General features: G+C 34.1%; 11 protein-coding genes, 3 long non-coding RNA genes and 3 pseudogenes across 14 annotated transcripts; 3 read left to right on the forward strand and 14 right to left on the reverse strand.

Annotated features, from left to right (window-relative positions):
- Positions 1 to 3,173: 3,173 nt before the first annotated feature.
- On the reverse strand, positions 3,174 to 3,926 carry LOC144545665 (BTB/POZ and MATH domain-containing protein 4-like). Its single transcript, XM_078294219.1, has one exon. It carries the CDS (start codon positions 3,924 to 3,926, stop codon positions 3,174 to 3,176), a length of 753 nt encoding a protein of 250 aa, XP_078150345.1.
- A 2,858-nt stretch (positions 3,927 to 6,784) lies between these two features.
- Positions 6,785 to 8,413, reverse strand: LOC144545666 (WAT1-related protein At4g30420-like). The gene is made up of 4 exons (XM_078294220.1): positions 8,407 to 8,413; positions 7,487 to 7,647; positions 7,242 to 7,393; positions 6,785 to 6,980 (listed from the first exon to the last, which is right to left on the reverse strand). The coding sequence occupies exons 1-4, from the start codon at positions 8,411 to 8,413 to the stop codon at positions 6,785 to 6,787; spliced, it is 516 nt and encodes a 171-aa protein (XP_078150346.1).
- A 5,967-nt stretch (positions 8,414 to 14,380) lies between these two features.
- Positions 14,381 to 15,364, reverse strand: LOC144545667 (BTB/POZ and MATH domain-containing protein 2-like). Its single transcript, XM_078294221.1, has one exon. The coding sequence runs from the start codon at positions 15,362 to 15,364 to the stop codon at positions 14,381 to 14,383; it is 984 nt and encodes a 327-aa protein (XP_078150347.1).
- Positions 15,365 to 16,204: 840 nt separating this feature from the next.
- LOC144545668 (WAT1-related protein At4g30420-like) lies at positions 16,205 to 17,336 on the reverse strand. Its single transcript, XM_078294223.1, has 4 exons — positions 17,241 to 17,336; positions 16,858 to 17,005; positions 16,610 to 16,751; positions 16,205 to 16,361 (listed from the first exon to the last, which is right to left on the reverse strand). Exons 1-4 carry the CDS (start codon positions 17,334 to 17,336, stop codon positions 16,205 to 16,207), a joined length of 543 nt encoding a protein of 180 aa, XP_078150349.1.
- A 1,553-nt stretch (positions 17,337 to 18,889) lies between these two features.
- LOC144545583 (uncharacterized) lies at positions 18,890 to 19,648 on the reverse strand. Its single transcript, XR_013508558.1, has 3 exons — positions 19,550 to 19,648; positions 19,239 to 19,465; positions 18,890 to 19,164 (listed from the first exon to the last, which is right to left on the reverse strand). It is a non-coding gene; the product is annotated as an uncharacterized LOC144545583 (long non-coding RNA).
- A 478-nt stretch (positions 19,649 to 20,126) lies between these two features.
- Positions 20,127 to 21,696, reverse strand: LOC144545584 (uncharacterized). The gene is made up of 3 exons (XR_013508559.1): positions 21,352 to 21,696; positions 20,340 to 20,478; positions 20,127 to 20,236 (listed from the first exon to the last, which is right to left on the reverse strand). It is a non-coding gene; the product is annotated as an uncharacterized LOC144545584 (long non-coding RNA).
- Positions 21,697 to 32,672: 10,976 nt separating this feature from the next.
- LOC144545669 (BTB/POZ and MATH domain-containing protein 1-like) lies at positions 32,673 to 33,485 on the reverse strand. Its single transcript, XM_078294224.1, has 2 exons — positions 33,142 to 33,485; positions 32,673 to 33,027 (listed from the first exon to the last, which is right to left on the reverse strand). Exons 1-2 carry the CDS (start codon positions 33,483 to 33,485, stop codon positions 32,673 to 32,675), a joined length of 699 nt encoding a protein of 232 aa, XP_078150350.1.
- Positions 33,486 to 39,563: 6,078 nt separating this feature from the next.
- Positions 39,564 to 40,325, reverse strand: LOC144545670 (secreted RxLR effector protein 161 pseudogene; annotated as a pseudogene).
- A 2,360-nt stretch (positions 40,326 to 42,685) lies between these two features.
- On the reverse strand, positions 42,686 to 63,633 carry LOC144545671 (WAT1-related protein At4g30420-like; annotated as a pseudogene).
- On the forward strand, positions 50,100 to 51,249 carry LOC144545448 (uncharacterized). Its single transcript, XM_078294027.1, has 5 exons — positions 50,100 to 50,126; positions 50,201 to 50,605; positions 50,714 to 50,962; positions 51,048 to 51,145; positions 51,231 to 51,249. The coding sequence occupies exons 1-5, from the start codon at positions 50,100 to 50,102 to the stop codon at positions 51,247 to 51,249; spliced, it is 798 nt and encodes a 265-aa protein (XP_078150153.1).
- On the forward strand, positions 51,839 to 52,295 carry LOC144545587 (uncharacterized). Its single transcript, XR_013508561.1, has 3 exons — positions 51,839 to 51,962; positions 52,043 to 52,124; positions 52,213 to 52,295. It is a non-coding gene; the product is annotated as an uncharacterized LOC144545587 (long non-coding RNA).
- Positions 63,634 to 67,596: 3,963 nt separating the features above from the next.
- Positions 67,597 to 68,580, reverse strand: LOC144545672 (BTB/POZ and MATH domain-containing protein 2-like). The gene has a single exon (XM_078294225.1). It carries the CDS (start codon positions 68,578 to 68,580, stop codon positions 67,597 to 67,599), a length of 984 nt encoding a protein of 327 aa, XP_078150351.1.
- A 1,184-nt stretch (positions 68,581 to 69,764) lies between these two features.
- Positions 69,765 to 75,912, reverse strand: LOC144545673 (WAT1-related protein At4g30420-like; annotated as a pseudogene).
- Positions 75,913 to 77,092: 1,180 nt separating this feature from the next.
- Positions 77,093 to 79,842, reverse strand: LOC144545581 (WAT1-related protein At4g30420-like). Its single transcript, XM_078294147.1, has 7 exons — positions 79,607 to 79,842; positions 78,793 to 78,861; positions 78,582 to 78,698; positions 78,256 to 78,484; positions 77,924 to 78,085; positions 77,680 to 77,831; positions 77,093 to 77,373 (listed from the first exon to the last, which is right to left on the reverse strand). The coding sequence occupies exons 1-7, from the start codon at positions 79,792 to 79,794 to the stop codon at positions 77,169 to 77,171; spliced, it is 1,122 nt and encodes a 373-aa protein (XP_078150273.1). The 5' UTR covers positions 79,795 to 79,842; the 3' UTR covers positions 77,093 to 77,168.
- Positions 79,843 to 102,722: 22,880 nt separating this feature from the next.
- On the forward strand, positions 102,723 to 103,435 carry LOC144545935 (inorganic phosphate transporter 1-2-like). Its single transcript, XM_078294487.1, has one exon. It carries the CDS (start codon positions 102,742 to 102,744, stop codon positions 103,318 to 103,320), a length of 579 nt encoding a protein of 192 aa, XP_078150613.1. The 5' UTR covers positions 102,723 to 102,741; the 3' UTR covers positions 103,321 to 103,435.
- Positions 103,436 to 132,894: 29,459 nt separating this feature from the next.
- Positions 132,895 to 133,887, reverse strand: LOC144545674 (uncharacterized). The gene has a single exon (XM_078294227.1). It carries the CDS (start codon positions 133,885 to 133,887, stop codon positions 132,895 to 132,897), a length of 993 nt encoding a protein of 330 aa, XP_078150353.1.
- A 3,600-nt stretch (positions 133,888 to 137,487) lies between these two features.
- LOC144545580 (WAT1-related protein At4g30420-like) lies at positions 137,488 to 139,880 on the reverse strand. Its single transcript, XM_078294146.1, has 7 exons — positions 139,466 to 139,880; positions 139,258 to 139,326; positions 139,039 to 139,155; positions 138,712 to 138,940; positions 138,315 to 138,476; positions 138,071 to 138,222; positions 137,488 to 137,765 (listed from the first exon to the last, which is right to left on the reverse strand). Exons 1-7 carry the CDS (start codon positions 139,735 to 139,737, stop codon positions 137,570 to 137,572), a joined length of 1,197 nt encoding a protein of 398 aa, XP_078150272.1. The 5' UTR covers positions 139,738 to 139,880; the 3' UTR covers positions 137,488 to 137,569.
- Between the last annotated feature and the right edge of the window lie 4,299 nt (positions 139,881 to 144,179).

The raw sequence follows: 144,179 nt of genomic DNA on the forward strand, positions 1-144,179 counted from the left end.
TCAGAAGAAGAAATTAACGCGAGAGTGGATCAAAGAGTGGAGGAGAGAGTAAGAGGAATAGAGGAGAGATTACGGCTAGAAATAAAGCAGCAAATGAAATCTGAACTTGCAATTTTAGTTCAGGAGACGATGGCCCAACAAGGAAAGACGTTTACCCCAACGGTCCTTCAAAGCAGTTGCCAGTCAGTCAAACCATATGCCGGTCTTTCCGGGTTTACTGAGGTAATGCAAATTTATATTTAAATCAGTTGGCCTATGCCTTAATTTCATATATATTCGGATTTTATTCGAGTAAATACATATACTTGTACAGGAGGCAGAACTCAGCTGCAAACTCCTGGCGAAAGTAGGTGAGAATACTGTTGTGGTGGCCATGGGGACAATTCATGTTCCAGTTGTACCCGGTGGAACAATTCACAACAGGCCGATGCCGCCTGACCATGCAAGAGTAACGGTGGATGGTGTTAGAGATGCGGACTTCCTAGAGCTCCCCTTACCTGTACCAAATGGTGAGCAGTTAACCCTTGGATCAGTCCTCGGCAGTTTCACTGCATGGCCGATGCCTATGATATTGACAGGCTCAGACGAGGTATATTATTGCTAAGTTCTTATACTTCTTAATTTGTATCTATATGACAGAGTCATGGTTCATTAAGGATTTTATTTCAATTTATTACGAAATTTTGCAGGTACCACACGAAGAGGTACATCTTCCTGTAGGTGGGAAAGCAACGAGTCACTGCAAGGCACTCGATGGTATCAACTTTGACAAGCTGGGACAAACATTCAAGAATCTGCGTGATCGATTTGCGGAGCTAGATGGCAGTCCATTCAAAATCGATCCGCCACTTGATCTTTTCTGTTCAGCAGACTCCATATACGTTTATGCAGATGATTATGCGGCCTTGGTTGCACCACGGGAGTGGCTCACTGGACCAATCATTCAGATGTGGATGCTGTGAGTTAATATTCGTAATAATTATAGAATTTAGTACATTCAATTCAAATAAAACAAATTTGAGAACACCTGTATGCCTTCTTTTTTTTAGGTATTGGCACAAATACATCAAGGAGGAATTTCCCGATGTGCATGTTGGTTTCATGGACCCCCAGCGGACGAATGCCAACATGCTGAGTGATGATCGAGGAGGTGTACTTCAATACATAGGGCAAGCACTCAACGAAAATCGGGACAAGAGATTGATATTTATACCTTATCACCACATGTTAGTGTTATATATATATTCTAATTTTATTATATTTATGTCAAAATATAAAAATTATATAATATGACATGCTACAAACCTAACATGCAGCAATCATTGGGTATTGACCGTGCTTATCCCAGGAGAGAGTGCATTGTACGTGTACGATTCTGATAAGAAAAGTAAAAAAATGCTAATGATCACTGCTGCGGTCGAGGAGTAAGTGCCATCCTAAATTTTATGTTTGTTTAGAATGCATTAGATTTTTTTATTATTTTCTCATTTATCATTTTAAATATCCCTCGTAAGTACTGATTGTTCAATGTGTGCATATTTCAACAGTGTTTTCGTCAGGGTAATGAAGACTTCTTTGACGATTCATAACGAATGCAAGGTACTAGTTTCTATTGAGTTATAATTGTAAGGACCTAGATGCAAAAAATTGTGAATATCTAGACATATAAGCCATTTGTATGCTCATTGACATACAATTCAATTTTTTCAAACTTATTATGTAGTGCCCACAACAACCAGCCGGCTGGGAATGTGCATATTATGTCATGTTGCTCATGCAAGACATAATAAACGAACACATATATACTTTTCCGAACTTAAAGGTATGCATTTATATATTTTCAAAAAGTAATTAACCATTGTTGCTTCAAATATAATAAAATACACAATTAATTGTGCATGCTCTTCTATCTTTTAAAAAATGCAGGACATTCCCGCTAAACATACTGTACAACGCTTGACCGACTTACGAAAAATGTGGGTTCAAATTTTCTTGAAAGAGGTACGGTAGACATGAAGTACAACAATTTAGGATGTGTATGTTTATGATTTTTAATTTCGGACTTTATTGTGATTTGTATGTGTAAACATAATTTAGGATATGTAGACTTAATTTGTAGGATGTGTTTGATATCTATTTGTGATTTGTATGCATATATATTTATCAATCTGTGATTTGTATCGGTAGCATATTAATTGGGCCAGCATATATATATAAATGGGAGCTGGCCAAATAATTAAAATTACATTTTTTTACATTCAACAAAAAATCTGGATCGGTTTTTATTCAAAAACTGATCTAGATATGAAATTTTTAATAAAAAAAAATATTCAAAAATATTATCAAGAACGGTTTTTATATTAAAACTGATCTTAATAGTTCCTATCTGGATCGGTTTTTATTTAAAAACTGATCTAGATATGAAATTTTTAATAAAAAAAAATATTCGAAAATATTATCAAGAACGGTTTTTATATAAAAACTGATCTTAATAGTTCCTATCTGGATCGGTTTTTATTCAAAAACTGATCTAGATATGAAATTTTTAATAAAAGAAAATATTCGAAAATATTATCAAGAACGGTTTTTATATTAAAACTGATCTTAATAGTTCCTTTCTGGATCGGTTTTTATTCAAAAACTGATATAGATATGAAATTTTTAATAAAAAAAAATATTCGAAAATATTATCAAGAACGGTTTTTATATAAAAACTGATCTTAATAGTTCCTATCTGGATCGGTTTTTATTCAAAAACTGATCTAGATATGAAATTTTTAATAAAAAAAAATATTCGAAAATATTATCAAGAACGGTTTTTATATAAAAACTGATCTTAATAGTTTCTATCTGGATCGGTTTTTATTCAAAAACTGATCTAGATATGAAATTTTTAATAAAAAAAAATATTCGAAAATATTATCAAGAACGGTTTTTATATTAAAACTGATCTTAATAATTCCAATCTGGAGCGGTTCGTATTCTAAAACGGATCTAGATAACTACTATTAAGATCGGTTTTATGAAAAAACCGATCCTATTAGTTTCTATTTGGAACGGTTCTTTAAAAAATATAAAACCGATCCTGATAGTATCAGTATCGCCTTCATCAGGATCGGTTGGATTCCGGTACTGATATGTGTATATAACCGATCCTGATTCCATATTTTCCACTAGTGATCAATGTGCCGTACGGATACACATAAACTATTCATGCTCATATTAATATCCTTTTCAAGGGCGAGAAGTTCTGATCGGAAAACAGATGAACGAGCCGCAAGCACACACCTATGCGCAGCAAATGTGTCTTTTTTCACAAGAAAAATAATATCTGCAAAATCACCAGTTACCAGGAGGGTTGATGAGGCTGTCGAAGGCACAGAAAGATTTGGTGATATGAACTCGGGTTGATGAGGCTGTCCAAGGCGCACAGCATTTGCCAGCACCTTCCTGGAATCATCAGCAATGTCGACCCATAATACGAATTTATTCAAGAAGCAATCATCTTTAGAATATTTCTCTTGATCTGATTTGCTAAAGTATGTTAACAGTACCATGGATTTGAGGCCCAATGCCTCGGCTACAAAGGGTTTTATTTCGAAACCCTTCTCTTCATGCAATTTTATCCCAGTGTGGATCTTCCAATCACCATTGCTACTGTGATCCTGCACCAAGGATATGTAGCCAAACTTCTTGACTGCCACTGCATCATCTAACAAACAGAGAAAATAACACAAATTTTCTTTGTACGGTACAAGGCGGATCTCCCATTTGATGTCGCCCAGGGTAAAGGGACCGTACTTTACAGTATACGTTCTTTCGTAGGATTTTATTTTTTCCAATTCTACATTTATTCGACCCTGGGATGCAAGCGTTGAAACCTCCTTTGTTTCGAAAGTATACACTCCTTCAGCAAATGAGCCCATCGATCGTTGCCTGAGGTGAAAAAAGCTTTTGAGGTATTGCACAAATCAAGAATTTGGATGATGATTATTGAGGAAGCCTTTGATAGGGAACATAAATGAAACAAGGCTTCAAAGTTGTGTTTAATTAACACGTAAAATATTAGTTCCTTGCATGCTCAGAAAGAGATGATTAGTGACAAATATATTTGTTCCTTTATACTTACTCTTTTGTGCTCATTCGTGCCTTGTTTAGCTCACCAAGTTCATATTCTGATTATAGTTACAAGTAAAGAAGTTCGATGAATTTAAAAAAAAAAAAATCCAAATCACACAACCTGAACAGATTTATCAAAGGTTAGTATTTTGGTCATATCTTTCTCAAACTGACTTGGATTTAGCTATACAAAAAAATTCTGGAAAATTGTAAAGGAATCGACAACATCTATATTTTGAGTATCTTTAAACATATCTTGGCCAAATAATTTGTTGATAGGTTGAAATTATATAGTAAAAAATATAAAATCATAAATTGATGATAGTGGGTCATGATTAGTAGGTCTTGATGATTTTCTTCCTAGCAAGTATACAATCATAGCTCTGTAGGCTGTAGTTTGGCACATAAATGCATGAGAATCATATTATTACAATGAAATCTTTTTTCCGTTCCGTTGGACGGCCAATTAGTGCAGTAGCCATTGCATCAACAATTCAGCCATTCAAAAATAAAACATTATTGATTTTCCTTTGAAATTCACTAATGTACACATCTCCACCAACTAATTATAATAAGATTCTGATTTTTTTTTTTTTTTTTTTTTATAAAAGGCTTAAGAGCCCGTTTCATTTAAGCATGAAAGCATCTTAACTTGCATGCTACCGTAATATCCAAACCAGATAGTAATCTTTTCCCAAAATCCCTACACTGCTTATCATCTTCGTTGAGGTGAAAAAAGTTTTTGAGGTATTGCACAAATTAAGAATTTGGATGATGATTGATTGGGAACAGAAATGAAAGAGGGCTTCAAAAGAGTGTGTAATTATGTGCTCAGCACGGAGCTGAGAGATGAGATTTTAGTGACAAAGTTATGAGAATATTCTTTCCAGATTATGTTTATTTATTACAACATGTTATATACTATTCAATAAAGTCAAAACATACAAATGTTTTTATAAATTTATATATATTTTATATTTTGTTTGCACATAATTTTTTTTATCTGTAGTTCCGTACTGATAAGATATGAGAATATTCCTTCCAGATTATGTTTATTTATTGCAACATATTATCTACTATTCAATAAAGTCAAAACATACATATGTTTTTATAAATTTATATACATTAAATATTTCGTTTGCACATCAAAAATCCGTAGTTCCGTACTAGTAAAAATCTAGCTGCTGTTAAATTTGGATTTGAGGCTTGTTTTTGGGCCTAAAATCTGTAACCCATCAATTGAAATTATTGGACCTGAAAGATTCGTATAATTTAAGTATTTGTATAATTTACTCATAACTTCCTTTTTTGTATTTTTTTTCCATTTCAATTTTCAGATACTTATTTTAATTTTATGTTTTCTTACAGAAAAAAATTCCCAGTGTGCCAGTGGTTATTTTGATGACAAGTCCAATAACTGAGGCCAGGTAAGTTGTGATGTGTAAAACTTTTAGGTGTGTAACAGGTGGTTATTTTGATGAAAACTTCAAAACAACGAACAAGGTGTGTAACAAAATTTTGTAAACAAACAACTGTGGCTCAAATCAGTTGAGCCTTATATTTAAAAAAAAAATGAATTAACAGAAATACTAGAATATATACTAAAGAGTAACTTGAAAGTAAGAATTTTAACAATGGGGCCCTCAATTGTAATGTCCTTATGCAAGTGCCGTTTTCTTATTATCGATAATTCACCATGGTCGTCTATTTGTGTCATTAATTGTTCCACGTCCCTCGATGTTTCTTTGAGGATGCATGGTGGCTCTTTCTTCCTTAGTGTATGTGTTTCCCTGCATCTTTTGTTGTATGATTCGTGATGAGCATCCTTGTTGTTGCTAAGGCGACAATGTGATTGTATGGAGCAAGTGTGAACCGGCATTGAAAAAACAGGTGGTAAGCCGACTCATTATGTGCTTTGTATAGTATGCATCCAATGGTGATATACCAGCCATTTTTTATCAGGTTTTCTTAAGTCTGAAGTCTTTTCTTTGCTAGCAGCCACCCATATTCTCGGTTCCTGATATGTTCTGGCCTATCAAAAATGGTTCTTTAATAACATCCAATCTTGATAGCTACTTTCAAGGTTGGTCTTTAAATTTGTCCGTTCCAGATATATATCAGTATCGCTTTTTTGCTATGCCCGACTGATGTGCCGATATTAAACGTACATTTTCCACTAGTACATAGGAGCCTTAAGCGATCAAATGGTCTCCATGTTGGTCGTTATTATTGGTCCTTGCTTCATAACCTTGTCTGAATAAAAATGCTAGACTGGTTTGAGCTGGTGTTTGAGCAGGTAGACAGGTCTTTTTAATTCATGCACGAATAAATTGTGCCAAGCAGACCTATTGTGCTGACTTGTCATTTCTGTATAATTTAGAACGATTATTTCAAGCTAGAGTATATAGTACAGAACATATTTATCTAGATTTGAATGATTTTGGTGTTTAATTTTGTATAGAGTCATATTAGAGATTAGTTACTTACTGTTTGGAGTCATATTAGAGATGTTAAACTTTGACTAAGTTTGTTAGTCTTAGTTTACTGTGAATTTCAAATGTTCCCAATTGAAAGATAAAATAGCAGAAATTAAATTTTGTTATTAAATGACATAGTCTTTGATAAAAAAGATCATATATAGCTAACAAAAAATTGTAACATTACTCTATTTTTCCAACTCTGACTTGTTTGTCAGAAGGGCTTGTTGGATATCAGTTTCACAATTTTGAGATTCAGTGTCTATTGAGATGGAAATATTTTTAAAACCTAAATTTCTCTGTTCTTCCATTCTCTTCAAATCCTCAGCTTTACCCCATAACACTACATACAATCCTCCAATTATAGCAGTAGCACCAACAAAGCTGTAGAACAAATTAGAAAAAATAATTTCTGTCAACTTTTAGAATAAAAAAGAAATAGAGTTATTAGAATCTACACTAGTAATAGTAAACCTTTTCCGTTCCAATTCATTTTTTTGTTCCTTTATTATTTATTAATTTTTCATTGATTTACTTATATTTATGGTTTTATTCAAGCTCCTCGATGAGGATTATAAGATGAGGATTTATAATGTTAAAACTATCCTGACTATGAATTTTGTGAATGATTTTGAACACAATTACCTTCCAATGTGGAGCTCTTCATGAAGAATAATAGAAGAAAGAGCTGTAGTAATTATAGTCGAGAGCGGGCTAAACATGGCAGAATACAAAGGCCCTCTAACCGATATGCACCACGATTGCAGATAGAAGGTCACAGCAGATCCAAAGAAACCCTGTAAATCATGGATTAATCAACGGTATCAATAAATGTTCCTCTTAAATAGCTAAGAGATCTTTAAAGAAGGCAAAGGAGTCAAGTTAGGTACTGCATATATGCAAGCAAAGAGGTCACTCGGAGAAGTGAAACACCAAATGCTCAAATCACCAAGATGCATGTAAAATGTTGCAGCGGCTGCTTGTAGGGCTGACATCAAGCATGTCCATGCCAAGAGTGATAACGGGTCAGAGTACAATTTGCAAATGGGACCTACAAAGAAATGGAAACACCAATATTGTCATATTTCATCAGAACTACTTTACGTACAACTAAGAAGTTATTTTCAACAATCAAGTATATATATACGAGGAGGAGGGATCCACTTACATTCTTTTTGGGTGACACCGGATTACACTCTACATTTTCAAAGTTCAAATCTTTCAACATGATAGATATATTTAAATGTGTTTGCAGATCACATTTTACATTTTTTTTTGAATTTTTTTTACTATTTATTAAAATGGGTACAAAAATTCAAAAGTCTGAAAACAATTTTGTCAAAATACTTAATAAATAATAAAAAAAATTCAAAAAAAATGTAAAATTTAATATGCAAGCGCATTTTAATATATCCACCATGTTGAATGGTTTGGATTGACTATAATTTGGACTATGAAAACATAACAAGATCTGACTAGTTTAAATAATATTTTAATCAAGATCTAGAAGTTAGTAACACAGAGTACACAAAACTCTCTTTTAATTTGTTCTTCTTATTCACAATTTGGTATTATTTTACCTTTAACTAAAGTTACCTGTATCTTAGCTTCATGGATACTTGACACGGGAGCAGAAAAGTGTATAAATTAAGCTTGGTGGACCAAGGCATGCATGCATGAGCCGATCTGTTACCGGTACACTTAATTAGGAGCCACATAATCAACAGCTAAAAAATCATGTCAAGAAATATTAATTTTTAAGTATTTATAATATTTTTCAATTACTGAAACCAAAAAAAAAATGTCTAACCTCGCATGTCAATATAATATAACTATTAGTATTTATTAATTATTTTAATTTTATTGATGTTTGAAATTGGTCTGGATCAGTTCGAAATTGGTCTGGCTCGATTCGAAATTGGTCTGAATCGTTCTAAAACCTCTAAATCTTCCGATTCTTCTATGATTCGTCTCAATTCGAATTATTAACAAACCAAATTGAACTAGTTCGAATCGTATACCGAATCAAACTCGAACTCTTCTGTTCGAAACCCTATCTCGAATCAAACCAGCTCGGTTCGAAATTGGTTCAAAAGAGACCCGTTAGTTGAGCTTAACATTGTTATGAAGACTGAAGATAATGATTCAGCTTAACATTATCTAAAGCACAAAAGAGGTCCGTTAGTTGAACAATGGGCTGATATCACTACTACAAAAATGGTCATTGTACACTGCACATTGTACACGAATTTGACAATTTTATATAAAAACCGTATAGAAATTGTAATTTTTTGGAAGCCCGAAATATCTGTGGGATCTCTATACGGATATTTATTAAAGAATCAGTGTAGAAAGCCATGAGAGATCTACACGGACGTTTATTAGGAAATATACACGGCTTATTGTTTAAATAACAGTGTAGAAAGCCTTGAGAGAGCTACACGGATATTTAATTAAAGAATCGTGCAGAAAGGTAAGAATTGTACACGGATATTTATTTAAATAACAGTGTAGAAAGCTTATAAGAGCTACACGGACGTTTAATAAAGAGCCGTGTATAAAGGTAGAAATTGTACACGGTTTTATTTGGTTTAAATAACAGTGTAGAAAGCCTTGAGAGAGCTACACGGACGTTTAATAAAGAGCCGTATAGAAAAGTTACTTTAGGGTTTTGGTTATATAAAAGACCTTCTCCTTTCAGCGCCGTTTTGCGCCGTTTTGATCAATTAATACTCTCTGTCTCTCTGTTGGTTTGATTTCTGCACACAAGGAGACTAGATCTGAGATCTTTAAAGTTAATTTGTACCTCTCCTCTCTCTCTCTATCTTGCTAAGGTTATCTCGGTAAGATTAGTCATGTATATATATACTTCTCTTTTTTTTGTGCCGAATTCTCATATTGGCACATAGTGTTTTTTAGTTAAAAATAAATATATAATTTGTAATAGTTCTTCAGTTTTTTTTGGCTTATTGCCGAACCAAAGTCAAAGTAGCTTCAACTTCATCTGCGGTGTGGATTTTCTTGCTTCGGAGAAAGAGATAGCGAAGTTGGTCTTGCCCGCTGGCTTTGAGTGTCCATACCTTCCCGTCGGTGATACTTTTGAATAGGAATAGCGAACAACTTCTAAGAGCGGCAGGAGTGGAATGACTATTTACTATAGCTACCTATAGAGTGAGGGTAAGAATTCAAAATAGTATTAGTCGGGAGAAGATGAGGACTTCGAGTTGCAAAGGAGAAGTCCAAATAGTTGAGTCAAAAGCGGATACTGAGAGATGCATCATTCCAACATGCTTTTGTGAGATAAAATGCAACAAGAGGAACGTTGAAACGGTCGATCTGTTAGTCAACAATTTGCTTGTCGTAGGAGAAAGAAATAAATATATTTGGTGCCGAATTCCTTGTGCCGAGATATATTTATTTTCTTGTGCCGAATTCCTTGTGCCGAGATATATTTATTTTTGGTTAGATATATATATCTTTTGGTGCCGAATTCTCATCTCGGCACAAACATTAAAAAAAAAAATTGATTTCCTTTGGGGCTGAATTCTCATCTCGGCACAAGATTTCTTTAAAAAAAAAATTGATTTTCTTGGTGCCGAATTCTCATCTCGGCACAAGAAAAAGAAAAAATTGGAAAAAAAATAATTCTACACATATATTTAACTAAAGTCCGTGTATGAAGTATGCGTAAAAAAATATTAATAAAAATTATAACAGAGCTAAACGGACATTTACTAAATATCCGTGTAAAAATGTTTTTAAACATTAAAAAAATTAATAAAAAAAAAAATAAGAGAGCTACACGGATATTTAGCTAAATATCTGTGTAGAAAGGTGTTTCAACATTAAAAAATATTAAAAAAAATAAGAGAGCTACACGGACATTTAGCTAAATAACCGTGTAGAAATCTAATTGTACACGACTTTTTATGTAATAATCCGTGAAGCTCGGTTATGGAGAGCGCCAATGTCAAGGATTTGTAAACGGTTGTTTATGTAATAATCCGTGTAGCTATCAGTAATTGTACATGGTAAATATCCGTGTGTATATATACAAGGATTTCTACACCGTGGCAGCCCACGTGGCAAGAAATCCGTATAGCTCGCTTGTTTATGTCCGTGTATAATCACTTATTCTGTAGTAGTGTATCAAGCAAAGATACTACCAGACCTTTTTACTTAAAAAGAGGACCATAACTTTTTTAAATTATTTTTCAATTTTGAACAAAACAATAATTTTTCTATATTTTTTGTAAAATCTATGAATTTATTTTTGGATAATTTTTAATTCTAAACTTCTTTAGAATTAATGTTGTAAACTGTTTATTAAAAGACACAAAGTTTAATTATGAGACGGTAAAATATACATATCACAACGAGCAACAGGTTGTTTGAGTCCATTTCATATTAAAAACCGTATAGGAATGTTTAAGCATATTTTCAGATGAGATTATGCGGGCTTCAGAACTTTTATGGGATTAATAACAAAAAGTTATTTAAAAATATCACAGGACACAAATTGTAGTTTCAATGCTTGATTTTGGTTTTGCATTTCAAATTTTCTCTCGAATGAGATGAGATGTCAATCCTCAGTAGATTCTTCTACATATATAAGGGGCCGTGCCGCCTTATGGGTTTCTCGAATTCATCTACAGTAAGTGTTTGAAAAACATATCTTTCTTAAATAGTTCATACGCCCTCCAAAACTGTCAGTGTTTAAAATATGTTTATTTTTTATTTTTTTTTGCACAGTTGATTTGATATGGCCCCTTCTCTCTACTTAAAGAATAACGGGCTTAACATATGGCCTGAATTTGGAAATCTGAAATTGCTTCATGTTTTAGATTTGAGTCATAATGGGTTAACAGGTCCACACCCGCTTCAATAAGCAAGCTTATGACTTATGAGAGGGAGGGAATAAATAGTGGCGAATGATGGTCAGTTTTTCAAATTTAAGTTATGAAGGAAACCCGGGTGGGTTTAAGTAAGTCACCTTCCAGTAACTGCAATTGCGATTCTTACTTGCAGCTGCAGAGCAGATCGAGAAGACAATAATATTTAATTTAATGGTCAAGTCAAGTGATTTAATTTGTAGCTATAACATACATAGTACGTTTGGCTTTGAATTTATGATTTAGTGAGGCTATATATATATGGTAATATTTGTATATGAATTGGGATTGCAGAAGTTAACCAGTTATGGAGTTGAATTGAGCTTGAGTGAAAGGTGAGAGTATAATTGAAGTTCATAAGCTATATATATATCGAATTCATCTTGAATATTCAATGTTATTAAACTTATCTAACCGGCTGTTCAAAAGTACATTATATATAAAGCATGTGTATATGAAGACAACCCGATTATTTATCTAAAGTCTAAAATAAATTGTATACAGTAAGTAATTGGATAAATATCTAGTAGACGGCCACTGGTAATTAAACCCAATTAGTTTAGTTTAGTACTCAATATTCAATCCTGGATTTTTTAATTATGTCACATAAATATTAATTAATTAATTGTTCAATACTGTACGTCCCTGATCAGATTGAAAGTAACCAACGCATGCAATGCAACAATTAATATACACAAGTTAATTATTTATAACAAATGTGAAGTAATAGTAATTTTTTTTATTGATCAAAAACATTAATCGTCAGATCAGTATGATTGTCAATTAATTGCACCAATATTTGCACTAATGGCCATGGTGTGGTGTTTCTTCTTTAATTAAAATATAAAACTAAATAAAGTAACTCAAAATTAAGTTCTGCGTTAATTTTGAAGAAAATTTTAGTCCCATTCTCTAAAGTAACACAAACTTTGAGTTCCAACCCTCATTCTCATCCAACGGCACAACTTCAAACTCAACATTTATCTTACCGGCCGGTACATAATTAATTAACTCTCAAAGAGCTCTAGCTATCACGTACATCACATGTTTTCCAACTGGACTGGGCCTCTTTTTCCATTCTCTCTCTCCCTAACAAAAGCAACGGGTCCATTAACCAGCTGTCTCATATCAACCCAACCCAATCCAATCCAGTGGCACCTAACAAAAGCAACGAGTCCATTAACCAGGATAAACCGATCACTTGTATTAATTACTTGAGTTCCACTCCGACAAACTCATCGGTGGAACAAGCATTTATTTCTTGATTCATGTTGTGATCATGTTGAACTACTTTGAACAGACCGCACTACTCCGACAAACTCACCATCGCTACTGTAATCCTGCACCAAGGACATATAGCCATATTTCTTGACTGCCACTGTATCATCTAACAAACAGAGATATATAATACCACACGAATTCTCCAACCGGGTATAGGCGGATCTCCCATTCGATATCGCCTATGGTAAAGGGACCATACTTGGTATTATACATTCTTTCAAAGGATTTTATTTTCAACAATTCTTCGTTTATTCGGCCCTGCGGTGCAAGCCGTGAAACCTCCTTTGTTTCAACTGTAAACACTCCCTCAGCAAATGAACCCATTGTTGGATGAGGTGAAAAAAAAAAATCTTTTGAGGTATTGCACAAATTAAGAATTTGGAGGATGATTGATAGGGAACAGAAATGAAAGAGGGCTTCAATTTAAGGGGTAATTAACAGGGAAAAGAATATTTCTCTGTGTTCTCGGCACGCAGCTAAGACATGAGATACAGTGACAATGATTTGAGAATATTCCTTCCAGATTATGTTTATTTATTGCAACATGTTATCTACTATTCAATAAAGTCAAAACATGCATACAGATGTTTGAATAAATTTATATATATTTTCTTTTCTTTTGCACATCAATTCCGTACGGACCGTACTATTGAAAATCTAGTTGCTGCCAAATTTGGATTTGAGGCCTTGGGCCTGCTTGTATTTGGGCCGAGATCTGTAACACATAAATCGAAAATAGTTGGGCCTGAACGATTCCTAATTTTATATTTGTAAATTTGGAGCGACAATATATAAACCCCTTTGATTTTTCAAACTCCCCTGTGTGTGTTCAAGCTTTGATTCATATCTGCTATAGCAGGGTTCAAATTGAATTATTGATAAATACTAAAATACACCATTAGTTAGTTTCAATTCTTTTCTGGTTCATTTAAGTTCCGGTCCTGTATGGAAGTTGTAAGGTATAGAAAATTCTCCACGAACAGCGTATATTAATGGTAGTGGGTCATGAATATATATAGTAGATTTTGGTAATTTTCTTCCAAGCAAGAATACAATTATAGCTCTGTACTTTGGCACATAAATGCATGAGAATTATATAATTATAATGGAATCTTTTCTCCGTTCTGTTACACAACCAATTAGTGCATGAAAAATTCAAGCAATTAAAAAAAAAAATCATAATTAATGTTCCTTTCAAATTGACCAATGTACACAGCTCCACCAACTAATAGGATTCTGAATTGAACTTGCAAGATCACCACCTCCATTCCTTTCTTTGAGAAGAAATAAAGATCATATTAGATTTCCAAAGAGATATATATATAATTAAAATGAGAAAAAAGGAAAATGCCAATATGATACAAGCAATTAAACAACATGAACAACTTAACAAAAACACAGATCACAACAAAACCTATGGAAAACAAAAAAAAAAACCATAATATAGTCTGTAAATGAACTTCATTGTAATTGTAATTGATACACAGGATTAATACAATATTCATTCTCTTTTTCTTAAATCCTTTAATCCCTTTTATTATTTGCAACTACTGCTAACATAGACATAGGTGGTCGACTTCTTTTGTACCCAGAACAGTTGAAGCAATTATTTCAATCATGCTGAACAATTTCGAGCAGACCGAACTCATGATACTCCGAAAGATCTATTGCGGTTATCATGGCGTCGGCAACCACCTTGGTAAGCTTTTTCTCGCATATTAACTTGAGCCCTTCAATTTTAAAACGAAGCGCTGCGACAAACATGCGGTGGTATCTCTCTGGTGGGGTAACCTCCTCGAAGTCAGGCGGCAAGGTATCAGTATAAATGAAATGGAGCAAGTGTTTAAATGTGAGTCGATCAATGTTCCGTACAGATACACATAAACTATTCATGCTCATATTAATATCCTTTTCTAGGGTGAGAAGTTCTGCTCGGAAAACAGATGAACGAGCCGCAAGCACACACCTATGGGCAGCAAATGTGTCTTCTTTCACAAGAAAAATAATATCTGCAAAATCACCAGTTACCAGGAGGGTTGATGAAGCTGTCGAAGGCACTGAAAGATTTGGTGATATGAACTCGGGCTGATGAGGCTGTCGAAGGTGCACAGCATTTGCTGGCGCCTTCCTGGAATCATCAGCAATGACCCATATTACGAATTTATTCAAGAAGCAATCATCTTTAGAATATTTCTCTTGTTCTGATTTGCTAAAGTATGTTAACCATACCATGGGGAGGCCCAATCCCTCAGCTAAGGGGGTTACTTCGAAACCCACCTCTTTGTTCAAATTTATCCAATCGACGATCTTCCAATCACCATTGGTACTGTGATCCTGCACCAAGGATATGTAGCCAAACTTCTTGACTACCACTGCATCATCTAACAAACAGAGATAATAGTGCAAATTTTCTCCTCTGGGTATTAGGCGGATCTCCCATTTGATGTTGCCCAGGGTAAAGGGACCATACCTGATAGTATACAGTCTTTCGTAGGATTTTATTTTGAACAATTCTTCATTTATTCGACCCTGGGGTGCAAGCGTTGAAACCTCCTTTGTTTCGAAAGTATACAATCCTTCAGCAAATGAGCCCATCGATCGCTGCCTGAGGTGAAAAAACTTTTGAGGTATTGAACAAATCAAGAATTTGGATGATGATTATTGAGGAAGTCTTTAATAGGGACATAAATGAAAGAAGGCTTCAAAGTAGTGTGTAATTAACACGTAAAATATTAGTTCCTTGCATGCTCAGCAAGAGATGATTAGTGACAAAGATATTTGTTCCTTTATACTTACTCTTTTGTGCTCATTCGTGACTTGTTTAGCTCCCTAAGTTCATATTCTGATTATAGTTGCAAGTAAAGATGTTTGATGAATTAAAAAAAAAAAGAAAACAAATCACACAACCTGATCGGATTTAGCTAAACAAAAAACTTCTGGAAAATTGTAAAGGAATCTACAACATGTATATTTTGAGTATCTTTAAACATATCTTGGCCAAATAATTTGTTGATAGGTTGAAATTATATAGTAAAAAATGTCTAGGGTTTTGATAGGAATTCGACCTAAAAATCTTGTTTAGCTTAGGGATTTCAACGATAATAATGTTACTGTCAAACTTAGGACGATAATATCAAGCCAGAGTCATATTTGAATTATTTTTTGCGTTTAATTTGCTTAGACAGTGTTAATGTAGTCATATTTGATTAATTACTTAAGTTTGGTGGTCAAACTGGAAATATGTAGATCCATGAACTAAACAATGGAACTTTTAGTTTACTGTGCATATCAGATCTTCCCAATTAAAAAGTAAAATGGCCAAAATTAATTTTTTCATTGAATGACATGATCTTGACAAAAAAAATCATAAATATTAGCAAAAACTTGACACATTAATCTTCATTCCAACTCTGACTTGTTTGCCAGGAGGGATTGCTAGATATCAGTTTCACAATTTTGAGATTCAGTGTCTATTGAGATGGAAATCTTTCGAAAATTTAAATTTCTCTGTTCTTCCATTCTCTTCAAATCCTCAGCTTTACCCCATAACACAACATACAGCCCCCCTATAATGGCAGTAGCACCAACAAAGCTGTAGAAGTAATTAGCAAAACTAATTTGTGTCAACTTTTAGAATAAAAAAGAAATAGAGTTATTAGAATCTACACTACTAATTACAGTAAACCTTTTCCGTTCCAATTCTTATTTCTTCCTTTATTATTTATTAATATGTTATTGATTTACTTATATTTATGGTTTTATTTAAGTTCCTCGATGAGCATTTATAATGGTAAAACTATCCTGACTATGAATTTTGTGAATGATTTTGAACACAATTACCTTCCAATGTGGAACTCTTCATGAAGTATAATAGAAGAAAGAATTGTAGTAATTATAGTCGAGAGCGGGCTGAACATAGCAGAATACAAAGGCCCTCTAACGAATATGCACCATGAGAAGGTCACAGCAGATCCAAAGAAACCTTGCGAAACCATAAAATTAATCAACTGTATCAATATTTGTTCCTCTTAAATAGCTAATATATCTTAAAAGAGGCAAAGCAGTCAAGTTAGGTACTGCATATATGCAAGCAAAGAGGTCACTCAAAGAAGTGAAGCACCAAATTCTCAAATCAGGATGAACATAAAATGTTGCGGCGGCTGCTTGTAGGGCTAACATCAAGCACGTCCATGCTGAGAGTGATAGCAGGTCAGAGTACGATTTGCAAATGGGGACCTACAAAGAAATGGAAAGACTAAAATTATCATATTTCATCGGAACAACGCTTACAGTAAAAAAATTATTTGCAACAATATGTAGTATATATGCATGTGAAATATAACAAGATCTGGCTAATTTAAATAATCTTTTAAACAAGATCTGGAATTTAGTAACATGAGTACACAAAACTCTTTTAATTTATTCTTTTTATTCACAATTTAATATTGTTGTAAATTTTAATTAAAGTTACCTGTAATATAAGCCATAAAGACCAGAAACTGCTTGCTCCCATGAGATAGAGGCCACCAATAACCCATTTGTCGATATTCGTGTGAAGATCCACCATTAAATTTTGGAAATACAAAATAATTGTTCACTTTATATCCTTCACAATATTTTTGATCAAGTCACATATAAGCTAAGATTAGAAGTTTAAATGAGTATAATGCATACCCAATAGAAGCAGCCATTACAAAAGTGATTGCTGGAATTAGGTTGGCTATAGCTGCAGCCATTGATGGAGACCCCATATGTACCCCTTGGTAATACAATGTCTGATTCATGGTGACACTGTTGAGTATTTATATAAGACATTGGAAAAATAAAAAAATTAATATAAATCAATATAGAAAATTTCCAGCTTAACATTAAAAAAAAAATCCAGCTTAGTTGAATTTCAAGTAATTTCATACATACCCAGTTAAAGATGCAAGGAAAACCAATCCAAAGCCTTTAAAATTGAGAGACATGTCAGAAACCCTGCCCCTGTAACACAAGATAATTGATTATGACTATGTTTATATATATAGCTACTAAATTTTGGAAATATCTAGCAATCTATCCTCTATGACTCTTTTTCTAACTTTGGAAATAGCAACATGATCAATCCATCAATATGGACTCTACTATATATGCTCTATTACTCTCTGTATTTAAATTGACTCTGGTTTTCAATGATGGTGTTACATATGTCACCCAGACATTGGTTATACATGTTTTGAGGCCAGAAAAAAAAAAAATAAATAAAGAAACATAAGTGAAAAAAAAAATGTTCTCCATTGTTGTGGCTTGGTTATACATGTTTCAGCATGTTCTACTATTTTTCTGCTGGTATAAATGAAGTAAACCAACTTTTCTCCATTGCAGGAACTATAGTTTAATGAAGATGAAAAACTAATGATTAATGAAAGGCACCAGAAAATCAGCATGTGGGCCCTTCTGGTACTATACAATTACTTTATTAGTTGAATTGGTCCAATATATAAAAACCTGGATAGATTTATCAGGTCATTATATAGATTGAATAAAGGGCATATTTGGTATTTTGATATTACCCACACAACAGCAGAAATACCCTTCTGCGACCGGCCAAATGGGTCGCATATGGGTGAAGCGCCTGTCGCAGAAGGTCTGAATCGGTCCCAGATGGCTGAAATGGGTCGCAGATGACTCGGTCGCAGTTGCTCCGTCACTGATGACTGCCCTGCTGACGTCATCGATCTCTGAAGGGTATGGTGCCGGTCGCAGATGACCCCTTCAGCGACCAACTAGATCCGTTCCTGGTGTGACATGCTGACGTGGCTAAGAACTTATCAGAGACCGACTGAGCGGTCACAGAAGGTTCCCATATGGGTCGCAGAAGCGTATTATTTGTTTTTTTTGTTATTTTTTGTTTTTTGTTTTTTGTTTTTTTTTTTATTTTCAATTGGTAAGAACTGTAACAAACAAATATAATATTAAACTCATTCTATTCATATATTTTTCTCTCACCTTAATTGGTACGAAACGTGATCTAGTGACGAAAACTCATATTTTTTGTTTTAATTGGTACGTACCAAGAATTTAACATCAAATATCAACTAATTCACAAACAATTCACAAAACAACATAAACATGAAATATCTAAAGTATTACATAACATCAAATATGAAATATCTGAAGTATGACATAAAACATCTAAAATACTACATAAACATCAAATATGTAACATCTCAAGTACGACATAAAACATCTAAAGTACTACATAAACATCAAATATGAAATATCTCAAGTACGACATAAAAACAAAATATCTAAAGTACGACATAATATCCTAAAACATCAAATATCTACTAGTCATCTCCGAGATCATCCCTGCTGTCATCATGAGTATCGGGGTGCAAGGTAGAACCTCCCTGTGAGAATATAACTAAAATTTTTATGGATGACCTTATTGGATTCAAACATACCCAAAAATTGGATTCCGTACCTGATGAGATGAAGAACCCGCCATGGTACGCCTCATCTCTTCCATGAGTTCCATGAATTGGTTGAGCTATGGTTGAATAATGCCTAACACCTGACCTGAAATCGCATTTATGTCTTCTTGCCTGAGAGGAGGCGGCCCCGAAGTATACGAGTGCGATTGCGATTCGGCTCGCGATTGTGAAGAAGACACCCGAGACCCCCCTGGATGATACATCGATCTCGTCTTGCCTAAAACATTACAAAAAAAAAAAAATTAGTGTTACATTACAATTTTAAATACAAATTTATAAAATTTAAGTATGTGTATTTTACCTAGAGCACCGAGATCGTAGTTGTCGCCGTGAGCATTATTGTCTGTGTTGGCATACCAGATGTCTTCGTCAAAAGAGGGCCAAAGAGCTTCATCAGGCCAAAAATTCTACTTGCAGACTTGAATTGGTCTTGTTAAAAGAAAGAAACATGCAGTATAACAATTTTCATGGAGTGCTTTTCAGGGTTTCAGTACAAAGGACAAATATAACAATTCCAAGTACATACCTATAGAACACATTTTTACTAAACCAAGCTTGAATTTGCCAAAATTAAAAAAAAAATCCAGTAACTATGTGTTTTAATCATATATCAAGATGCAAGGAATTAATAAACTCCTTAATATTTGCTTAATTAGTACATATTTGCTAATGCAGGCATAGAAACAAATAAGAAAAACCATATAGTCTCCAACAAAACATATGCCAATACCACTGGAAAGCTAATGAAAGTAAACAAAAAACAAAATAAAGTAGATTGTTTGAAATTAGTAAATATGTATTCAATGATACATATAATCTGACAAAAAACACAACAGAACCAAGTAATGCAAAGGAACCAGCAGTAGTGTTTACATACAATCTGACAAAAAACACAACAGAACCAAGTAATGCAAAGGAACCAGCAGTAGTGTTAAGCTTGTCAGAAGTGCCAATGTTATCGTTTAACAAAACTGGTATACCATGCAATCTACTCACAAAAAATATAATTATTTTTGAAGTATATATTAAAGTAGCACAATTAAAGCACCACAATTTTTTTTGAAGCGTTAAGCTGTACCAGACTAGATTACCTGTTTTGGTTAGAAGAATTGTTTTCCCGGTCCAGATCGGCACATGCAGCTTGAGTCAACACGTCTGGATTGACTTCAATGACTGCATGAAGAGAAGCGGGTTGAGGCTTTCGAGTTTCGATCAATGACTTCAAACAATCTACTTTATTTTTAAATATGTATTCAATGAAAGTAATCATAGTGATGCAAATAAAACGTTTTTTTAAGGTGTTTTCGAACTTAACAGTGAATCTCTTTACCTTCTTCAATAGAGGGAGGTCGATGATTCCTTTTTTATATTATAATAATAAGGATTCTTATAATTTCCAGCCTGAAGTTACTTTCCTTTTATATTCTAATAATAAGGATTCTTATTACTTTTCAAGTTAACTTAGATATCAACTCTACAACTTCCCAATGAATTTAAACCCCAAATAACCTCAAAAAAAGATAAACCAGATACATGCATTACCAGTACTGGAACCAATACCAGAATACAGAAAACTTTAGTCACCAATTTCAGCTAATAAACACAATAATGACAATAGCAAGAAAATGGACTAAATGATTCCCACCTAAACTAATTATGATAGGCACTGACAATTCCCTTCTTTCCAAAAATTTAATCTCAATTGAATGGGACCAAAATAATTTTTGCCAGTTTCCAGTAAAATTCAAATTTCAACCTGAACAGAGCTAATTCAAAAAGGAATTCACATTCTTAGTATATATCCATTTCAACCCGAAAACCCGTATCACCCGATCCAACACATTAAGCAATTGAGATAATAACAGTAGAAAGAGCAGTTCACACCTCTCCTAATGATTGGTTAGCTATCTATTTTCATCAGCTAAAGAATTGAGCACATGCACATAGATCAGTGGTTACTGGAAAATTACAGTCCCCTCAGTACTAAGAAACAGTAGATTACCAGATTAATGCCGTACCAGTACTCAATCATATGAGAAGGGACAAACAAGAAGAAATCACAGTCCCCTCAGTACTAAGAAAAAAAAGAGAAAAAAATAATACCTTTGGAAGATCGGTGGAGAACGGAGAGAACGGAGAGGAGGTCGGTGGTCGAACAGAGAGAACGGAGAGGAGATCGGCGGAGAGGTGGTCGGTGGTGCGTCGATTTTGCGGGACAGGAGATGATCGGTGCGCCGGTTTTTGCCCTTTTTTCCTTTTTTTTTCGCAGGAGGCCAGAGAGACCTAACGCAGGACAAGAGAACCAGCGCATATATCAGGAGACTTTCTGGGACCGGGCCAAATGGGTTCCAGAAGGGTGTGGGCGCCGGTCCCAGAAGGCTTTGGGACAAATCCGTCCCGGTGCTTTTTTTATTTTTTATTTTTTTATTTTTCAGGGATCTTCTGCGTCCCTGGTCCCAAAACTCGGTCTCAGACGAGTCATTTTGCTGTAGTGCCATGGTGTACTGTACTTGTAGGAATTGTCTTCCTTTTGATAATTTGCCCCTGATAAAACTTCTTTAACCATGTGAAATCAAATAAATCAGTTTACTGTAGTTCATTGTAACTCTTTTAGGAATAATATTTTTTGCGCAGCATAATTTTATCACTTCACTGCTTTATATCGCTACCAAGTAGTTGAATTTTTTAATTTAAATTAGGCCTAATTAGGCCAAATTGAAATCTGAGGCGGGTTCTCTTGTGTGTAGCATCTAAATTTGAAAATAAATTTGACCAATATATACACACACCTTCTTTACCGAGTACTGATCTACTGCCTGTACCACCTGAATGGTACCAGGACTTGTCCGTACCATCCTGCTTTACTGATTTTTTATTGTTGTAGTTTCAATGCTTGATTTTGGTTTTGCATTTCAAATTCTCTCTCGAATGAGATGAGATGTCAATCCTCAGTTGATTTTTCTACATAAATAAGGGGCCACGCCGCCTTATGGGTTGCTCGAATTCATCTACAGTAAGTGTTTGAATTGTCTTATCTTTGTTAAATAGTTCATACTCCCTCCAAAACTGTCAGTGTTTAAAGTATGTTTATTTTTTTTATTTTTTTTGCACAGTTGATTTGATATGGCCCCTTCTCTCTACTTAAACAATAACAGGCTTAACATAAGGCCTGAATTTGGAAATCTGAAATTGCTTCATGTTTTAGATTTGAGTCATAATGGGTTAACGGGTCCACACCCGCTTCAATAAGCAAGCTTATGACTTATGAGAGGGAGGGAATAAATAGTGGCGACTGATGGTCAGTTTTTCAAATTCAAGTTATGAAGGAAAACCGGGTAGGTTTATGTAAGTCAACTTCCAGTAACTGCAATGGTGATTCTTACTTACAGCTGCAGAGCAGATCGAGAAGACATAATAATTAATATGTAATTGTCAAGTGATTTAATTTGTAGCTATAACATAGTACGTTTGGCTGTGAATTTATGAGTTAGTGAGGCTATATGTGGTAATATTTGTATATGAATTGGGATTGAAGTTGGTTAAGGAGTTGAATTGAGCTTGAGTGAAAGGTGACAAATATATGGAATTCATCTTGAATATTCAATGTTATTAAACTTATCTAGCCGGCTGTTCAAAAGTACATTATATATAATGCATGTGAATATGAACCCAACCCGTTTATTTATCTAAAGTCTAAAATAATTTGGATAAAGTAAGTAATTGGATAAATATATAGTAGACGGCCACTGGTAATTAAACCCAATTAGTTTAGTACTCAATGTTCAATCCGGGTTTTTAATTTAATTATGTCACATAATTAAATATTAATTAATTGTTCAATACTGTACGTCCCTGATCAGATTGAAAGTAACCAACGCATGCAACAATTAATATACACAAGTTAATTATAACAAATATGAAGTAATAGTAATTTTTTTATTGATTAAAAACATTAATCGTCAGATTAGTATGATTGTCAATTAATTGCACCAATATTTCATTAATTTATTAATGTTGTGTGTTTCTTCTTTGAACAATTATATTACTCCCCCCATTCCATCCCCCCACCATCCCCCCACTCTATCTCTCTCCAAATTAGTTTGATCTCATTTCGATCTCGTTCGTATTTCTCACGATTTATGAAAAATTTTGCGAATCTAAAACCACGAACGTTTTCTACGTAATTTTCTCTTTCAAATGAGATCCATGATGACATATTTTCGGACAACTCGTTACAGAAGTATTTATCCCTCATCATGCAAGTATTTATATCTATACAGACATATGAAAATATTACTATCAATTATTATAAGTATTTATACTGACATATGAAAGTATTAATATTATGTATTATAAGTATTTATACTGACATATGAAAGTATTAATATCATGTATTATAAGTATTTATACTGACATATGAAAGTATTACTATCAATTATTATAAGTATTTATACTGAAATATGAAAGTATTAATATCATGTATTATAAGTTTTTATACTGATATATGAAAGTATTAATATCATGTATTATAAGTATTATATGCAAAAAAATACTTTCAAGTATAGATATAAATACTTACACGATGAGGGATAAATACTTCTGTAACGACTTGCTCGAAAGTATGTCATCATGGATCTCATTTGAAAGAGAAAATTACGTAGAAAACGTTCGTGGTTTTAGATTCGCAAAATTTTTCATAGATTGTGAGAAATGTGGACGAGATTAAAATGAGATAAAAAAACCCACCTCTAAAAACGTGCATGGTCCCCCCATGTGATTTGAGATTCCCCCCACCCTCCATGAAAAAAATGTGCGTGGTCCCTTAAATACTTTCGTACTTAGAGATAAATACTTTTGTTCTTAGAGATAAATACTTCTGTACGTAAGTATTAATACCTTATGAAAAAAAAAATGACAGCTGGAGTTTTTTGGCATTTTGTGCGGGGTTAATTGCGGGGTTAATTATCAGTCTCCTTCTTCTTTAATTAAAATATAAAACTAAATAAAGTAACTCAAAATTAAGTTCCGCGTGAATTTTGAAGAAAATTTTAGTCCCATGCTCTAAAGTAACTCAAACTTTGAGTTGTGATCGGGTCCGTTCGTTAGCTTTCTATTACCGGTAGATAATTAATTAACTCACAAAGAACTCTAGCTATCACGTACGTCGCATGTTTTCTAACTGGGCTGGGCCTCTTTTTTCCATTCTCTCTCTCTCCCTAATAAAAGCAACGGGTCCATTAACCAGCTGTCTCATATCAACCCAACCCAATCCAATCCATATAAATGAAATGGAGCAAGTGCTTAAATGTGAGTCCATCCATATGCTGTATGGATACACATAAATTCTTCATGCTCGTATCGATATTGTCTTGTAGAGCGAGAAGTTCTGATCGGAACACAGGAATGAGCTGCAAGCACGCACCTATGGGCAGCGAATGTGTGTTTTTTTACAACAAAAATAATATCTGCAAAATCCCCGGTTTCTAGGAGTGTACTAATTATGTCTACAGGAGGTGATATTACCATTTCTTCTTCATCTGGCTGATCAAGTGCCGAAGGTTCAGAAGGGTTTGTTGATATTACCTGGGGTTGTTGTGGCCATCGCAGGCGCATAGATTTTGCCCATGCTTTCTTGGAACCATCAAAATTGACCCATAAAAAGAATTTATGCACAAAGTAATCATCATTAGAATACTTCTCTTGATCTTCTTTGGTGAAGTACGTTAACGGCACCATGGGGAGGCCCAAACCCTCGCCAAGTGGGGTTGCTTTGAAATCCATCTCTTCATTTATTTTTATAAAAGTGTCGATCTTCCATTCGCCATCGCTACTGTAATCCTGCACCAAGGACATGTAGCCATATTTCTTGACTGCCACTGTATCATCTAACAAACAGAGATAATATACCACACGAATTCTCCAACTGGGTATAGGCGGATCTCCCATTTGATATCGCCTATGGTAAAGGGACCATATTTGGTATTATACATTCTTTCAAAGGATTTTATTTTCAACAATTCTTCGTTTATTCGGCCCTGCGGTGCAAGCCGTGAAACCTCCTTTGTTTCAACTGTAAACACTCCTTCAGCAAATGAACCCATTGTTGGCTGTGGTGAAAAAAAAAGCTTTTGAGGTATTGCACAAATTAAGAATTTGGAGGATGATTGATAGGGAACAGAAATGAAAGGGGGCTTCAATTTAGGGGGTAATTAACAGGGAAAAGACTATTTCTCTGTGTGCTCAGCACGCGGCTAAGACATGAGGTATAGTGACAATGATTTGAGAATATTCCTTCCAGATTATGTTTATTAATTGCAACATGTTATCTACTTATCAATAAAGTCAAAACATACAGTTGTTTAAAAATCTTGTATATTTTAATTTCCTTTCCACATCAATTCCGTACAGACCGTACCAGTGAAAAATCTAGTCCTGATAAATTTGGGTTGGAGGCCTTAGGCCTGCTTACATTTTGGGCCTAGAATCCGTAACACATAAATTACAAATAGTTGGGCCTGAACGATTCCTAATTTTATATTTGTAAATTTGGAGCCACAATAAACCCCTTTAATCGATTTTTCAAGCTCCCCTATGTGTGCTCAAGCTTTGATTCATATCTGCTATAGCAGAGTTCAAATTGAATTGTTGATAAATACTTAAATACACCATTAGTTTCAATTCTTTTCTGGTTCATTTAAGTTCGACTCCTGTATGGAAGTTGCAAGGTATAGAAAATTCTATACGAAGCGGGTCATGAATATATATAGTATATTTTGGTGATTTTCTTCCAAGCAAGAATACAATTATAGCTCTGTACTTTGGCACATAATAAATGCATGAGAATTATATAATTCTAATGGAATCCTTTCTCCGTTCTGTTACACAACCAATTAGCTCATGAAAAAGCAATTTAAAAAAAAAATCATAATTGATGTTCCTTTCAAATTGACCAATGTACACAGCTCCACCAACTAATAGGATTCTGAATTGAACTTGCAAGATCACCACCTCCATTCCTTTTTTCTCATTTTAATTATATATATATAATGAAAATGAGAAAAAAAGGAAAATGCCAATATGATACAAGCAATTAAACAACATGAACAACTTAACAAAAACACAGATTACAACAAAACCTTTGAAAAACAAAAAAAATGGATAAACTCCGATCCCTATTAGAGATATAAGTGGGTATATAATGTGGGAAATAATTCGCAATACTAGAGTTGTAGGTAGGAGATGATTAATTGGAGATGTTTAGAAATAAACTATAATATAGTCTGTAAATGAACTTCATTATAATTGTAATTGATACACAAGATTAATACAATATTTATTCTCTATTTCTTAAATCTTTCAATCCCTTTTATTACTTGGACTCCTCTCCGACATACTTGTCGGTGGTACAACTACTGCTAACATACAGATAGGTGGTCGACTTCTTTTGTATCCAGAACAATTGAGGCAATTATTTCAATCATGCTGAACAATTTTGAGCTGACCGTTCTCATGATACTCCAAGAGATCTATTGCGGTTATCATGGCGTCGGCAACCACCTTGGTAAGCTTCTTCTCACATATTAACTTGAGCCCTTCAATTTTAAAACGATGCGCTGCGACAAACATGCGGTGGTATCTCTCTGGTGGGGTAACCTCCTCGAAGTCAGGCGTCAAGGTATCGGTATAAATGAAATGGAGCAAATGTTTAAACGTGAGTCCATCAATGTGCCGTACAGATACACATAAACTATTCATGCTTATATTAATATCCTTTTGTAGGGCGAGAAGTTCTGATCGGAAAACAGATGAACGAGCTGCAAGCACACACCTATGGGAAGCAAATGTGTCTTTTCTCACAAGAAAAATAATATCTGCAAAATCACCAGTTACCAGGAGGGTTGATGAGGCTGTCGAAGGCACAGAAAGATTTGGTGATATGAACTCGGGTTGATGAGGCTGTCCAAGGCGCACAGCATTTGCCGGCATCTTCCTGGAATCATCAGCAATGACCCATAATACGAATTTATTCAAGAAGCAATCATCTTTACAATATTTCTCTTGATCTGATTTGCTAAAGCCTGTTAACCATACCATGGGGAGGCCCCATTCCTCTCCTAAGGGGTGTGCTTTGAAATCCTTCTCTTCGTTCAATTTTATACAAGTGTGAATCTTCCAATCACCATTGCTCCTGTGATCCTGTACCAAGGATATGTAGCCAAACTTCTTGACCACCACTGCATCATCTAACAAACAGAGATAATAGTACAAATATTCTCCAAATGGTAATAGGCGGATCTCCCATTTGATGTCGCCCAGGGTAAAGGGACCGTACTTGATAGTATACATTCTTTCGTAGGATTTTATTTTGAGCAATTCTTCATTTATTCGACCCTGGGGTGCAAGCGTTGAAACCTCCTTTGTTTGGAAAGTATACAGTCCTTCAACAAATGAGCCCATCGCTGCCTGAGGTGAAAAAAGCTTTTGAGGTATTGCACAAATCAAGAATTTGGATGATGATTATTGAGGAAGTCTTTGATAGGGAACATAAATGAAAGAAGGCTTCAAAGTAGCGTGTAATTAACACGTAAAATATTAGTTTCTTGCATGCTCAGCAAGAGATGATTAGTGACAAAGATATGAGAATATTTATTCTATATTTGTTCCTTTATACTTACTCTTTTGTGCTCATTCGTGCCTTGTTTAGCTCCCTAAGTTCATATTCTGATTATACTTGCAAGTAAAGAAGTTTGATGAATTAAAAAAAAAAAAACAAATCACACAACTTGAACAGATTTATCAAAGCTTTGGTCCTTTGAAGAAAGCCATTGTCATTGCTCCTCCTACACAAATCTTGGTGCCAAGTATCTTAGCCCAGCTTCTTAAGCTCCTTAATTTCACTGTCTCTAATCTGTAAATTGTAAAATGATGGATTTAAATAATTGTTCGCTTTATATCCTTCACAATATTTATGATCATGTCACATATAAGCTAAGATTAAAAGTTTAAAAGAGTATATATATAATACATACCCAATAGAAGCAGCCATTACAAAAGTAATTGCTGGAATTAGGTTGGCCATAGCTGCAGCCATTGATGGAGAGCCCAAATGTACCCCTTGATAATACAATGACTGATTCATGGTGACACTGTTGAGTATTTATATAAGACATTGGTAAAATAAAAAAATTAATATAGATCAATATAACAAATTTCCAGCTTAATTGAATTTCAAGTAATTTCATACATACCCAGTTAAAGATGCAAGGAAAACCAATCCAAAGCCTTTAAAATTGAGGGACATGTCAGAAACCCGGCCCCTGTAAATATGAAAGGTTTCAAGTTAACCGAGATGCTTAAACATTTAAAATTAATTCAAATCAACACATGATAATTGTTAATGACTATGCTTATATCTATGCTCTCTGTATTTAAATTGATTCTGGTTTTCAATGATGGTGTTACATATGTCACCCAAACATTGGTTATACATGTTTGGAGGCCAGAAAAAAAAGAAAAAGAAATAAAGAAACATAAATGAAAAAAAAAATGTTCTCCATTGTTCTGCCTTGATCAAGTAATAAATTCAAATTCAAACTATGACTAGTAAGAAATTAACTAGGAATAGTACCAAGTGACAGACGATTTGTTTCATGCTATAGTTTCAGATCAATTCGATTTCCATGGATGCTGCGGATTAAAACCAACGCTACTATCGAACTGATATACGACAGGAGTGTATATCATGACACGACATGTCATTTTAAGTTCAAATTTTATAAAGACATGAGTATCGATGTCGTGTCAAACACAGACGTATGCAGTACAATTTTACAAGTGTTGATGTAACATAGGTCTAAGGCAATTCCAATTTAGGTTGGTTTGAATAATGTCTGATCTGTTCATACTTTATAGTATGAATTGAAAATTAGGAATTCAAAGTTAAAAATGGTGATTGGAGATCTCCTAATTTTATGTAAGTTCTTCCTCTTTGTATGAAATTGTTGTGTCAGTGCTATCTAAAAGGTGGTTAAAGAGAATTTATATAGTATATACAGTACGTACCGCTTTGCAAGGAGTGTGAAAGGGAATAGAAAAAGAGTAGCAATGCTTTGTCTGTACACCACAAAAACCATCGTGCTGAAACCATGGTTGAATGCCGCTTTCGACACCAGATTCATTACTGCATATATGCACTGTGTTGCCACCATGGCCATCAATGGTTTCTGTTCCTCTAAGCTAAACCCACCCATTGTTGTGTTTACACTTAGCATGGAGAGAAGCTTGAGAGAGAGAGAGAGAGAGAGAGAGAACGTTACAACAAGGGTTTAAGGTGAGAGAGAGAGAGAGTACGTTACAACAAGGGTTTAAGGTGTACATTGTACATTTTTTATAGAGGCCCTATTACAGTGTGCATGCAAAGAATTTTTTTTTAAAAAACCATAAGTAAAAAACAATATTTTATCAAACCAACTTGATTGCTTTGACTTTTACAAAAATCATAAGAACTGAAATGCTATTTCAGTCTTTTTTTTCTTTTTTTTTGAGACCAAACCATTTTCACATATGTCAATAAAAAAATGATGGTAAAATTTGTGAAAGCATCTTGGATCGATCGAAATGGTATTTCAGTCCCAAAAAAAAAAAATTTGGACCGAAATGTCATTTCAGTTGTTATGGTTTCTGATAAAAAACCGAAGAAATCAAGTTAGTTTGATAAAATATTATTTTTTATTTATAGTTTTTAAAATAAAATTCTGCAATTAATGTACTGATCAAATGATTATCATATCATGGAACCCACAATAGACTGTCATTCGCTGTATCTATATATGTTGCTAAATTTGGATTGTTGGACTTGGGCCTGCTAATATTTGGGGCCTGGAATCTGTAACCCATCAATTGAAATAATTGGGCCTGAACAATTTCATCTTGGTTCAAATTAGCAAATACATTATTGTCACGACCCCGCCGCATCCATCCTTCATCCCATCAATCTACGTTGCAAACAAAAACAGATAGAAAACAATACAAAGTCAGCTACAAAGCTCAGTAACCAGTTATTTAACGATGCACTTCTCTATAATTGGCTTAATTAAACAACCATTCAAACATACTTGATTAATTCACATAAATTCACATCAAATTATGAATACATATTTAACCGGTAATAACACATGAGTCTGAATTATCAATAAAACAAGTCACACAATATCTATATCATTTCCTTTCACACAATTATTTCATTTCTCAAATTCTCAGAAGACACTATCATATAATTTCACAAATCAAAATTCGAACGACAGATCCGCTATCCCGTTAAATATGCATCACAATCCTATAACCAATTCAATCATCCAATTCAAAATTCAATTCAACCAAACAAAACGAAAACACAGATTATAGAGAAGTCCCGGTTACCTGATAACGATCAATTCAAAAATCCAATCGAGTTGCAACAACCATTCAGAATCAACGCGACGTAGTCAGAATTCCAATCAAACAAAACAATCAAATCTTAATCAATATAAATTTTTTTTTTTTACTTTCTCCTAATTTCCTTCACATTTCCTCTTTCTCTCTGTTTTTTTTTTCTCTCCAATTTTATTTGGTTCTGATTTTCTTTTAACTCTAATCCGAAAGAAAATAACCCTCTTTATAGAGGTTTTAACGGTGCTCAAAGGGATGAGGTTTATGCATGGGAGACACGTGGAAGAATGCCACGTAGGATCATATTTTTTTTTAAAGTTCAAATTTTTATACAAGTAACCTTCTAATCTAAAAATTGCAAATAAGTCCATAGTAATTTCAAAAATAATATAAATATTTACCGGGTGTTACAATTGCGCAATTAATTGTCAGTACCACAAATCAAAATCTATCTCAGATATTAAGTATCATTTTAATTAATATTAGCATCAACATTTCTGTCATTGTTAATTAATTGAAAATTCATACTTACATCTTTATATTGGACATTATCATGACCTAGATTCAAAAATTGATTTTTTTCATCTAATTTTTCAATTGTGTTAGCAGTAGAATTGATTTTGTACCAAATACAAAACAAGATATACTGTAACAAATATTTGTATAATTTACTCAATATATTATTTTTTATTTTTTCAAATATAATTCACAGATACTAATTTTAATTTTTTAAACCAAAAAAATTCCCAGTTTATCAATAGGCTGTTTGATGGAAAGCCCAATTGGGCCAAGCAGTCTAATTGGGCTGACATTTTATTTTTGTTTAATTTATAACGATTATTTTTAAACCAGAGTATAGATTACAGAAATTTTTTATACAAATATGAATGATTTCTGTGTTCAATTTTGTTTAGAGATTAATTACTTAATTTTGGTAGTCATATTGTAGTTATGTATATCCATGGAGCTATTAATGAAAATCTAGTAGCTGCCAAATTTGGATTTGAAGCCTTAGGCTTGCTTGTATTTGGGCCTAGATCCGTAACACATAAATAAAAAAATAGTTGGGCCAGAACGATTGGAGCCACAATAAACACCTTTGATTTTTCAAGCTCCCCTATGTGTACTCAAGCTTTGATTCATATCTGCTATAGCGGAGTTCAAATTGAATTATTGATAAATACTAAATACACCATTAGTTTAAATTCTTTTCTGGCTCATTTAAGTTCCAGTCCTGTATGGAAGTTGCAAGGTATAGAAAATTCTCTACGTAGCGGGTCATGAATATATATAGTAGATTTTGGTGATTTTTTTCCAAGCAAGAATACAATTATAGCTCTGTACTTTGGCACATAAATGCATGAGAATTATATAATTATAATGGAATCCTTAATTTCTCTGTTCTGTTACACAACCAATCAGCGCTTGAAAAATTTAAGCAATTAAAAAAAAATCAGAATTGATGTTCCTTTCAAATTGACCAATGTACACAGCTCCACCAACTAATAGGATTCTGAATTGAACTTGCAAGATCACCACCTCCATTCCTTTCTTTGAGAAGAAATAAATATCATATTAGATTTCCAAAGGAAAATGCCAATATGATACAAGCAATTAAACAACATGAACAACTTAACAAAAACACAGATCACAACAAAACCCTTGAAAAACAAAAAAACTGGACAAACTCCGATCTCTGTTAGAGATACAAGTGGGTATAAAATGTGGGAAATAATTAGGAATACATGAGTGGTAGGTAGGAAATGATTAATTGGAGATGTTTACAAAAAAACTATAATATAATCTGTAAATGAACTTCATTATAATTGTAATTGATACACAAGATTAATACAATATTTATTCTCTATTTCTTAAATCTTTCAATCCCTTTTATTACTTGGACTCCTCTCTGACATACTTGTCGCTGGTACAACTACTGCTAACATAGACATAGGTGGTCGACTTCTTTTGTATCCAGAACAGTTGAGGCAATTATTTCAATCATGCTGAACAATTTTGAGCTGACCACTCTCATGATACTCCGAGAGATCTATTGCGGTTATCATGGCATCGGCAACCACCTTGGTAAGCTTCTTCTCACATATTAACTTGAGCCCTTCAATTTTAAAACGATGCGCTGCAACAAACATGCGGTGGTATCTCTCTGTTGGGGTAACCTCCTCGAAGTCAGGCGGCAAGGTATCGGTATAAATGAAATGGAGCAAGTGTTTAAATGTGAGTCCATCAATGTGCTGTACGGATACACATAAACTATTCATGCTCATATTAATATCCTTTTGTAGGGCGAGAAGTTCTGATCGGAAAACAGATGAACGAGCCGCAAGCACACACCTATGGGCAGCAAATGTGTCTTTTTTCACAAGAAAAATAATATCTGCAAAATCACCAGATACCAGGAGGGTTGATGGGGCTGTCGATGGCACAGAAAGGTTTGGTCATATGAACTCGGGTTGTTGAGGCTGTTGAAGGGACACAGCATTTGCCAGCGCCTTCCTGGAATCATCAGCAATGACCCATAATACGAATTTATTCAAGAAGCAATCATCTTTAGAAAATTTCTCTTGTTCTGATTTGCTGAAGTATGTTAACCGTACCATGGGGCAGCCCATTTCCTCGGCCCACCAGGGTACATTGAAACCCTTCTCTTCATTCAATTTTATCCCAGTGTGGATCTTCCAATCACCATTGCTACTGTGATCCTGCACCAAGGATATGTAGCCAAACTTCTTGACTACCACTGCATCATCTAACAAACAGAGATAATAGGACAAAAATTCTCCGTACGGCATTAGGCGGATCTCCCATTTGATGTCACCCAGGATAAAGGGACCGTACTTGATAATATAAAGTCTTTCGTAGTATTTTATTTTCCACAATTCTTTATTTATTCGACCCTGGGGTGCAAGCGTTGAAACCTCCTTTGTTTCGAAAATATACAATCCTTCATAAAATGAGCCCATCGATCGCCGCCTGAGGTGAAAAAAGTTTTTGAGGTATTGCACAAATCAAGAATTTAGATGATGATTATTGAGGAAGTCTTTGATAGGGAACATAAATGCAAGAAGGCTTAAAAGTAGTGTGTAATTAACACGGAAAATATTAGTTCCTTAATTGCATGCTCAGCAAGAGATGATTAGTGACAAAGATATTTGTTCCTTTATACTTACTCTTTTGTGCTCATTCGTGCCTTGTTTAGCTCACTAAGTTCATATTCTGTTTATATATAGTTACATTACAAGTAAAGAAGTTTGATGAATTAAATAAAAAAAAAAAAAAACAAATCACACAACCTGAACAGATTTATCAAAGGTTAGAATTTTGGTCATATCTTTATCAAACTGACTCGGAATTAGCTGAACAAAAAATTTGTGGAAAATTGTAAAGGAATCTATCTACAACATCTATATTTTGAGTATCTTTAAACATATCTTTGCCGAATAACTTGTTGATAGGTTGAAATTATATAGAAAAATGTCTAGGGTTTTGGTTGGAATTCGACCTAAAAATCTTGTTTAGCTTAGGGATTTCAACGATAAAAATGTTACTGTCAAACTTAGGATGATAATATCAAGCCAGAGTCATATTTGAATTATTTCTGCGTTTAATTTGCTTAGACAGTGTTAATGTAGTCAAGATGTTGAGCAAGAGATTAATTACTTAATTTTGGTACTGGAAATATGTAGATCCATGAACTAAACAATGGAACTTTTGGTTTATTGTGCATATCAGATCTTCCCAATTAAAAAGTAAAATGGCCCAAATTAATTATTTTTTATTGAATGACATGGTCTTGACAAAAAAGATCATAAATACTAGCAAAAAATTGACACATTAATCTTCTATTTCAACTCTAAATTGTTTGTGAGGAGGGGTTGCTGGATATCAGTTTCACAATTTTGAGATACATTGTCTATTGAGATGGAAATCTTTTTAAAATCTAAATTTCTCTGTTCTTCCATTCTCTTCAAATCCTCAGCTTTACCCCATAACACAACATACAGCCCCCCTATAATGGCAGTAGCACCAACAAAGCTGTAGAAGAAATTAGCAAAAATAATTTGTGTCAACTTTTAGAATAAAAAAGAAATTGAGTTATTAGAATCTACACTACTAATAGTAATTAAACCTTTGCCGTTCCAATTCCTTCTTTTCTTTTCCTTTATTATTTATTAATATGTCATTGATTTACTTATATTTATGGTTTTATTCAATTACTGAAACCAAAAAAAAAAATTTCTAACCCCGCATGTCAATATAATATAACTATTAGTATTTATTAATTATTTAATTTTATTGATGTTTGAAGTTGTTCTGGATCGGTTCAAAATTGGTCTCGCTCAATTCAAAATTGGTCTGAATCATTCTAAAACCTCTAACTCTTCTGATTCTTCTCCGATTCGTCTCAATTCGAATTATTAACGAACCAAATTGAACTAGTTCGAATCGTACCAAATCAAACTCGAACTCTTCTGTTCGAAACCTTACTTCCAATCAAACCAGCTCGGTTCGAAATTGGCTCAAAAGAGGCCCGTTAGTTGAGCTTAACATTGTTATGAAGACTGAAGATAATGATTGAGCTTAACATTATCTAAAGCACAAAAGAGTTGAACAATGGGCTGATATCAAGCAAAGATACTACCTGTTCCCTTGTACTTAGAAAGAGGACAGTAACTTTTTAAATTATTTTTCAATTTCGAACAAAACAATAATTTTTCTATATTTTTTTGTAAAATCTATGAATTTATTTTTGGATAATTTTTAATTCTAAACTTCTTTAGAATTAATGTTGTAAACTGTTTATTAAAAGACACAAAGTTTAATTTTGAGACGGTAAAATATATATATCACAACGAGCAACAGATTGTTTGAGTCCATATCATATTAAAAACCGTATATGAATATTGAAGCATATTTTCAGATGAGATTATTCGGGCTTCAGAACTTTTATGGGATTAATGTAACAAAAAGTTATTTAAAAATATCACAAGACACAAAAACTTAATATTAGTGAATCACAAGTGAAATTAATGCACAATATTTAAGTTATTAGGCTAACTTAGAAATATGACATATGACATATATTTATTAAAAAGTGTGAACTATGGTCACCTGTTAATGTCTCTGATTCAGTGACTAACTGATAATTGCATGCAATAATTCGTAATATTAATTGTTGTAATCAATATTTTCTACATAGAAATATATCAAATAATTTGATATAGCAACATTTGATCTGACACTAACTCTATTAGTAGGATACTTATCATAGCTTCTTTTTAATGAGGATCCATGGCATATTTTTAAACCACTACAAAGATATTTATCCATAGCACAGATTGACCCGTGCTCTGCATAGTACCATATTGGTATGTACTCCTTATTTTTTACCTTTTGTACAATCACTTTCTTTAACAAAGAAAGAGAAAGAGATACTGACATGGGAGAGGTGGTTGATTGAAACCAAAGGAAATGTTCAGCATATAATTGGTCTGTACTCCTTAATTTGGTGCTTATGTGAAATAATGAGGTACATGCTTGACATTTCACATGGGGTCCGTTTGCATTAAAAATATAGATAAATAGGTTGATTTACTAGGTTTCAGTTTTGCCTAGTAGAGCATTGTAACTGATCAATCCTCATGAAATTGAATCCAATTAAATTCCCCTAAATTTTCCAAGCAAGCTCCAAATGACCTAATTTTTCTTATTTTATTTGTTTTCTTTGTAAGTTCTTCAAATTATACCAAACTAGTATAGGGAAATTGAGTCACAACTTACCCTAGTTTGGCTTCTGTGAAAGCTTGGCTCTTCAAATTGAGTTTGAACTAGGTATTTAAGCATAATTTTAATCTAATAGTTTGTATATAATCCTCATTAATTGTTGACTGGATTAATTTATTTAGGTCATTTTCGGACAAGAAACTGGTAAATCATCTACAAAAGGAAGTTGCTAGATTGGAAACTGTGTTATGGACTCCTGAGGCTAACAACTCTGATGTAATTGTGATAGAGAAGGACTAGAGGATTAAACAGGTATATACCCCAATTTTTTTATTTGAGTTCATATTTAGTTGAACACTAAAATAATAATCCTTATAATAATTAGATATATGATTTATTTAAATTGGCAGATGAAAGAAGAGATGGAAGAGTTAAAGAAAGAAATAGACAATGCAAAATTTCAGTTGAATGAGCTACGCAAGAAAATAGGTTGTGAAAATCAGCAGGTAATTACCATATTATATTTCTTTTTAGTAATTATTATTCAGTTCGATCCCCATTAATATTAAAATTGACCCAATTAAGCATTTATGAGTTGTATAACCTTGTTCTGCTTCCCATTAATATAGTATCCATCAGGGACCTGCTTGCTTCGATGCACTCAGCGCCAAGCTGATTGAACGGGCTGGGTTCGGTTTTTGTTTTACCAGGGGTAAGTGTTTGTTCTCTTGTCTTGTTCAGTTATTTGATACTGTTACATTCTGTAAAACAAATCAGAATTGCATATTAATATATTATAATATATGGACCAAAACACTGGTTTATTTCACACCTAGTAGGTGTTTGTTGAATTGACTGACTGAAGTGGTCTGATTCATGCAAGGTTTCTGTGATGGTACTTGCAGTAGTCCCTTATAAAAACAGTTATTGTTTGACTATGGTCAAATCAGATTTGTTGAGAGGGCTTGAATCGGGATGCTGGTCTGGGTGACACTGATGTGTCTAACATTCTGGTATGATATATTATAATGTACGGACTAAAACCATGGTTTATTTCATACCTAGTAGGTGTTTGTTGAATTGACTGAGTGAAGAATTTTGTATGTCGGCCTGATTTCATGCAAGGTTTCTCGATCTTTGCTGCACATTTGGGGTTGCCAGATGTCGGTCTCATATCATATATATGGAGACATGGAAAGAAATGGGACCCCCTCGTCAAAGGAACAATCATCACCAAATTACGGGCTACTTAGGAGAGAGATATAGGTGAAACAGGAAAGTAATGATCTGGCCTCACTCTAAGAGATTGTACCGACTGTTGAAGATGAAGGGTGTTGATCTCCTCTCCTCTCGGTAAGTAGCAAACAAAATATTGTTATGTTATTTCTTTTTAATATATATTTGAGTGAGGCTATGGTATATGCATAGCGCATTTTGGCCCGTACTATGGATCAATAGTTCTATTTTCAAAGTCCAAGAAGTTGATCGTAAGCATGATCTCTATATAAAAATGTACTTGTAGATCAAATTTTATATTTTTTAGAATTTTATTTTTATGTTTTCAGATAGTTAGAAAGTAGTGATTTTCAGATAATTAAATGTACTTGTAGATCTAAATATGCTACATCATTAAACAGCAGTGATTATCTGCCTATCTAAAATAATAGTAGAAACATTCTAAAAAATGTAAAAAGTTAGTTTTCAACTACATTTTCATATACAGATCATATTATACGGTTTAGATCAATCATGTGGACTTTGAAATAGCAGATATTGATCCATAGTACAGAATAATCTGTGCTATGCATAGTGCCATCCATAGCCTCACTCTATATATATTATGTTTGAAATTACTTCCAAATGATGCAATACTGAAATGAAAGATTGGGGGTCATGTGTGCAGTTGCTTGACAGTGCATCTGCAAGGAAGAAATCTAACGAGTGGGACAGTGCTCAGATGCTCCCATGCACCTTGTTGACCTGGCAGGAAGCGAGAGGGTAAACAAGTCAGAGGCCAAGGGAGAGTGCTTGAAGGAGGCAACACACATCAAGAAATCTCTCTCACGTGCCTTACCGCAACAGCAAGCTCGCTCAACTCTTGCAAGACTCTCTCGGTAAGATTTCTTCAGACCTATTTTTTTGGTCATTTAATGCTGATATTGAGTTCGGTTGAGGATAGTTGAGCTTAGGTTTCAGTTTGTTTGTTCAAATGAGAGAAACTATATGTGCTGTTCTGGTTACTTTCATGGCTAGTTGCTAGATATAAATGGTGAACTTGTTAAAATGGAAGTTGAGTTATAAATTCACCATGTTTTTCTTATCACTTCTCTTATCACTTTTCTAAAATAAATTCACCATGTTTTTCAATCATTTATGTTTGAAACAATCAAATCAAATCAAATTGCAATAGTAAAGAGAGAGAGAGAAATCATGGTTCTATGGGTATAATATATTATCATGTATGGACCAAAACACTGGTGTTTGTTGAAATGACTGAGTGAAGGACTTTGTATGTTGGCCTGATTCATTCAAGGCTTCGGTAATGGTGCCTGCAGTAGTTTCTTATACAGAATCGATAACAGAAACAGTCACTCTTTGACTTTGGTCAAATCAGATTAGTTGAGTGGCTTGAATCGGGATGCTTTTGTGGGTGATACTGTGATGTGTCTAACATTATGGAATGATATAATATAATATATTGACAAATTTAATGAAATAAAACTAAAGAACACAGCGTTCCCATGAACTCCCTTCCCTCCCAATTTTATTTATTATCAAATTTTTTGTATTACAGAATTGATTGATTAAGAGTTGTATATGCTCCTTATATCATAAAGCAATACAGCTATTACATCTCCAAGTAAGAAAATAATCTTTCTTAATAATGGAAACAATCTAACAATCTAACATGGATTTACTACTCTCTAGTACTAGGCCGAAATATACATGAAATTTATTTCCTTATTAGCAAGATCTAATTTGACGATTCCTTCATGAGTCATGATCTAATACTTCATGGGTCATGAGCAATATAATCTGAGGAGTCCTTCATGAGTCATGATCTAATCCTTCATGGGTCATGAGCAAATCCTTCATGAGTTATGACACTTTCTTTCTTTGACACGGTGCTTCTTTTACACTCCCCCTCACCGTGGTAAGAAGATATCGACCATCCCAATTCGACTAACGGCTTGCTGAAACTCCTTGCCACCTACTGCCTTTGTTAGAATGTCAGCAGCTTGCTCGCTCGATTTTACAAATGGCAATGTGATCACCTTAGAATCCAGTTTCTCCTTGAGAAAATGTCGATCAATCTCGATATGCTTGGTACGATCGTGTTGTACTGGATTATGAGAAATCTGAATGGCAGCTTTATTGTCACAGAATAGTCTCATTTCTTTTGTGTTTTCGAGTCCAAGTTCTGTTAAGACCCTTTTTATCCATACCAATTCACAGACTCCCTTGACCATTCCTCGGAACTCTGCTTCTGCACTTGACAAAGCAACTACATTTTGCTTTTTACTCCTCCAAGTCACTAAATTACCTCCAACGAAGGTAAAGTATCCCATAGTTGACCTCCGGTCCAAGACATTACCAGCCCAGTCTGCATCAGTGAAGCCATCAACATCTAGGTGCCCATGTTTCAAGAAAGTTATTCCCTTGCCTGGAGTTCCCTTGAGGTATCTCAGTATTCTTAAGACCGCATCCATATGCTCATCACTTGGCGCATGCATAAATTGGCTCACCACTCCTACCGCATACGCTATATCAAGACGAGTATGAGATAAATATATAAGCTTCCCAACTAGTCTCTGATATCTCTCCTTGTCTACTGGATTTTGGTCAGATTTTATTTCCAACTTCAAGTTTTGCACCATTGGAGTCTCGGCAGGTTTACACTCTAGCATCCCTACAATTACACTCTATCAACCCTCCAATTACATAATCTGTCTTCTTTTTATTCTATACATCTATTTTATGTGTAGAAGTTTAAATTTAGTTAAAAACATGCTCGACACACAGACTACTGCATGGTTTATCACATTAAAATTGAATAAATCCTTAGCAATTCGTTTCCTTATTTTTCCTTACTAGCTATCTTCTATTCTTTCAATTAAATTATTTCCTTGTTTCTCCATTTCCTCCATTTCATTTCCCTGCCATCTATAAAAACTAATTAATCTGCGTATGCCACATTTTGTTAACTCTCAATGAAGGTTTTTACAATAATCAATTGTCATTAATATGTGTAGACTAACTTATATAGAAAGTTTTTTAAATGTCGAAAAATTAACTCACATAATGAACAAATATTTTAAAATACAATCCAATGTCTTTTACGAAATAATTATTAATACCACAATTTATCTAGAGAATAATCATTATAATGAATATAAAAAAAATTAATAATAAGAATATCACAAGGTATTCTTTATGTGAAGTTATCCAGAGGAGAGTTTCAATATAACAAATTTAATGTACAATTTGTGTTAAAAAATTTCAAATATAAACAAAAAGTGAATTTTGCTACAAAATGTCATAACATTATAGAGAATTTTTTATTTTTAGAAATTATTATTAAATAATATAAGAATATAGATTCCGTACGTTAATTTTTTTATGGCTTAGCATGCACTGAGTGGGTAACTCGGATTTAAATTTTGAAATTGAGTTAGTAATTTGGGTTCAAAGTTTAAGTCGGAACCACTAATTCGGCTTCAAAGTTTTAATTCAAATCACTAACTCAGAACCTTCTAGACTTTTAAAAATCTGACGTACTCAATCAATTTTCTAATATTATTTAATAATAATTTTTTAAATTCAAAATTCTTCCAAAATTTTTGTGCTATAAAATGTTCAAAGTTTACTTTTTCATTTATATTTGAAAATTTATAATTCAAATTGCACATGCATCTCTTCTATATAAATTACTTTTTTTTTTCATAAAAAAATATCTTATGGTAATTTGTTATAAATTTATTTTACTTGTGGTATCATAATATAAGAATGGAGATTTCATAAAGAAAAACTCGATTTTTATTTTTTTTATTTTTGTTGCCCACGTGAGTCAATTTTTCTATGCTTAGAAATATTAATGACAAACCAATTATTGCGAAAACCATCATTGAGAGGTCCAAAACGTGGCAGACCAGGATTGGTTAGTTTTCATATATGGCAGGAAAATTCTGTCCACTGGTGGGCAGAAAATTTGATTTCTTCATTTCTCCTCTTCCTCTATAGTTTCGACAATGAAAATGAAAACAATCATATTTTTCTCTATTTTGTTTAGGGCTATTGTATTTCTGTGAATAGATAAATATCAGATCTTATGCTGACAAAAACAATAGATCTTTCTGTTCTGAAGAGAAAATGAATAATATCTAAAACTTTCGTGTACAGAAATGATATGTAGAGAAATTTCTATTGTTAAAATAATTTTCATGAAGAATATATACGTAGAGAAAATCCTTATTTGAATCATTTAATTATATATTTTTTAAATTTGTTTCTTCACATATCATCTCCTCTAAATCGTTTAATGACTTGTCTCGCTTGTGGAGAAAATTATATATTAAATCGCAATGATATTTAAAAAAAATCATGTTATATTAGATTTTTTTTCATTTGTTGTTGTTTATTTTATTGTTATTTATTATTTGGATTTCCGTTTTTTTCAATTTGTCTTTTATTTTCATTTTTTATTTTATTTTGTGTGAATGCATGTCAAATAAAAAGTCTCTTCATATTCTATTCAATCTTATAATATGTCTCCGTTGCAACGCACGGCACTATACTATATATATATATATATAATTAAAATTAGAAAAAAAAAGGAAAATGCCAATATGATACAAGCAATTAAACAACATGAACAACTTAACAAAAACACAGATCACAACAAAACCTTTGAAAAACAAAAAACTGGATAAACTCCGATCCCTGTTAGAGATATAAGTGGGTATATAATGTGGGAAATAATTAGGAATACAAGAGTAGTAGGTAGGAGATGATTAATTGAAGATATAAGTGGGTATATAATGTGGGAAATAATTAGAAATAAACTATAATATAATCTGTAAATGAACTTCATTATAATTGTAATTGATACACTTAAGATTAATACAATATTCATTCTCTATTTCTTAAATCCTTTAATCCCTTTTATTACTTGGAACTACTGCTAACATAGACATAGGTGGTCGACTTCTTTTGTACCCAACTCTGAATTGAGAAAAAAGATCATAAATACTAGAAAAAAAAAGACACATTATTCCAACTCTGACTTGTTTGTCAGGAGGGGTTGCTGGATATCAGTTTCAAAGTTTTGAGATTCAGTGTCTATTGAGATGGAAATCTTTTTAAAATCTAAGTTTCTCTGTTCTTCCATGCTCTTCAAATCTTTTGCTTTACCCCATAGCACTACATACAATCCTCCAATAATAGCAGTAGCACCAACAAAGCTGTAGAAGAAATTAGCAAAAATAATTTGTGTCAACTTTTAGAATAAAAAAAGAAATAGAGTTATTAGAATCTACCCTACTAATAGTAAACCTTTTCCGTTCCAATTCTTTTTTTTTCCTTTATTATTTATTAATATGTCATTGATTTACTTATATTTTTGGTTTTATTAAATGCAAGTTCCTCGATGAGTATTTATAATGGTAAAATTATCCTGACTATGAATTTTGTGAATGATTTTGATCACAATTACCTTCCAATGTGGAGCTCTTCATGAAGTATAATAGAAGAAAGAACTGTAGTAATTATAGTCGAGAGTGGGCTAAACATGGCAGAATACAAAGGCCCTCTAACTTATATGCACCACGATTGCAGATAGAAAGTCACAGCAGATCCAAAGAAACCCTGTAAACCATAAAATTGATCAACTGTATCAATATATATTCCTCTTAAATAGCTAAGAGATCTTAAAAGAAGGCAAAGGAATCAAGTTAGGTACTGCATAAATGCAAGCAAAGAGGTCACTCAAAGAAGTGAAGCCAAATTCTCAAATCTGGATGAACGTAAAATGTTGCGGCGGCTGCTTGTAGGGCTGACATCAAGCATGTCCATGCCGAGAGTGATAACGGGTCAGAGTACGATTTGCAAATGGGGACCTACAAAGAAATTATTTGCAACAATTTCTAGTGTGTATATATATATATATATGCCTGTGAAATATAGCAAGATTTGGCTAGTATAAATAATCTTTTAATCAAAGTCTGGAATTTAGTAACACAATTTGGTACAAAAAACTCTCTTTTAATTTATTCTTTTTATTCACAATGTGGTATTATTTTACCTTTAATGAAAATTACCTGTAATATAAGCCATAAAGACCAGAAACTGCTTGCTCCCATGAGAAAGAGGCCACCGATAACCCATTTGTCGATATTCGTGTGAAGATCCACCATTAAATTTTTGAAAGACGTTTAAAAGCTTTGGACCTTTGAAGAAGGCCATTGTCATTGCTCCTACACAAATCATGGTGCCAAGTATCTTATCCCAGCTTCTTAAACTTCTTAATTTCACTGTCTCTAATCTGTAAATTGTAAAATTATGGATTTAAATAATTGTTCACTATATATCCTTCACGATATTTTTATCAAGTCACATGTAAGCTAAGATTAAAAGTTTAAAAGAGTATATATAATACATACCCAATAGAAGTAGCCATGACAAAAGTAATTGCTGGAATTAGGTGGCCATAGCTGCAGCCATTGATGGAGACCCCAAATTTACCCCCTCATAATACAATGACTGGTTCATGGTGACACTGTTGAGTATTTATATAAGACATTGTAAAAATAAAAAAATTAATATAAATCAATATAACAAATTTGAACTTTTTATTGAATTGCAAGTAATTTCATACATACCCAGTTAAAGATGCGAGGAAAACCAATCCAAAGCCTTTATAATTGAGAGACATGTCAGAAACCCTGCCCCTGTAACACATGATAATTGATTATGACTATGTTTATATATATATAGCTACTAAATTTTGGAAATATCTAGCAATCTACCCTCTATGACTGTTTTTTTAACTTGAGAAATAGCAGCATGATCAATTCAACAATATGGACTCTACTATGCTCTATTGCTCTCTGTATTTAAATTGACTCTGCTGGTTTTCAATGATGGTGTTACAGATGTCACCCAGACATTGGTTACACATGTTTTGAGGCCAGAAAAGAAAAATAATAAAGAAAAATAAGGGAAAAAAAATATATGTTCTCCATTGTTGTGCCTTGATCAAGTAATAAATTAAAAATTCAAACTATGACTAGTAGGAAATTAACAAGTTATTCCTCTTTGTATGAAATTGTTGTGTCAGTGCTATCTAAAAGGTGATTAAAAAGAAATTATACAGTATATATACAGTACGTACTGCTTTGGAAGGAGTGTGAAAGGGAATAGAAAACGTGTAGCAATGCTTTGTCTGTACACCACAAAAACCATCGTGCTGAAACCGCGGTTGAATGCCGCTTTTGACACCAGATTAATTCCTGCATATATGCACTGTGTTGCCACCATAGCCATCAATGGTTTCTGTCCCTCTAAGCTAAACCTTTGTCATTTTTAGAGAGAGAGAACGTACAGTGTGCATGCAATTAATTTTTTTTTTAAAAAAACCATAAATAAAAAACAATATTTTACCAAACCAACTTGATTGCTTTGGTTTTTACAAAAACCATAAGAACCAAAATGTCATTTTGGTCCGAGCCATTTCCACAGATTTCGATAAAAAAAATGATGATAAAACTTGTGAAAACATCTCGGATCAAAATGACATTTCGGTCCTGAAAAAAAAAAGTTTCAAACCGAAATTGTATTTCAGTTCTTATGGTTAAGCAATCAAGTTGTTTTGGTAAAATATTGTTTTTTATTTATGGTTTTTAAAAAAAAATTCTACAATTAATGTACTGATCAAGTGATCATCTCATAGAGCCCACAATAGGCTGTCGTTTGCTGTATCTATATATGTTGCAAACTTTGGATTGTTGGACTTAGGCCTACTAATATTTGGGCCTGGAATCTGTAACCCATCAATTGAAATAATTGGGCCTAAACAATTCATCTTGGTTCAAATTAGCAAATACATTGCGCAATTGTCAATGCCTCATCCCCTGCAAATTAATATCTATCTCAAATATTAAGTATCATTTTAATAAATATTAGCATCAAAATATCTTTCATTGTTTTATTAATTGAAAATTCATACTTACATGCATACTTAAAAAGATGGATTTTTATCTTATTTTTCAATTGTCTTAGCAGTAAAATAGATTTCGTACCAAATACAAAACAAGATATACTTTAACAAATATTTGTATAATTTACTCAATATATTATTTTTTTCAATTTGAATTCCCAGTGTATCAATTGGTTGTTTGATGGAAAGCCCAATTGGGCCAAGCAGTCTAATTGGGCTGGCTTTTATTTTTGTTTAATTTATAACGATTATTTTTAAACCAGACTACAGATTACAGAAATTTTTTATACAGATTTGAATGATTTCTGTGTTCCATTTTTAAAATAGACTATACAAATTACTTAATTTTGGTAGTCATATTGTAGTTATGTATATCCATTAACTAAACAAAATCTCAAACCAATTGAAAAAATAAAAAAATGGCCAAAATTAATATTTTAATTGAAGGACATGGTTTGTCAGAAAAATTGACACATTAATCTTCTATTTTTCCAACTCTGACTTGTTTGTCAGAAGGGGTTGTTCGATATCAGCTTCACAATTTTGAGATTCAGTGTCTATTGAGGTGGAAATCTTTTTATAATCTATAATTCTCTGTTCTTTCATTCTCTTCAAATCCTCTGCTTTACCCCATAACATTACATAGTCCTCCAATAATGGCAGTAGCACCAACAAAGCTGGAGAAGAAATTAGCAGAAATAATTTGTGTCAACTCTTAGAAGCAAAAGTAATTAAGAGAGTTATTAGAAGTTACAATACGAATAGTAGATATCGGTGATAAATTGTAATAACCGGTATAAGTGTTCGTCGGCTGCAAGTAAACCTTTGTCATTCCGATTCCTTTCTTTATTTTTTCTTATTATTTTTTTATTTGTCATTGATTTGTTGATTATTTATGGTGCCAATAAAGTTTCTCAATGAGGATTTATTACTGTAAAATTATCATGACTATCAATTTGTGAATGATTTTGAACACAATTACCTTCCAATATGAAGCTCTTCATGAAGAATAATAGAAGATAGAACCGTTGTAATTATAGTCGAGAGTGGGTTAAACATAGCAGAATACAGAGGCCCTCTAACCGATATGCACCACGATTGCAGATAGAAGGCCACAGCAGATCCAAAGAAACTCTGTAAATCATGGATCAATTAATTATATCTATATATGTTCCCCTTAAATAACTAAATAACTAATTGATCTGAAAAGAAGGCAAAAGGGTTAGGTAGGTACGGCATATATGCAAGCAAAGAGGTCACTCAGAGAAGTGAAACACCAAATGCTCAAATCACCAGGATCCATTTTTTTCATTTTCCACACTCGGACCATAGCATGTTGTGTGTAAGGCAACTTCTGCCGAGTTCTTCTCTTCGCACTACCCATGACCAATTTCTTTTCTTTTTCCCATTTCTCTCTGCCTTCACTCTCCAGTGCCTATCGCCTCCTTCAAAACATGAAAATTTGTTATTGACACAACAATATTAGAAAACTTTTAACATTGTCTTTAATGAGCAATTATTTTTCGTACTTCCCTCACTACTACAGAAATGGTCATTGTACACTGCACATTCTACACGGATTTGATAATTTTACCTAAAAACCGTGGAGAAATTCTAATTTTTTTGAAGTCCGAAATATGTGTGGGATCTCTACACGGATGTTTACTAAAGAATCAGTGTAGAAAGCCGTGAGAGAGCTACACGGACGTTTATCAGGAAATGTACACGGATTATTATTTAAATAACAGTGTAGAAAGCCTTGAGAGAGCTCCACGGATATTTAATTAAAGACCCGTAAAGAAAGGTCGGCATTGTACACGGATGTTTGTTTAAATTAAAGTGTAGAAGGCTTGTGAGAGCTACACGGCCGTTTCATAAAACGCCGTGTAGAAAGGTGTCAATTATACACGGTTTTTTGTTTAATTAATAGTGTGGATAGCTGTTAGAGAGCTACACGGACGTTTAATAAAAAAAGTCATGTAGAAAGGTTATTTTAGGGTTTTGGTAAAGGGCGCGCCTTTTCCATCACCAAGTTGGTTATATAAATGGCCTTCTCCTTCCAGCGCCGATTTGATCAATTCTCTCTCTCTCTGTGATCTGATAATTTCAGAGGTGGATGAAAATCATGTTTTAATAAAGAAAGAGCTGATCAAATAAAGAGTTGGATGAAGATCTTCGAAAAAAAAGGAAGAGGTGAGATGAAGGACCTTCAGAGCCGGATGAAGAGTCGACTCTGAAGGTTCTTCATCCATCTCTTCTCTTTTTTTTCGAAGATCCTTCATCTAACTTTTTATTTTCAGCTAGCTCTTTATTTATTAAAACATGTATCTTCATCCTCCAAAAGAAAAGAACCCTACTGGATAATTTCAGAGCCAGCCGGATGAAGAGTTGGAGAAGGACCTTCAAACCGGATGAAGAGGTGGATGACAAAGGACCGTCAGAACCGGATGAAGAGTCGAATGAAGAGTCGGATGGTCCTTCGTTTGGCTCTTTATTTGACTCTTTATCTGGCTCTGACGGTCCTATTGATGAAGAGTTGGTTATATAAAAGGCCTTCTCCTTCCAGCGCCGATTTGATGAATTCTCTCTCTCTCTGTGATCTGATCATTTCAGAGGCGGATGAAGATCATGTTTTAATAAAGAAAGAGTTGATCGAATAAAGAGTCGGATGAAGATTTTAAAAAAAAAGGAAGAGGAGAGATGAAGGACCTTCAGAGCCAGACGAAGAACCGGATGAAGAGTCGAATGAAGAGTCGGACGACTCTTCATCTGACTCCGAGGGTTCTTCATCCACCTCTTCATCCGATTTTATAGAATTTTGAACTAGTTTTATACTTTTATATAGAATTTTGAAGAGCCGTTTCGTCTTCTCAGAATTTTAAATTAATAAAGATTTGCACACGGACGTTTAATGAAATATCCGTGGAGACATTCTCTATCATTTCTAAACGGTTTTTTACTTAAACATCCGTGTAGACAGTTAAAAGATGTGCTATTTAAACTGAAAATGTGCTTTTTAAATAATTATCTAATGGAAGTCGGAACGACGTATCTTCAAACTCTGAAATTTTATTATTTATAAATATTTGAGTTTAGATGCAAAGCTTAAAAATATAAAAAAACATAAAAAGATGTCTTTATATTTCGAACTTCCCAAGGCACGCATTTTTTTCCGCGTATGTATAGAATTTCTACACGGATTATTAATGAAATAACCGTCTAGAAATGTCTTCCTTCACGGATGTTTAATCAAATATCCGTGTAGAAATGGTTTGCACGAAATAAAATGCGCGCTGGGTCGGCCTGGTCACTTTCTTTTCAAAATCCCTTCGTCTCCTCTAAACCCTAAACCCACGCGTCTCCTCCTCTCTCTTTCCGTGGTTCCTCTCTCTTGGTGCTGCCACTGTTGGTGTTTCGCTCTCTGTTTCCACTCTCTGTTCCTCTCCTCTCATCTCGCCTGAACCTCTAAGCTCCTCTCGCTCGCTCGGTAGGTTGTAGAAAGAACGATGACACATTCAGGTGAGGATAATGTAGATATGACGTCAGGTTTTTTAGATATGATGGAAGGAGGGAGTGCCCTGCCGATGGAAGGAGAGAATGTAGCTGTGACGGAAGAAGAGGTCTCGCAGGCTCGGCCTGAAAAAAGGAAAAGAGGTCCGACAATGTGCAAGAAGATCACTGAGCAGAAGGAAATATTGCCAATCGAATTTCGGAAGAACAGCTGTGCGAAGGGTGAAAATCGGACAAAGTACTCAAATTTTTGCGCTGCCATGGTGAAGAAAAATGCATCTATCCTGGTTGAGCGCTGGGATAAGTTTGATGAAAAGAAGGACAAGGACCAATGGTGGAACATTGTGAGGGTAAAGTACCTAACAATTCTATTTTTTTTTTATTAGATGAACTTACATGCAGTAGTTTCGTTGTCAATCAGGACCAGTGGAACATCGTGGGTGACCCAAAAGACAAGATAAAGAGAGTGACTTTGAAGATAATGAATGCAGCTTGGAAGCAATTCAAGAGCACGTTGAAAACAGATTTCATGGATCAAGGGAAAGATCCGTTGCCAGTGTATTCTTGGCTGACACAAGAGGTGTGGGAGGAGTTCCAAGCTTTGAAGAAAACAGAAGAATTCAAGGTATGTAAATTTAGGTAACTCATTAGTTTTTTTTCTTTCTCAATTTGTACTCATCTTCCTTAAGTAATGGATTTACTTTGATGTTCGAAGAAAAAAAGTGAGAAGGGCAGGAAGATCGCCAAAATGAACAAGTACCCGCACAAATTAGGGTCGGGTGGTTACGAGGGTAAGTCGAAAGAATGGGCAAAAGTTCTTTCGCAAAACAAAGATTCTGACTCACCCGTGGTTAAGATCCAAAATCCTAGGGGCCAAGATTGGCTCATGGGAAGATCTGAGGTAACCGTTGACGGGCGGATAATACTCCCAAAAGACGTGGAGCCCGTTGCTCATAAAATGGTAAGAGCCTTTTGTTATAACTTTGTGTCATTCAAACAAAATCATAACTCTGTGTACATTACTTAGTGTTTTGTTATAACCAATTTTTTAATTAACAGTTGGAGGTGGAGGAGGAGGTCAATTCTAGTGCCCGGACTGTCGCAAGACAAGAAGATTCCTTGTCCTTAGCGCTCCCGAATCCAGAACACACCGGTCGAGTTAGGGGCAGAGGGGCCTACACGGGCTGGAAGGAAGAATTCAATGGAGCAAAACCCCAGAGAAGACCTCGTGCCAAGGTCAACAAAGAGGAGATGGAATCAAGGTTGGCACAGGTGCGCCAGGAGGTACGCGAGGAGCTTACAATGGAGTACACCCAGAAGCTGGCTGAGCTGGAATCAAGGATGGTGAACCAAATGCACCAAATTAGGCAGCCATCTGAGGATCAACCTGCCGTTTCTCCGGGAGTTCGGCGAAGTAGTCAGGCATCCGGGACCGAAGTGCTAGGCGGCTTGGACAATCTAAAGGTAAGCACTACTTGTTCATAATCGAAAGGTATTGTTGATTCTCGCGGTTAATTCGCTAGACAATATTATTTCATTCTAAAGACAACTAATTGCTGATAATTATTGCAGGAGGCCACAGCATGCGACCTCGTCATGTATTTCGGTACTACTCCTCTGACCATTGCTAAGGGCATTGTATATCCTCCTGCAGCCGGTGATCAGTTGAGGCCCAACTATCTCCGCGTAGCGGTTGAGAAGATCACGCAGGATTGGGCTGTGAGAATACCTCTTCCTGTCCCTGTCGATGAAATGGTAGTGCTTGATGATGCCCGCTATTCGATAGTCCAATGGCCGAAAAATCAAATTATTTTGGACAATGTACGTAATCTCCAAATACAATAGGATATCTTATTCAAATAATTCTTTTCAAATACTTGAAAAAGACATACAAAATTTGATACAGACACGAAGAGGTGAAACAATCAATGAGGATGAAGCATTGTCACCGGTACGAGACATGGAATTAGCCTTGGTGTCTGTTGCGCCAGAAGTGCCTGATGCGCCAGTGGATGCGCCAGTGGATGCGCCACTAGACCGTACGGGGCTCACAGCAGAAGAGATTAGCCGTTTGCCTAGTCAGTTGCAGACTCTCCACGCCTACTTGATAAAGGCACCCAAGGACATGACGGCTGTTACCTTCAGTGTCCCCCCCGGTATGTTTCTACACGATGGCAGGGAGGTCGTGCTGCCTTTCACAGAATTCAACGACTTTCTACAGGCCGCCTCGTCAAGCGATAAATGGCTCGATGTGGGAGTCATCACCGTTTTCCTCATGTTAGTGACCAATCAATTATTTATATCATGTGTATAGCACTCAAATATGTACTCTAATGTAAAATGATGATTTTTCAGGTTCCTAGACCAGAAATGCCGTGAGACCGCATCGAAAGGTAAGGTGAACTTGTGTGCACTTTTGGACCCCAGCAGAATTAATGGAATGATGTTGGAATGGTATGAGGATGATTGTGTCGACTACTTGCGTAAAGCGATGCATCATGCTCGTGGGGATCAAAAGAAATTTCTTCTCCTGCCATACAACCAAAGGTAGGTTACTTGTAACCCTTATTAATTGTTTATATTTTCAGTTAAAGAATTACACAATGAACCATAGCAAACACTTGTGTCACTATTACATGCTGAAATATATATGCCACTAATTTTATGCTAAAGTACTACAATTCTTCTCCCCCCACAGCTCCCACTGGTGTTTGTTGGTGATTGTGCCACTTGAAAATACGATTTATGTCATGGATTCAAGCCGGCCCGACAAATCCATCACCACTCAGCAGTCCAAAAGAGTCATGCCTGTTATAATTAAGTAAGTTATCTAAATATCACTTGGTTTATTTTTTTTTTATAATTGTGGAATTGCTAATTACAGTCACTCAATTTTGTAAGGGCTTTTCGGCAATATCTTAAAGAGGGTGGAGTACAAAGCACGGGTAAGAGCAGAAATAAAATGAATGGGCTCTGGAAGGAGGTGAGCACACTATAATTTTATAATTTCTTATTTTTGGGTTCAAAAATTTATTGTCATTCTGACATAGGCAGCTGAATGTAAATTTCAGTGCCCGCAACAGATTGGCGGTTGGGAATGCGGTTATTACACGATGATTTTTATGTTTCACTTTGTTGAGAGCATACAATTCAAATGGCCAGAATATACGGTATGTAATTCATATGTTTTGCCTTGACTTGTCCATACAATTAATATTGATTTCCTCTAAACTTGTTTTATTAGTTGCATTGTTATAATTGCAATAATTTATTTCTATAAAGCAAAACAGAGATGTAGTTGCCATATTTTTGTAACTTGCATGTTTTGAATTTTTTGTAGTATTCATCAAAGTCAAAGAGTTACTCCAAGGAGCAGTTAGATCACTTTAGATGTATGTGGGCAGATTTTTTTATAAAACAATTTTGTAAACCAGAATATGGATTTGTATGATCTTTGTATAATTTAGTGTACATGAATTTTGTATTAATTTTTGATATAATTTGGAAATTTCCAAAATTTAGGGGTTTTGGTATTCTTATTTTGGAAATTCTCTGTTCTGGAATTGATCTGATTTTAAATGGCTGGCAAAAATGGAGGCTAGCCAAAAAAAAACAGTAGTTCAATTATACACGGACATTTTAAAAATTATCCGTGTAGAAAGGTTTTTCCACATTAAAAAAATAAAGAAGAAAATTACATAAAATTAAATATTAAAAAAATATTAAAAAATAAGAGAGCTACACGGATATTTAATTATATATCCGTGTAGAAAGGTTTTTCAAAATTAAAAAAATAAAGAAGAAAATTAATACATAAAATTATATATTAAAAAAATATTAAAAAATAAGAGAGCTACACGGATATTTAATTATACATCCGTGTAGAAAGATCTTTCAATATTAAAAAAATATTAAAAAATAAGAGAGCTACACGGATATTTAATTATACATCCGTGTAGAAAGATCTTTCAATATTAAAAAAATATTAAAAAATAAGAGAGCTACACGGATATTTAATTATATATCCTTGTAGAAAGGTTTTTCCACATTAAAAAAATAAAGAAGAAAATTAATACATAAAATTATATATTAAAAAAATATTAAAAAATAAGAGAGCTACACGGATATTTAATTATACATCCGTGTAGAAAGATATTTCCATATTAAACAAAATTAAAAAATAAGAGTGCTACACGGATATTTAGATAAATAACCGTGTAGAAATCTAATTGTGCACAGCTTTTTATGTAATAATCCGTGAAGCTCGGTTATGGAGAGCGCCAGTGTCAAGGATTTGTAAACGGCTGTGTATGTAATAATCCATGTAGTTATTCAGTAATTGTACGCGGTAAATATCTGTGTGTATATATACAAGGATTTCTAAACCGTGACAGCCCACGCGGCAGGAAATCCGTGTAACTCGCTTGTTTATGTCCATGTATAATCACTTATTCTGTAGTAGTGCCTAATTAGTCAATATTTTAATAACACTCCTCTTTCTATATAATGTATTTTCTCAATCTATTGGTCACCTTCTCAGAGAAAGAAAAAAGACGAATTTTCAACACGGAACTTAATTTTAGGTAGCTCCATTAATGATTAATCTAATCAAGTTTGCAAGAAGTGCAAATAACAAATGGAGTCTTTACAATGAGATGTCCTCAAAAATTTTAAAATAAATTCAAACTATATTAAACATATTTAATTACAATTACATTATTCATCGATCACATGCTTCTTAAATTTCCTTTTTTACTTCAATCTGTAAAATGTCTTAAATTAAAATAATAATAACTACACTATAATTTCTATTTTGTAACTTAATCCAGAGTAAAATTGTGTTAATTTATGTTTTTAATTGTAGTAATTGAATTTTTTTTTTCTTACAAATACAAGATATATAATATAGCTACTATTAAGGTATGTTCAACTGTCACGATTTAGCCTCCTTTCTTAATAGCTCTCGAAATGAAAGAAAAATCCTACAATTTTCTATGCATGTAAACTCTTAATTGAGATGATATAAAACATCTAATGGTTTAAATTGTTTCAATAGTAAGGAAAATGTTTGAAAAATAGAAAACATCTAACATGTATAAAGTAAATAAAAATATTTAAAAGGAGTTAACAAATTCAATTATCACATTTCATTTTAGTATTTTGAGCAAACATAAACGCAAGAACGAGGAAGGGAACAAACGAAATTGATAGTTGGGCCTGAACGATTAAAAATAGTATTTTGGGCCTAGATCCTTAACGCATAAATTAAATATAGTTGGGCCTGAACGATTCCTAATATTATATTTGTAAATTTGGAGCCATAATAAACCACTTTGATTTTTGAAGCTCCCCTGTGTGTGCTCTCGCTTTTATTCACATCTGCTATAGCAGAGTTCAAATTGAATTATTGATAAATACTAAAATACACCATTAGTTTCAATTCTTTTCTGGTTCATTTAAGTTCCAGTCCTGTATGGAATTTGAAAGGTACAGAAAATTCTCTATGAACAGCGTATATTAATGGTAGCGGGTCATGAATATATATAGTAGATTTTGGTGATTTTCTTCCAAGCAACAATACAATTATAGCTCTGTAATTTGGCACATAAATGCATGAGAATTCTATAATTATAATGGAATCCTTTCTCCGTTCTGTTACACAACTAAGTAGCGCATTAAAAATTAAAGCAATTAAAAAAAAAATCATAATTGATGTTCCTTTCAAATTGACCAATGTACACAGCTCCACCAACTAATAGGATTCTGAATTGAACTTGCAAGATCACCACCGCCATTATTTTTTTCTGATTTTCATTATATATATATAATTAAAATGAGAAAAAAGGAAAATGCCAATATTGTACAAGCAATTAAACAACATGAACAACTTAACAAAAACACAGATCACAACAAAACCTTTGAAAAACAAAAAAACTGGATAAACTCCGACCCCTGTTAGAGATATAAGTGCGTATATAATGTGGGAAATAATTAGGAATACAAGGGTGGTAGGTAGGAGATGATTAATTGGAGATGTTTAGAAATAAAGGATAATATAGTCTGTAAATGAACTTCATTGTAATTGTAATTGATACACAAGATTAATACAATATTCATTCTCTATTTCTTAAATCCTTTAATCCCTTTTATTACTTGCAACTACTGCAAACATAGACATAGGTGGTAGACTTCTTTTGTACCCAGAACAGTTGAAGCAATTATTTCAATCATGCTGAACAATTTTGAGCTGACTGGACTCATGATACTCCGAGAGATCTATTGCGGTTATCATGGCGTCGGCAACCACCTTGGTAAGCTTCTTCTCGCATATTAACTTGAGCCCTTCAATTTTAAAACGATACGCTGCAACAAACATGCGGTGGTATCTCTCTGGTGGGGTAACCTCCTCGAAGTCAGCCGACAATGTATCGGTATAAATGAAATGGAGCAAGTGTTTAAATGTGAGTCCATCAATGTGCCGTACGGATATACATAAACTATTCATGCTCATATTAATATCCTTTTGTAGGGTGAGAAGTTCTGATCGGAAAACAGATGAACGAGCCGCAAGCACACACCTATGGGCAGCAAATGTGTCTTTTTTCACAAGAAAAATAATATCTGCAAAATCACCAGTTACAAGGAGGGTTGATGAGGCTGTCGAAGGCACAGAAAGATTTGGTGATATGTACTCGGGTTGATGAGGCTGTCCAAGGCGCACAGCATTTGCCGGCGCCTTCCTGGAATCATCAGCAAGGACCCATAATACGAATTTATTCAAGAAGCAATCATCTTTACAATATTTCTCTTGCTCTGATTTGCTAAAGTATGTTAACTCTACCATGGGGAGGCCCATTCCCTTGGCGAAGGAGGGTACTATGAAACCCTTCTCTTCATTCAATTTTGTCGATCTGTGGATCTTCCAATCACCATTGCTACTGTGATCCTGCACCAAGGAAATGTAGCCAAACTTCTTGACTACCACTGCATCATCTAACAAACAGAGATAATATACCAACAATTCTCCGTACGGTAATAGGCGGATCTCCCATTTGATGTCGCCCAGGGTAAAGGGACCGTATTTGATAGTATACATTCTTTCATAGGATTTTATGTTGAACAATTCTAGATTTATTCGACCCTGGGGTGCAAGGGTTGAAACCTCCTTTGTTTCGAAAGTATACAATCCTTCATAAAATGAGCCCATCAATCGCTGCCTGAGTTGAAAAAAGCTTTTGAGGTATTGCACAAATCAAGAATTTGGATGATGATTATTGAGGAAGTCTTTGATAGGGAACATAAATGAAACAAGGCTTCAAATTAGCGTGTAATTAACACGTAAAATATTAGTTCCTTGCATGCTCAGCAAGAGATGATTAGTGACAAAGATATTTGTTCCTTTATACTTACTCTTTTGTGCTCATTCGTGCCTTGTTTAGCTCACTAAGTTCATATTCTGATTATAGTTACAAGTAAAGAAATTTGATGAATTAAAAAAAAAAAAAAAAAAAATCACACAACCTGAACAGATTTATCAAAGGTTAGTATTTTGGTCATATCTTTCTCAAACTGACTCAGATTTAGCTGAACAAAAGTTTTGTGGAAAATTGTAAAGGAATCTACAACATCTATATTTTGAGTATCTTTAAACATATGTTGGCCAAATAATTTGTTGATAGCTTGAAATTATATAGTAAAAATGTCTAGGGTTTTGGTAGGAATTCGACCTAAAAATCTTGTTTAGATTAGGGATTTCAACGATAAAAATGTTACTGTTAAACTTAGGACGATAATTTCAAGCCAGAGTCATATTTGAATTATTTTTGCATTTAATTTTCTTAGACAGTGTTAATGTATTTAAGTTGTTGAACAAGAGATTTATTACTTAATTTTGGTAGTCAAACTGGAAATATGTAGATCCATGAACTAAACAATGGAACTTTTAGTTTACTGTGCATATCAGATCTTCCCAATTAAAAAGTAAAATGGCCCAAAATTAATTTTTTATTGAATGACATGGTCTTGACAAAAAAGATCATAAATACTAGGAAAATATTGACACATTAATCTTCATTCCAACTATGACTTGTTTGTGAGGAGGGGTTGCTGGATATAACTTTCACAATTTTGAGATTCAGTGTCTATTGAGATGGAAATCTTTTTAAAATCTAAATTTCTCTGTTCTTCCATTCTCTTCAAATCTTCTGCTTTACCCCGTAACAGAACATACAGCCCCCCTATAATGGCAGTGGCACCAACAAAGCTGGATAAGAAATTAGCACAAATAATTTGTGTCAACTTTTAGAATAAAAAATAAATAGTAGAATTATTAGAATCTACACTAACTAATAGTAAACCTTTTCCATTCCAATTCTTTTTTTGTTCCTTTATTATTTATTAATATGTCATTGATTTACTTATATTTATTGTTTTATTCAAGTTCCTCGATGAGGATTTATAATGGTAAAACTATCCTGACTATGAATTTTGTGAATGTTTTGAACACAATTACCTTCCAATGTGGAGCTCTTCATGAAGTATAATAGAAGAAAGAACTGTAGTAATTATTGTCGAGAGTGGGCTAAACATGGCAGAATTAGAATACAAAGGCCCTCTAACCGATATGCACCACGATTGCAGATAGAAGGTCACAGAAGATCCAAAGAAACCGTGTAAATCATGGATTAATCAACTGTATCAATATATGATCCTCATAAATAGCTAAGAGCTAATCTTAAAAGAAGGCAAAGAAGTCAAGTTAGGTATTGCATATATGCAAGCAAAGAGGTCATTCAAAGAAGTGACGCACCAAATTCTCAAATCAGGATGAACGTAAAATGTTGCGGCGGCTGCTTGTAAGGCTGACATCAAGCATGTCCATGCCGAGAGTGATAACCGGTCAGAGTACGATTTACAAATGGGGACCTACAAAGAAATGGAAAGACTAAAATTATTATATTTCATCAGAACAACTCTTACAGTAAACAAATTATTTGCAACAATATCTAGTATACTGTATATATGCATGTGAAATATAACAAGATCTGGCTAGTTTAAATAGTCTATTAATCAAGGTCAGGAATTTAGTAACACAGTACACAACTCTATTTTAATTTATTCTTTTTATTCACAATTTGTTTTTGTAGGGTCTGTTTGCTTTATTGTATGATGTTGTTCATGTTTTCTAGTTCTGCTACTATTTTAGATTGGCTACTTCATGCTCTTTTGTGTGCTAGGATATTTTTACAACTCTAGGGGCTTCTCTGCAAAAACGGATAATATTGTTGTCATTTTATATAACCATGCTTGTTCTTGTGTTGTTTATTTAGTTAATTGATGCATGTAATTCAATTAAAGTTGATAATATCTGAATTGTTGCTATTTGTTGAATGTTATTATATGTTTTAGCAAATTTTGATTTTTTTTTGTTTGCAATATATTTGTCTGTTGCCATATGAAATAATTTTGTTGCAAAAAGTATTTTTCGGGCAACAATCTAATTTAGTTGCAAAAAAAATAATTGGTTGCAATATTTAACATTAATTGCAATAATGGGGCCTAAACAATTCATCTTGGTTCAAATTAGCAAATACATTGCGCAATTGTCAATGCCTCATCCCCTGCAAATTAACATCTATCTCAAATATTAAGTATCATTTTAATAAATATTAGCATCAAAATATCTTTCATTGTTTTATTAATTGAAAATTCATAATTACTTACAAACATGGATATTTATCTTATTTTTCAATTGTCTTAGCCGTAAAATAGATTTCGTACCAAATACAAAACAAGATATACTTTAACAAATATTTGTATAATTTATTCAATAGATTATTTTTTTCAATTTGAATTTTCAGATACTTATTTTAATTTTTTTTAAACCAAAAAAACTCCCAGTGTATCAATTGGTTGTTTGATGGAAAGCTCAATTGGGCCAAGCAGTCTAATGGGGCTGGCTTTGATTTTTGTTTAATTTATAACGATTATTTTTAAACCAGAGTATAGATTACAGAAATTTTTTATACAAATTTGAATGATTTCTGTGTTCAATTTTGTTTAGAGATTAATTCCTTAATTTTGGTAGTCATATTGTAGTTATGTATATCCATGAACTAAACAAAATCTTCCCAATTGAAAAATAAAATGGCCCAGATTAATATTTTCATTGAAGGACATGGTCTTGATTAAAAAAAAAATCATAAATACTTACAAAAAATTAACACAATAATCTTCTATTTTTCCAACTCTGACTTGTTTGTCAGAAGGGGTTGTTCGATATCAGTTTCAAAATTTTGAGATTCAGTACTGTTGGAATTTTTTTTATAATCTATAATTCTCTGTTCTTTCATTCTTTTCAAAAAAATGAAAGATGACAAAAAATAGTCTAAAATATTAACAATTTTCTTTTATTTTTAAATTATTTTTATCATCTTTTATAAATCATAAAAATAGTAAACAAAAAATTCAAAAATAACAAAAATTGATATATTCTACAAGTTCATTATATAACCAATTTACTGAACTACTTAAATCAAATTTTAAAGTTTATATGATAAATTTTTAAAATAATAACACAGAAAGCCTTAACGGGTCGATATGGCCTGAATTTGGAAATCTGAAATTGCTTCATGTTTTAGATTTGAGTCATAATGGATTAATGGGTCTATACCAGCTTCAATAAGCAAGCTTATGACTTATGAGAGGGAATAAAATAGTGGCGAATTATGATCAGTTTTTCGAATTCAAGTTATGAAGGAAACCCGGGTGGGTTTATGTAAGTCAACTTCCAGTAACTGCAATTGTGATTCTTACTTGCAACCGCAGAGCAGATCGAGAAGACATAATAATATTTAATGGTCAAGTGATTTAATTTGTAGCTATAACATACATTGTACGTTTGGCTGTGAATTTATGAGTTAGTGAGGCTATATATTAATATATATATGGTAATATTTGTATATGAATTGGGATTGAAGAAGTTGGTTAAGGAGTTGAATTGAGCTTGAGTGAAAGGTGACAAATATATGGAATTCATCTTGAATGTTCAATGTTATTAAACTTATCTAGCCGGCTGTTCAAATGTACATTATATATATAATATTTATATGAACCCAACCCGGTTTATTTATCTAAAGTCTAAAATAATTTGGATACATGCAGTAAGTAATTTGATAAATAGTAGATGGCCACTGGTAATTAAACTAAACCCAATTAGTTTAGTACTCAATGTTCAATCCAGGTTTTGTAATTATATATGTCACAAAAATATTAATTAATTGTTTAATACTGTACGTCCCTGATTAGATCAGATTGAAAGTAGCCAACGCATGCAACAATTAATATAATATACACAAGTTAATTATAACAAATGTGAAGTAATACTAATTTTTTTATTGATCGAAAACAATAATTAATCGTCAGATCAGTATGATTGTCAATTAATTGCACCAATATTTGCACTGTGAGAAGAGAGAGAGAGAGAGAGAGCAAAATTTTATTAATTTATTAATGGTGTTTTGTTTCTACTCTGAAGTAACTCCAACCCTCATTCTCATCATTTCTGTTACTGCCCAGTATTAAGTCTCAAGCCAATTTTTTACTTCAGTCACAAAAGAACTCTACCTATCACATCGCATTTTTTTCAACTGGCTTCTTTTTCCATTCTCTCTCTCCCTAACAACCCAACCCAATTAAGGCCCGTTTGGTTTCAAGGGATAAACCGATCACTTGTATTAATTACTTGAGATCCACTCCGACAAACTCGTCGGTGGAACAACTACTGCTATCATCGCATTGAAGGTCGACTTCTTTTGTACCAGCAACAGTTGAGGCAATTATTTCTTGCTTCATGTTGAGCTACTTTGAGCAGACCGCACTCATGATACTCCGAGAGATCAAAAAGCGGTTATCATGGTGTCAGCAACCGCCTTGGTAAGCATCTTCTTGCATATTAACTTGAGCCCTTCGATTTTAAAACGATGCGCTGCAACATGCATGCGGTGGTACCTCTCTGGAGGAGTAACTTCCTCAAAATCAAGGGGCAAGAAATCAGTATAAATGAAATGGAGCAAGTGCTTAAATGTGAGTCCATCCATATGCTGTATGGATACACATAAATTCTTCATGCTCGTATCGATATTGTCCTGTAGAGCGAGAAGTTCTCTTATCTCAGAGGAGAGCTGATTAATTGCAGGTCGCGTGCGTGGTTTTAAAACTGAAGACAATTAAAGATTTTCCGGCCATAAATTAAATAAGTTTGAATTACAATGGGCCGAATTAAAAGAAAAAAATAGCCCTTGTTGTTGGGCTAAAGTTGGACCTACTATCCGTTATACATCAGAAAGCGGTTGACTGTGCCCTTTTTGTTCCAATGTCACTCATACATTATTTATACATGTTTTGACGCCAGACAAAAAAATAAAATAAAGAAACATAAGTGAAAAAAAAATATGATCCTGATAACAATCTTCGCAGTCTCAATCCCGCAAAAAATCTCATCCAAACTGCCAAAAAAGTCATAGAGAGGACTGCTCAATCATTAATACTCCGCAGAAACTGTTAGTATTTAACTTGAAGCATCAAAGTATTTATCGTGGATTTGCAAAGTATTAATCCCTATGTAATGATCTCTATTTATGACTGAATAAATCAATCCATTAATTGTACCCGCACAAAATTTTCTTTTTTTTTTGAATTGTCCCCGCACAACTGAGGACCATTAAATAAACAATCTCCTCATAAATACTTGTCAGTTATCCCCGCACAAAATTTCCTTATTTTTTATATTATCTCTGCACAACTGGGGACCATTAAATAAATAATCCCCTCACCCAATGATAAATACTTCTCAGACATAATGATAAATATTTTATGTTACATGGATAAATACTTTTCAAGCATAATTGCAACTTTCAGTAAAACATCAATGATAAATACTCTCATGCATAATGATAAATATTTTATGTTACATGAATAAATATTTTATGTTACATAGATAAATATTTCTCAGATATAATTACAATTTTCAGGAAAACATCAATGATAAATACTCTAAGACATAATGATAAATATTCTATGTTGCATGGATAAATACTTTATGTTATAAGGATAAATATTTTATGTTACATAGATAAATACTTCTCAAACATTATTGCACTTACAATAAAACATCAATGATAAATACTCTTAGACATAATCATAAATACTCTCATGCATAATGATAAATACTTTATGTTACATGGATAAATATTTTATGTTATATAGATAAATACTTCTCAAACATAATTGCACTTACAGTAAAACATCAATGATAAATACTCTTAGATATAATCATAAATACTCTCATGCATAATGATAAATACTTTATGTTACATGGATAAATATTTTATGTTATATAGATAAATACTTCTCAAACATAATTGCAACTTACAGTAAAACATCAATGATAAATACTCTCAGACATAATGATAAATACTTTATGTTACATGGATAAATATTTCTCAGAAATAACAAATAAACATTTATTAACGGAGATTGTTATTAGATAACAGTATAATTAATGCGGGGATTGTTTTTAAAGGAATAATTAATGCGAGAATTGTTATTAGAGAAAAACATAATTAATGCGGGGATTGGTATTAAATGACAGTCTAATTTAATGCGGGGATAAATGGAAATTTTTAGCGAAATAAGTGAGGGGATATATGGCAATTAAGGAAGAGAGAGAGTGCGGGGAAAATGCGGGGATGGACGTGAGGGAGCAATATAATTATTCAAAAAAATATATATGTTCTCCATTGTTGTGCCTTGATCAAGTAATAAATTCAAAATTCAAACGATGACTAGTATGAAATTAACTAGGAATAGTACCAACTAATAGACGATTTGTTTCATGCTAGATTCAGATCAATTGGATTTCCATGGATGCTGCTGATTAAAACCGACACTACTATCGAACCGATATATGACAGGAGTGTATATCATGACACGACATGTCATTTTAAGTTCAAATTTTATAAAGACATGAGTATCGATGTCATGTCAAACACAGACGTATGCAGTACAATTTTACAAGTGTTAATGTAACATAGGTCTTAGGCAATTCCAATTTAGGTTGGTTTGAATAATGTCCAATCTGTTCATACTTTATAGTATGAATTGAAAGTTAGGGACTTCAAGTTAAAAATGCTGATTGGAGATCTCCTAATTTTACGCAAGTTCTTCCTCTTTGTATGAAATTGTTGTATCAGTGCTATCTAAAAGGTTATTAAAGAGAAACTATATAGTATATACAGTACGTACTGCTTTGCAAGGAGCGTGGAAGGGAATAGAAAAAGAGTGGCAATGCTTTGTCTGTACACCACAAAAACCATCGTGCTGAAACCGTGGTTGAATGCCGCTTTCGACACCAGATTCATTACTGCATATATGCACTGTGTTGCCACCATGACCATCAATGGTTTCTGTTCCTCTAAGCTAAACCCACCCATTGTTGTGTTTACACTTAGCGAGGGAGAGAAGCTTTCAAGAGAGAGAGAGAGAGAGCGTACGTTACAACAAGGTTTTAAGGTGTACATTTTACATTTTTTACAGAGGCCCTATTACAGTGTGCATGCAATTCAGATTTTTTTTTTTAAAAACCATAAGTAAAAAACAATATTTTAGCAAACCAACTTGATTGCTTTGGTTTTCACAAAAATCATAAAAACCGAAATACTATTTCGGTCTTTTTTTTTTTTGAGACCGGACAATTTTCACATATGTCAATAAAAAAATGATGGTAAAATTGGTGAAAGCATCTTGGATCGATCGATCGAAATGATATTTCGGTCCCGAAAAAAAAAATTTGGACCGAAATGTCATTTCGGTTGTTATGGTTTATGGAAAAAAACCGAAGCAATCAAGTTGGTTTGATAAAATATTATTTTTTATTTATGGTTTTTAAAATAAAATTCTGCAATTAATGTACTGATCAAATGATTATCATATCTTGGAACCCACAATAGGCTGTCATTCGCTGTATCTATATATGTTGCTAAATTTGAATTGTTGGACTTGGGCCTGCTAATATTTGGGGCCTGGAATCTGTAACCCATCAATTGAAATAATTGGGTCTGAACAATTTCATCTTGGTTCAAATTAGCAAATACATGGCTGTCACGACCCCGCCGCCGGACCGAGAGTCATGACAATAGATGCATCCTCTCATCCATCCTTCATCCCATCAATCTATGTCGCAAACAAAAACAGATAGAAAACAATACAGAGTCAACTACAAAACTCAGTAATCAGTTATTTAACGATGCGCTTTTCTATAACTGGCTTAATTAAACAACCATTCAAACAGACTTGATTAATTCACATCAAATTATAAATACATATTTAATCGGTAATAGCACATGGATCTGAATTATCAATAAAACAAGTCACACAATATCCATATCATTTCCTTTCACACAATCATTTCATTTCTCAAATTCTCAGAAGACACGATCATATAATTTCACAAATCAAATTCGAACGATAGACCCGCTATCCCGTTAAATATGCATCATAATTCAATAACCAATTCAATCATCCAATTCAAAATTCAATTCAACTAAACAAAACAAAAACACAGATTATAAAAAAGTCCGGTTACCTGCTAACGATCAATTCAAAAATCCAATCGAGTTGCAACAACCATTCAGAATCAACGCGACGTAGTCAGAATTTCAATCAAACAAAACAATCAAATCTTAATCAATATAAAAAAAAAAAATTTCTTTCTCCTAATTTCCTTCACATTTCCTCTTTCTCTCTGTTTTTTTTTTCTCTCCAATTTTATTTGGTTCTGATTTTTTTTTAACTCTAATCCGAAAGAAAATAACCCTCTTTATATATAGAGGTTTTAACGGTGGTCACAGGGATGAGAGGTTTATGCATGGGAGACACGTGGAAGAATGCCACGTAGGATCATATTTTTTTTAAAGTTCAACATTTTTATACAAGTAGCCTTCTAATCTAAAAATTGCAAATAACTCCATAGTAATTTCAAAAATAATATAAATATTTACCGGGTGTTACAATTGCGCAATTGTCAATGCCACAAATTAAAATCTATCTCAAATATTAAGTATCATTTTAATTAATATTAGCATCAACATATCTGTCATTGTTAATTAATTGAAAATTCATACTTACATACATCTTTATATTGGACATTATCATGACCTAGATTCAAAAATTGATTTTTTTCATCTAATTTTTCAATTGTGTTAGCAGTAGAATTGATTTTGTACCTAATACAAAACAAGATATACTGTAACAAATATTTGTATAATTTACTCAATATATTATTTTTTATTTTTTCAAATATAATTCACAGATACTAATTTTAATTTTTTTAAACCAAAAAAATTCTCAGTTTATCAATAGGCTGTTTGATGGAAAGCCCAATTGGGCCAAGCAGTCTAATTGGGCTGACATTTTATTTTTGTTTAATGTATAACGATTATTTTTAAACCAGAGTATAGATTACAGAAATTTTTTATACAAATATGAATGATTTCTGTGTTCAATTTTGTTTAGAGATTAATTACATAATTTTGGTAGTCATATTGTAGTTATGTATATCCATGAACTAAACAAAATCTCCCCAATTGAAAAATAAAAAATGGCCGAAATTAATATTTTCATTGAACACAGGAACGAGCCGCAAGCACGCACCTATGGGCAGTGAATGTGTGTTTTTTTACAACAAAAATAATATCTGCAAAATCTCCGGTTTCTAAGGGTGTACTAATTAGGTCTAAAGGAGGTGATATTAGCATTTCTTCTTCATCCGGCTGCTCAAGTGCTGAAGGCTCAGAAGGTTTTGTTGATATTACCTGGGGTTGTTGTGGCCGTCGCAGGCATGGTTCTGAAAATCGGAATCGAAATCGGAATCGGTTACTTGACCATAGAATTGGAATCGGAAAAATCGGTTGGAATCAGCTAAATCGGATCGGAAACTCGGATATTTTTGACAGAAGCTTATTTTTGACAGAAACTCGGATATTACCATTTCTTCTTCATCCGGCTGGTCAAGTGCCGAAGGCTCGGAAGGGTTTGTTGATGTATTGCACAAATTAAGAATTTGGAGGATGATTGATAGGGAACAGAAATGAAAGAGGGCTTCAATTTTAGGCGTAATTAACAGGGAAAAGACTATTTCTCTATGTGCTCAGCACGCAGCTAAGACATGAGATATAGTGACAATGATTTGAGAATATTCCTTCCAGATTATGTTTATTAATTGCAACATGTTATCTACTATTCAATAAAGTCAAACGTACAGATGTTTGAATAAATTTATATATATATTTTCTTTTCTTTTGCACATCAATACCGTACGGACCGTACTAATGAAAATCTAATTGCTCCCAAATTTGGATTGAGGCCTTAGGCCTGCTTGTATTTGGGCCTAGATCCATAACACATAAATTAAAAATATTTGGGCCTGAACGATTACTAATTTCATATTTGTAAATTTGGAGCCACAATATATAAACCCCTTTGATTTTTGAAGCTCCCCTATGTGTGCTCAAGCTTTGATTCATATCTGCTATAGCAGAGTTCAAATTGAGTTATTGATAAATACTAAAATACACCATTAATTAGTTTCAATTCTTTTCTGGTTCATTTAAGTTCCAGTCTTGTATGGAAGTTGCAAGGTATAGAAAATTCTCTACGAACAGCGTATATTAATGGTAGAGGATCATGAATATATATACATAGTAGATTTTGGTGATTTTCTTCCAAGCAAGAATACAATTATAGCTCTGTACTTTGGCACATTAATACATGATAATTACATAAATGCATGAGAATTATATAATTATAATGGAATCCTTTCTCCATTCTGTTACACAACCAATTAGCGCATGAAAAATTCAAGCAATTTAAAAAAAAAATCATAATTGATGTTCCTTTCAAATTGACCAATGTACACAGCTCCACGAACTAATAGGATTCTGAATTGAACTTGCAAGATCACCGCCTCCATTCGTTTCTTTGAGAAGAAATAAAGATCATATTAGATTTCCAAAGGAAAATGCCAATATGATACAAGCAATTAAACAACATGAACAACTTAACAAAAACACAGATCACAACAAAACCTTTGAAAAACAAAAAAACTGGATAAACTCCCGATCCATGTTAGAGATATAAGTGGGTATATAATGTGGGAAATAATTAGGAATACAAGAGTGGTAGGTAGGAGATGATTAATTGAAGATATTTAGAAATAAACTATAATATAGTCTGTAAATGAACTTCATTATAATTGTAATTGATACACCTAAGATTAATACAATATTATTTTCTTGAACTCCTCTCCGACATATTTGTCAGTGGTACAACTACTATACTGCTAACATAGACATAGGTGGTCGACTTCTTTTGTACCCAGAACAGTTGAAGCAATTATTTCAATCATGCTGAACAATTTTGAGCTGACCGGACTCATGATACTCCGAGAGATCTATTGCAGTTATCATGGCGTCGGCAACCACCTTGGTAAGCTTCTTCTCGCATGTTAACTTGAGCCCTTCAATTTTAAAACGATGCGCTGCAACAAACATGCGGTGGTATCTCTCTGTTGGGGTAACCTCCTCGAAGTCAGGCGGCAAGGTATCGGTATAAATGAAATGGAGCAAGTGTTTAAATGTGAGTCCATCAATGTGCCGTACGGATACACATAAAGTATTCATGCTCATATTAATATCCTTTTGTAGGGCGAGAAGTTCTGATCGGAAAACAGATGAACGAGCCGCAAGCACACACCTATGGGCAGGAAATGTGTCTTTTTTCACAAGAAAAATAATATCTGCAAAATCACCAGTTACCAGGAGGGTTGATGAGGCTGTCGAAGGCACAGAAAGATTTGGTGATATGAACTCAGGTTGATGAGGCTGTCCAAGGCGCACAGCATTTGCCGGCTCTTTCCTGGAATCATCAGCAATGACCCATAATACGAATTTATTCAAGAAGCAATCATCTTTACAATATTTCTCTTGATCTGATTTGCTAAAGGATGTTAACCATACCATGGTGAGGCCCAATCCCTTGGCAAAAAAATTTACTTCGAAACCCTTCTCTTCATTCAATTTTGTCGATCTGTGGATCTTCCAATCACCATTGCTACTGTGATCCTGCACCAAGGATATGTACCCAAACTTCTTGACTACCACTGCATCATCTAACAAACAGAGATGATATTCTAAATCTTCTCCGAACGGTACTAGGCGGATCTCCCATTTGATGTCGCCCAGGGTAAAGGGACCGTACTTGATAGTATACATTCTTTCATAGGATTTTATGTTGAACAATTCTAGATTTATTCGACCCTGGGGTGCAAGGGTTGAAACCTCCTTTGTTTCGAAAGTATACAATCCTTCATAAAATGAGCCCATCAATCGCTGCCTGAGTTGAAAAAAGCTTTTGAGGTATTGCACAAATCAAGAATTTGGATGATGATTATTGAGGAAGTCTTTGATAGGGAACATAAATGAAACAAGGCTTCAAATTAGCGTGTAATTAACACGTAAAATATTAGTTCCTTGCATGCTCAGCAAGAGATGATTAGTGACAAAGATATTTGTTCCTTTATACTTACTCTTTTGTGCTCATTCGTGCCTTGTTTAGCTCACTAAGTTCATATTCTGATTATAGTTAAAAGTAAAGAAGTTTGATGAATTAAAAAAAAAAAAAACAAATCACACAACCTGAACATATTTATCAAATTAAGGTTAGTATTTTGGTCATATCTTTGTCAAACTGACTCGGATTTAGCTGAACAAAAATTTTGTGGAAAATTGCAAAGGAATCTACAACATCTATATTTTGAGTATCTTTAAAGAGGGTTCCAATGCCTCATGTCTATCGTATCTTATCATACCTCATATTTTATATCTTCGTTTGCAAAGTCCAAATTGTCGATTTGAACCGTTCAACATGATAAATATATTAAAATATGGTTAGGAATGAAATTTTATAATTTTTGAAATTTTTTACTATTTTTTAAAATGGGTAGAAAATCACTGTTTTTTGAACGGTTCAAAAACAGTGATTTGTACCTATCTTAAAATATAGTAAAAAATTTCATCTCCATACATATTTTAGTACAAAATATTATCTTGCACGGATTGGATTGACAATTTGAACTTGGAAAACGAAGATATAAAATATGAGTTATGATAAGGTATGAAAGAGATGAGGCATTGGAATCCTCCTCATCTTTAAACATATCTTGGCCAAATAATTTGTTGATAGGTTGAAATTATATAGTAAAAAATGAATATTGTTTTGGTTGGAATTCGACCTAAAAATCTTGTTTACCTTAGGGATTTCAACGATAAAAATGTTACTGTCAAACTTAGGGCGATAATATCAAGCCAGAGTCATATTTGAATTATTTTTTGTGTTTAATTTGCTTAGACAGTGTTACTGTAGTTAAGATGTTAAGCAAGAGATTAATTACTTAATTTTGGTGGTCAAAATGGAAAATATGTAGTTCCATGAACTAAACAATGGAACTTTTAGTTTACTGTGCATATCAGATCTTCCCATTTAAAAAGTAAAATTGACACATTAATCTTCATTCCAACTCTGACTTGTTTGTCAGCAGGGGTTGCTGGATATCAGTTTCACAATTTTGAGATTCAGTGTCTATTGAGATGGAAATCTTTTTAAAATCTATATTTCTCTGCTCTTCCATTATCTTCAAATCCTTTGCTTTACCCCATAGCACTACATACAATCCTCCAATAATAGCAGTAGCACCAACAAAGCTGTAGAAGAAATTAGCAAAAATAATTTGTGTCAACTTTTAGAATAAAAAAGAAATAGAGTTATTAGAATCTACCCTACTAATAGTAAACCTTTTCCGTTCCAATTCTTTTGTTTTCCTTTATTATTTATTAATATGTCATTGATTTACTTATATTTATGGTTTTATTAAAAGCAAGTTCCTCGATGAGTATTTATAATGGTAAAATTATCCTGACTATGAATTTTGTGAATGATTTTGAACACAATTACCTTCCAATGTGGAGCTCTTCGTGAAGTATAATAGAAGAAAGAACTGTAGTAATTATAGTCGAGAGCGGGCTAAACATGGCAGAATACAAAGGCCCTCTAACTGATATGCACCACGATTGCAGATAGAAAGTCACAGCAGATCCAAAGAAACCCTGTAAACCATAAAATTGATCAACTGTATCATATGTTCCTCATAAATAGCTAAGAGATCTTAAAAGAAGGCAAAGGAATCAAGTTAGGTACTGCATATATGCAAGCAAAGAGGTCACTCAAAGAAGTGAAGCGCCAAATTCTCAAATCTGGATGAACGTAAAATGTTGCGGCGGCTGCTTGTAGGGCTGACATCAAGCATGTCCATGCCAAGAGTGATAACGGGTCAGAGTACGATTTGCAAATGGGGACCTACAAAGAAATTATTTGCAACAATTTCTAGTATATATATATATATATATATATATATATATATATATATGCATGTGAAATATAGCAAGATCTGGCTAGTATAAATAATCTTTTAATCAAAGTCTGGAATTTAGTAACACAATTTGGTACAAAAAACTCTCTTTTAATTTTTTCTTTTTATTCACAATTTGGTATTATTTTACCTTTAATTAAATTTACCTGTAATATAAGCCATAAAGACCAGAAACTGCTTGCTCCCATGAGATAGAAGCCACCAATAACCCATTTGTTGATATTCGTGTGAAGATCTGCCATTACATTTTGGAAAGACATGTTTAAAAGCTTTGGACCTTTGAAGAAGGCCATTGTCATTCACTAGTACAAAAAACCCCTTCACCGACCCTTAATCACCGACTGTTTTACCCGAAGCATCAGTGTTGCTATCCCTACACTGACTCTTTTATTAAATAACAGTCAGTATTGTCATTCAACACTGACGCTTGAAAAACAGTCAGTGTTTGTTATAAACAGTGACGGTTTTTAAAAAAAACAGTCAGTGTTAGTTATCAACACTGACGGTTTTTCAAGCGTCGGTGTTGAACACCAACACTGACGGTTTTTCAAGCGTCAGTGTTGATACTCAACACTGACGATTTTTAAAGCGTCAGTGTTGATACTCAACACTGACGCTTTAAAAACCGTCAGTGTTGATAACCAACACTGACTGTTTCTTTAAAAACTGTCAGTGTTGATAACCAACACTGACTGTTTCTTTAAAAACTGTCAGTGTTGGTTGTCAACACTGACGGTTTTTAAAGCGTCAGTGTTGAGTATCAACACTGACGGTTTTTGAAAAACAGTCAGTGTTGAACACCAACACTGACGGTTTTTAAAGCGTCAGTGTTGAGTACCAACACTGACGCTTTAAAAACCGTCAATGTTGGTGTTCAACACTGACTGTTTTTTAAAAAGCGTCAGTGTTGATAACCAACACTGACGGTTTTTTAAGAAACAGTCAGTGTTGGTTCTTAATTGTTTTTTTTTTCAAATATCATAATTAAAAATATATTATTTTGGTTTGAACATTTCATTGAACACATGTAATACATTAATTTATTTAATAAAATCAAGTTAAAACTTAAAATCTTTCAAGTTTTTACAAATACGAATTTAATAATTACAAGATAATTACAAGATAATTTCAAGTTGGTACTCAACACTGACTGTTTTTTGAAAAACCGTCAGTGTTGATAATTATGACACATACCAATTGGTATCTTAAAAAAATGTTTGTGGAGAATGAAAATTCATTGGTATCTTAAAAATCATTGAAAATCGACCGTCAATTGCTCGTGTGAAAATGAACGGTCCACAAATATTTACACATATTGAAAGAGCAAATAATAATTAAATTCTATAAAATCAACAATTATATGTATGATTTGTCCATGAAAGCTATAAAAAGTTTGAAAATATTTTATTTTTATTTTTTTCCATATTATTTGTTGTATAAATTTGATTTACATATGTACAAATTCAACATCAATAAGCTAATATTGAATGTCCAAACTAATTTGTCAAAACTTTCACTTATTCCATAAACTTTTGCAAAAAAATATTTTTCTTAAATAAAATTCAATCTATATAATATAATTATATATATACAAATTATTTTGCAAACATTTTTATTTCTCTTCCTTGCAAAATTTTTAACCCTTTGTCAAAAAAAATCACTGACGGTTTTTAAAAAACAGTCAGTGTTAGTGTTCAACACTGACGGTTTTTAAAAAAACCGTCAGTGTTAGCAGCCAACACTGACTGTTATTAAAAACCGTCAGTGTTGGGAGCCAAATACCGACTGTTTTTTATATTGGAAACCGTCAGTGATTTTTCGATCTGTGTCGCTGTGAAATTTCTCAGGTTTCTAACTCAAAATTTCGATCAGCCGCGATTCCTCCGCGCCAAACAAAAATCTCATATGCTCCAAATCACGCTCTCGACCCCCAAATCCTCCCGCCTCCCGACCCAAAACCCTTCCTGCCTCCTCTCCTCTCCTTCCTGCCTTCAGACCTACCCATCTCTCTCTCGCTCTCTCGCATCATCCCTACCCATCTCTCTCTCGCTCTCTCGGATCAGATCGGCACCAGGATAGAGACGCACCATCTCTCTCTCCAGACCTAGCCGCCAGACCCGACCCATCTCTCATCGCTCTCTCTCATTGCCTCCGCCGCGTCTCTCCTGCGCGAAGGAAAAGAAGAAGGAAAGAATCCGCTCAGCCGCACAGTTCGCGTTCCTCCTCCGCCGTTGTTCCGCCAATGGTGACCGCCGTTCCTCCTCCGCCAATGGTGACCGCCGTTTTTCCCCTCACCGTTCTCCTCCATCTGCCGCTTTTTCCCTCCCGTTCGCCTCCTTGCTACAAGGTAATAAAAATTCTGATTTAAGAAGGGCATTGCCCCAAAATTCGTTCTTCTGGTTCCCCTTTTGGGTGGGGGTGGTCAAGGGTTCTTAGTGTAAAAAGTAAAAACTAAGATTTCAGAAGAAACTGGAAGGTTAACAGAAGGAATGGTTTATCAAAATTTAGCTAGTTTACAGCTCTGCCTTTTGGAAGTTTGATGCTGCTTGTAATATAAATTTGATTTAAGAAGGGCATTGCCCCAAAATTCGATTTAGGTAATACAAATTCGGTTTAGGTAATACAAATTTGAATTTGTGAGCAAGGCAGTCACTTCTTGCTACAAGCTCACAGATCCATCGATTTAGGTAATACAAATTCAATTTAAGGGCATTGCCTCCTTGTACTAGGCCGTTCAGGTTCTTATTGTTCAATTGAGTCTAAATTACAGGTTGATGCACATTTAACATGAGTCAGGTTTGATTGCATATCTGAAATTTTGTCGGTGCTATGTTCTGTTAATTGGGGCTCTATAAGGGTCCCCTACTTTCTTTTTATTTTGTCTTGGCACTTTGAAAATGAGACATCGAATAAAGAAACAGAAAGACACTATACGTGGGAACACTCGCTTTTTCTCTATTTGGTCTTGCGGTATCAGATTCTGTTTCTCAAAACAAAAGACAGAGATACGAAATTAAGAGAGATAGACACAGAAAGATATGGCATCTCCAATGTTGGGAGGAAGTAGAGATGTAGCGGGAGCAGAGAATGATCTCAATACTGTCGAGCTCGCTCGCTTTGCACTGGATGAACACAACAAGAAATTGGTGAGCCTTTTGCAAATATTCTCTACTGCTGTTCATTTTTGTTTGTGCTATTGGTTCATGGATTTATCCCCATTTTTCCACTATGGTCTATACCTAAATAAAATAAATAAATCAGTTTATACGCTAAAATAAAAAATAATCTTGCAATTTTGATGAATTATACCTAAAGAAACTTCTAAACCAAAAAAAAAAAAAAAAACATCTAATTGAATCATCCTTCTAGTTTGTTGCTTATAGCATTTCAAACTCAACTTCACAAAATATTTATGCTATATGCAGAATGCTGGTCTGGAATTTTCATGGGTGGTGAAGGTAAAGAGACCCAAGTGGTATCTGGTACGATGCACCACTTGACAATTGAGGCTGTTGATGCAAGCAAGAAGAAGTCCCTTCTAGAAGCAAAGGTGTGGGAGAACCATGGGAGAATTTCAGATCCCTTCACGAGATCAACCGTCTGGACTATATTTGTAAGGCTGTATACAACTATTGTGTACTTGGCTATTATACACTAAATTTTGTTATAGTGTGTTTTTTGGTGAATGAACATATTATGTTGTGTGTTTTTTGGTGAATGAATATATTATGTTGTCTAAATTATTTGTATGATACATTGTTTAACATCAATAAATGTTAAATAGTAATATATGGCTAGCAAGAATATGGAGGCTAGCCCAAATATAAACAGAACCATGCCGAAATTTTTATATCAACACTGACGGTTATAAAGCTAATAACGACTGTTTTTAATATATATATACTGACATTTCTAACATCAACACCGACGGTTTTTTAAGCGTCAGTGTTGAACACCAACACTGACGCTCTAAAAACAGTCAGTGTTGTGCTCAACACTGACTCTTTTTCAAGCGTCGGTAAAAGGTAACCTTCACTGGCGCCGGCTTTACTGACGTCGCTATAACAGTCGGTGTAGGGGTATTTTAACTGTCGGTGAAGGGGTTTTTTGTACTAGTGATTGCTCCTCCTACACAAATCATGGTGCCAAGTATCTTAGCCCAGCTTCTAAAATTTGTTAATTTCACTGTCTCTAATCTGTAAATTGTAAAATGATGGATTTATATAATTGTTCACTTTATATCCTTCACAATATTTTTTATCAAGTCACATATAATTAGCTAAGATTAAAAGTTCAAAAGAGTATAATACATACCCAACAGAAGCAGCCATTACAAAAGTAATTGCTGGAATTAGGTTGGCCATAGCTGCAGCCATTGATGGAGACCCCAAATTTACCCCCTCATAATACAATGACTGATTCATGGTGACACTGTTGAGTATTTATTTAAGACATTGGAAAAATAAAAAAATTAATATAAATCAATATAACAAATTTCCAGCTTAATTGAATTGCAAGTAATTTCATACATACCCAGTTAAAGATGCAAGGAAAACCAATCCAATGCCTTTATAATTGAGAGACATGTCAGAAACCCTGCCCCTGTAACACATGATAATTGATTATAACTATGTTTATATATATATATAGCTACTAAATTTTGGAAATATCTAGCAATCTACCCTCTATGACTCTTTTTTTAACTTGAGAAATACCAGCATGATCAATCCATCAATATGGACTCTACTATGCTCTATTGCTCTCTGTATTTAAATTGACTCTGGTTTTCAATGATGGTGTTACAGATGTCACCCAGACATTGGTTATATATGTTTTGAGGTCAGAAAAGAAAAATAATAAAGAAAAATAAGGGAAAAAAATGTTCTCCATTGTTGTGCCTTGATCAAGTAATAAATTAAAAATTCAAACTATCATGACTAGTAGGAAATTAACAAGTTATTCCTCTTTGTATGAAATTGTTGTGTCAGTGCTATCTAAATGGTGATTAAAGAGAAATTATACAGTATATATACAGTACGTACCGCTTTGCAAGGAGTGTGAAAGGGAATAGAAAAAGAGTAGCAATGCTTTGTCTGTACACCACAAAAACCATGGTGCTGAAACCGCGGTTGAATGCTGCTTTCGACACCAGATTAATTCCTGCATATATGCACTGTGTTGCCACCATAGCCATAAATGGTTTCTGTCCCTCTAAGCTAAACCCAACCATTGTTGTGTTTACACTTAGAGAGGGAGAGAAGATTTCAAAAGAGAGAGAGAGACAACGTACGTTACAACAAGGATTTAAGGTGTACATTGTACATTTTTTATAGAGGCACTATTACAGTTTGCATGCAATTAAGAATTTTTTTTAAAAATCATAAATAAAAAACAATATTTTACCAAACTAACTTGATTTCTTTAGTTTTTACAAAAATCATAAGAACCAAAATGTCATTTCGGTCCGAGCCATTTTCACAGATTTCGATAAAAAAATGATGGTAAAACTTGTGAAAACACGAAATGACATTTCGGTCCCCAAAAAAAAGAGTTTCGGACTGAAATTGTGTTTCGGTTCTTATGATTAAGCAATCAAGTTGGTTTGGTAAAATATTGTTTTTGATTTATGGTTTTTAAAAAAAAAATTCTACAATTAATGTACGATCAAGTGATCATCGTCTCATAGAGCCCACAATAGGCTGTCGTTTGCTGTATTTATATATGTTGCAAACTTTGGATTGTTGGACTTAGGCCTGCTAATATTTGGGCCTGGAATTTGTAACCCATCAATTGAAATAATTGGGCCTAAACAATTCATTTTGGTTCAAATTAGCAAATACATTGCGCAATTGTCAATGCCTCATCCCCTGCAAATTAACATCTATCTCAAATATTAAGTATCATTTTAATAAATATTAGCATCAAAATATCTTTCATTATTTTATTAATTGAAAATTCATACTTACATACATACTTACAAACATGGATTTTTATCTTATTTTTCAATTGTCTTAGCAGTAAAATAGATTTCGTACCAAATACAAAAAAAGATATATTTTAACAAATATTTGTATAATTTACTCAATATATTATTTTTTTCCAATTTGAATTCTCAGATACTTATTTTATTTTATTTTAAACCAAAAAAAATCCCAGTGTATCAATTGGTTGTTTGATGGAAAGCCCAATTGGGCCAAGCAGTCTAATTGGGCTGGCTTTATTTTTGTTTAATTTATAACGATTATTTTTAAACCAGACTACAGATTACAGAAATTTTTTATACAGATTTGAATGATTTCTGTGTTCCATTTTTAAACCAGACTATACAAATTACTTACCTTTGGTAGTCATATTGTAGTTATGTATATCCAATAACAAACAAAATCTCCCCAATTGAAAAATAAAAAATGGCCAAAATTAATATTTTCATTGAAGGACATGGTCTTAATAAAAAAATATCATAAATACTAACAAAAAATTGACACATTAATCTTTTATTTTTTCCATCTCTGACTTGTTTGTCAGAAGGGGTTGTTCAATATCAGCTTCACAATTTTGAGATTCAGTGTCTATTGAGGTGGAAATCTTTTTATAATCTATAACTCTCTGTTCTTTCATTCTCTTCAAATCCTCTGCTTTACCCCATAACACTACATACAGTCCTCCAATAATGGCAGTAGCACCAACAAAGCTGGAGAAGAAATTAGCAGAAATAATTTGTGTCAACTCTTAGAAGAAAAAGAAATAAAGAGAGTTGTTAGAAGTTACAATACGAATAGTAGATATTGGTGATAAATTGTAATAACCGATATAAGTGTTCGTCGCCTGCGAGTCAACCTTTGTCATTCCAATTCCTTTCTTTCTTTTTTCTTATTATTTATAGATTTTTCATTGATTTTTTGATTATTTATGGTGCCAATCAAGTTTCTCAATGAGGATTTATTACTGTAAAACTATCCTGACTATGAATTTTGTGAATGATTTTGAACACAATTACCTTCCAATGTGGAGCTCTTCATGAAGAATAATACAAGAAAGAACTGTTGTAATTATAGTCGAGAACGGGTTAAACATAGCAGAATACACAGGCCCTCTCACCGATATGCACCAAGATTGCAGATAGAAGGTCACAGCAGATCCAAAGAAACCCTGTAAATCATGGATCAATTAATTATATCTATATATGTTCCCCTTAAATAACTAATAGATCTGAAAAAAAGGCAAAAGGGTTAGTTAGGTACAGCATATATGCAAGCAAAGAGGTCACTCAGAGAAGTGAAACACCAAATGCTCAAATCACCAGGATGCATGAAAAATGTTAAGGCGGCTGTTTGTACGGCTGACATTAAGCATGTCCATGCCGAGAGTGATAACGGGTCGGAGTACGATTCGCAAATGGGAACCTACAAAGAAAGGGAAAGACCAAAATTATCATATTTCTTTGGAACCACTACTATTAGAATAATCTTTTTATCAAGATTTGGAATTTAGTAACATGAGTACACAAAACTTTCTTTCTATTTATTCTTTTTATTCACAATTTAATATTGTTGTAACCTTTAATGAAAGCTACCTGTAATATAAGCCATAAAGACCATAAACTGCTTGATCCCATGAGACAGAGGCCACCGATAACCCATTTGTCGATATTCGTGTGAAGATCCACCATTAAATTTTGGAAAGACATGTTTAGAAGCTTTGGTCCTTTAAAGAAGGCCATTGTCATTGCTCCTCCTACACAAATCATGGTGCCAAGTATCTTAGCCCAACTTCTTAAACTTCTTAATTTCACTGTCTCTAATCTGTAAAATGCAAAATGAGGATTGAATTCAAATAATTTCATTGTCTCTTAATTTCACATATAAAATAAGATTAAAATTTTAAGAGTATAAAACATACCCAACAGAAGCAGCCATTACAAAAGTAATTGCTGGAATTAGGTTGGCCATAGCTGCTGCCATTGATGGAGAACCCAAATGTACCCCTTGATAATACAATGACTGAGTCATGGTGACACTGTTGAGTATTTATATAAGACATTGCAAAAGTACCAACTTATCATTAAAAAAAAAATCCAGCTTAATTGAATTTCAAGTAATTTCATACATACCCAGCTAAAGATGCAAGGAAAACCAATCCAAAGCCTTTAAAATTGAGAGACATGTCAGAATCCCTGCCCCTGTAAATTTGAAAGGTTTCAAGCATAGTAAGAAATATTGGCCGATACCGATACGGATCGGCCGATACGTATCGGTATCGGCCTACCCCGATCCGATCTTGAGCCGATCCTCACGTAGCAAATCATAAAGAAAAAGAAAAAGAAAACTCCAATCCTGAGCCGATCTTGAGCCAATACCGATCTGATACCCCGATCCCGATACCGATAATTCCTACTATGGTTTCAAGTTAACTGAGATGCTTAAACATTTAAAATTAATTCAGATCAACACATGATAATTGATAATGATTATGTTGATATATATAGCTACTAAATTTTGGAAAAATCTAGCAATCTATCCTCTATGACTCTTTTTTTAACTTTGGAAATAGCAGCATGATCAATCCATCAATATGGACTCTACTATTCTCTATTGCTCTCTATATTTAAATTGACTCTGGTTTTCAATGATGGTATTACATGTCACCCAGATAATAAAGAAACATAAGTGAAAAAAAAAAATTTGTTCTCCCTTGTTGTGCCTTGATCAAGTAATAAATTCAAAATTCAAACTATGACTAGTAGGAAATTAACTAGGAATAGTACCAAATAATAGACAATTTGTTTCATGCTAGGGACTTTTATGTTAAAAATGCTGATTGGAAATCTAATTTTACTTAAGGTATTCCTCTTTGTATGAAATTGTTTTGTCAGTGCTATCTAAAAGGTGATTAAAGAGAAACTATACTGTATATACAGTACGTACCGCTTTGCAAGGAGTGTGAAAGGGATTAGAAAAAGAGTAGCAATGCTTTGTCTGTACACCACAAAAACCATCGTGCTGAAACCGCGGTTGAATGCCGCTTTCGAGACCAGATTCATTACTGCATATATGCACTGTGTTGCCACCATGGCCATCCATGGTTTATGTTCATCTAGGCTGAATCCACTCATTTCTGTGTTTACACTTAGAGAGAGAGAGAGGAACTAAGAAGGAACCAGAGACAAAATTACATATTACCCCTCAGAAATCTCAAAATTACATATTACCCCTCTAAAATTCATAATATCATATTTACTCAATTATTGACTTTTCTATTAAAACTCATTTTAAATTTATAAAGTATCCTTTTTACCCTTATTAAACAAATGGGTCATTTTCTTCTTCTAATTGGTCAGTCGTGAGAAGTCACACGTAAGAGTAATATATCAAAATGTCACTATATATGTGTCACAAGTCAAAAAAATAAACTAATTGTCCTCGGAAATCAACTAGTTAGAAGATGAAACATTTTTTTTTCACATACTGCATATTTTATTTTTTTAATAAAGGATACAATGGATACTTTATAAATTTCAAATGAGTTTTATTGGATAGTTTTGTGAGCTTTTAAAATTTTAAAGGATAAATATGATAATATGAATTTTAGAGGGGAAATACACAATTTTAAGATTTTTGAGGGGGGGTATACATTAAATTCACCCATAAAAGAAATATTTTCTCACTAGGCTTAATAATACAATTATTGTTCTTAAAATAGCAATTTCTTTTTTTCTAGAAAGTTAGCCGATAACCTACTTAAGAAATTTTGTGAAATCAATAAAAAATAATTTAGATACAGACAGAAGAGAATGAGAATGTGTGGTTAAACAAGGAGAGTTTTAATTTGTTAACATGCACATACCAAATAGTTCAAAATTATTCTGTTTGCAATAATTATTGGCAAAATATATAGACTTGTGCAATAATACCAGTCTATTGTCGTTTCTATTGCAACGACAATAGCCTGCTAACTATTGCAATGATTCCACTGCTAATTATTAATTGCTTTATAAATAAAATTCTTCCCTAAATAATACGATTCCAGATATAAAGATAGGACAGGATTCCACTGCTAATTATTAATCAAATTTGTATTTTATGTTTCAACTGTAGGCTATTATTTAAATTTATACAAATTCAAACACCTATTAACGTAGGACAGGAATCCGCATGGAAATACCTATCCAGAAAAAATGAGAATTGGGGATGAGGATTTAATTACCGTTCCAATTGGACAAAGTTCACGGTCTGAATTGGGAAAAAACCAAATTGATATTGTCTTAGTTGATATCAAAACTAAATTGGAACAATATAAACTTTTCTAATTTGTAGCAAAATTTAATATTAGTTTTCTGTTTCAATCATGTTATACATTATTATTTATGATTTTAAAATTCGAAAAGTTGATCTGAAATGTCCAATATAATCTTCATATTAAAATGCACTTGGTGACCAAATTTTATATTTTTTTCGAACCTTTTTACAAAAATTTTTGATAGGTGCAAAATAATTGTTTTATGATAATTTTGGACCATCCACAACAATGATTTGTACCTATCTAAAAAAATAGTAATTTTTTTTATAAAAATATAAAATTTGGTATCCAAACAAATTTCAATATGGAGATCATGTTGAGCAGTTCAGAATTTGAAAACTAAGATAAGGATGTGGAGCATGATTGGAGCATAAAACCAAGTTAATTTTAAGAGGAGGGTTCAAATGCCTCCATATTTAATTTGTGTCTCCACCATACCTCCATTTTTTTTAACTTTAATAACTCAATTTAAAACTTAAAAGTCAAAATAAAAATGTTGGATATGATTTAGATCATTTTCTCTACATGCCTATAAAAAAATTATGATATTTTAATTTTATTTTAGTTGTGATTTAGAGCTTGTAAAAAACGTACTAATGTGGATAATTTCTAGACGTTTATTTTTCAACTTATTGATTCACATAAAAATAAAATAGAAATGTGATGAGCATATAAAAAAAATAACATAGATCACATCTAATGGCTTTATTTTGACTTTTAAGTTTTAAATTTTGAGTTATTAAAGTTTTAAAAAATAGAGGCATCGTGGAGGCACAAAAAATGAAGGCATTTGAACCCTCCTCTAATTTTAATGAATATATTTTTCAATAATTTTTAATCACTTGACTTTATAATAAATTAGTCTGAAAAGTAATTTATTAATTTTGTTGGTAAACATATCACTCGTCAAGTAGATCAATTTCAACAATTTGAATTCCTCATTTGTAATCAATATATATAATGAGTTTTGAAACTAAACTCTTCATTTCTATTGTAGTCCAATAATCATTTACATCCAAAAACTATTTATTGAGACTTTAAGGGCAAGGACAGTTCTATCAAATTATATGCTCGCATAGTAAATAGGTTAGCCGACTGTGACTGTTTTTTTTTTTTTTAAATATCCTAAAAACATTTAGCAAATATGTCCTTCATTTTAAAAAATTAAATAAATATGACCTAACCGCCTCATTTTGGGGAGGTTTGCTCTTGATACTTAACTGCCCCACTGTGAGGCGGTTTGCTATAATTTTTTTTAGTGTGTATAGAATGAATGTTTTAAAATTAGACACTTACAGTAATTTGGTTTCACTGCTTATATGATTTTTCTTTTTCTCTCTCTCTTTTTGAATACTCATATTCTTTAATTTTTTTAAATAAAATATATATGAGTGAAGCTAGGGCTAAACCTTAGATATTATATAGAACCTATATACCTAGGAAATATACTATTGTTCTCTTTCACAAAAAATAGTTAAAATATTCCAAAAATAGTAAAAATTGTTATTCTACATGTATTTATCTATGACATCTCTCGTAAATAGGCCAAGCTAAACAAAGGATAAAGCAAAAGAGACGATATCTTCATTGAGAAGGCGAAAAATAACGATGAAACTTCAAACGGCCATAAAACAACTTTCGAGTGTCCGATTTTAGCAAATGACCACTTTTCGAAAAGCTTGCAAGAAGATGCATGCGTTGCTGATAGCTTTGCTGATATTCGATATTCACAATTGCTGAAAAAGAAAGAGAACAACCTTAAAAATTGAGTTGAAGTTTTCGATTGAGTTTTTCATTTCTATTTTTCGATCTAAATAGCTCAGTAAATTGGTTATATAATGAACATGTACAATACCAATTTTACTAATTTTGAATGATTTATGAAAGATGGCACACACTACTAGATTTTTGATTTTTTCCAAGAATCCGAAAAGTCATTTCCAACAGTATGAAGGGCTCTTGGAATTAAAATGGGCTTTTCTAACACTGTTCTAACACTGTAAACCATTTCCAAAGGCAAGCCCTTAGAAAAAGTAGCGCATGGAAATACTTCATGTGTGCCCATGGAAATGTATCATTTACACCTTTGAAAAAAGTTTGGCATGACTCGCAACTCACCAAAACAGACCAAATATTATATTATATTGAAGGCTCATGGAAATACTAGGGCAAATGGTCATGGAAATGGTTTTTTAATAAAGTTTATATTATTTTATGGCTGGACAAATTATTTTCAAGGGCTCAGCCCTTGGAAATGTTTTGCTTAGTCTGTTTATATTATTTTATTGAGAATGTTCATGGAAATACTTCAGAAAATGTCATTGGAAATGTTTTATTGATTCAGTTTATATTATTTTATAGTTGGTTATATTATTTTCAAACGTTAGCTGTAACATACCAATTTTTGAATATTACAAAATTTTATTGGACTTCAAATAAAATTTGTTTAAAAATAGAAATCTGAATTTTAAAGGATAATTATAAAAATTTCGTCTTTCAATAATTTGAAAAGTTTTACTCTAGCCTTAGATATTTTTATTGTAATATGGTGTTAGTTAAAATCTTGGTAATTATGAAGTTTAAGTAATTTTAAAAAATGCAAATAAGCTAATTGAAACCTACTAATCATTTAGTTGAGAACAATATATAATAGAATATATATTTTTTTAAGTTCAAGAATTTTATTTAGGGACACATGGCACGGCCTCTACTTTTCTATTATCAAATTTTTCATTTTTGTCACCACTAACCTAACCTCATTTCCACTCACGTGTCACCCTCTCTTCACTCCACATGTTACTACTTTTGTTTTACCCTTCTCTCCATAATGCTTTATACAATATTTTTATTATTCTTATAATGTATTCAAACATTATACCAAATAATATTTGCATAACTTCATAAATTTATTTATGGTCTAAACATGTCATATTATGACATTTTATTTTAGCATTTCATCACATGTATTTTATCTTATATATCATTATGAAATGTAAAATACTTGTTGTTTCTCTTCAGTTAGTGTGACCATATAGAGGATCTATGTCATCTTGGCGATAATATAAAACTTTATATTATTGACCATAAGAGGTTTTATGTCATCATGTCATTCTTGCATTATAGATCTTCTTGAGTTTCCTCAAGTGTCATCCTACTACCACCGCTTTTGATTCTTTCGAGAAACTTCTTCTCTAAAAATACTACACCTTTCTTAACGAATATAATATTCATTGACCTGTGCCAAAAGCTATATTATTTTGTTTCTCTTGGGTATCCAATGAAAAAGCATTTATCCGCTTTGGGTTCAAGTTTTGTTGAGATCATACGCTTGACATGCTTCACAACCCCAAACTTTGAGAAAAGATATGTTTGGTGGTTTACCCATCCACAACTCATGTGAAGTTTTCTCAACAGATTTAGATGGAACAATATTTAGTGTGTGAGCTGCGGTATGGAGTGCGTGACCCCCAAAAATATAAAGGTACTTCTGTTTGACACATCATTGAACAAACCATATCAAGTAAGGTTCGATTTCTCCTCTCGGAAACACCATTCCACTGTGGTGTCCCGGGTGGAGTAAGTTGTGGTATAATGCCACATTTTTTTTTAAATATGTGTTAAACTCATTGCTCAAGTATTCTCCTCCACGATCAGTTCGTAGAGCCTTAATTCTCTTGTCAAGTTGGTTCTCTACTTTATTCTTGTATTCTTTGAATTTCTCAAAGGATTCACTCTTGTTCTTCATAAGATACACATAGTCATATCGGCTGTGATCATCTATGAAGGTAATGAAGTACTTATAACAATCTCTTGCACTAGTACTCATTAGATCGCATACATCAGAATGTATCAATTCCAATAAGCCATTTGATCTCTCACATTTCTTCTTAAATGGTGATTTGGTCATCTTTCTAGTTAAAGAAGATTCACACGTACCAATTGCTCTGTCAAGCAAATCTAGAAGATTTGCTTGCTGCAATTTCTTTATGCATTTCTCGTTTATGTGACCAATGTGATATTGCCACAAGAGTGTCTCATTTGTTTGAGACATCTTGAGTCTCTTGTTACTGATATTCAACAAATGTTTATCCTCATCTAAATCAAGTAAATACAATCCATTTGAAATGAAAACATTTGCATAAAATAGATCGTTCTTCTTAAACAAAAACCTTTTACATCCAAACCTTCTACATTAATAGAATACGTGAGTTATTTATTACAAAACAAAAACCTTCTACATCCAAACATGATACAGAAATAATGTTTCTAAATACTGAAGGAACATGATAAACATTCTTTAAACTTAAACAAAAACCACTAGATAAATCAAGATCAAGAGTGCTGACAGTGATCGCAAAAACACTTGCACCATTTTTGACCTTAAATACCACCTCTCCTTTCGAGAGAGGTCTCATATCCCTTAGTGCCTGCACATTAGGAACTAAGTGAGCACATGATCTGGTATCCATTACCCAATCTTGGATAGTTGTGGCTAAATTTTAATTTAATTCAATAAAAGTATACCTTTAGGGCGCTTACGTTCAATCTTGCCTTTATCCAAGTCACGCTTGCACTTAGTGCAATTCATTTTGAAATGTCCCTCTTCATGGCAATAGAAGCATTCAGTGTTGGAACTAGGAGAATTCTTAACCTTGCTTCCCTTAGAGGTGCTCGCTTGAGCCCCTCCACTTTTGCCCTTGAATAAGGAACGCGCCTTACTTGTCTTGCTCTTTGTCTTGCCTTTATTCTTGGCAATCTTCTTGCTATTTGGATCGATGGCAAGGACATATTTCTCCTGTCTTTCCCATGTCAACTTTAACAGTTTTGAGGGCATTATGGATCTCATTCATTGTCATACTCTTTTCACGCATGTGATAATGCATGATGAAATTCTTGTAAGAGTATAGAAGCGATCCTAGAATGAGATCCTCAGCAATGTCCTCAGGTATTAGAGACTTCAATTTCTTCAACTACTCCAGATAACCATGTACTTTGAAAAAGTACACTGAGACAGATTCACCCTCCATCATCTTGCACCTTATGAGTGCGATGGTGGTCTTATAGTGCTCCTTGCGAGCACTATCAGTGAACATCCTCTCCAGTTATTCTATAATTTCCTTGGCTGGAGTATCAAGGAACTTTTTCTGCAACTGATCGCCAATACTGGCCAAGATCAGTGTCTGCACAGTTCGCTGCTAATCATTCCATTTCTTTTGACTCTCATTTTCTTCATCAGTTGGCTTGTCTTTCTCTTCCTCTTCTGGGTAATCGCTTTCCAAAATGTGTAAGAGATCCTCTAAGCGCAACACAATATTCAGTTTGAGAATCCAATCGAAATAGTTTGACCCATCATTAGCAATGGGGTGTTTTTCGACCATAGAACGCAGAAAATTTGAAAGTGTAGACATAGCTACAAAAATTTCATTTTAAGGGTATATGTTAGTGTTCATGAATTTATAAAATTTGTATTAACAAAAATTAAAGTTTGTCAGTTTTGTTAATCACTCAAGACCCTTTTCAAATACATAGACTCATCTAAGATATTTGTCCAGGTATGTATCATTTACCAATCATAACCTTATGACTCTTGTCGTTTTCATTAAGAAAGAATTATTCAATTTCTTAATAAAACTCACTTTCCCAAAACTAAAGCCTAGATCTTGGTTATTTGTTATAAGAAAACTCATTTTATTGGTCAACAAGCATGAACAAGTCATTCCCACATAATGAGTAAGAATATGTGCCTCACACAACTCCCACTCACTTGTGGCTTAACAACAAATTCATACAAGTTTCACAATTTCTAGCAATCAAGATCACACTCATATTTATTCCTAATTACTAGCTTAAAGTGGATAAAATGAGAAAGGAAAGATATTCTTAAATTTTTCATGGACTTAGTAAACATATGATGAATGTAATAATTTTGGTAGGTCATGTATTCATACAACAATACCTATCCTAACCATTAAATTATCTCATATATTCATAAGCTTCATGGGTTGTATGGCTCTCGCTTGCATTCTTGTAGCTCTATCAATCACCTTCATGAAAGATACTATTCTAAGCTACAAGCATCTACCCATTTATTATTCTATCTTTAGAACAACTCTAAAATAAAAAATTTACATTTAGAATTACCCAATTCTAAATCCTATGTGGCATGCAAGCCATGAATTAATTCATACATGAATGGCAATCTAACATCTTTACCATAATTTAATTATTCTAATTAATTTTCAATGAGCACCTTAGGCCGCATTACAAACATGCATACACTTCATTCATTACAACTAGGGTATTAATACAAGGGCGGGTACGGGTACCCCGGGTATACCCGGGACGGGTACGGGTACGTCTCGGGTACGGGTAGGATGGGTACAAGGGTATACGGGTACGGGTATGGCGGGTATATTTTTCAAAAACCATACCCTACCCGTCCTATACCCGTACCCTTGACGGGTAAGGCGGGTACAGGTACGGGTACGGGTACGGGTATTTTATTTTATTTTTTTCTGTTTTTTTTTTCTGTTTTTTTTTTCTGTTTTTTCTGTATTTTTTTTTTTTAATCGGGTGGGGGGAAAATCAGATTTTGGGTTTGAATTTGAATTAAAGTGGGTCGGGTATAAGGGTATGGGTACGGGTAAGGGTAGACGGGTATCCGGGTAGGGTAAAGTCGGGTACGGGTAAGGTCGGGTACAGGTATGATCGGGTATGGGTCCAAAAAACCCCGTCCGGTCAGTTTTTTGCCCGTACCCGCGTACCTGAGTACCCGACCCATACCCGGGCTCGGGCACGGGCAAATATGGTCGGGTATACCCGACCCGGGTTTTATTAAACCTCTAATTACAACACACAAGGCATTGAAAATCTTGAGCTATACAAAATCCACAATCCTCATGCATAACAAGGTTAGCACATATGTATAATATTACTGCACAATTCAATCTTATTTAGTTAAGTCTATATCTCTCAATTTCTTAATTCATATATTGAATAAACATTTATTCATTAAATGTCATTTATTGTCAATAAAATATCATTAATATCATGGATTGTCATTAATTGTCATTTATTGTCAATTAATTATCATTAATGTCACTAACTCATTCTTAATTGCCATTATAGCTAATTAAAACTTTTAATGTCATTAATTCATAATTAATTCATCCTTAATCTGTCCTAAATTTGAATGAGATCTAATATTACAGATTTTGCAAAGGGAGATGATATAAGTACCCGCACTCTCATACCCCCATTGTACCCCCAATTTTATTTGTTCAATCTCGTCAACATTTCTCATGATCTATAAGGAATTTTGCGAATCTAAAACCACGAACGTCTTCTACGCAATTTTATCTTTCAAATGAGATCCATGATGACATACTTTCGAGCTCGTCATCACACAAGTATTTATACCTCATCATTTAAGTATTTATACCTAGTATTTTTCACATATGACATTGCTGACATTTAAAAGTATTAATATCAAGTATTACAAGTATTTATAGCTATGCACTGAAGTATTTATACCTATGTGGTCAACTATTTTTGTTAGAGAAAGGTTGACGCAGGGACGATTAGGGAAATGTGATGCGGAGATGCGGGGTCCACGATTGGGGATAAATACTTACAAGTATAGGTATAAATACTTGTACGATGCGGTATAAATATTTGCACAATGAGGTATAAATACTTGTATGACGATGAATCCGAAAGTACGTCATCATGGATCTCATTTGAAAGATAAATTGCGTAGAATACAGTCGTGGTTTTAGATTCGCAAAATTCCTCATAGAACGTGATAAATTTGGAAGATATTGAAAAAAAGAAAAAAAAACCCACCTCTAAAAATATGTATGATTCTTCTCCCCATGTACTTTGAGTGGTCCCTCTATATAGTTATATCAAGTTAGATATGCAAGTATTAATATCTTAATTTGCAAGTATTAATTTATTATCTTCCAAGTATTTATACTAGTATTTTGAATCAATTTAATTAAACTAGTTAGTTAAGTTAGTTTATGGGAAGTTAAAATCTGTTTAAGAGATGGGGGTACAATGGGGGTACTGGAGTGTGGGGATTGAAATAATTATTCTTTTGCAAAATAGCCTTTGTGAAAAATTAATATTTCAAGATGGTAAGACCAAAAATTATAAAATTTCTAGTTTTGGTTTTGTTGGGTTTTGCGCGGTGCTAACCGGAAACCCGTTTAGGCTTAAGGTGCGGAATGACCGCAGAACAAAAATTTCTACGGCCAACTTAAGCTCAGGATTAAACGGGGTATGTCAGGAAACTTTCCAAGGCGGTCCACCTTCAGTATTCCTTTGGCATCAAAACCCAATTTAATCCTTTTACAGATCTACTCCATGATTGATTTCTAAAACTTTAATCTACTTACAAATTAAATAGATTAATATAACATATTTATACCTTGTTTCCAAATCACAGTTGGAATGCAGACCGAGCGAGTAGAGCCTCACCAGGGAAGGAATCGACTCGGAACGGAGCATCAGACGTCTGATGCCTCTATCGGTTATCCACCAGGACTAACCGGAGAGCGGTTTATTTCTTCTGCCAGAAATACCGTAAACCGCGGAATTCTGCAAAAACACTATTCACGGGGGAAAGACGAAAACCCGTAAACACGAATTTTCGGTTGCTCAGTTTCATCAATATGCAAAACTGACATACCGCTAAATTCGGTAAAACACTATTCATCGATCCCATAAATATTCTCCACAACAACCCGCAAGATTATACGTCAACTACGTATAACTTTCTTTTCTCAACCGAAACACTATTTGGGAGAGAAACCGAGAAAGAGAGAAAATACCGATTCGTTTCTGCACGAAAAGATACATGTGAATGTGCATATGTATATATGTGAATATATTTTTCTCTCTCTACCCCTCCACCCCTATTTATAGTGTTTAAATTTGGTTGCAAAAGACCAAAATGCCCTCCAAGTTCGGCCTATTTACAAGATATGCCATTGACACCTCATCTTTTTATATGTGAAATGACCAAAATACCCCTTCCACACCCTTCCACATCCTTCTCCATGCTTCTACACATGCAAGGTGGCATAGGTGTGAAATGACCATTTTGCCCTTGTGGATAGGATTGATGACATGTCATCTGGATAGGATCAATGACGTGTCATGCGGATAAGCTCGAATCTGAAAAGACCCGAATGCCCTCGGCCCGAACACAAATAATATTCGTATAATTATTCTAAACAATTATATATATATTTTTCTTTCGGTTATTTGTTTCGGTATCGATGACATGTCATCTGGATAGGATCGATGACGTGTCATGCGGATAAGATCGAATCTGAAAAGACTCGAATGCCCTCGGCCCGAACACAAATAATATTCGTATAATTATTCTGAATAATTATATATATTTTTCTTGCGGTTATTTGTTGTTTCGATAATTTATACAATGTGTCCTGCACATTTATAAATTAACCGGTTAACTTTTATACAACGTGTCATACACGTTTATAAATTAACCAATGTTTTTGCTTGTTATTTTTACATAACATTTATAATTTAATTATAACACGTATAATTAATTATAACCATCTTAATATTAATTATAATCAATTTATAATTAATCAGTAAGATTCTCCGAGTAGCTCCTATATGGTGTGACCCAATAGGATCTGTGTTATGTTGGTAAACAGAGTTAAAACTGTTTTAACTTCTGTTAGTCATGGGTGGCATCTGGCAACACATCATGACCATCCAATTACACAGATGATGCTGTACTGTACAATATCACGATCCAGTAAACAATTTACTTGTGTCTGTTCTTCTGTCTCATAGCTATCAGATTAGTTTCAAGGTAGATGTGTGTCATCCTTGCTAACTTAATCTTTTCTTGATCTTGAGCAGATTATCAAATATAATTACTCTTGTAATTATACCGCTAGCAGATAATCTTACTCTATCAAGGGGCCCAGTGATGCTATAGCTCGTATAGAGATACGAGGGACAAATAGTATTCTTGGTAAACTATCACTTCCTCAGCTAAGCTATACATATGGAAAAGCTACCGTTATGACTGCTTTTTACGGACAGCGGTAGATAGCAATCACACATACATATTTCTTAGTGGGAACGATAAATACCTCATACTTTAGAACGTGACACTGAATGAAAAACATTAATGACACGAACACAATTCTATTTAATGTTTCATTCGGGGTCTGTCAAATACCATGTTCCTAGAACATGTATCTATGTGATTAAAATGACATCTCGTGTCAGGTGGTTTGTAAAACTTAACCATCTTTTAATCCACATACTAACCTTATCGCGGTAATTAGTGTTCCTGCTAATTACCTTGGTCAGTGACCTTTTAAGAGTATATATTATCTATATTATGGAGTTTCACAATTTCAGTCATGAACTCGAAATGATCCATAAATTCAATAATACTCAAGGCAACAAAATGATATTAATCATCCAATTCATGAACAAAGCTTTATGATAAATTATCGTATTATTGACTTCTAGATTATTACAAACTAACAATCTCCCACTTAAGCTAGGAGTCAATCATCGTAGACCCTACTTATATACAAAACTCTATATTCTCTAAGATCTCGTAGATCCTGAGAAAATCTCACAGCCAATCTTCTATGCGTTCCAAACTCATAGAAGCATTAAGCATCTAGTGCTTGACTTGAGGAAGAGATTTTGTGAGTGGATCAGCTGTGTTGCTGACTGTGTCAACTCTACTTATCTTTACATCACCTTTATATTAATTATATCTTTTATAATCAATTATAAACATCTTATGATGTTTATGATCTTTCGTATTAGGTGATAACGTTGTAGACGAGAAACATATCCTTAGTTCTCCTCAAGAACTTAATGATATTCTTTACAGCATTCCAGTGCTTTATGCCTAGATTAGCCTGATATCTACTCGTCATACTCAAAGCATACGAGACATCAGGGCGAGTGCACAACATGGTGTTTATGATAGAGCCAATAGCCGAAGCGTATGGTACTCTACTCATAGTGCTTTGCTCATCAGTTGTCGAAGGACACTGAGTCTTGCTAAGCAGTGCACCATGATTCATTGGCAGGAATTCTCTCTTAGAATCCTGCATGCTGAACCTATTCAGCACTTTGTCAATGTACGTGCTTTGACTTAATCCTATAAGTCTCTTTGATCTACCTCAGTAGATCTTTATGCCTAGTATCTAGACATCCTCGCCCAAGTCCTTCATCGAGAAAACTTTTCTTTAATGAAGACTTGGCTAATTGCAATAGAGGAATATCGTTTCCTATTAAGAGTATGTTATCTACATATAAGATTTAAGAAAGGCGATGGCACTCCCACTAGTTTTTCTGTACACATAAGATTCTTCTTCGCATCTGACGAAGTCAAGCTTTTTGACTTCTTCGCCAAATCGAAGATTCTAACTCCGTGATGCATGCTTCAATCCATAAATGGATTCAAGAAGCTTGCATACCTTCCCAGCATTCTCTGGATCTTCAAAACCCGTAGGCTGTGTCATGTACACATCCTCTTCTTAAATTTCCATTTAAGAAGGCAGTTTTGACATCCATTTGCCATATTTCATCATCATGAAATGCGGCAATTGCTAGGAGTATCCGAATTGACTTAAACATAGCCACGGGTGAAAAAGTTTCATCAATTCCCAGAATTTGTTTGAAACCTTTTCGCTACTAGCCGTGCTTTGTAAATAGTCATATTGTCATCCATGTCTGTTTTCCTTTTGAAAACCCACTTGTTAGCTATGGGTTTCACCCCATCAAGTGGTACAACTAGGTTCCAGACCGTGTTGTCATACATGGACTGTATTTCGGATCTCATGGCCTCCAGCCATTTATCAGAGTCGGGTCTATCCATTGCTTCCGCATAGGTCAAAGGATCTTCAGTATCATAGACTGAGATCTCGTGTAGTCCCAAGTACCTCTCGGGTGCATGGACTGTTCTTGTTGACCTACGTAGCACTTGTTCTTCTGGCTGTCGAACTTCATCCGCAACAGTGTGCGGATTTAGTTCTTCTTCAACTTGTGTTGAAGCACTTGAGCTCAGGACTAGAACCTCTTCCACAGCTACTTGTGGATTTGGTTCTTCCAGATGCTCATCAGCCGAAGTATCAAGTGGTGGGATTATCTGATCTGTTTCAGATATTATATTGTGTGATGTATCTTGAATTTCTTCAAGTATTACATTACTCCCACTACTTCCTTTTGCAAGAAACTCGTTCTCCAAAAGTATACCATGACGAGCAACAACTAATTTGTTCTCGGACTGGTAATAGAAGTAATATCCTTTCATTTCCTTAGGATACCCTATGAAAAAGCACTTGTCAGATTTGGGACCAAGTTTGTCAGACGTCAGACGTTTGACAAATACTTCGCAACCCCATTTTTAAGATAAGACATATTTGGGATTTCCCAAACCATAACTCGTATGGAGTCTTTTCAATTGACTTGGATGGAACCATATTTATCGTTAGTGCGGCAGTATCTAGTGCGTGTCCCCAAAATGATTTTGGAAGGGTGGCGTTACTCATCATGGAACGAATCATGTCCAGCATGGTTTGTTTCATTTTCTTGGCAACACCGTAATCATTGCGGTGTCCCTAGAGGTGTGAGTTGTGAGACTATCTCACATTCCTTTAAGTACGTTTTGAAAACCATAACTCAAGTATTTGCCTCCACGGTCCTACCGTAATGCCTTAATACTTTTATTCAGTTGATTTTCTACTTTAGTCTTAAATTCCTTGAACTCGTCAAAGGATTCAGACTTATGTCTCATGTAAGTCAATACTTTCATGAAACGTTTTGAGTCTTTTGTTATTGATGTTAAACACGGGGTTTTCCATTTCTAGCATATAAAGACCATTTAACAAGTAAGATGATCCATAATATGTCTCATTTTTATAAATAGAACATCTATTGTCCTTTATAACAAATGAGAAACCATTCATCTCTAAACACAAGATTGATATGATATTTCTAGAAATGGTAGGAACAAAATAGACATTTTCTAGTTCCAGAATAAACCCGCTAGGCAAGTACAATTCTATCCTACCGACTGTAACGGCTGCAACTTGTGCTCCGTTTCCAACTCGGAGTTGTACTTCCTTATTGCGTAACTTTCTCTTAGTGCGTGCATATTCGTGCAAATATGAGCACATGATCCGGTATCCAGTACCCAATCATTAAGAGAGGTCGCAACATTAATTTCAATAACATAAATACTTGAGACTGAGACTTTTGAAACATTCTCAAACTTCATATCTCCAAGATACTCCGGGCAGTTTCTCTTCCAGTGACCTTTGCTATTGCTAAAATAGCAGTCAGAGTTAGCAGAAACCTTTATCTTGGGAGAGTTCGTTCCCGGAACCAACTTCCCTTTGCCTTTGTACTTAATAGCCGTTTTTCCCTTTTGCTTTCTTGATCTTCTTCCCACCTTCTTGGATCATGAGGACATGAGAGCTATTCTCGATGTCTTTATCAGTGATCCTCAGCATCCCTTGGGGCTCCTGCAAGCTCTTATCCAACTCTTGCTTATGGGAGTTCACAATGAACTCCGAATAGCTGAGAGGAAATGAGTTCAGGATAACTTCCGTGGCCAACTCGTGGCTCCACGGACAATTAAGCTTCTCCAGTTTCTCATCATTGCTTGTCATACGAAGCGTGTGAGTACTGACAGAGCTGCTCTCTACTATTTCAGCAGGGACCGGTGTATTTAGGATACATTCCCTTTTTCTCACGTATGTCTACCTTTCGAATAGAGAGCGTAAAGAGAGACGTTTATTTAGCCATATTTCTACAACGTTTATAGTAAAGATTTTAGCTTTGTTCATGTAATGTTTTATTCAATAATAAAACTCCTACTGCAAATTTGTTCTATTCCCGTTTGCAGTAGGACCAAGATCCATATTTTCACTAATAACCAAGGCAGTGTATGCATATCATGGTTATCAGTTATCTTAGGTAAGCAAACTTGCTAATCACATCTCCTTGTGATTCTTGGTTTCGTTAAAACATCACGTGTTTTTAACGAAGACTTTGCCCCGAGCCCAAAACTGTTTTGGAAATCATCGGTAAGTAACCTCACTCTATTTGGTTTGATATGTCGGACATAACCCTCGACCACCAAAGGTAAAAGGCGATGTCTACTGAGTAGTTTAATCATCAACCAATGAACAATGGTTTGAGGAGGATAGAGTGGGAAGGGCATACTACTTAGTATTTAATGGGTTGGTGTTTATGCTTAACAGTGCCATCAATCTCCAAAGGGGTATGTGAGAAAAAACGACTAATGTGATTCTATTCGTATCTTTATAGCGACTTCTTTCATATGCTTCATTAAGCAATTATAGAAAGGAAGTCTTGAATACGGAATGTGATCTCCATTTCTTTTCTTAGCTTATGTCAGAAAGAACGACTAATGTGATTCTATTCGTATTTTTATAGCGACTTCTTTCATATGCTTCATTAAGCAGTCGTGGAAAGGAAGTCTAAAATATCGAATGTGATCTCCATTAGTTTATGTCTTATCAGTACCTCTTTGATACGCTTAGCTTTGTTAAGCAGTCAGTTCTTGTAACTAACTTTAGCTACCGTCTATCTTGTAGAGGTAGTTTATATGGTTTCTTATAAAAACGGTAAATCTAATCTATACGTTTTTATATGATAGCAGCAAATCTGATTTACCTATATATGTAACCGAGTCACGTATATTTCTTTCAGTTCGTAATGTTGACCTTGGTCAGCGTTACGGACACGTGAAAGTTGCTTGTCAGAAAAATACCGATTGTGATCCACTTCCTATCTTCCTCAAAGACCTCTTTCATATGCTTCAGTAAGCAGTCGTGGAAAGGAAGTCAGACAGAAAAAATAGTGAATATGATCTCATTTACATTTTCCTAAAAGACCTCTTTCATATGCTTCAGCAAGCAGTCGTGGAAAGGAAGTCAGAAAGAAACAATGTCAAATGTGATCCCACATTCATATTTTTCTTCAAAGAAAGTTTTATTTCACGGTTCCTTAGAAAGACGGTAAATCTAGTTTTACCCATTTTCATTTTAAAGCAGTAAATCTAATTTACTCTAAGCTGTAAATCTAATTTACTTATATACGGGACCAAGTCGGGTATATAATCTATCAGTTACCAATTCTTTATTTTGCAGCTATGCTCAGTTCTTATTTATACCATTTAAAGCACATAAACAATTTATATGTTTTAAAATCAGATATTCTTTTCGGTCCATAAAGCAATTTGGTAACGTGACAAAGTTCCTTTTGGGCCAGTCATTAGGACACGTGAAAGGGGCTCCCAGGAAAGATTGGGGTCACGAGGACCGCTTAGACTCAATCTTTCCTAGACAGAACCATCTCTTTCTTGTGTGGAAATGACAGCTCTTACTCAGGTACTTTATTGCTTCATCACATTCTTCGATGAACTTTACTTATCCGAAGGTTTTCGAAAAGGCGAAAAACTTACACTAAATTTTGCCATTTCAAAAGCATAGAGTAATTTGGTAACGTGACAAAGTCCCCTTTGGGCCAGCTATCAGGACACGTAAACGAGGGTTAGACGAAAAGCCGAGACTTTTCTTGTCATTAACCTTGTCGTTTACGGGTGGAGATTAGCAGTTCTTACTTGGGTACTTTATTGCTTCATCACATTCTTAGATATACTCAAACGCAGTTGAAAGTTTTGAAAACGAAAACATAAAGAAAGCATAAAATCCTATTTTATCTTTCTCGGTCGGAAAACCGATCCAAGAAATGTAAAAGTTTACATTTCATAAGAAAGCATAAAGAAAGCTTAAATCTAATTTAACTTTCTTAGTCGGTAGAACCGATCCAAGAAAATCTCATTTCTAATCGGTTTTGGACTTAAGCTGCAAATGTAAGAATTAAACTGATATGCGGTATATGCACTTAATTTGCATAAGTTATAACTTTTAGAAAATCAATCAGCGGGAGAGCCTTGTGCTCTGATACCACTGTTGGGTTTTGCGCGGTGCTAACCGGAAACCCGTTTAGGCTTAAGGTGCGGAATGACCGCAGAACAAAAATTTCTACGGCCAACTTAAGCTCAGGATTAAACGGGGTATGTCAGGAAACTTTCCAAGGCGGTCCACCTTCAGTATTCCTTTGGCATCAAAACCCAATTTAATCCTTTTACAGATCTACTCCATGATTGATTTCTAAAACTTTAATCTACTTACAAATTAAATAGATTAATATAACATATTTATACCTTGTTTCCAAATCACAGTTGGAATGCAGACCGAGCGAGTAGAGCCTCACCAGGGAAGGAATCGACTCGGAACGGAGCATCAGACGTCTGATGCCTCTATCGGTTATCCACCAGGACTAACCGGAGAGCGGTTTATTTCTTCTGCCAGAAATACCGTAAACCGCGGAATTCTGCAAAAACACTATTCACGGGGAAAAGACGAAAACCCGTAAACACGAATTTTCGGTTGCTCAGTTTCATCAATATGCAAAACTGACATACCGCTAAATTCGGTAAAACACTATTCATCGATCCCGTAAATATTCTCCACAACAACCCGCAAGATTATACGTCAACTACGTATAACTTTCTTTTCTCAACCGAAACACTATTTGGGAGAGAAACCGAGAAAGAGAGAAAATACCGATTCGTTTCTGCACGAAAAGATACATGTGAATGTGCATATGTATATATGTGAATATATTTTTCTCTCTCTACCCCTCCACCCCTATTTATAGTGTTTAAATTTGGTTGCAAAAGACCAAAATGCCCTCCAAGTTCGGCCTATTTACAAGATATGCCATTGACACCTCATCTTTCTATATGTGAAATGACCAAAATACCCCTTCCACACCCTTCCACATCCTTCTCCATGCTTCTACACATGCAAGGTGGCATAGGTGTGAAATGACCATTTTGCCCTTGTGGATAGGATTGATGACATGTCATCTGGATAGGATCAATGACGTGTCATGCGGATAAGCTCGAATCTGAAAAGACCCGAATGCCCTCGGCCCGAACACAAATAATATTCGTATAATTATTCTAAACAATTATATATATATTTTTCTTTCGGTTATTTGTTTCGGTATCGATGACATGTCATCTGGATAGGATCGATGACGTGTCATGCGGATAAGATCGAATCTGAAAAGACTCGAATGCCCTCGGCCCGAACACAAATAATATTCGTATAATTATTCTGAATAATTATATATATTTTTCTTGCGGTTATTTGTTGTTTCGATAATTTATACAATGTGTCCTGCACATTTATAAATTAACCGGTTAACTTTTATACAACGTGTCATACACGTTTATAAATTAACCAATGTTTTTGCTTGTTATTTTTACATAACATTTATAATTTAATTATAACACGTATAATTAATTATAACCATCTTAATATTAATTATAATCAATTTATAATTAATCAGTAAGATTCTCCGAGTAGCTCCTATATGGTGTGACCCAATAGGATCTGTGTTATGTTGGTAAACAGAGTTAAAACTGTTTTAACTTCTGTTAGTCATGGGTGGCATCTGGCAACACATCATGACCATCCAATTACGCAGATGATGCTGTACTGTACAATATCACGATCCAGTAAACAATTTACTTGTGTCTGTTCTTCTGTCTCATAGCTATCAGATTAGTTTCAAGGTAGATGTGTGTCATCCTTGCTAACTTAATCTTTTCTTGATCTTGAGCAGATTATCAAATATAATTACTCTTGTAATTATACCGCTAGCAGATAATCTTACTCTATCAAGGGGCCCAGTGATGCTATAGCTCGTATAGAGATACGAGGGACAAATAGTATTCTTGGTAAACTATCACTTCCTCAGCTAAGCTATACATATGGAAAAGCTACCGTTATGACTGCTTTTTACGGACAGCGGTAGATAGCAATCACACATACATATTTCTTAGTGGGAACGATAAATACCTCATACTTTAGAACGTGACACTGAATGAAAAACATTAATGACACGAACACAATTCTATTTAATGTTTCATTCGGGGTCTGTCAAATACCATGTTCCTAGAACATGTATCTATGTGATTAAAATGACATCTCGTGTCAGGTGGTTTGTAAAACTTAACCATCTTTTAATCCACATACTAACCTTATCGCGGTAATTAGTGTTCCTGCTAATTACCTTGGTCAGTGACCTTTTAAGAGTATATATTATCTATATTATGGAGTTTCACAATTTCAGTCATGAACTCGAAATGATCCATAAATTCAATAATACTCAAGGCAACAAAATGATATTAATCATCCAATTCATGAACAAAGCTTTATGATAAATTATCGTATTATTGACTTCTAGATTATTACAAACTAACAGGTTTGCTGCATATCAGTCAATATTTTATATGCCCTAGATTGTGTGTTTCGAATTAAAATTAAAACCATACATTTTTGAAAACTAGACTTAAGAACCTTTCTAGAAATATAAAGAACACAAAAAATTGTGTATTAGTTTGTGATAAAATTACATTTCATCTCGGGTTCCATTTCTAAAAACAGATTGTATTATCTCTGTAATTTTTAATTTCACACAAAATTCGTAATATTTTTGTATTTCAAAATATAGTTTTTCAGAAACTAGACTTCATTATCTTTCTAATGATAGGTGGCAAACAAAAATTCATTCAGCCAAATTTCAGATATGATATTTTTGAATCTTAACAAAAACAAAAAAACTGAGCACAGGAAAAATTGCGCTGTACTTGCTTTGTTATTTTTTTTTATCTTAATAAAACGGTCTAAACTCCCTGTTTTATTTTAGAATCTCCATCTACATATCATAAACTAATGTAAGAATTTTAGATCCACAAAAATTCTTGATTCAAACAGTACCAAAATAATTTAATGCCTTAAGAACAAAAAATGACAGATCTATGAACAAGAAACTTGAGAGATAGTTAACCAAACACTTGTGCAATTAAATTAGCACTAATTAAATAGTCTAATTGTCATAAAAATAAGCCAAAGCTCTGATACCACTGTAGGAATTTCATGTGTATGTTTATATGGTGAGAATTTAAAATTTTTCCTATCACCACTTGGCTCAATACACAACGGGTCTCACTTGTATGACAATTGCAAGCAATATTACATTAAATAAGTTCTTCTAGCATCTCATGTGCTTCAAATAAAATCAAATAAATTTATTTCTCATAATCCAATATGCAACACCGATATACAACACCAATATTCAAATCAACCATACAAAACAAAAACACAGTTATAGAGAAGTCCGGTTACCTTATTAGTGAAACATTCGACATTTCAAATCAAATTGCAACAATAACTCGAAATCACTGCGATGTAGTAGGAGTTCAAAACGAACATATGATAATTGATATGAAAACAAAATATTTATACTTTCAGGGCTGATTATGGTGTGGTTGATTTTGATGATATAAGACGAATAAATCAATTGTAGATTATATTCTAAGTAGATATAGGATAAAGCCAAAAGAAATTTGACAGAGGAATGATGTGAATCTAGGGTACGGATGGAGGGGGTTTTATAACTCAACAAGGCAGTTATAATTAATCTTAGCGAAACAAAAGAAAGACAGGAAAAATAATTAAGGAGGTTACCATGCATGCCTTTTACAAGGCGTCGTTTCCTTCTTTTATTTATTTAATATTTAAAGTAAATTATGGAGGATAATTTATAGTAGTTTAATTAGTAAAAAATTATGGTAACTATCATACATGTAATGTGTATCGTGTGAAGAAATCAAAGGGACAATTAAGAATGGACTCAGCTATATTGCCGCATTTTTTAAATCAAATTATCAAATTAATATAATTAAATACACAAATTAATGACCTAAGAATCAAATAAAAAATAGAAATAAAGTTAGTCAAATCAATAATTTAGAATGGGGTAAATTTCGCTGTAGGTCACTAAACTTTGTTATTTGTCACGAATTAATCACTCAAGTTTGATTTGTTCCTTTTGAGTCACTCAACTTTGTTATTTGTCCCAATCAAGTCCCTCTATTTTTTTCATCCAAAATTTTAACGGAATATACTAGTTCCGTCAGTATTTTGGATGTAATATGCTCATTCCGTTAATATTTTAGATGGAATGAGTATATTCCGTTAATTTTTTGGACGGAATAGTAATATTTCGTTAAAATTTTGGATGGAAAAGTGTAGAGGGACTTGATTGGGACAAATAAAAAAGTTGAGTTTCTCAAAAGGGACAAATCAAACTTGAGTGACCAATTCGTGACAAATAACAAAGATTAGTGACCTACAGCGAAATTTACCCTTTAGAATGTATAAAAGAAAAAAATAATAACTATACGATTATATGTTTGTATTTTTTTTTTAAAGTAATATGATTATAACTAATATATGTTCTCAAAAGAAATTATAACCTTTATTATATTATGAAAAAAAATTGTGAACATAATTAATAATGACTCAATTTTTCGGAATGTTACAAACTCAGCTCGTTATCAACTCAAGTTGACTCGCAACTCGTTTACAATGAATAGTTGATTTCACCATTTTTTCACATACACACAAAAAATTAAAACTGGTTTCTTTGCGCAAGCCTTTGATTGCTATCCTTTCTCTGCAAATTTTGTAATAGTTAGCATGAAAAATGCATTAGGCAATTTCATATTTCCTAAAATGAGTATCTTGCGGATTGTCATAGACAAACAAATTCTATTTAAAAGAAAATACAAAATAGTAAGCGACTACGGACAATAGAGCCTTAAACTTTTCAAGATACTAAAATAAATAAGCAATGAACTACTCTTCTAGAGAAATATGTCACAAAGTAATGCAAACTATAAGCGAACACCGGTACAGTACTTTCACAGAGAAGCAGCAAGGTGATCGCTGTGCTGGTCCTGTCGTGCACGGCTCTGGTAGTGAGAGACAGAGAGTAAATGGGTCGTCGAAATGGACGGCGGACGGTGGATAGGTCGACGAAATGAGGGCTTGGGCTGGGTTAGGGTTAGCGTGAGAATGAGAGAAAGAGACATATTAAATGTCTAGGGTTTAGTGTTTGGCACATTGGCAAGATTTTGATTTGGGTGTGTGAGGGTATGAGGGATTTGGTATTTTGGTTTTAGGTCTATATTGGGATTTACTGTGGCCGATGCTATGTAACTCGAGTTATAATATTGTTTTTCAAATGTATACGAGCCGAAATACATATGATCCAAATTCGACTTTTCAAAATTCAAACGGTCGATCCGAACCGTTTATCTTGTTCTTCATATTTATATGTGCTTAGAGAAATTTTTTTACATTTTTATGAATTTTTTTACTATTTATTAAGTATTTTACAAAATTGTTGATCCAACGGTAGCTGCTGATTTTACTGTTTTGTTAAGCTACCGATCAACAATTTTGTAAAATACTTAATAAATAGTAAAAATATTCAGAAAAATATAAAATTTGGTCTCCAAGCACATATTAATATGGAGAACAAGATGAACGGTTCAGATCGACCGTTTAGATTTTGAAAAGTTGAATTTGAACCGTATGTATTTTGGCCCATATACATTCGAATGCACATTAGTCTCTATATATATATATTTATATATAAAATTTATTTTGCAGTTTATCTAAGTATATTGATAACTAGAAAAATGCATAACTTACGTTTTTTTTCATTACAGTAAGATAATTAAAAACAAGAAGAGGAGCAAGGCAGTTCAAAACAATCAGCAAAAATGGCGCGCCAACAGCTAGCAGTTTTGGACAAGCTTGACAAGGCCAAGACACAAGGATACCATTTTCTGGCAATTGTTATTGCTGGCATGGGATTTTTCACTGACGCATATGATCTTTTTGTTATTTCAATTGTCGCCAAGCTTATTGGCCGTCTCTATTATACGGATCCCAGCTACAAAAATCCGGGAACCCTCCCACCAAATGTGTCTGCTGCTGTAACTGGTGTGGCCCTTTGTGGGACCCTTTCAGGCCAGTTATTATTCTTGTGGCTTGGTGATAAGCTGGGCAGGAAAAGTGTGTACGGTTTCACACTGATTATGATGGTCATTTGCTCCATTGCGTCAGGCCTCTCTTTCAGCCACCAGCCGAAAGGTGTCATTACAACACTATGCTTCTTCCGCTTCTGGTTAGGATTTGGTGTTGGTGGCGATTATCCTCTCTCGGCTACCATTACGTCTGAGTATGCCAACAAGAAAACTCGTGGCTCCTTCATTGCTGCTGTCTTTGCCATGCAGGTAATAAAAATTCTTATCATTCATTTTGAACAACCCGTCAGGTTTGGCTTTGATTGGTTTTAGATATTCACTTTAATTTCTTGTGTATAATCAGCGGCCTCTTTGATCAAATCCCTCTAATCGGTAGCAATATAATTAAAAATATCCAATATGCTGGTTCTACTTGACCAGATGATTGGTCCTTGCGACTGACTCGAGTTGGAACTGACTCGAGTTATAAATAAGCGAGTTAAAGCGAGCCATTCATGAGTGAGTTGCGAGATCGAGCAATTTTGCCCAGCCCTACTCCAATTAAAGGTGTTTGGAGCACCCTAGTAGTCTCTTTATATGACAAGATAAGAGGGTTATTGTAACCCTAATAAAACACTCCAATTGAAGGTATTTGGACCACTCTAGTAGTATCCCCATATGGCAAGATAATAGGACATTTACAACCCCAATAAAACACTCCAAATAAAGGTGTTTTGGAGCACTCTAGTATTGTCTCCAGAATACAAGATAATAGGGCATTTTCAACCCTAATACAACCATCCAATTAACGGATTATGGAGCACTCTAGTAGTGTCTCCAGATGGCAAGATAATAGGGTATTTACAACCTAAATACAACACACCAATCGAAGGTGTTTCGAGCATCCTAGTAGTGTCCCTATATAGCAAGATAATAGGGTTGTTGTAACTCTAATAAAACCCTTCAATTGAAGGTATTTGGAGCACTCTAGCAGTGTTTCCAGATGGCAAGATAATAACCCATTTTACAACCCTAATAACACACTCCAATTGAAGGCGCTTGAAGCACTCTAGTAGTGTTTCTATATGGCACTATAATAGGGCATTTACAATCTTAATACAACACTCCAATTGAATGTGTTTGGAGCACTCCAGTAGTTTTTCGATATAGCAAGATAATATAGCATTTACAACCCTAGTACAACACTCCAATTGAAGGTGTTTGGAGAACTTTAGTAGTATCTCTAGATGGCAAGATAATAGGACATTTACAACCCTAATACAACACTCCCATTGAAGGAGTTTGGAGCACTCTAGTATTGTTTCCATATTACAAGATAATAGGGCATTTACAACCCTAATAACACACTCTAATTGAAGGCGCTTGAAGCACTCCAGTAGTGTCTCTATATGGCAATATAATATGGCATTTACAATCTTAATACAACACTCCAATTAAATGTGTTTGGAGCACTCCAGTAGTTTCTCGACATGGCAAGATAATAGGGCATTTACAACCCTAGTACAACACTCCAATTGAAGGAGTTTGGAGCACTCCAGTAGTCTCTCTATATGGCAAGATAATAGGGCATTTACAACTCTAATACAACACTCCAGTGGAAGGTGTTTAAAGCACTCTAGTAGTGTCTCCAGAATGCAAGATAATAGGGTATTTACAATCCTAACACAACACTCCAATTGAAGGTGTTTGGAGCACCATAGTAGTGTCCCTATATGGCAAGATAAGAGGGTTGTTGTAACTCTACTAAAATACTCCAATTGAAGTTATTTGGAGTACTCCAGTAGTGATTCTATATAGCAAGATAATAGGGCATTTACAACCCTAATAAAATACTCTAATTGAAGGTGTTTGGACCACTCTAGTAGTGTCTGCAGACGACAAGATAATAGGGCATTTGCAACCCTAATACAACACCACAAAACAACATGTATAGAGCACTTTAGTAGTGTCTCTATATGGCAAGATAATAGGGCATTTACAACCCTAATACAACACTCTAATTGATGGTGTTTGGAGCAATCTAGTACTATCTCCAGATGGCAGGATCATAGGACATTTACAACCCTAGTACAACACCCCAATTGAAGGTGTTTCGAGCACAATAGTTGTGTTTCTATATGGCAAGATAATAGGGCATTTACAATCCAAAAACAATATTATAATTGAACGTGTTTGGAGCACCCTAGTAGTGTCTCTATATGGCAAGAAAAGCGGGTAGTTGCAACCCTAATACAACACTCCAATTAAAGGTATTAGTGTTACTCTGGTAGTGTTGCTATATGGCAAAATAATAGGGCATTTACAACCTTAATACAACACTCCTATTATAGATGTTTGGAGCACTCTAGTAATGTTTCTATATGGCAAGATAAGAGGGTTGTTGTAGCCCTAATAAAACACTACAATTAAAGATACTTGGAGCACTCTAGTAGTGTCTCTAACTGGAAAGATAATAGGGCATTTACAACCCTAATACAACACTCTAATTGAAGGTGGAGCACTCTAGTAGTGTTTCCAGATGGAAAGAAAATAAGGCATTTACAACCCTAATTCAACACTCCAATGGAAGGTGTTTGGAACACTCCAGTAGTGTCTCCATCTAGCAAGAAAATAGGGCATTTACAACCCTAATACAATGCTCCAAAAGGTGGTCGAGGGGCACTCCAGTAGTGTATCTCTATATCGCAAGATAATAGGGTATGTACAACCCTAATACAACACTCCAACTGAAGGTGTTTGGAGCACTCTAGTAGTGTCTTCAGATGGAAAGAAAATAGGGCATTTACAACCATAATTCAACACTCCAATGGAAGGTGTTTGGAGCACTCCAGTAGTGTCTCCATATGGCAAGATAATAAGACATTTACAACCTTAATACAATACTCCAATTGAAGGTGTTTGGAGTATTCTAGGAGTGTCTCTATATGGCAAGATAAGAGGGATGTTGTAGCCCTAATACAACACTCCGATTGAAGGTGTTTGGACCACACTAGTAGTCTCTCTATGGCAAGATAAAAGGGTAGTTGCAATCCTAATACAAGAATCCAATTGAAGGGGTTTGGAGCACTCTAGTGATGTTTCTATATGGCAAGATAATAAGGCATTTACAACCCTAATACAACACTCCAAATGAAGGTTTTTGGACCATCCTAGTAGTCTCTCTATATGGCAAAATAATAAGGCATTTGCAACCCGAATACAAGTCTGCAATTAAATGTGTTTGGATCACTCTACTATATTGCAATATAATAAGGAATTTACAACACAAATACAATACTATAATTTAAGGTGTTTGGAGCACTCTAGTAGTGTCTCTATATGGCAAGATAATAGGGCATTTACATCTCTAATAAAACACTCCAATTGAAGCTATTTGGAGCAGTCTAGTAGTATCCCCAGATGGCAAGATAATAGGGCATTTACAACCCTAGTACAACAATCCAATTGAAGGTGTTTTGATCACTCTAGTAGTGTTTATATATGGCAACATAATAGGGCATTTACGACCCTAATACAAGATTCTAATTGAAGGTGTTTGGGGCACCGTAGTAGTGTCTCTATAAGGCATGATAAGAGGGTAGTTGCAACCCTAATACAACACTCCAATTGAAGGTGTTAGGGGCACTCCAGTAGTGTATCTATATGACAAGATAATAGGGCATTTACAACGATAGCCCAACAATCCAATTGAAGGTGTTTAGAGCACTCCAGTATTGTCTCCAGATGGCAAGAAAATAGGGCACTTACCACCCTAATTCGGCACTCCAATGGAAGGTGTTTGGAGCACTCCAGTATTGTCTCCAGAATCCAAGATGATATGGCATTTACAACCCTAATACGACACTCCAATTGAAGGTGTTTAAAGCACTCTAGTAGTGTCTCCAAATTACAAGATAATAGGGCATTTAGAACCTTAATACAACACTCCAAATGATGGTGTTTGGAGCACTCTAGTTGTGTCCCTATATGGCAAGATAATATGACATTTACAGCCCAAATACAACATGCCAATTGAAGGTGTTTGGAGCACTCTAGTAGTGTCTCTATATGATAAGATAATAGGGTATTTACAACCCTCATAAAACAATCTAAATGAAGGTTTTAGGGGCACTACAGTAGTGTATCTATATGGCAAGATAATAGGGCATTTACAACCCTAATAGAACACTCCAATTAAAGGTGTTTGGAGCACTCTAGTAGTTTCTCTAAATGGCAAGATAATAAGGCATTTACAACCCTAATACAACAGTCCAATTGAAGGTGTTTGGATCACTCTAGTAGTGTCTCCAGATGGCAAGGAAATAGGGCATTTCCAACCCTAATTCAACACTCCAAATGATGTTGTTTGGAGCACTCCAGTAGTGTCTCGATATGGCAAGATAATAGGGCATTTATAACCCAAATACAACACTCAAATTGAAGGTCTTTGGAGCACTCTAGTAGTTTCTCTATATGGCAAAATAATAGGGCATTTACAACTCTAATACAACACTCCTATTGAAGATATTTGGGGCATTCCAGTTGTGTCTACATATGGCAAGATAAGAGGGTTGTTGTAGCCCTAATAAAACACTACAATAAAAGGTACTTAGAGCACTCTAGTAGTGTCCCTAATTGGAAAGATAATAGGGCATTTACAACCCTAATACAACACTCCAAATGAAGGTGTTTGGAGCGCTCTAGTTGTGTCCTAATATGGCAAGATAATACAATTGTTACAACCCAAATATAACACTCCGATTGAAGATGATAGGAGCACTCTAGTAGTGTCTCTATATAACAAGTTAATAGGGTATTTACAACCCTAATATAACACTCCAATTGAAGGTCACTCTAGTGGTGTCTCCAGATTGCAATATAATAGGGTATTCACAACCCTAATATAACACTCCCATTGAAGGTGTTTGGAGCACTCTACAATATAGCAATATAATAGGGCATTTATAACCCTAATACAACACTCTAATTGAAGGTATTCAGAGCACTCAAGTAGTGTCTCTATATGGCAAGATAATAGGGCATTTGCAACCCGAATACAATAGTCCAATTGAAGTTGTTTGGAGAACAATAGTAGTGTCTCCAGATTACAACATACTAGGGCATTTATAATCCAAATACAACACTCCAATTGAATGTGTTTGGAGCACTCTAGTAGAATCTCTATATGGCAAGATAATAGGGCATTTTCAACCCTAACAAAATACTCCAATTGAACGTGTTTGGAGCATCCAAGTAGTGTCTGTATATTACAATTTGAGAGGGTTGTTGTAACCATATTAAAACACTCCAATTGAAGGTATTTCGAACAGTCTAGATGTGTCTCTATATGGAAAGATAATGGGGCATTTACAACACTAATAAACCACTCCAATAGAAGGTGAATAGAGCACTCTAGTATTGCCTCCAGATTGCGAAATAATAGGGCATTTACAACCCTAATACTACACTCCAATTGAAGGTGATTGAACCACTCCAGAAGTGTCTCTATATGGTAATATAATCGGGTACTTACAACCCTAATACAATACACCAATTGATTGTGTTTGAAGCACTCTTCTACTGTCTCCAGATTGCAAGATAATAGAGTATTTACAACCCTATTACAACACTCCAATTGAAGGTGTTTGGAGCACTCTAGTCGTGTTTTTATATGGCAAGATAAGAGGGTAGTTGTAACACAAATACAACACTCCAATTGAAGGTGTTAGGAGCACTCTAGTGGTGTATCAATATGGCAAGATAATAGGTCATATATAACCCTAATACAACACTCCTATTGAATGTGTTTGGAGCACTCTAGTAGTCTCTCTATATGGCAAGATAATGCGGCATTTACAACCCAAATAAAACACTGCAATGGAAGGTGTTTGGAGCACCCTAGTAGTGTCCCTATATGACAATATAAGAGGGTTGTTGTAATCCTATTAAAACACTCCAATTGAAAGTACTTGGAGCACTCTAGTTGGGTCTCAAGATGGCATGATAATAGGGCATTTACAACCCTAATACAACACTCCAATTGAAGGTATTTGCAGAGATCTTGTAGTGTCTCTAGATGGTAAGATAATAAGCATTCACAACCCTCAAACAACACTCCAATTGAAGGTGTTAGGGGCACTCCAGTATTGTCTTGATATGGTAAAATAATAGGGCATTTACAACCCTAGTACAACACTCCAATTGATGGTGTTTGAAGCACTCTAATCGTATTTTTATATGGCAAGATAATAGGGCATTTTCATCCCAAACACAACATTCTAATTGAAGGTGTTTGGAGCACCCTTGTTGTGTCTCAATATGACAAGATAAGAGGGTAGTTGCAACCCAAATACAACACTCTAAATGAAGGTGTTAGGGGCACTCTGGTAGTGTATCTATATGGCAAGATAATAGGGCATTTATAACCCTAATAAAACACTCCTATTGAAGGTGTTTGGAGCACTCTAGTAGTGTCTCTATATGGCAAGATAATGCGGCATTTACAACCCAAATACAACACTGCAATTGAAGGTGTTTGGAGCACCCTAGTAGTGTCCCTATATGGCAATATAAGGGTTGTTGTAACCCTAAAAAAACACTTGAATTTAAAGTATTTGGAGCACTCTATTTGTGTCTCTAGATGGCAACATAACGGGGCATTTACAACCCTAATACAACACTCCAATTGAAGGTGTTTGGGGCACTACAATAGTGTCTCAAGATTGCAAGATAATAGGTCATGTACCACCCTAATACAACACTCCAATTGAAGGTGTTCCGAGCACTCTACTATATGGCAAGAAAATAGGGTTTTTACGACCCTAATACAACACTCCAATTGAAGGTGTTTGGAGCACTCTAGTTGTGTCTCCAGATGGCAAGATAATAGGGCATTTACAACCCTAATACAACACTCCAGTTGAAGGTATTTGGGGCGATCCAATAGTGTCTCTATATGGCAAGAGAATAGGACATTTACAACCCTAATACAACAGTCGAATTGAAGGTGTTCGGGACACTCCAGTAGTGTCTCAAGATTGAAAGATAATATGACATTTACAACCCTAATACAACACTCTAATTAAAGGTGGTTGGAGCACTCTACTATATGGCAAGAAAATAGGATATTTACAACCCAAATACAACATTCCAATTGAAGGTATTTCGAGCACACTAGTAGAATCTCTATATGGCATTTACAACGCAAATACAACACTCCAATTGAAGAAGGTGTTTGGAGCACTCTAGTAGTGTCCTTAGATGGCAAGATAATAGGGCACTTACAACCCTAACAAAATACTCCAATTGAACGTGTTTGGAGCATCCAAGTAGTGTCTGTATATGAAAATTTAATAGGGTTGTTGTAACCATAATAAAACACTCCAATTGAAGGTATTTGAACCACTCTAGTAGTATCTCTATACGGAAAGATAATAGAGCATTTACAACACTAAGAAAACACTCCAATAAAAGGTCTTTGGAGCACTCCAGAATCGTCTGTATATGGCAATATAATAGGGCACTTAAAACCCTAATACAATACTCCAATTGATGGTGTTTCGAGCACTCTACTACTGTCTCCAGATTGCAAGATAATAGGGCATTTACAACCCTAGTACAACACTCCAATTGAAGGTGTTTGGAGCACTCTAGTCATGTTTTTATATGGCAAGATAATAGAGCATTTTCAACCCTAATACAACATTCTAATTGAAGGTGTTTGGTGCACCCTAGTAGTGTCTCTATATGGCAAGATAAGAGGGTAGTTGCAACCCAAATACACTCCAATTGAAGGTGTTAGGTGCACTGTAGTGTTGTATCAATATGTCAAGATAATAGAGCATTTATAACCCTAATACAACACTCCTATTGAAGGTGTTTGGAGCACTTTAGTAGTGTCTCTATATTGCAAGATAATGCGGTATTTACAACCCAAATACAACACTGCAATGGAAGGTGTTTGGAGCATCCTAGTAGTGTCCCTATATGACAATATAAGAGGGTTGTTGTAACCCTAATAAAACACTCCAATTGAAAGTATTTGGAGCACTCTAGTTGTGTCTCTAGATGAGCACTCTAGTTGGGTCTCCAGATGGCATGATAATATGACATTTACAACCCTAGTACAACACTCCAATTGAAGTTATTTGGGGTGATCTTGTAGTGTCTCTAGATGGCAAGATAATAGGCATTTACAACCCTCATACAATACTCCAATTGAAGGTGTTAGTGGCACTCCAGTAGTGTCTTGATATGGCAAGATAATAGGGCATTTACAACCCTAATACAATACTCCAATTGCTGGTGTTTAGAGCACTCTACTACTGTCTCCATATTGCAAAATAATAGGGCATTTACAGCCCTAGTACAACACTCCAATTGAAGGTGCTTGGAGCACTCTAATCGTGTTTTTATATGGCAAGATAATAGGGCAACACAACATTCTAATGGAAGGTGTTTGGAGCACCCTAGTAGTTTCTCTATATGACAAGATAAGAGGGTAGTTGCAACCCAAATACAGCACTCCAATTGAAGGTGTTAGGGGCACTCTAGTAGTGTAACTATATGGCAAGATAATAGGGCATTTATAACCCTAATACAACACTCATGTTGAAGGTGTTTGGAGCACTTTAGTAGTGTGGTATGGCAAGATAATTCGGCATTTACAACCCAAATACAACACTCCAATTGAAGGTGTTTGGAGCACCCTAGTAGTGTCCCTATATGGCAATATAAGAGGGTTGTTGTAACCCTAATAAAACACTCGAATTTAAAGTATTTGGAGCACTCTAGTTGTGTCTCCCGATGGCAACATAATGGGGGCATTTACAACCCTAATACAACACTCCAATTGAAGGTGTTTGAGGCACTACAATAGTGTCTCCAGAATGCAAGATAATAAGGTATTCACAACCCTAATATAACACTCTCATTGAAGGTGTTTGGAGCACTCTACTATATAGCAAGATAATGGGGCATTTATAACCCTAATACAACACTCTCATTGAAGGTATTCGGAGCACTCTAGTAGTGTCTCTATATGGCAAGAGAATAGGGCATTTGCAACCCGAATACAATAGTCCAATTGAAGTTGTTTGGAGAACACTAGTAGTGTCTCCAGATTGCAACATACTAGGGTATTTATAACCCAAATACAACACTCCAATTGAAGGTGTTCGGGGCACTCCAGTAGTGTCTCAAGATTGAAAGATAATATGGCATTTGCAACCCTAATACAACACTCCAATTAAATGTATTTGGAGCACTCTACTATATGGCAAGAAAATAAAATTGAAGGTATTTCAAGCACATTAGTAGAATCTCTATATGGCATAATAATACAACATTTACAACCCAAATACAACAACTCCAATTGAAGGTGTTTGGAGCACCCTAGTAGTGTCCCTATATGGCAAGATAAGATGGTTGTTGTAACCCTAACAAAACACTCCATTTGAACGTGTTTGGAGCATCCAAGTAGTGTCTGTATATGAGAATTTTAGAGGGTTGTTGTAACCATAATAAAACACCAATTCATGGTATTTGGACCACTCTAGTAGTGTCTCTATACGGAAAGATAATAGGGCATTTACAACACTAATAAAACACTCCAATAAAAGGTGTTTGGAGCACTCCAGAAGTGAGGGCACTTAATACCCTAATACAATACTTCAATTGATGGTGTTTGGAGCACTCTACTACTGTCTCCAGATTGCAAGATAATAGGGTATTTACAACCCTATTACAACACTCCAATTGAAGGTGTTTGGAGCACTCTAGTCGTGTTTTTATATGGCAAGATAATAGGGCATTTCCAACCCTAATACAACATTCTAATGGAAGGTGTTTGGTGCACCCTAGTAGTGTATCTATATGGCAAGATAATAAGGCATTGACAACCCTAACACAACACTCCAATTGAAGGTGTTTGGAGCACTGTAGTAGTTTCTCTAGATGGCAAGTTAATAGAGCATTTACAACCCTAATACAACACTCCAATTGAAGGTGTTTGGAGTGCTATAGTAGTGTCTCCAGATTGCAAGAAAATAGGGCATTTACAACCCTAATACAACACTCCAATTAAAGGTGTTTTAAGCACTCTAGGAGTGTCTCTATATGGGAAGATAGGGCATTTACAACCTTAACACAACATTCTAATTGAAGGTGTTTGTTGCACCCTAGTAGTTGTAACCCTAATAAAACAGTCAAATTAATATAATTAAATACACAAATTAATGACCTAAAAATCAAATAAAAAAATAGAAATAAAGTTAGTCAAATCAATAATTTAGAATGTATAAAAGAAAAAAATAATAACTATACGATTATATGTTTGTATTTTTTTTTTAAAGTAATATGATTATAACTAATATATGTTCTCAAAAGAAATTATAACCTTTATTATATTATGAAAAATAATTGTGAACATAATTAATAATGACTCAATTTTTCGAAATGTCACAAACTCAGCTCGTTATCAACTCGAGTTGACTCGCAACTCGTTTACAATGAATAGTTGCTTTCACCTATTTTTCACAGACAGTCAAAAAATTAAAACTGGTTTCTTTGCGCAAGCCTTTGATTGTTATCCTTGCTCTACAAATTTTGTAACAGTTAGCATGAAAAATGCATTAGGCAATTTCAGATTTCCTAAAATGGGTATCCTACGGATTGTCATAGACAAACAAATTCTATTTAAAAAAATACAAAACAGTAAGCGACTACGCGCAACAGAGCCTCATTTTTTCAAGATACTAAAATAAATAAGTGATGAACTACTCTTTTAGAGAAATATGTCACAAACTAATGCAAACTATAAGTGAACACCGGTACAGTACCTTAACAGAGAAGCAGCAAGGCAATCGCTGTGCTAGTCCCGTCGTGCACGGCTCTGGTAGTGAGAGACAGAGAGCGAATGGGTCGCCGAAATGAACGGCAGATGGTGGATAGGTCGACGAAACGAGGGCTTGGGCTGGGTTAGGGTTAGCGTGAGAATGAGAGAGAGAGACATATTAAATGTCAAGGGTTTAGTGTTTCGCACATTGGCAAGATTTTGATTTGGGTGCGTGAGGGTCTGAGGGATTTGGTATTTTGGTTTTAGGTCTGGATTGGGATTTATTGTGGCCGATGCTATGTAACTCGAGTTATAAATGAGCGAGTTGGGCTAAGCTCGAACTCAGCTCATTTATTAAACGAGTCAGCCAATTCGAGTTGGAACTGACTCGAGTTGTAAATGAGCGATTTAAAGCGAGCCATTAATGATTGAGTTGCGAGATTGAGCAATCTTTCCCAGCCCTTCTCCAATTAAAGGTGTTTGGAGCACCCTAGTAGTGTCTCTATATAACAAGATAAGAGGGTTATTGTAACCCTAATAAAACACTCCAATTGAATGTATTTGGACTACTCTAGTAGTGTCCCTATATGGCCAGATAATAAGGCATTTACAACCCTAATAAAACACTCCAAATAAAGGTGTTTGGAGAACTCTAGTATTGTCTCTAGAATACAAGATAATAGGGCATTTTCAACCCTATTACAACCCTCCAATTGAGGGATTATGGAGCACTCTAGTAGTGTCTCCAGATGGCAAGATAATAGGGTATTTACAACCTAAATACAACACACCAATCGAAGGTGTTTGGAACACCCTAGTAGTGTTCCTATATGGCAAGATAAGAGGGTTGTTGTAACTCTAATAAAACCCTCCAATTGATGGTGTTTCGAGCACTCTAGTAGTGTTTCTATATGGAAAGATAATAAGCTATTTACAACCCTAAAAATATACTCCAATTGAAGGCGTTTGAAGCACTCCAGTAGTGTCTCTATATGGTAATATAATATGGCATTTACAATCTTAATACAACACTCCAATTGAAGGTGTTTGGAGCACCCTAGTGGTGTCACTATATGGCAAGATAACAGAATTGTTGTAACTCTAATAAAACACTCCAATTGAAGGTCATTTACAACCCTAATAAAACACTCCAATTGAAGGTGTTTGGACCACTCTAGTAGTGTCTCCAGATGACAAGATAATAGGGCATTTGCAACCCTAATACAACACCACAATTCAACATGTATAGAGCACTTTAGTACTGTCTTTATATGGCAAGATAATAGGGCATTTACAACCCTAATACAACACTCTAATTGATGGTGTTTGGAGCAACTCTAGTACTGTCTCCAGATGGCAAGATCATAGGACATTTACAACCCTAGTACAATACCCCAATTGAAGATCTTTGGAGCATTCTAGTTGTGTTTCTATATGGCAAGAGAATAGGGCATTTACAACCCAAAAACAACATTATAATTGAACGTGTTTGGATCACCCTAGTAGTGTCTCTATATGGCAAAATAAGCGGGTAGTTGTAATCCTAATACAATACTCCAATTGAAGGTGTTAGAGGCACTCCATTAGTGTATCTATATGGCAAGATAATATGACATTTACAACTCTAACACAGCACACCAATTGAAGGTATTTGGAGCGCTCTAGTAGTTTCTCTAGATCGAAAGATAATAAGGCATTTACAACCCTAACACAACATTCCAATTGAAGGTGTTTGGAACAACCTAGTAGTGTCCTTATGTGACAAGATAATACGGCATTTACAACCCTAAAACAGCACTCCAACTAAAGGTGTTTGGAGCACTCTAGTAGTGTCTCCAGATGGAAAGAAAATAGGGCATTTACAACCCTAATTGAACACTCCAATGGAAGGTGTTTGGAGCACTCCAGTAGTGTCTCCATATAGCAAGATAATAGAACATTTACAACCCTACAATGCTCCAAAAGATGGTGTGAGGGGCACTCCAGTAGTGTATCTATATGGCAAGATAATAGGGCATGTACAACCCTAATACAATACTCCAACTAAAAGTGGTTGGAGCACTCTAGTAGTGTCTCCAGATGGAAAGAAAATAGGGCATTTACAACCCTAATTCAACACTCTAATGGAAGGTGTTTGGAGCACTCCAGTAGTGTCTCCATATGGCAAGATAATAGAGCATTTACAACCCTAATACAACACTCCAATTGAAGGTGTTTGGAGTACTATTGTGGTGTCTCTATATGACAAGATAATAGGGCATTTACAACCCTAATACAAACACACCTATTCAAGGCCTTCGGAGCACTCTAGGAGTGTCTCTATATGGCAAGATAAAAGGGTCGTTGTAGCCCTAATACAACACTTCAATTGAAGGTGTTTGGACCACACCAGTATGGTCTCACTATGGCTAGATAAGAGGGTAGTTACAACCCTAATATAAGAATCCAATTGAGGGGGCTTGGAGCACTCTAGTCATGTTTCTATATGGCAAGATAATAAGGCATTTACAAGCATAATAATAAAGGTTTTTGGACCATCCTAGTAGTGTCTCTATATGGCAAGATAATAAGGCATTTACAAGCATAATAATAAAGGTTTTTGGACCATCCTAGTAGTGTCTCTATATGGCAAAATAATAAGGCATTTGCAACCCAAATACAAGTCTCCAATTGAATGTGTTTGGAGCACTCTAGTTGTGACTCTAGATTGCACGATAATAGGGCATTTACATCTCTAATAAAACACTCGAATTGAAGCTATTTAGAGCAGTCTAGTAGTATCTCCAGATGGAAAGATAATAGAGCATTTGCAACCCTAATACAACACCACAATTCAACATGTATAGAGCACTTTAGTAGTGTCTCTATATGGAAAGATAATAGGGTATTTACAATCCTAATACAACACTCTAATTGATGGTGTTTGGAGCACTCTAGTACTGTCTAAAGATGGCATGATAATAGGACATTTACAACCCTAGTACAACAGCCCAGGCGTTTGGAGCACTCTAGTTGTGTTTCTATATGACAAGATAATAGGGCATTTATAACCCAAAATCAACATTATAATTGAACGTGTTTGGAGCACCCTAGTGGTGTCTCTATATGGCAAGATAAGCGGGTAGTTGTAACCCTAATACAACACTCCAATTAGAGTGTTGTATGAGGGTGTTAGAGGCACTCCAGTAGTGTATCTATATTGCAAGATAATAGGACATTTACAACTCTAGCACAACACTCCAATTGAAGGTGTTTTGAGTGGACTAGTAATTTCTCTAGATGGCAAGATAATAAGGTATTTACAACCCTAACACAACACTCTAATTGAAGGTGTTTGGAGCAACCTAGCAGTGTCCTTATGTGACAAGATAATAGGGCATTTACAACCCTAATACAACACTCCAACTGAAGGTGTTTGGAGCAGAGTAGTGTCTCCAGATGGAAAGAAAATAGGGCATTTACAACCCTAATACAACACTCCAATTGAAGGTATGGAGCACTCCAGTAGTGTCTCCATATGGCAAGATAATAGGGCATTTACAACTCTAATACAACACTCCAAAAGATGGTGTGAGGGCCACTCCAGTAGTGTATCTATATGGCAAGATAATAGGGCATGTACAACCCTAATGCCACACTCCAACTAAAGGTGTTTGGAGCACTCTAGTAGTGTCTCCAGATGGAAGGAAAATATGGCATTTACAAACCTAATACAACACTCCAATAGAAGGTGTTTGGAGCACTCCAGTAGTGTCTCCATATGGCAAGATAATAGGACATTTACAACCCTAATACAACACTCCAATTGAAGGTATTTGGAGCACTCCAGTAGTGTCTCCATATGGCAAGATAATAGGGCATTTACAACCCTAATACAACACTCCAAAAGATGGTGTGAGGGCCACTCCAGTAGTGTATCTATATGGAAAGATAATAGGGCATGTACAACCCTAATGCCACACTCCAACTAAAGGTGTTTGGAGCACTCTAGTAGTGTCTCTAGATGGAAGGAAAATATGGCATTTACAACCCTAATTCAACACTCCAATAGAAGGTGTTTGGAGCACTCCAGTAGTATATGGCAAGATAATAGGGCATTTACAAACCTAATACAACACTCCAAAAGATGGTGTGAGGGCCACTCCAGTAGTGTATCTATATGGCAAGATAATAGGGCATGTACAACCCTAATGCCACACTTCAACTAAAGGTGTTTGGAGCACTCGAGTAGTGTCTCCAGATGAAAAGAAAATATGGCATTTACAACCCTAATTCAACACTCCAATAGAAGGTGTTTGGAGCACTCCAGTAGTGTCTCCATATGGCAAGATAATATGACATTTACAACCCTAATACAACACTCCAATTGAAGGTGTTTGGAGCACTCCAGTAGTCTCCATATGGCAAAATAATAGGGCATTTACAACCCTAATACAACGCTCCAAAAGATGGTGAGGGCCACTCCAGTAGTGTATCTATATGGCAAGATAATAGGGTATGTACAAGCCTAATACAACACTCCAACTGAAGGTGTTTGGAGCACTCTAGTATTGTCTCCAGATGGAAAGAAAATAGGGCATTTACCACCTTAATTCAACACTCCAATGGAACGTGTTTGGAGCACTCCAATGGTGTCTCCATATGGCAAGATAATAAGGCATTTACAACCCTAATACAATACTCCAATTGAAGGTGTTTGGAGTACTCTAGGAGTGTCTCTAAATTGCAAGATAAGATGGTAGTTGCAACCCTAATACAAGAATCCAATTGAAGGTGTTTGGAGCACTCTCGTCATGTTTCTATATGGCAAGGTTATAAGGCATTTACAACCCTAATACAATATTCCAAATGAAGGTGCTTGGATCATCCTAGTAATGTCTCTATATGGCAAAATAATATGGCATGTGCAACCCGAATACAAGTCTCCAATTGAATGTGTTTGGAGCACTCTAGTTGTGACTCTAGATTGCACGATAATAGGCCATTTACATCTCTAATAAAACACTCGAATTGAAGCTATTTAGAGCAGTCTTGTAGTATCTCCAGATGGAAAGATAATAGGGAATTTACAACCCTAGTACAACACTCCAATTAAAGGTGTTTTGAGCACTCTATTAGTGTTTATATATAGCAAGATAATAGGGCATTTATGACCCTAATACACCATTCTAATTTAAGGTGTTTGGGGATCCCTAGTAGTGTCTCTATAAGGCATGATAAGAGGGTAGTTTCAACCCTAATACAACACTCCAATTGAAGGTGTTAGCAGCATTCCAGTAGTGTATCTATATGACAGGATAATAGGGCATTTACAACGCAAGCCCAACACTCCAATTGAAGGTGTTTGGAGCACTCCAGTAGTTTCTCCAGATGGCAAGAAAATAAGGCATTTACGACCCTAATTCGATACTCTGTAAGGTGTTTGGAGCACTCCAGTAGTGTTTCCATTTTGCAAGATAATTGGGCATTTACAACCCTAATTCAACACTCCAATGGAACGTGTTTGGAGCACTCCAGTAGTGTCTCCATAGAGCAAGATAATAGGGCATTTACAACCCTAATACAACGCTCCAAAAGGTGGTGTGAGGGGCACTCCAGTAGTGTATCTCTATATCGCAAGATAATAGGGTATGTACAACCCTAATACAACACTCCAACTGAAGGTGTTTGGAGCACTCTAGTAGTGTCTCTAGATGGAAAGAAAATATGGCATTTACAACCCTAATTCAACACTCCAATGGAAGGTGTTTGGAGCACTCCAGTAGTGTCTCCATATGGCAAGATAATAAGGCATTTACAACCCTAATACAATACTCCAATTGAAGGTGTTTGGAGTACTCTAGGAGTGTCTCTATATGGCAAGATAAGAGGGTTGTTGTAGCCTAATACAACACTCCAATTGAAGGTGTTTGGAACACACTAGTAGTCTCTCTATGGCAAGATAAGAGGGTTGTTGCAACCCTAATACAAGAATCCAATTGAAGGGGTTTGGAGCACTCTAGTCATGTTTCTATTTGGCAAGATAATAGGGCATTTACAACCCTAATACGACACTCCAATTGAAGGTGTTTAAAGCACTCTAGTTGTGTCTCCAAATTACAAGATAATAGGGCATTTAGAACCTTAATACAACACTCCAAATGATGGTGTTTGGAGTACTCTAGTAGTTTCCCTATATGGCAAGATAATATGGCATTTACAGCCCAAATACAACACTCCAATTGAAGGTGTTTCGAGCACTTTAGTAGTGTCTCTATATGACAAGATAATAGTGTATTTACAACCCTCATACAACACTCTAAATGAAGGTTTTAGGGGCACTACAGTAGTGTATCTATATGGCAAGATAATAGGGCATTCATAACACAAATACAAGACTCAAATTGAAAGTGTTTGGAGCACTCCAGTAGTTTCTCGATATGGCAAGATAATATGACATTTACAACTCTAATACAACACTCCTATTGAAGATGTTTGGAGCACTCCAGTAGTGTCTCCATATGGCAAGATAAGAGGGTTGTTGTAGCCCTAATAAAATACTACAATTAAAGGTACTTAGAACACTCTAGTAGTGTCTCTAATTGGAAAGATAATAGGGCATTTATAACCCTAATAAAACACTCCAATTAAAGGTGTTTGGAGCACTCTAGTTGTGTCCTAATATGGAAAGATAATACGGTAGTTACAACCCAAATACAACACTCCGATTGAAGATGATTGGAGCACTCTAATAGTGTATATGACAAGTTAATAGGGTATTTACAATCCTAATATAACACTCCAATTGAAGGTCACTCTAGTGGTTTCTCCAGATTGCAAGATAATAAGGTATTCACAACCCTAATATAACACTCCCATTGAAGGTGTTTCGAGCACTCTTCTATATAGCAATATAATAGGGCATTTATAACCCTAATACAACACTCTAATTGAAGGTATAAGAAGCACTCTAGTAGTGTCTCTATATGGCAAGATAATAGGGCATTTGCAACCCGAATACAATACTCCAATTGATGGTGTTTGGACCACTCTACTACTGTCTCAAGATTACAAGATAATAGGGCATTTACAGGTCTAATACTACACTCCAATTGAAAGTGATTGAACCACTCCAGAAGTGTCTAATTGAAGTTGTTTGAAGAACACTAGTAGTGTCCCCAGATTGCAACATACTAGGGCATTTAAAACCCAAATATAACACTCTAATTGAATGTGTTTGGAGCACTATAGTAGAATCTCTATATGGCATAATAATACGGCATTTACAACCCAAATACAACACTCCAATTTAACGTGTTTGGAGCACCCAAGTAGTGTCCCCTATATGGCAAGATAAGATGGTTGTTGTAACCCAAATAAAACACTTCAATTGAAGGTATTTGAAGCACTCTAGTGCAAGATAATAGGGCATTTTCAACCCGAACAAAATACTCCAATTGAATGTGTTTGGAGCATCCAAGTAGTGTGTGTATATGACAATTTAAGAGGGTTGTTGTAACCATTTTAAAACACTCCAATTGAAGGTATTTGTACCAGTCTAGAAGTGTCTATATATGGAAAGATAATGGGGCATTTATAACACTAATAAAACACTCCAATAGAAGGTGTATCGAGCATTCTAGTATTGCCTCCAGATTGCGAGATAATAGGGCATTTACAACCCTAATACTACACTCCAATTGAAGGTGATTGAACCACTCCAGAAGTGTTTCTATATGGCAATATAATAGGGCACTTACAACCCTAATACAATACTCCAATTGATTGTGTTTGGAGCACTTTACTACTGTCTCCAGATTGCAAGATAATAGGGTATTTACAACCCTATTACAACACTCCAATTGAAAGTGTTTGGAGCACTTTACTATATATAGCAAGAAAATTATTTACAACCCAAATACAACACTCCAATTGAAGGTATTTCGAGCACACTAGTAGAATCTCTATATGGCATAATAGTTCACTCAAGGTACGATTAAGGTTAAGTCAGGGATTTCTTGTGTTAACTTTTTTTTTTTACACAATTTTGTCTCTCTTAGGGTTCTATCTGTATAAGGTTCCAATTTGGGGGGTTACTAATAAAATACCAACTTTTGTCAAATACACATGTAGGTATAGCTCTAGAGTACATATATGATACCAAACTTGGAAATTTCATCCTTGTAGAGAAATAGACATAAATAAGCCTAAGGCTTAAAATTTCATCCTTGTAGAGATACATCTGTGTGTGTGTGTGTGTTTGTATGTCTTTGTGTACCCACAAAGCTTAAAATTTTGTAAGCAACATAGCACTCATTCTTAAAAAATTACAAGCATCATAGTTATGTATATCTTACCATTGACTGGCCTTAATGTTAAAAGTTAGCAATGACCAAAGGTAATCATGTACAAATATTAGTTGAGCAGATCACCCAACAGCAATAGCACCGTGAATTGTAATTTTACCCCACCATGCTTTTTTATGTACTTTTCTCAATCGTACCTTCATCTCCTTCTCTCAACATCTTTTACTATATCACACTTAATTGCCTCTTTTTAATCACCACACAGATGGCTCCCAAAAAGACTGGTCTAACAAAAGCAACTTCTTCAAAGACAGTGAAGAGAAGCCGTAAAACTTCTTTTCCACCACTCCAGGTTGATGAGGCTTCAAATGCTGGCGCAGAAGGTGATAATGCAACAAGTGAACCCCCTCGGAAGAAGGGACGAGGCCCTAGCAACATCAGAAAATCAACTGAGATATTAGAAGACCGACCCATAATCTGGCCAATTGGGGATCATGCGTTCACTTGCGAAGAGAACCAATAGGAAATAACAGCAGCAATAACCAGGTCACTCTTCCTATTTTCACACTATTCGATGCTAAATGTTCTTCAGTTACAATAAATTTTAAGATTGCATCATATCAAAATTTTATTTTTTGTTAGAATGTGCATATGAATATAAATAGCCACTGTGATACCATTGTGACTATTGACTCTTATCTAATTGTTTCATTACATATAATTGTGCACGATTTAGGTCAGCTGACCCTTTTACCTAAGTGTATTTTTATTAGAACTGGCATGATGTAGGTCAAGCACAATTTAGGTCAGCTAACCCTTTTATGAAAAATACTCCAGTTCCTTTCTCTAATAAACACCAGTTGTAACGACCAATTACTATGAATGATTTAGGTCAGCTATGCCCAGTTCTTGTGTGTAATACTGGTATGTTTGCTAACTAGAGGTAATAGTGCACGGGTCCTTGCACAACTGGAAGTATTGCTCCAACTGAAAGTACTTCTTATTTTCTTGTGACATTTTATTTGACAAATATCACTTGGCGAGTAAAATAATGTCAGGTTTGTCCATTTTGCAAAACATCCACGTTGAACCTTTAAATTTTGTAAATAATCATCTCAGCCTCTAGTTGTTCTGTTTACACAATAATTGATACTTCACTTTTCTATTAATAGTTAGCGTTGAACCACATGCCCGGACCATTGAGAAGTTACCATGCCTTCCCTAAAAAGACGAAGGATAATATTGAGTTCTTATTTCTGGTACCCTTTCTCTTAAATTATTTTCATTCTTGAAATTTAAAAAAAAAAACTCAATTCCTACTTGTAAAAAACAAATCACACCTTTTACATACTCCTGCTATTACAAATGTATACATTGAATGGGACAAAAATTACAAATAACTGCAATTATGGACATGTGTCAGTTTCGGTCAATTTGTAATATGCTCATAATGGAACTGTCTCAGTTTGCAAACCAATAAGCAGTACATATTTACTTTTTACAGAAGAAATTTAGGTATAAAGAACGTGAAAATAAAGACCGTTGTCATAATGTGTTTGATGCCATAACGGTAAAAAGATACACCGAGTCGCTGTATGAAGCGAGGGACTACCATTTCAAGAAATTTAAAATGAACATACAGGCATGGAAGGATCACGTTCCACATTGGTGCCTTGACCATCCCTACTAGCACTGTCTTTGTGATATCTTTACAACAGAGGACTTCAAAGAAGTGAGTCAAACAAACAAGCTTAACCGCACAAAGACTGGACACAAAATCTCTCACAATGTTGGATATGCAAGCGCACACCAGCACTTCCAAAAACTGGTAAGCTTCATGAACAACTATGCAATTTTTTTTGTTTGGTAATTAAGGATACAACTGAATAACGGTTGATGATATGTTTATTCCTTTTCATGTGGAGACAAAACTAAACAACGGAAAAGAGCCACCAATGAGGACACATTACATCCATCTTTATTGTGCTAAAGAAAATGACAAATCACCAATTGTTGCCAAAATGGAAGCTGCCAACGTTGCAGCTGCGACGTTGGAGTTTGGACCAGCAGGAGAGCATGATGCTAATTGGGTAATTGATCCAAGTAGGAATGAGGCTAACACACAGCTTCAAGCTTTGGAAATCGACTCCTTGAAGTTTACAAATGATAACACACAAGCAGTCTATGTAGGTGGTAATATGTACATTTATTTGCTGAAACATAATTTGGTACATAAATGTACCCTTGCAAATGGTTTACGGTGTATAAACATTGTTGCCTATGGTCAATTTTACATCTATGGCTGCTCAAAGTCATTTACCACAATCAATTCAATTCAGGACATGCTATTCTAATGTACATAAAGCTACCACAATCACGGTAGTTCACAAAATATTAGACATATTAAACTGGATTGCCTCAAGTAAATAAATATTTGCAATTTGTGAAAAGTTGAATTTATGGTGTACTTTATTTTGTATTTGCAATTGCATTGTAAATAAATATTTTGAGGTATATATTTGGGTTATATATTTGGGTTATAATTGAGGTTATATATGAGGTATATATTTTGTATTTGCCTCACTTTGTATGTCATCTATGAGTTATATATTTGGGTTATAATTGAGGTTACATAGTAGCTATTGTTAACATAATTTAACAAGAATCCATGTTTATCGTATGTCGCAAATCATAGGAAAAGTGAACAACATGATGGATGATGAGGGCAATTCCAGCATGGATAAGAGCACTACGTTCTTCTCAGCTGTTGGCGAGTCAAGCCGTGGTAGAGTAAAAGGATTTAGATGCATGCTTGGTGATAAGGTGCAAAAGGAGAAAACTAGAAATTGGCTCAACTACGCACCATATACTGCTTCGGGCCTGACAAATGCTGGAGAGGAGACAGACTTATCTCATGCTGAATTACAAGGGCTCTTGGCTGAAAGTAATCATCGTCAGGCCGAGGAAAGGATCGAGCGAAAAAGAGAACTAGCACAATATGATTTCTACATCAAAAAAATATTCACCATGATGGGGTCACATATGCCCACTGAAGAAGTAATTAATACAAACTTAAGGGCTAATTTAGGATTTTAAAGTTGATTGACTTATTAATAGATTCTAAAATGACAATTTGGTTAAAAGTTGCTGCTTAAATTCATCATATCATCGATTTGATACCTGTGTTGTGAAGAAAATTAAGGGCTGACCTTGTAATTGATGTAGTTTCACAACAATTACATTTTTATTATTCTTTTGACTAACATACAATTTTATAGACAGTTTATTGTAAGTGAATATTGTGTTGAAAATTGTATTCAACATTTAATTTCCCTTTGCTACGTACTAAGATATGGTGGAATAGTGGAATACTATACTAAACAAAAATTGTGTGCATTGTTTAACTTAGGCTCAATTACATGCCTATAACTCAGCAAGGCATGACTGGAAATTTAACTGCTTTTAAGGTTACACTTGTTACTTAAGAATTTACAAATCAGACCCTACGATTTTCATGACCAAATTATAACATATTTGCTTGCATTTTCAATGCTTAGGGTCCCGGTTCCAGCTCTCTACCATCTCATAAAGGAGCTTCACACATTCAGCCAGGGGCCTTACAGGTAAAGAGCTCTACAAGGGTACATTTATTTTTCTTGTAGAAACAAGCATCTAATTGAGGTTTCCTCTTTCTATTGTTATTATTAATGTCACTGGATAAAAGTAATAAAAGGTGAATTATAACCATTCAGCCATGGGTCTTACATGTTGGTAGTATAAAATTATTGTTATTAATGTCACTGTACCAAAACCTACCAACAGCTATTAGACAGGGCATGCCTCAAATGTATTCGATATTAGACAGGGCATGCAAAATTTATTTTCATATACCATAACATATTTCCTCGTGTTTATATACTTAGGGTATTCCATATCTTACACCACCAAATCAGGGAGGGCCTTTCACAACACTATTAAATCAAGCTCAAAACAATGAACGTGCCACAGATGGAGCCGGGATGGAACAATGGTTCAGTCATGAGCCCAGCTTCAATGTGAACCAGTCCTATTAGTGTGGAAAAGTGCGCCTTTTAGGATTGGATATCTTACTTCTTACAAATGCTCAACATGGGGTAACTTCTTTTGTGACTTTTAGTTAACAGGTGGTGGTATATTTTGGTATATTCACAAGTGCAATATAGGATTGTTAGGATTTAATAGGTATTTTAGTTCTTACAAATGCTCAGCATGGTGTAACTTATTTTGTAGCTTTTTAAGTTATTGTGACTTTTAGTTACAAACTAAGTTGCATTTAGTTAATAGGGGTGGTATATTTTGGTATATAATCATAAGTGCAATATAGTCTTGTTTTTTGTAATGTGTTTTTCACATATTTTGATACAATGTATGATGAATATCACAAATTCAATTATATATTTTCTATTTATATATGTTTGTGTTTGTGTTTGTAATTATTTGGTTAAATGAGAATTGGGGATATATAATAGTACTAGGTTGGTACAGGGTTGATTGCAGCATGGGGCCAAACTTTTACAGTACCAGTAAAAGATACATTTCCATGAGCATTCCCATGGAATAACGAAAAACAACCTCATTAGAAATATTTACGCACGGAATAAGTCAAGTGGGTCCTACCTTCTCTACCCTTGCCTTGCCTTGTAAATACGTCATGTGGCCTTGCCTTGTAAATATTTACGCACGGAATAAGTCATGTGGCCTTGCCTTGTAAATACTCAAGTGGGGCCCACCTACACTCCCTTGGTAATCCTCTAGTGGCAGGTTCGTACCCTTGGAAATATTCTGGTGGGTCCCACCTACACTCCCTTGGAAATACTCTGGTGGGACCCAGGATCGTTACCCTTGGAAATAATCCAGTGGGCCCCACATTAACCACCCTTGGAAATAGTCAGTGGGTCCTAGGCTCGATGCCCTTGGAAATAATCAAGTGGGCCCCACCTTAACTATCCCTGGAAATACTCTGTGGGTCCTAGGCTCGATGCCCTTGGAAATAATCAAGTGGGCCCCACCTTAACTATCCTTAGAAATACTCTGTGGGTGCCAGGTTTGACGCCCTTGGAAATAATCAAGTGGGCCCCACACGATGCTCTTGGAAATAATGCAGATATGGGCCGGGTGTCAAACTATTTCCAAGCGTTGTTTTTCCAAGGGGATTCAGTTGGAAAAAGCCAGATAAAACTATTTCCAAGAGTAGCCCTTGGAAATGAACAATTTTTTGGCTATTTCCAAGGAACCTTGTTGCGATGGTAGCTTTTCCAACGGTAACCATTGGAAATGACCTTTTTTGGGTTTTTTCCAACCGAATCCCGTTGGTACAAGCCATTTTCGGACCCTTGAAAAAAATCATATATCTATAGTGACAAAATGACTTAATAATAAAAAAAAATTGCCAAAATTTAATGAAAGAGAACAAGAGTATATTTTTTTTTGGTACATGAATTATATACAATATCTAAGGTTCATCTCTAGTTTCACACATATATATTTTATTTGTTATATATTCTATTTACAAAATCAAAAAAATATGAGTATTTGAAAAGAGAGAGAAAAGAAAAAGATCATTAAAGTAGTGAAACCAAATTGTTGTTAGTGTCACACTAAAAAAATATTTATAGCAAATCATGGAGATGGTCAGGTAAGCATTTGCTAAAAAAAAAAGGAGATCACACTTTTTAAAAAAAAATTAATATAAATCAATATAACAAATTTCCAGCTGAATTAAATTTCAAGTAATTTCATACATAGCCAGTTAAAGATGAAAGGAAAACCAATACAAAGCCTTTAAAATTGAGAGACGTGTCAGAAACCCTGCCCCTATAAATTTGAAAGTTTTTAACTTAACTGAGATGCTTAAACATTTAAAATTAATTCAGATAAACACATGATAATTGATTATGACTATGTTTATATATATATATAGAGAGAGAGAGTATGACTAATATGTTTTCTATAACACTTCGGCCGAAGTGCTACCAGTCCAAATTTCAAATTTCAAAATCCAAAAAGTCGATCTGAACCGTTAGATAGATGTGATCTCTATATTGAAATGTGCTTGGAGAGCAAATTTTACATTTTTCTAATTTTTTTACTATTTATTAAGCCACTTTAAAAATTGTTGATCCAACGGTGGCTTAACAAAACAGTAAAATCATAAGCCACCGTTGGATCAGCGATTTTCAAAGTGGCTTAATAAATAGTAAAAAAATTTAGAAAAATATAAAATTTGCTCTCCAAGCACATTTCAATATAGAGATCACATTTAACGGTTTAGATCGACTTTTTTATTTTAAAATTTTAAATTTGAACCGATAACACTTCGGCCGAAGTGCTACCGAAAGCATATTAGTCACACTCTCTCTCTCTCTCTATATATATATATATATATACACTAAATTTTGGAAATATCTAGCAATCTACCCTCTATGACTATTTTTTTAACTTTGGAAATAGAAGCATGATCAATCCATCAATATATATGGACTAGCTATGCTCTCTGTATTTAAATTGACTCTGGTTTTCAATGATGGTATTACATATGTCACCCAGACGTTGGTTATACTAGTTTTGAGGCCAGAAAAAATAAAAGAAAGAATAATAAAGAAACATAAGTAAAAAAAATATATATGTATTATAAAACAAAATAATACAATATTGGAGAGAGACTAAATCTTATTTCTATATTATATCTCAATCACAATGTCACATAAATCACTTACAAAATCTCTATTTATAGGTAGAGAATGCAAATGAAAAGCCATACAATTAACATGAGAATTAATATAAAAATTAAATCTAATATAAAGTGGATGAGGTGGAGAAGGTGAAATGTCTACTATTTATATTTCATAACACTCCCCCTTAGATATTTCACCTTATATTATACACTATTAATATTGTACTGCAGGACAAATATTAATTTGGTACTTCAGGACCAATTTGAATTAACTGATTCTTCCGGATCAGTTATGCTACCTCATTAAAAACCTTACTAAGAAAACCCAGTGGGATAAAACTTAGTGAAGGGAAAAAGAGTGTAGCGTGTATAATACTCCCCCTCATTTTAATGTATATCTTTTAAGCGACGGATGCCCATCTTCTGTGAAAGTTGCTCAAAAACTTTTCTTGGCAATGATTTTGTGAATAGGTCTGCCAAATTGTCGCTTGATCTAATTTGACAAACATCTATCAAGCCATCCTTTTGTAGATCATGAGTTGAGAAGAATTTTGGCGAGATGTGCTTGGTTCTGTCACCTTTAATATATCCTTCTTTAATTTGAGCAATACATGCTGCATTATCTTCATATAGTACTGTCACCTTTAATATATCCTTCTTTGACTCGAGCCCGCATTCCTCCTGAATGTGTTGGATCATTGATCTTAACCAGACACATTCTCGACCAGCATCGTATAGAGCAATTAATTCGGCATGATTTGATGATGTTGCCTTCAGTGTCTGTTTTGTCGATCGCCATGAAATTGCAGTACCGCCATATGTAAACACATATCCGGATTGTGATCGGGCTTTATGCGGATCTGATAAATATCCTGCATCTGCATACCCAACTAATTTGGATTTTGTATCTTTTTGATAAAATAGTCCCATATCACCAATGTCGGCGTGTTGGATCAGAACTATATCTTGCTAGTACATTTACAGAAAAAGCAATATCAGGTCTCGTATTATTAGCAAGATACATCAAAGCCCCAATTGCACTTAAGTATGGTACTTCTGGACCAAGAACTTTTTCATTCTTTTCTCGGGGACGGTAAGGATCCTTTTTTATATCAAGTGATCGAACAACCATTGGTGTACTCAGAGGATGAGCTTTGTCCATATTAAAACGTTTCAACATCTTCTGGATATAATTTGATTGATGGACAAAAATACCATTATACAAATGCTCGATCTGCAGGCCGAGACATAATTTTGTTATACCAAGATCTTTCATTTCAAATTCTTTCTTTAATAATTTTGCAGTCTTTTCGATATCTTCAGGAGACCCAATGATATTTAAATCATCAACATATACTGCAATAATTGTAAAATCTGAGTTTGATCTTTTAATAAAAACACATGGACTAATTACATCAGATTTATATCCTTCTTTTAAGAGATATTCACTGAGTCGATTATACCACATTCGACCTGACTGTTTAAGTCCATATAAAGATCTTTTTAACTTTATAGAATACATTTCTCGAGGTTTTGATTTTAATGCTTCAGGCATTTTTAATCCTTCAGGGATTTTCATATAGATATCATTATCAAGTGATCCATACAAATAAGCTGTGACTACATCCATGAGTCACATTTGAAGGTTTTCAGTGATTGTGAGATTGATTAAAAATCTAAGAGTTATTGCATCCACTACAGGTGAATATGTTTCTTCATAATCAACCCCTGGTATTTGTGTAAAACCTTGTGCCACAAGCCTTGCTTTATATCTCACAATTTTATTTTTCTCATTTCTTTTTATTGCAAATACTCACTTGTAACCTACAGGGTTTACATCTTTGGGGGTTAAGACTACATGTCCAAAAACATTGCGCTTTTCAAGCGAATCTAATTCAGCCTTCAGGGCATCTTTCCATTTTGGCCAATCATTTCTGTGCATACACTCTTTAGGAGTTTTTGGCACATAATCTTCCTCATTTAGCACATCAATTGCTATAGCATATGCAAAAATTTCATCAACACATGTTTCATTTCGGTTCCATATGGTACCATTCTGTACATAGTTTATTGAGATCTCATAATCACTAGGTTCTTGAGTTTCTTCTGGAACTTCATCCACCTCTTCTGGGGTTTTATCAATCTCTTCTAGGATTTTATTAATCTCTTCTGGGATTTTATTAATCTCTTCTGGGATTTTATCAGTAACCTCTTCTGGAGTTACACCAACTGCTTTATTCTGTTCTTTCTTTTTTCGTGGATTTTTATCTTTGGAACCAGTTGGTCTTCCACGTTTTCTCTGTATAGTAACCTCTGCTGGGATTACATCAATTCGAGCAGTTGCATTTAAAGCTAGTACATGTGATTTAGTCACTCTTTTTGTATCTGTAAATGCATCTGGTAACTCATTTGCTATTCTTTGCAAATGTATAATCTTTTGAACTTCCGATTCATATTGACCACTTCAAGGATCAAGATAAGATATTGATGATGCATTCCAAGTTACTTCTTGTTTTACCAGCTTTTATTTTTCTCCTCCTAAGATTGGAAATATTGTCTTATCAAATTGATAGTCAGCAAAACGTGTTGTAAAAACATCTCCAGTTAATGGTTCTAAATATTTAATAATTGATGGAGAGTTAAAACCAACATAAATTCTCAATCTTGTTTGTGGTCCCATTTTTGTACGTTGTGGTGGAGAAATTGGAATATACACAGTACAACAAAAAATTTTAAGATGGGACAAGTTTGGTTCTCTTCCAGAGACCAATTGTAATGGAGAAAATTTATGATATGCAGTTGGTCTTAATCTAATAAGTGCAGCAGCATGTAAAAATGCATGTCCCCATGCAGAAGATGGTAGATTACATTTCATAAGTAATGGTCTAGCAATCAGTTGCAATCTTTTAATTAATGATTCAGCTAAACCATTTTGTGTATGTACATGAGCCACTGGATGTTCTACCTTAATCCCAATTGACATACAATAATCATTAAATGATTGGGATGTAAATTCTCCTGCATTATCAAGCCGGATTCTCTTAATTTGATAATCCGGAAAATTTGCTCTTAATTGGATTATCTGTGCTAATAGCCTAGCAAATGCAACATTTCTTGTGGCTAATAGGCAAACATGTGACCATCGAGTTGATGCATCAATTAAAACCATAAAATATCTAAATGGTCCACATGGAGGAGAAATAGGCCCACAAATATCTCCTTGAATTCTCTCTAAAAATGTAGGAGATTCATTTTCAATTTTATTTTTAGATGGCCTAATTATCAGTTTTCCAAGAGAACATGCTGCACATGATAAATCTTTTGATAATATTATTTTCAGGTCTTTTAGAGGATACCCATTTGCACTTTCAATTATTTTTCTCATCATAATGTTACCTGGATGACCTAATCTGTCATGCCACAGAGTAAACATCTTTGTGTCAAGTAACTTCTAGTTACTTACCATATTTGATTCTATTGGGTTTATGTTCGTACAATATAATCCGGAGGATAAAGCTTTTAGCTTTTCTAATATGATCTTCTGGCCATATTCAATAGATGTAATTTGGAGATACTCAATATTATTTTCAGTCATGGTTTCAAGATGATAACTATTACGTCGAATATCTTTAAAGCTTAGTAAATTTCTTCTAGATTTACTAGAGTATAATGCATCATTTATAATTAATTTTGTTCCTTCAGGTAACAAGATACAAGCTCTTCCGGAGCCTTCAATTAAATTACTAATGCCAGAAATTGTATTAACATGTGTCTTTGAAGGAGACAATAGAGAAAAATATTTCTTGCTTTTTAGTATTGTGTTTGTTGTTCCACTGTCTACGAGACATTCATCTCTAATATTTACCATAGCTCTTCTGGAGTCTCCAATCATATTTTTTTTCTTTGAACATAAAAGAAAATGTATAAGATTAAATAAAAGGAAACTAATTTTATTTCATGATAAACATCGACTTACAACATATAAATAAAAAGAAAACTAATTTTATTTCATGATAAACATTGACTTACAACATATAAATAAAAACTAAACTTATTATAAAGACTAAAAACAAAAACTATTTCATAAGATTAATTTCTTCATCAACATTTTCAAAGAAGTCAGAAACATCTAGGTGTGTATCTATATGCAAATCATTTGGGTTATTTTCAATGAAATTTGTTTCTACTTCTTTTCCCTTTTTCTTGATGGATGCTTGGTAGAGTTCAACTAAATGTTTAGGAGTACGACATGTGCGTGACCAATGGTTTGCCATACCACATCTATAGCAACTATTTTCATATTTCTTAGAAGATGGTGAGTTCTTTCCCTTTTCATATCTCCCTGCATTATTTTCATTTGGTTTAGGATTAGGACCATCACGTCGCCAAACATTATTGCGACCACGTCCACGACCTCTTCTGGGGCCGCGACCACGTCCTCTTCCACGACCTCCTTTAAATGATGTCGCATTCGCTTCAGGGAATGGACTAGAACTAGTGGGTCGTGATTGATGATTTTTCATCAGAAGCTCGTTATTTTGTTCTGCAACAAGAAGACATGATATCAATTCTGAATATTTTTTAAAGCCACGCTCTCGATATTGCTGCTGCAAAAGCAAATTCGAAGCATGAAATGTAGAGAATGTTTTCTCTAGCATGTCTTCATCAGTAATCTTTTCTTCGCATAATTTTAATTCAGAAGTTATGCGAAACATTGCGGAATTATACTCACTCACAGATTTAAAATCTTGTAACCTTAAATGAATCCATTCATAACGAGCTTTTGGGAGGAGTACTTGTTTTTTATGGTCATATCTTTCTTTTAAATTTCTCCACAGTTCTGACGGATCTTTCACCGTTAAGTATTCAGCTTTTAAATCCTCATGGAGATGATGACGGAGAAATATCATTGCTTTGGCTTTCTCCTGCTGGGAGGTATTATTTTCAGCTTTTATTGTTTCTCCAAGATTATTTGCGGTAAGGTGGATCTCAGCATCGAGAGTCCACGGGAGATAATTCTTACCCGATATATCAAGGGCAGTGAACTCAAGTTTTGTAAGGTTTGCCATAAGGACTACAAAATATAAAAAAAATGCTACTATTATTAACTAATTTAATTAAATATGCATTTGTGTTTAATATATAAAAAAATAAAATTAAAATAAAAACGTTTGAAGAACTTCTGGTTCTTTAGGAATGCAATGTAATCCAAAAAACGATTGAAGAAAAAAATCTTAATAACTTCAGGTTATTAAGAGAATTAAGTATTGGAGACATTTTATTTATTTGATAACTTCCGGTTATCATAAATATAAATAATTTCTAGTTCTTAGGTAAAATAAAAATATTCAGTGGCATACAATAACTTCCGGTTATTATATTTTATATGAGAATTTCTGGTTCATATAAGAACTGCTGGTTCTTTTTTTTTTTAATATATAAAAACTTTTGGCTAAGAACTTCAGGTTCTCTTGTATTAAAAAAAAATTATGATTAAGAACTTCAGGTTCTTTTAGAAAAAGCTTCTAGCTATAGTATGTACAAAAGCTTCTGGCTATTATCTTGTACTTGCTTTATCATTCTCTTCAAAATGAAAATATTACTTTCATTCAAATAAGAAAATTTCATTCAAGAAATAAAAATTATTACTAACAGTAAAGTTATGAAATATAATCTAAAGAGTACCTTCTTTTTGAGAAAATCACGTCGCAACTTGACTAGAGCAAACTCGTGCTAATAACGTATTATAAAACAAAATAATACAATATTGAGGAGAGACTAAATCTTATTTCTATATTATATCTCAATCACAATGTCACATAAACCACTTACAAAATCTCTATTTATAGGTAGATAATGCAAATGAAAAGTCATACAATTAACATGAGAATTAATATAAAAATTAAATCTAATAGAAAGTGGATGAGGTGGAGAAGGTGAAATGTCTACTATTTATATTTCATAACAATATGAAAGTTAATCCTCTAACACTAACACTAAATGACATTTAATCCTCTCATTAACTCTCTCTATTTCCTATACATGTTTTTCATCTTTCAATACAACCTAGAAGACAAAAACATGCATCTAGAAAATAACAATACATTCATGACAATTCTAGAAAGTTTACATATTAATTAATACATTCTACTAATTGAACAACTAATTAAGTTTACTATTTCTAACAAATGTCATGTAACATAGGTCTCAGGCAATTCCAATTTAGGTCGGTTTGAATAATGTCTCATCTGTTCATACTTTAATTGTAGTATGAATTGAAAGTTAGGGACTTTAAGTTAAAAATGCTGATTGGAGATCTCCTAATTTTACTCAAGTTTTTTCTCTTTGTATGAAATTGTTGTGTCAGTGCTATCTAAAAGGTGATTAAAGAGAAACTATATAGTATATACAGTACCTACCGCTTTGCAAGGAGGGTGAAAGGGAATAGAAAAAGAGTAGCAATGCTTTGTCTGTACACCACAAATAACCATCGTGCTGAAACCGCAGTTGAATGCCGCTTTCGACACCAGATTCATTACTGCATACACTAGTGGAGAACTTGAAATTAGTGTCGGTTCTTTATGGGTATTACTATCGGACTTTAGGCGACAGTAATGAGACTGATACTAATACTTTTAAAAGACCGACATTAAATGTATACGAATTAGTGTCGGCTTCTTATTAAAAAGCCGACAGTAATATATATTAGTGTCGGCTTTTTAATATTCAGCCGACACTAATGACTATTAGTGTCGGCTAATAATAAAAAGACCGACACTAATACACATTACTGTCGGCTATTAATAGGGGGCCGACACTAAATCTATAGACCGACACTTCCAACTTGTTAGTGATTATTAGCCGACACGAATAGTCATTACTGTCGGCCTTTTAATTATTAGCCGACACTAATAGTAATTACTGTCGGCCTTTTAATTATTAGCCGATACTAATACTAATTAGTGTCGGCTAAGAAATAAAAAACCGACACTAATTTAAAAAAAAAAAAATTTGTTATTTGACCACCTACCATATATTTTTGCTGGCCTATATAAAGAGATCAAATAAGACATCCTAAATTACAAAGTTCACCAAATAATACAAAACAACACATCCTAAATTAAACATCTAAGTTAAGCATATTTAAACAACACGTCCTAAATTGTTTTACTTTTCACGTCTAATACTTCCTTCAAAAAATATTTACCCCACATTGTTCGTATGTATTCGATGTTTACTCCGTTGTACTCTTTGGAAAAGTCCTGCATTTTGTAGCGACAAATGATAAAAGATCAAAATTTCATATTTTGGTGTAAGATAAATTAATTATGCATACCTTTGCCAAAAAAAAATATACATACCGTGAGGTTCGGAAAAATATCAAGGAATCGAGTTATTATGTCATACACGAATAACATGACATAATATCCACATTCCCAATCTCCAACTTGTTGTGAACACTGCATTAAAAAATGGTTTCTGTTCCTCTAGGCTAAACCCAACCATTGCTGTGTTTACACTTAGAGAGGGAGAGAAGCTTTCAAAAGAGAGAGAGAGAGACAACGTACGTTACAACAAGGATTTAAGGTGTACATTGTACATTTTTTATAGAGGCACTATTACAGTGTGCATGCAATTAAGATTTTTTTTTAAAAATCATAAATAAAATAATAATATTTTATCAAACCAACTTAATTGTTTTGGTTTTTACAAAAATCATAAGAATCAAAATGTCATTTCGGTCCGAGTCATTTTCAAAGATTTTGATAAAAAAAATGATGGTAAAACTTGTGAAAACACATCAAACCAAAATAACATTCGGTTCCGAAAAAAGAAAATTTCGAACCGAAATGATATTTCGGTTCTTATGGTTTCTATAAAAACCAAAGCAATCAAGTTAGTTTGATAAAATACTGTTTTTTATTTATGGTTTTTAAAAAAAATTCTGCAATTAATGTATTGATCAAGTGATCATCATCTCATGGAGCCCACAATAGGCTGTCGTTTGCTGTATCTATATTTGTTGCAAAATTTGGATTGTTGGACATAGGCCTGCTAATATTTGGGGCCTGGACACTGTAACCCATCAATTGAAATAATTGGGCCTGAACAATTCATCTCGGTTCAAATTAGCAAATACGTACATTGCGAAATTGTCAATACCTCATCCCCTGCAAATTAACATCTATCTCAAATATTTAGTATCATTTTTAATTAATATTAGCATTAACATATCTGTCATTGTTAATTAATTGAAAATTCATCTTATTTCTCAACTGTCTTAGTAGTAGAATTCATTTCGTACAAAATAAGATATACTTTAACAAATATTTGTATATATAATTTACTCAATATTTTTTTTTTCAACTTGAATTCTCAGATACTTATTTTAATTTTTTTAAACCAACAAACTACCCAGTGTATCTGTTGGTTGTTTATGGAAACCCTAATTGGGCCAAGCAGTCTAATTGGGCTGACATTTTATTTTTGTTTAATTTATAACGATTATTTTTAAACCAGAGTATAGATTACAGAAATTTTTTATACATATTTGAATGGTTTCTGTGTTCAATTTTGTTTAGAGATTAATTACTTAATTTTGGTAGTCATATTGTAGTTATGTATATCCATGAACTAAACAAAATCTTCCCAATTGAAAAATAAAAGGGCCAAAATTAATATTTTCATTGAAGGACATGGTCTTAAAAAAAAGATCATAAATACTAACAAAAAAATTAACACATTAATCTTCTATTTTTCCAACTCTGATTTGTTTGTCAGAAGGGGTTGTTCAATATCAGTTTCACAATTTTGAGATTCAGTGTCTATTGAGGTGGAAATCTTTTTATAATCTATAATTCTCTGTTCTTTCATTCTCTTCAAATCCTCTGATTTACCCCATAACACTACATACAGTCCTCCAATAATGGCAGTAGCACCAACAAAGCTGGAGAAGAAATTAGCAGAAATAATTTGTGTCAACTCTTAGAAGAAAAAGAAATAAAGAGAGTTGTTAGAAGTTACAATACAAATAGTAGATATCGGTGATAAATTGTAATAACCGGTATAAGTGTTCGTCGCCTGCGAGCAAACCTTTGTCATTCCAATTCCTTACTTTTTTTTTCTCATTATTTATAGATTTTTCATTGATTTACTGTTTATTTATGGTGGCAATCAAGTTTCTCAATGAGCATTTATTACAGTAAAACTATCCTGACTATGAATTTTGTGAATGATTTTGAACACAATTACCTTCCAATATGAAGCTCTTCATGAAGCATAATAGAAGAAAGAACCGTTGTAATTATAGTCGAGAGCGGGTTAAACATAGCAGAATACAGAGGCCCTCTAACCGATATGCACCAAGATTGCAGATAGAAGGTCACAGCAGATCCAAAGAAACCCTGTAAATCATAGTTCAATTAATTATATCTATATATGTTCCCCTTAAATAACTAATAGATCTGAAAAGAAGGCAAAAGGGTTAGTTAGGTACAGCATATATGCAAGCAAAGAGGTCACTCCAAGAAGTGAAACACCAAATGCTCAAATCACCAGGATGCATGTAAAATGTTGCGGCGGCTGCTTGTAGGGCTGACATTATGCATGTCCATGCCGAGAGCGATAACGGGTCGGAGTACGATTTGCAAATGGGAACCTACAAAGAAAGGGAGAGACCAAAATTATCATATTTCATTGGAACCACTCTTAGAATGAAGAAATTATTTGCATTAATCAAGTATATATGCAAGTGAAATATAACAAGATCTGGCTTGTTTAAATAATCTTTTAATCAAGATCTGGAATTTAGTGACATGAGTACACAACACTTTCTTTCTATTTATTCTTTTTATTCACAATTTAATGTTGTTGTAACCTTTAATGAAAGTTACCTGTAATATAAGCCATAAAGACCAGAAACTGCTTGATCCCATGAGACAGAGGCCACCGATAACCCATTTGTCGATATTCATGTGAAGATCCACCATTAAATTTTGGAAAGACATGTTTAGAAGCTTTGGTCCTTTAAAGAAGGCCATTGTCATTGCTCCTCCTACACAAATCATGGTGCCAAGTATCTTAGCCCAACTTCTTAAACTTCTTAATTTCACTGTCTCTAATCTGTAAAATGCAAAATGAGGATCGAATTCATATAATTTCATTGTGTCTTAATTTCACATATAAAATAACATTAAAATTTTAAAGAGTATAAAACATACCCAACAGAAGCAGCCATTACAAAAGTAATTGCTGGAATTAGGTTGGCCATAGCTGCTGCCATTGATGGAGAACCCAAATCTACCCCCTGATAATACAATGATTGATTCATTGTGGCACTGTTGAGTATATATATAAGACATTGGAAAAGTAAAAATTTATATATAAATAAATATAATAAATTCCTAGTTTAATTGAATTGCAAGTAAGCTCATACATACCCTGCTAAAGATGCAATGAAAACCAATGCAAAGCCTTTAAAACTGAGAGACATGTCAGAAACCCTGCCCCTGTAAATATGTTAGGTTCTAAGTTAATCTCATTATTTGGAGATCTCCTAATGTAACATAAGTTCTTCCTCTTTGTACGAAATTTTTGTGTCAGTGCTATGTAAAAGGTGATTAAAAAGAAACTACATACAGTACGTACCGCTTTACAAGAAGTGTGAAAGGGATTAGAAAAAGAGAAGCAAAACTTTGTCTATACACCACAAAAACCATCGTGCTGAAACCGCGGTTGAATGCCGCTTTCGATACCAGATTCATTACTGCATATATGCACTGTGTTGCCACCATGGCCATCCATGGTTTATGTTCATCTAGGCGGAACCCACTCATTTCTGTGTTTACACTTAGAGAGAGAGAAGAACTAAAAAGGAACCAGAGACAACGTAGGTAACAACTAGGATTTGAGGTGTACATTGTACATATTTATATTGGTTCTATTATAGTGTGCATGCAATGTACTGATTAAATAATGGAGCCCACAATAAGCTGTCGTTTGCATGTGGTATATACTTATCGTTCTAGCTTGATCAGTTTAGGTGGGGAACTTGTGTTCTTATCTCCATCTGACTCATACTTCTGTTTGATTATATGCGTAGTAATCACTTTCATTAAGCTTGCTAAGGAATTTGGACTTGGAATCAATGGAGCTTTTTTATAATACTTCAAAAGAGTTTATATTTTCTGGTTTAAGTGTTTCCACGTGGCTCTAAATAATTGTGTCAAACTTGACCAGTCCATTTTTGTGATGAGATAAGCAAAGAAACATTTTCAGAATGACAATAAAAATATTTTTCAGAGATATTTTTTAATGAAGAAAATATTTTCATCCCAACCTTCTCATTCCAATCTATCTATCCATTATTCTTGCATTTCTTCAATGGCATGCTTCTCTTGCTCCTCCAGGTTGTTCCTCTAATTTAATGATACTGTCATGTCATGGCAAAAAGAGAAGATAGATCTCAAACACTCATCATAGATCAAGAGGTCAAGAATAAACAAAATAGGAACTAGACTTTTATGGTAATAAAATAAACGATAACGTGTACCGTATCACCATAAATAGTAAAATAGTACAAACGGCAACTTAGAGAAGCTTTTAGTATAAATAGATGTATGTAGGAACTTGGAAAAACATAACTTCATATTCAATAAATATTATCTCCTCAGAATTCATAAAATCAACAAACATCAAATATTGTAGGTATAAACACTATTCATGATGCAAGTATGCACACTAGGTAGCAAGACGAGCACAATGAACGTGTGTAAGCATAAGCGCATGAACTGTACATGACGGGTTTTAACGCAAGTTTTCGAATTTTTGAGGTGGACACCGCTATTTGTTACTATAAGTAGTAAAACGAGTACAAGTAACAATGTTTGGTCAAGTAGCAAAGACATATGTCATCTGATGCGGTTGATTAGAGTTTGAAATTCTAATGGAAGATATTATTTCTTGTAATAAAAGATGTTAGAAAAGAGTGTTGAGTGGCTTGATCTCCAACTCTCTTATTAAAAAATAAATAATAATAATAATAATAATAATAAAACAATTTGAGAAAGTTACTGATTTGTCGTATTTATTTATTCAACAGCACCTTAAAAACCGGTGGGGCCCATATGACAGCTACCAGAACCTTCGTCTATTTGTCACATAAATTTTTTTAAATCAGAACAAACCTAACCAGTAATCAATATGCATGAACATGGATTAGTTAAGGGCAGTTTTCTCTGATTAATTAATCAGTCGGCAATTATTTAATTTGTGGCTATTTCACTTCTACCAGCAATCAACCACACAACAAGGACCACAATATTCAGAGGTAGATCCAGAATATAACAGAGGGACGGCTACCATAATATTCAGAGGCAGATCCAGAATATAACACCGGGAGGGGAGGGGGGGGGGGGGGGGGGGGGGGGGGGGGGCCAGCCCTCCTTTTGGATTTCGAGTTTTAGTGGTGATCTATCGGTACTGATCGACTTTGTCTCTCTCTGGAAATATTTTTGCCTCCCTCTCGATGTTTGATTTGTAATTCGAGTTAAATTCAGTGTTCAAAATAAATTTCTTGAATTATGATTGATAATTAGAATTATAAATTAAAACATTAGAAATTATAAGTCAAGCATTGAAAAATACAAGTCAAAGCATTATTTTTTTATCGAGTATCCAATTAGTTAATAGGTTTAAATCCGATAACCTATTTAAACCCGATTCGATATTTTTTTGCCCCTGGCGAAAATTTTGAGTCCGCTCCTGACAATATTGACCTCCATTATATTTTGGAGGAGGGCTCAATGCCACCATTACTTCATATTCTAATTATACTCTAACATCTTTATTTTTTATTTTAATGTTCAAACAAAAGATTTGAATCGCTCAATATGATATCCACATTAAAATGTGCTTTGAGATAATATTTTACATTTTTGGAAAAAAATTTACTATTTCTTAAGATAGGTACAGAATCACTAATTTTGGATGGTCCACAATTTCCTGACAAAACATTGATTTTGTACCTCTCTTAAAAAATAGTAAAAATTTTCCAAAAAATGTAAAATTTAATTTCTAGGCACATTTTAACGTAGATATCATGTTGAGCAGTTCAGATCTTTTGTTTGAATTTTGAAATAAAAAATAAAGATGTTAGAGTAAAATTGGGGCATGAAGTAATGGGGCACTTGGACCCGAGTGAGTCTATGGTAATATGCATATCACGATTTGGCACCGTGCTACGGCTTTATATTCGAGTTTTCAAATCCTAACAGTCGATCCGAACCGTTCATTTTGTTCTCCATATTAATATGTGTTTGGAGACCAAATTTTATATTTTTTGAAATTTTTTTACTATTTTTTTAGATTTATTGAAAATCACTGTTTTTGGATGGTCCAGAATTTTCAGACCAAGTGATTTTCTAAATATCTAAAAAAATAGTAAAAAAATTTCAAAAAATGTAAAATTTGGTCTCCAAACACATATTAATATGGAGAACAAGATGAACGGTTCGGATCGACCGTTAGGATTTAAAAACTTGAATTTAGAGCCGTAGCACGGTAACAACCCGTGATATGCATATTACCATAGACTCACTCCTTGGACCCTCTATATTTTGTTATATTTGAGTACAGTAACTAAAGCTGTGAATTAATGATTCTGATATCTTTCTTTCTTTTTCCTTCTTTTTCTTGAGGGTGTTCTTTTAAGATTAATAATAATTATAACATTAAGTGGTGAAAGAAATTTTTTATTTTTACATCTAGTTTATCCTTATCTATATTCTTATATTAAAATATCCTGATCCGCTAACGACAATGATTAAAAAAATAAAATTTTAGATTAAATATCAGCTCTCCAATCAAATAGTATGTCTTAACTTGATTAATCTATACATACTTTTTTTATGTTTTTCTACACGCAAAAATCTAAATTGATTTAAACACGTACTCACCACATTACTGGTCATATGTACATATCATTATTTTCTTATTGGTTTTTTTTTTTTTTTAAAAGTGTTCTTTAAGGATACAGATCCACGATAATAGTTGCAATTCAATTTTTTTAAACTAAGAATGTAGCTCTGAATTGGAAAATAAAATAGAGAAAAGATAACGAAAGAAATGGCTTTTATCCATCAAATAGAAGGAATGACAACTAAGAAATAAGAATATTAAGATTAAGGAAACAAATTTAGAAAAATAAAGAATTGTTCACTGTTTTTTTTCTCACTTAATCTCTTGCAATTTAAACTAAAAAAAATAACCATTATCTTTGTTCCTCTCAATTTTCTTAATGTAAGTTGGGTATTTTTTTTTGCCTAAATTGGAGAGCACATGGTTTGTGCTTTTGAAAGGCACTTTCTAGACATTGTGATTCCATGAAAAGTGATTATTGCATTTGGCAAAATTACAAAGAAAACATATTCGGCAATTCTTCGTTCCCTACTATTTCAATTCCCTCATTTATAACAATTGTGATAGCCTACAAAAACAGAATTTTTTTGTTCCTAGCCGATGAGAATTACATGAAGCATACTTTTTTTTTTTTCATTAGGTCTCTTTTTCTCTCTCTCTCTCTGCAGTACCCATGACCAATTCCTTTTTTTCTCCTTATTTCTCTGCCTTCCCTCTCCAGTCCTTATCACCTCCTTCAACACATCAAAATTTGTTATTGACACAACAATATTAGAAAATTTTAACATTGTCTTTCATAAGCAATTACTTAATTTTACTCCCCTAATTTGTAAATATTTTAATGACAGTCCTCTTTCTATATAATGTATTTTCAAAGATGAATTTCAACACGGAACTTAATTTTAGGTAGCTCCATTAATGATTAATCTAATCAAGTTTGCAAGAAGTGCAAATAACAAATGGAGTATTAACAATGAGATGGCCTCGAAAAAAATTTAAAGATTAAACATTTTTAATTACAATTACATAATTATTTGTCGATCACATGCTTTTTAAATTTCCTTTTTACTTCAATCTGTAAATGTCTTACATTAAAATAATAATAACTACACTATAATTTATATTTTGTAACTTAATCCGGAGTAAAATTGTGTTAATTTATGTTTTTAATTGTAGTAATTGATTTTTTTTTTACAGATACAAGATGTATAATATAGCTACTATTAAGGTATGTTCAACTTTCACGATTTAGCCTCCTTTATTAATAACTCTCGAAATAAAAGCAAAATCCTACAATTTTCTATGCATGTAATTGAGATGATATAAAACATCTACTGGTTAAATTGTTAATTTAAGCACGAATTAAAAAGTTAGCACAATTTGGCACTAATGATTATTGCCATTGGATCACTCCTCATTAATTGTTATTAAGAATATGATTTAT

Source organism: Carex rostrata, chromosome 28, assembly GCF_964058835.1.
Source record: "Carex rostrata chromosome 28, lpCarRost1.2, whole genome shotgun sequence".
Taxonomy (NCBI): domain Eukaryota; kingdom Viridiplantae; phylum Streptophyta; class Magnoliopsida; order Poales; family Cyperaceae; genus Carex; species Carex rostrata.

Bases quoted from the DNA above. Each gene is read 5' to 3' on its own strand.
- LOC144545667 (XM_078294221.1), bottom strand. From the start codon at position 15,364: ATGGGCTCATTTGCTGAAGGATTGTATACTTTCGAAACAAAGGAGGTT.
- LOC144545668 (XM_078294223.1), bottom strand. From the start codon at position 17,336: ATGGTGGATCTTCACACGAATATCGACAAATGGGTTATTGGTGGCCTC. The intron at 17,006-17,240 runs GTAACTTTAATT...ATTTCTTTGTAG, and splicing joins CTTTATGGCTTATATTACAG to GTCCCCATTTGCAAATCGTA. The intron at 16,362-16,609 runs GTAATTGTGTTC...TTACTTCTACAG, and splicing joins GAAGAGTTCCACATTGGAAG to CTTTGTTGGTGCTACTGCCA.
- LOC144545580 (XM_078294146.1), bottom strand. From the start codon at position 139,737: ATGTACACCTCAAATCCTAGTTGTTACCTACGTTGTCTCTGGTTCCTT. The intron at 139,156-139,257 runs GTATGTATGAGC...TATACTCAACAG, and splicing joins TTCATTGCATCTTTAGCAGG to TGCCACAATGAATCAATCAT. The intron at 138,941-139,038 runs GTATGTTTTATA...TGCATTTTACAG, and splicing joins GTAATGGCTGCTTCTGTTGG to ATTAGAGACAGTGAAATTAA.
- LOC144545666 (XM_078294220.1), bottom strand. The intron at 7,394-7,486 runs GTACCTAACTTG...CATGATTTACAG, and splicing joins TCTTTGCTTGCATATATGCA to GGTTTCTTTGGATCTGCTGT. The intron at 6,981-7,241 runs GTAATTGTGTTC...TTTGTTCTACAG, and splicing joins GAAGAGCTCCACATTGGAAG to CTTTGTTGGTGCTACTGCTA.
- LOC144545674 (XM_078294227.1), bottom strand. From the start codon at position 133,887: ATGGCAAACCTTACAAAACTTGAGTTCACTGCCCTTGATATATCGGGT.
- LOC144545448 (XM_078294027.1), top strand. From the start codon at position 50,100: ATGGTAAGAGCCTTTTGTTATAACTTT. The intron at 50,127-50,200 runs GTGTCATTCAAA...TTTAATTAACAG, and splicing joins GAGCCTTTTGTTATAACTTT to TTGGAGGTGGAGGAGGAGGT. The intron at 50,606-50,713 runs GTAAGCACTACT...TAATTATTGCAG, and splicing joins GCGGCTTGGACAATCTAAAG to GAGGCCACAGCATGCGACCT.
- LOC144545581 (XM_078294147.1), bottom strand. From the start codon at position 79,794: ATGAGTGGATTCAGCCTAGATGAACATAAACCATGGATGGCCATGGTG. The intron at 78,862-79,606 runs GTACGTACTGTA...TCAAATTTACAG, and splicing joins TTCACACTCCTTGCAAAGCG to GGGCAGGGATTCTGACATGT. The intron at 78,485-78,581 runs GTATGTTTTATA...TGCATTTTACAG, and splicing joins GTAATGGCTGCTTCTGTTGG to ATTAGAGACAGTGAAATTAA.
- LOC144545672 (XM_078294225.1), bottom strand. From the start codon at position 68,580: ATGGGCTCATTTTATGAAGGATTGTATACTTTCGAAACAAAGGAGGTT.
- LOC144545935 (XM_078294487.1), top strand. From the start codon at position 102,742: ATGGCGCGCCAACAGCTAGCAGTTTTGGACAAGCTTGACAAGGCCAAG.
- LOC144545669 (XM_078294224.1), bottom strand. From the start codon at position 33,485: ATGCCGTACGGAGAATTTTTGTCCTATTATCTCTGTTTGTTAGATGAT. The intron at 33,028-33,141 runs GTTCATATGACC...TGCTGCCCATAG, and splicing joins CAACAGCCTCAACAACCCGA to GTGTGTGCTTGCGGCTCGTT.
- LOC144545665 (XM_078294219.1), bottom strand. From the start codon at position 3,926: ATGGGCTCATTTGCTGAAGGAGTGTATACTTTCGAAACAAAGGAGGTT.